Genomic DNA, 117545 nt, shown 5'->3' on the forward strand with positions numbered 1-117545 from the left:
AATATGAACATCGGAAGTTCTGTTCCAGATCTGGTCCATCTTTTGGCACAAAGGGGCAAATACCGGCACGGATCCGTTTTTCTTAATCTGGACCAGAACTGGGCACTTTCAGTATCAATGTTTGGGTTTGAAATCAAAATAGAAGTATAAATGTTGTGTTTGAAGTAAACAGCCACAGATCAGGAGCAGTCTGTGCTGCTTCTGTACCACACATGGACTAAATGACACACTGCAAACAAGTGTGAACCTCACATACAGCTCACAAAACCAGGCTTGCGCTGTGTGTAAGCTGTCGTGCAACAAAAACACTGTGGTCAAAACAAAAATGCAATGCATGATCCAACATTTAAGTGAGATAGATTTTTTTTCAGGGAAATCACTTTATTTAATTATTCATTTAAATCACTATAAATGTAATGTTGCTCGTGACAACAAATCAAAAGTGCAATTCTTGTGTTTCAAGCTGCTTATTTTCAGCAAGCCATAATATACATGTATAATATACATTATATATGAAATGCACTTACTCTAGATGAATGTCAACAGAAAACACAGATTCTAATTTTATTGATTTTAAATAAGCAGTCATCCAGTAAAAACACATTTTTGCATATATCAAACAGGTTTAAAAAAAGAAATTAAACATTTCACTATATATTTCACAAATACACCTATAAGGACTTCATATAAACCCACACTTATAAAGAAGAAAAAAAAAAAAAGATGTCGCTCACGTGCCTAAAGCATGATTTATTAAATTATGCATTATTATAGCATGAACTCTGAATACACTTTACTTAACCACCTTTCTCAGCTCAGCCAAGACCCAGATGGCGAAGGTGAGCAGTGCCACTGATCCGGACTGATGTGTGGCTGCCAGCGAGGTGGGGACATAGAGCAGCAGCGTACTGATGCCCAAAACCACCTGAGAATGACATCAGAAAAACACATTATATTAGCACCACTTTTTCTGTAGGTTAAAGTCACAGCTTATAAAAATGTAATAGCATTAATCCAGATAGTTCTACCTAATACTGTGATGATACCAGTCCAATTTATTTTAATTTTTCAAAGTGACCCTTTTTACCACACCTTAACACACATTAATCCATATGTTGTACCTTTATTACATTAAGAATTTGAGATTTAATTACACTGAGAAAATTACGACATTAATAATTATTACATTATTCATGTAAAAAAAATGTGAATTTATACAATTAATTATGAGAAGCTTTAGACAAAACTTCTGAGAAAAGCCTCTGCAACTGCGGTGTAATTAGTAAAAATATCAACGCCACTTGTGGTCAGTTCTCACCAAGGTTGGTACACAGCCTCGCTTTGACTATAGTGTGTTCAGAGAGTATTTCAGAGAGTACTGAAGACATCACATTAGCATTCAGGCCCATAACTCAGTCAGTTGAAGCACCTTTGGCAGTGATTGTAGCCTTTTTGGGTATGATGCCACAAGCTTTGTACTTCTGGATTTTGGGATTTTCCTCAGCAAATCCTCTCAGTTTGGATGGGGATTGTTGGTGAACAGCCACTCTTAAATCCCTCCAGAGATGTTTGGTTGGGTTCAAGTCTGTACTGGAATCGTTGTTAAGTCACTTGTGTTGTCTAGGCTGTGCTGATTGTCCTGTTGGAAGTTAAACCTTTGGTCCAGTCTGATATCTCTCTATTTTGCTTTGTTCCACTTTCCTTTTAACCTTCCAGTCCCTGACACTATGAAACACTCGCACAGCATGATGCTGCCACCGATGGGATCACATTGTGCATAAGCTGTGCCTGGTTTCCTAGCAGACATGATAATTGGATGCAGTTCATCAGACCAGACAATCTTGTTTCTCACAGATGCTTTTCTTAAATGCTTGCATGGACTGAGGACAGGCTTCAGTCTGGCCAATCTGACATATGTCTCGTTTCCACCGAAATTACCCGGAACATTTGTACCAGGAACTTTTTCCCCCCAGACCTGTTGCTTTCTGCGTTTCCACCACGGTGTAAAGTACCGGGAAGATTAGGCAAATAGACCGGAGACGTAGGTCTGCGAGCGTTTCTCAATACAAAGTACGCTGATTTTGGACTTGCATCCTCGGTAGTTCAGACTTTGTGCATTCGACTCGGGAGTGTGATGTCCGCGACGACTCAAATCCGGTAAATCTGCAGCGTACTTGATAACTTCAGTCAGATGACCATGGCTACTGCAATTTTCCTCTCTGTATATTTACAATAAAATGAAATAGGATATCAAATACCACTGCCTCCTTTCTTTTTCATTTAAACATAATAACAGCTGCAGAAATGTACTTAGTTCAGGGATATGTGTATATATACAGCCATTACAATGAAACGAAATATTATATAGATTTGCCTTTTTTATTTTCATTTTAACATATAGATAAATTGAATACAGACCAAAGAAAACCTGTTAGATTTACCCCGCAGCTGAATTATATTTTATGTTTAACCACTAAAGAGACATCAGAGCCAGCGGCACATATCAGAAGGTCTAGCCGAGGTGAGGCTGTTCTCGGCGGATACATGAGGACTGAGCTCTCGCTGATCGCGTGGAGCTGACCGTCTCTGAGATCGGCGAAACACATTTTTAAATAGATGCTGTCTTTATAAATAAACCACAGATTTGAGTTTTAAACAACTACATTCTCGCCTGAAATACTTTTAAAATTACATTTCATGACACAATAACTGTAATATTTTGAAAATGATCCTAATAAATGGTGGTTGAACTCAACCAATGCTGTGTGAACTCAACCAATCAGGATGTTTAGCGCCCAAGTCCCGCCCCCGAAAGTTCAGGAACTTTGAAAAAGTACCACCTCGCCAGCAGGGACTTTCTGAGGGGCATTTTTTTTTACCCGGAACTTTATTTAGTTCCTGGTTACTGCGGTGGAAACACACCGAGTACCAGTCCAAAGTCCCTAGTTCCTGGGTAAAGTTCCTGCGGTGGAAACGCGGCGATAGACCTCAGATCAGTGAAGTCCTACTGTGAGTCTCCTATCTCCACACTGATCATCAGGTTCTTACCTCGCCTCTCTCTCCATACTTACTGCTCAGTTTGGCTGGGTGACCAGCTCTATGAAGAGTTCTGGTTGTTCCAAACATCTTCCAATAAGATTTTTGGATCCCACTGTTCTCTTGGGAACCTTCAGTGAGGCAGAAGTTTTTGTAGGCTTTCCCCTGTTTGACACAATACAGACTCCGAGATCTGAAGGCAGTACCTGTGACCTCATGGCTTGTATTTATTTATTTATTTATTTTTTGGTTGGTTTATTATATTGACAGGTTTTGTCATCTCAAAAAACTGCCACGGATGGACTCCATTCAGTGTGTAGGACCATCTCAAAGATGATCCAGAAAAATGTGATGCACCTAAGCTAAATTTTTTAAGTGTCATAGCACATTAAGGGTCTGAATACTTATGTCAATGTCAACAACATAACTAGCTGCTGAAATCTCATTGGCTACAGGTGTCCATTTTTGTTCATTTATGATATTTGAAAGATATGTTAGCATTTGCACCAAAGAAGATGCATGTCAGTTGTCAATTTATTCGATCTTATGCAAGCAGAGCTATGATGATTTCTCACTCGTTGTTTCCTCAAAGCATTTCCAATGTGTCAAATTTCATTTAGACACTGCTTTCAGTAGCTATAGGTAAATGAGTAAAAAAATGTATGTCTGACCATTTAATTTGTTTAGGCTATATCTTGGTAACCTTTCTTTTTTTTCAGGCATAATAATAATAAAGACAAAAAATCTGATCAAACACAATAGCACATTAAAGTACTTTTTGGTCAATAATAATTTTAGAAGAGGAAGAAGAAGAAAATGGATGAAAATACAATAGGACTGGACTCCTAATGAGTGTGTAGTGCGATTTATGGTGCAGTTTTAGGCTTTTTACTTGTGTATAGGCCATGGCTGTGAGACAGCCAATTGCGATCTTCGCCCGTCTGGGCAGATGGACCCGTCTGGAGAACAAGTAGAGTCCTGTGATGGCTGTCAGTGAGCCGATGCCCTGTACACACATGAAACACCTCAGATAAACCACATCTGCTAGAGCAGACACATTTCAGCTGACAGGAGCAGTGCTAACCAGAATGCGATGGTCAAACTGAACCGTTGTGGGATTTTCAAACACGTTCTTGATGGCAGGGGAAAAAGCCAGAAGATCATCAGGGATCCAGCGCTCGCCCATCTTTGGGAAAGAGTTATAAACCAAACCCGCATCCAGTCCAGCAACAAAGGCACCTGTAAGAGACCATGAAAAATTACACAGACTGTCAAATTAGACCAAACAGCCTTAACAAATATTTTCCTCTGATCCTGATACAGTGAGTTACAGACTAAAGATCTAAATTCAATTTAAGTTATGTAGCCTTGTCAACATTCCCTCCGTGTAAACAGTTCTTTATAGATACTAGTACAGTATCACTACTAACATATTTTATAATAACATTACATGGGAGTTCCTTATTATTTATATTATTGTGTCCCATGTTATATCCTCCATGTCACAAAATAAAAATGACAGGAATGGCTGATTACTCTACATGCGAGCAAAAAGAGCAATAGCATAGGTGTGATCGACAAAGGACAACAAAGCAGGAAACTATACGGTGCACTTACCCCCCCCCACACACACACACACATGCACACAGTGACATAATTTATATAGTATAATAATAAATTAATACAAAATATTGTACTTGTTTAAATGAATTCATAAATTAAATAATTAAAAAAGGGAAGAACAATTTAAATACACATCTAAATTAAATGATTGAACAAAAAAAATCATAAAAGGAGTAATGTGGGAAATATGCTTCAAAGACTGGGCAAAACAGGAATGAAATCCAAAAAATCTGTCAATAACTTGCTGCTGACGTGCACGAAAACTAGCCATTTATTGGGCATTTCTTGTCCTCCCAGATGTTTTGTTTTTCCTTATTTCTATGGTGTCCTTTACATCTATTAAAAATAACATCTTTATTTGCCTCTATATTTTTGAAAGGTATCTTTTCTTGTGTTTTTGTTCAGCCATTTTGTCAGTGCTTTATTATAGACTTCTATGATTGCTAATTCACAACAGAAGACGATTATTAGGTTGAACGTTCAGAATACGAGTCCATAGGTTATATTTCAGCACGAATTTCGCGAATGGACAGCGACTCTTAAGTTGCACGTAGAACGCGTTCATGTCAAGTAAAGTTTTTGGGAAAAGCACGTGGAATTGCGGCGAGCGTTTATAACCTTGCACGTTGAGAGCGCTCTTCAGAGCTAAGATACATTGTTATCGGGAAACTCGACCCAGATCAGATTTAAGCATTCATTAAAGTGAATCGGTTCAAAGGAGTCATTAGTTCGCAAATCGGACGAGTCATTAGTGGACAGATATGCTCATATGCTCCGCGCACATAACGTTACTCCCAAATATATTTTTAGGTCGCACAGATTAAATTTCAGGACCATATGCGACAAAAATGTTGGCAATTTCGAGCCTTGTAGAAGCTGCTAAACTTTCTAGCTAGAAGTAAGCAATAACCAACATGGCGTTACTTTGCTAAGTTAGCCCAGAATCGTTTAACATTAAAGTTATGGAATCATGACAAAAGTGATCAATAGATTGGTTAAAATTTACTAGACCTGCATATAAAAATGTAAGACAATATATTGGATATGCTTACATGAATCACCCGTGTTCACGGTCTTCGTCAATCAACTGAAGCGGTTCACGTGTAGATGGTCGGGTGTGTGCGCATTCAGAACGGTGCGCGTACACTTTGAACTTCAATCGTGACAAATTATTGGACTACTATTAATTATTGGAATGACATGACGACATGATTCAAAGGCACAAAAAACATTGACAGCGGTGAGCGATCATTATGTTTACCAAAACCCGACCCATCGCAACCGCCTACACCCCGACCACTTTTTTTTTTTTTCTTGATTTACGAGAGCATCATTTTCAGGTCGGAAAAGCCGGATTTCCAGATTTTTCCGGTAGAATAACACCCCTGAACAGCCTATGGATCAGTAGCTGTTTTATGTCATTATTTTTACCACATTATTTAATATTTGTAACAAACTCAAATTATTTGCAATTTACATTTAATAATTAGAAACCCTATCCATTTCAATAATTCAAACGATACATTTGACATAAAACACAGTTTACATAAAATAGCAGGTTTGCATATTTACTTGTATTCTTGTATTCAGTCTGTTATTAGAAGCCATTTTTGATTGGATCGTAGAAAGTGTTTCTGTTTTTGAGTGAGAGGCTGCTGAGGAAGAAAGAGTGAACTTGATTGTCCCCTTGACAACCCCTGTGCATATGGTTTTAAAAGAATCATTTATAATAAACACTACAACACACAAGTCATGTCATGCATTTGCTCATACCAGAGAGAGCCGTGAGGAAGACCAGGCCGCCCGTAACCTTGGCAAACCTCCTTAACTGCAGAAAGTTCCTGCTGTCAGGTATCTACAGTGGAGCAGAGACAGAAGATTGATCTGTAACACATCCAAACCTCCTGAAACAGCAGCAGGCAGAGCAGAAATCACAGCTTACCTTGTTGGCAGGCAGCATGAGAGTGAGTCCCATCCAGAGACTGGAGCAGTACAGCAGCAGAGCGGAGCCCAGATGAGCCGCCAGCCTGTACTGACTGACACGGGGAATGTCGTACGATTCGGGTTTCTCCTCCAGACCACTCTTCACCATGTACCATCCCAGAAGACCCTGAGCATGTGCATCCATTAACAGATCTTAATTACACAGCACAATCTGAACTAACTGAAACTAGTGACAGGATGGGAGGGGTTGTAAAGAAGTAGTTCTATATACATCAAGACATGTTGAGGGAAACTCAGGGTTTGCTCAATCTAAACGCAAGCTTACCTGGGTAGAAACTGAAACCTGCTTTCTGCTACAGGCCACAGGGTTCTCCAACCCTGCTCACGAAGAGCTAACTTCCTGCAGACTTAAGTTCAAACCCTGCTTCAACACACCTTGATTGGCCTGTCCAGGTCCAAAGTCAGGGTTGAAGCTGAACTCTGCAGTATTGTAGCTCTGCAGGAGCAGAGGTGGAGACCCCTGTTAAAGACATCTGTTCATTCAAGACATAGGATTCTGTTCGATTCCGCGTGCTGTTCCGAATCTAACGAAACCAATCTTTTTTGGCCAAATTGGTCAGAGGTTATAAGCAGAAATGGCAATGTTTTATATCTTTTGCTGTGACAAAACTACTTATGTGCCCTCAGGTCATCCTTGTTGTAACACTTACCAAGGTTGGTCAGAATCTGCTAAAGCATTGTGGAGATATAGCTTCATGTCCTTTTTTGCACTAACTTTGAAAAAATTTGTTAGCACATTTTATGAAATTGGTTTGGTATATCAAAAAGCTTTAGGTAAGTTAAAACAGTTAAAGCGTTTGCAAAATACTGTATTTTACTACATACAGTGGGTAAAATAAGTATTGAACACACCACCATTTTTCCCAGTAAATATATTTCTGAAGGTGCTGTTGATTTCAGCTGCTGTCTTGGCTGTCCATGCCTTTTTGCATCTTCCTTTTTATTCATGTGTTCAATACTTTTTCCCTGTGTCACTCCACATTATAATACAGAACTTAATTTCTGAACTTGTTTGTTTTGGATTACTTGGGTTGTTACAGACAAATTCAAGTCAACAGCACCTTTAGAAATATATTTACTGAGAAAAATAGTGAGGCGTTCAATTCTTAATTCAATTTTTTTATATTTTCTTACCAGTAGGTGGTGCTGTGCCGAGGCTACTCATGTGCCCTTAAAGGGTTGGTTCACCCAAAAATGAAAATAATGTAATTAATAACTCACCCTCATGTTGTTCAAAACCAGTAAGACCTCCATTCATCTTCTGAACACAGTTTAAGATATTTTAGATTTAGTCCGAGAGCTCTCAGTCCCTCCATTGAAGCTGTGTGTACGGTCTACTGTCCATGTCCAGAAAGGTAAGAAAAACATCATCAAAGTAGTCCATGTGACATCAGAGGGACAGTTAGAATATTTTGAAGCATCAAAAATACATTTTGGTCCAAAAATAGCAAAAACTACTACTTTATTCATCATTGTCTTTTCTTCCGTGTCTGTTGTGAGAGAGTTCAAAACATAACAGTTCAATGATATCCGGTTCACGAACGAATCACTCGATGTAACCGGATCTTTTTGAACCAGTTCACCAAATCGAACTGAATCGTTTTATACGGTTCGCGTCTCCAATACACATTAATCCACAAATGACTTAAGCTGTTAACTTGTTTAATGTGTCTGACACTCCCTCTGAGTTCTAATAAACCAATATCCCGGAGTAATTCATTTACTCAAACAGTACACTGACTGAACTGATGTGAAGAGAGAACTGAAGATGAACACCGAGCCGAGTCAGATAACGTACAACAGATTGACTCATTCTCGAGTCAAGAACCGTTTCTGTCAGACGCGTCTGATTCGAGAACCGAGGAGCTGATGATACTGCGCATGTGTGATTCAGCGGGAAGCAGACCGACACACAGAGCGTCTGAACCGAACTGATTCTGTTGGTGATTGATTCTGAACTGATTCTGTGCTAATGTTATGAGCCCAGGTAAACCGAAGGCTTGAATCAAGGGCAATCATCGCAAATGATACGTCGAGCGCAAAAGAACCGGTGAAGGTTTGTTGAATTTATTGAGTTTATTGACCGGTTTATTGAATAGAACTGTCCAAAAGAACTACTGGTGATCCGAAAACTGATGTAATCGGTTCTTGACTCGTGAACGTGAATGAGTCTTTTGTTCGTTATCTGTCTCGGCTCGGTGTTCATCTTCAGTTCTCTACTCACAGCAGTTCAGTCAGTGCACTAAATGAGTAAATGAATTACTCCGGGATATTGGTTTGTTTGAACTCAGAGGGAGTGTCAGCCACATTAAAAAAGTTAACAGCTTAAGTCATTTGTGGATTAATGCGTATTGGAAGACGCGAACCGTATAAAACAATTCAGTTCGATTTGGTGAACTGGTTCAAAAAGATCCGGTTACATCGAATGATTCGTTCGTGAACCGGATATCACAAACTGCTTTGTTTTGAACTCTCTCACAACAGACACGGTAGTTTTTGCTATTTTTGGACCAAATGTATTTTCGATGCTTCAAAAAATTCTAACTGACCCTCTGATGTCACATGGACTACTTTGATGATGTTTTTCTTACTTTTCTGGACATGGACAGTAGACCGTACACACAGCTTCAATGGAGGGACTGAGAGCTCTCGGACTAAATCTAAAATATCTTAAACTGTGTTCAGAAGATGAACGGAGGTCTTACTGGTTTGGAACGACATGAGGGTGAGTTATTAATGACATAATTTAGATTTTTGGGTGAACTAACCCTTTAAGTCATGCTTGGTATAAAACGTACCAAGTTTGGTCTAAATTTGCTAAAGCGTTGCAAAGATACAGCCTAGTCCATTTTTGCATAAATTTCGGCAAATTCGTTAGCAAGATTTTTGAAAACGTATTTGGTACGTATGGTATATTTCCCGCTAAATTCAAAAATGATAAAGTCTTGAGCTGTAGAAAAGCCGAAGAAAATATTAAACATTTTTTAAATTGTTAATTATTCGAGACTTTCCAAATCAACTTGAAACAAGCATTTACCCTACAGAGTTAATATTACACTAAAAACAGTGTATTTGTTTTTTATTGTTTGTTTTTTTTGTGTTGGACATGTGTGGAGATGAGATTTCATTGTATTGCATGATGACTGATTACCTGGAAGACAACAAAGCCACACAGACCCAAAACACGAGGCTTCAGGGAGCGGCTGAAGTATCCTCGTTTCCAGAAATACACTGTAGGAAGAATGTAAGCTAATCCAACCAGCCGGCCCCACATGCGGTGACCCCACTCCATGTAGAAGATGAACTTAAACTCTGTCAGAGTCATGTCATGATTCATACTGCCGAAAAAAGACCATCACTTTATAAATGCAATTTCCAAGTAACCAATCACACTAAGCGTGTTGTAGCATCATACCTGCACGATGTCACTGCACATATTCAGATACCTGTACTTCCGCTCACATAAGAAGATGAGAAATATACTCACATTTTGAACTCTGGGAACTGTTTGTACTTGGAGAACTCGTTTTCCCACTCGGCTTGAGTCCGCGGCGGCTTCATCTCTTTCACTAAATGCCAGTCAACCATAGACAGACCGGACTCCGTCAATCTAAGACACACAGGCATCAGTCAGCGAGTGTAAAGTTTGTCTAGACAGCAGTGAGACCAGGATCATATTTCAAGCAGATAACAAGTGTTCCTGCATTGGTCTGGCAGAACAGATACTCGGGGGGGCAATAGAGTTCATAACGTCAGTCGAGTGTTTGAAATAAATCCTTCTGTGAGATTTTATTAATTTGTAATTCTATTAAGAATTTATTAAGAATTCCTTAATTCTATGTGATATTAGTCATTTTCAACACTATTTAGGGCAGATTGGCTGTATAGTGTGCACATTGGGACGCAGGGAAAGTGTCCATCTGAATGGACGGACGGTTGAATCACTGGCTCACTTGATTCGTTCAAAAAAAGTTCTGATATTCAGAAAAATACAGTGCTTGCATTAAAGCATTAAAACTCAGATATGGGTATTTTTTCTTTAATTGCTTGAATTATAAGGTTATTTTAGCTGTATTCTAATAGGCTTTATCCTGCGTTTGGACTCTCGAGACGTGTTTTTGTTTGGTTTCTGCAAAGTCAATGACTCAATGTCAGCTCTCCTATCATCTCTCGATCCCTCTGTCACACATACAGCACAATAACATTACGTCAGGGGATGTGTTTAAATTCTAATGAAGGAAAAATCATACCTTTTCTGTAGTCTTCTTTTTAAAGAAATTCAAAAGTTGCGCTTTAACCATTCTGCACGAAAAATGACTAAAACTTGACTCCACTTGTGCGCAGCTTGTTACCGAACCGAGTTCTGATTGGCCAATCGCCGTTATTCGTGAATTATCTTAAGTAGATATTTTTAACATTTGGTTTGCATGAGAAGTTTTGCATAACACACATTATTAATCCAAAGGGGATGGTGGTTTTACTGAGGGGTTGCTTTTTGCCCTTTTTTTTACCAAGTGGATGCCACCCCCCCCCTCATGTCGAGCCGTGGCAGTAACTGAGGGGTTTTCTGGTCTGCTTGCATCAGGCAACTACCAAAAGTCTGCACCAAACACTGCGTAGTCAACTAAATATAAGAAAAGACTAAACACAATCGCTGTGAGATTTTTGTCTAGTCATGCTGACTTCGTGCAGGTGACTTTCTAAGGCATTGATGAGCGTGTGTGTTCACCTGGTGACCCCCCCCAGGACCACGGCGCCCAGCACCAGCCCACTGCAGCCCAGCAGCCAGCGGCCCAGCACTCGATCGCTCGCAGCGTTTGGGATCGCAGCCGTCCTGACTGACGTCACCGTGGTCTGTCCTCTCCTCAGCAGCCACTGTCTCAAAGGGGTTCGCTGTAACACATCCACAACCAACACAGATTCCAGTGAACAGAAGCATCAGATCGTCAGAGTTCAGTAAAGTGACCTCTATAAGTAAAGGCTCAGCTGACCTCATCACTGAAGTGTTGCAGTGCTGCATTCAGATCTGATCTTTTAACACCGATCCAATTTTTGGTTCCACATATTTACATCCACTGACCACTCAACCGACTATTTACAAAACTGACATTACTGTAACAACCCTTAAATTATGGCTGAACTGTCAACAGGTGAGTTCATTAAATATTAATGATTTTATTAGGAATGACCAGATGCACTTATAATATATATATATATATATATATATATATATATATATATATATATATATATATATTCCTGATCACAGGATAAAAATGTATCATACATCATAACTTTTTAAAAACCATGTGAGCTTTGATTTGTACATTTTGAAGTATTTGTAATTAGCTAATTTCTGCAAGTATCTTCCTAAAACAGCAACAATGTGATTGAATACATAACTGAAGAGTCTCGTATCACACTTTGGCTGGTTTATCTGGGGTTTGTATTAAAGGGGTTGTAGCAGGACTCACAAAGAGATTAATTGGAGTAAATTTGGTTATTATTTTCTCTCATGTGAAAAAGCTTATTCATGGCCATTCTAAATACTGTACAAACAACAGCAATTTACAGGTTTCCTCATTTATTCATTTCTATTAATCATACTGCAGGAGACTCTGCAACTTATGACCTCAGCTGTAGATCTGTCACGTAAAACTGTTTTTATGATAAATCTTAATTCTGCAAATACTGTATATGCATTCATATTTTAAATACTGGTCACAAATCTTCATTTATGCCAAAAAATATAACATGTTTGAACTTCTGAACAAGATATGATCGGTGTAAATTGTAATGTATTTTGTTGTACGGAAAACAAGTAAATATATCATGCCTTTTGTATCCATTATTGTGTAAATGTAAATATTCTAGTTTTATAATAATAATAATAATTATAATAATACAAAGGGAGGCACTGACAAATTGTCACCTGTGGTAAATCTTTGTGGTTACTATGAGCCTAGTGGAACTGGAAAACAACATTTAAGTGAATTGTAGTGCTGTTGTTTTTTAATAATTCATTAAGTATGTTACTGTATTCATATAATGGGAGATAGTGGGAAGTGTTCATCTCGCTGTGACCCTGGCTCGACCTCTGAGTGAATGTGCAGGTGTTGGGGATGTGTCTGTACTGTGTGTGTGTGTGTGTGTGTGTGTGTGTGTGTGTGTGTGTGTGTGTGTGTGTGTGTGTGTGTGTGTGTGTGTGTGTGTGTGTATGAACGCGTTAGACTCTTCTCGGGTGTTAATATGGAGTTAATGACCGCCGGAGAGTCTGAGTAACATGATTTCATTCAGGACGGTCTCTCCGGAACTGAAACTGCAGTACAAACCACGCAGCCATACGCTCTTTACAATGAATGCTGCACACTGATAGAGCACATGTGTGTTAGCGGAAGATGACATTATATCCACACACTGACCGCTTGTTATAATATTCGTGTCTTACCTGTATATTTCTCCCCGCAGTTTGACAGCGACACGACAAGGCAAGTCTGAGTACTGGCAGCACCATGATCTCAATCTCGCGGATAACCCTCTCTTTTTATGAAATTATTATGAAATTACTAGTCACGTAACCAACATACATAACTACCCATGCTCTTCTTCGGCTGCTGCTGCTTCTTCTTCTGGTTTTGTTGGCCGCTTCCTCCTCCTAAGAATCAGCGCCCCCTGCTGTAGCACATGAGATGACCCTGCTGTACTGGACGTGTCATCTAAAGGCTTTCCTTAAAGGGGGGCTACAATGGTGTTTCGTGTATTCAGAGTTGTTCACAGTGTTAAAGAGATGGATTCTCATGCTAAACATGGCCAAAGTAAAAAAAAAAATAAGAATAATTTGGACGAATGAGAAAGAATTTCTGTGCTGAAAATCTTACTTTCGGGTTGGTACAAGTTTTGGCTGTTTTTTTTTCGATCGTGGATCTAATGATGTAGATGATTGTGAACTCCTTATATGAGCATTTCTCTCGGAAAAGCGCGCCCGCGCACACACATTGACCAGAGGAGAGAAAGACCTCGCCCATAAACACTTCGGGAAATCGTCGGCAGCGATGCATAGGATTTGTTTGAGAATGTCCCCAAATAAGTGTGTTTTTGGATGTGAGGGCTAAGTTGACCGTGTTCAGCTTTCCAAAGACCCCAGCGTTACATGAACAGTGGATGCAGTTTGTTTTTCCGGGGCAGCAACGGGGTGTATCACGTGTGTTCTCGTCATTTCAGTGACGGCACGCCTCCAGGAGCTCGGCTTTTTCCGGAGAGAATCGGAAAGCTGTAGTTTTCTTTTATAAATATGATAAAACGAAGGACTTTTTGGAGGTATGAAGGATGCAGTACTACTCTATAGGTACTCAAGATTAACATGAGATTAAGTGAAACGGTCTATGTTATGTACCCTTTAAACTATCTGTCCAAACTCTGGATTCAGAAATCCTTCAACCAGACCAGAAAAGGCATCTATAAAATAAAAATAAATAAAGATGCCATGGAAAGGATATGTATCATAATCATAACTCTATGTATGTTGCTGTATGTCCATCAGTGACTGTATTTTCCACTGTGTTTGTCTAAAGCAAAGTGCACCAGCCGCAGAACACTTCCTGACACAATACAAACAACTACTGACGACAAGAAAGGTTTTTTTCTTCTTCTCAGTGTAGGCCTATCAGTCAGTTTTGTGACTTTGGACATTTGGCTTTGCATTAAAAAAAAAAAAAAAGGTTATTTGAAACCAGTGTAAAGAAATAATTTAAAAAAATAACACTTTTTAAGTAACTTAGGTTATTTCTGCCATTTTCAGATTTTTGGAGTGATGAAAAGAAAAATTAAAAAATGTTAATTTCCACTTTATAATAGCTTTAATTCCAACATGTCAAAAACATGATTTTGACTCTGAAAATGTGTGCAAATTATACAATTTAGTAGATATTGCCTATTAGTCAGATATTGCTTCAAATGTACCAACAGAATGTAGATGAACATTTATGCCTGTTCACACCAACATTAATATTTAGTGCATCAAAAATTCTAAATGGTATCCAAATTTAGCAAAATTTAATAAACTTTATTGCCACAACATATAAATCCATGTCAACACATCAACAGAAAAAGAACAGGATTATAGAGAAATAATAATATAAACGCTTAACACTTCCACTTCCACAGATAAAAAGTCCTCCAGCAAAAATTATACATAGAAAACATCATAAGTCAGAAGATATATTTTTAGGTGTGCTTGTTCCCCCTCCTCTGATTCCAGCATCCTTAGCCATTGAATAGAAATGTCCCTGTTTGTTGTTAAGCAATACACTGGGCGAATCAAACTCCACGATCTTGCCAGAATCCAGGACCATTACCCTACAGCAAAAAAAGGAGAAAAGGTCAGTACAGCTTCCAGCTCTATGCCTCCATTTGTTGTGACTGGTTTGAAAATGTGTCCTCACTTTAAAAACAGGCTTTTCTAGGTCCTTTAGATTGAAGGGATCTAAATACAGCTCGCTAAAAATGTTAATGGTAGGCCAACGCTGAAGAAGTGTCTTTCACTGTGTCTTTCACTGGGAATAGTTCTGAATATATGATAGTGCTAACTAGGCGAGGTGTTAATTTCTTGCCACTCTGCTTTTGGCTGGCGTACTGTGGATTTAATTTATTAAATTTAATACAAGATTACTGCAACATATCTCTGTCAAGCTGCTTTGAAACAAGCTGTGTATATGTGAAATGGACGTCTGCTCACCGTGAGCTGTCTAAAATGGTGTTGAGCCTGTGTGCGATGGTGAGCACGGTGCAGTGGGAAAACTGTCTGCGGATGGTGTTCTGGATGAGATCGTCTGTCTCCAGATCCACGGCTGCTGTGGCTTCATCCAGGATCAGGATACGGGATCTCCTGAGCAAGGCCCGGGCGAGACACAGCAGCTGCCTCTGACCAACACTGTCAGAGAACCAGAAACAAATCAGACACCAAACATACATCTGGAAAAAATACATTAGCACTAAACTCTAGATCCACTAGTAAAGCATTAGCTGTAGATGACTCTCATTATTATAGTACTATGACTGCTCAAATCTGAACAATCTGAAACCGAACTATTAATATTACAGTTAATCAGTGAAATTTTGATGCACTGCAAGATGCACAGCACATTTGTTCAACACGTTCACGTTTCTACATCTCACAAACCTCAAATTCTCTCCCCCCTCGGAGACCTCGTGTTGAAGTCCTGCTGGCAAACCCCTGACGTAATCTTTCAGATGAGCCAGCTCCAGTACGCTCCAGATCTCCTCGTCACTAGACTTCTCGAAAGGGTCCAGGTTCATCCGCAGAGTTCCAGAGAAGAGTACTGGGTCCTGTTAGAAAACATTTGTTTATTCGTTTTCAGCATTGCAGGGCACTCTCAGATATACAGTCCATTAAAGGCGTCCTATTATGCCCTTTTATGAATATTTTTCGTAAATTGTTTTATTATTAACTTGAAATTCTTGAAAGACCATACATAACTCGTTTATGAACACTAACTTAACAACAATAATAATAATAATAAATTATAAATAAATAAAGATTACATGACCACTATCAGTCCCCCCCCTTCCGTCCCCAATCTGTCAGAGTTGAGTTGGTCCACGACAAGTACGCGCAAATGTGTAATTTTTTTAACGGCTACAGAAAATGAATCGAAATGGACAGACGTCAATTGAGTGGTTTTGCAAAAAGAAAGTTAAAGAAAGACAAGGACGCTAGACGTTTAGCTACAATTCAAAATGTTCCAGGGATCGAAAGTTTTTTTTTTAAACGAGTGAAGAATGAGCTCAGGACGACAATGACACAGAAGCGATTGACTAGCGAAAGCCCCTCCTTCTGAAATTGTTGTTGAGTGTGTTGTGATTGGCAAACTGCTTAGAGCTTGTTGTAAAAACCATAACTGAGACATGGTGAAAATATGCTACTATAGCAACTCTTCTTCATTTTCTATAGCTCAGCTCAGCCAGGCCTTGCCCTCTTTTTTGCATATTATGTTGAGGCAAATTATTTAAATTAGTGGCTTTGTGATACCACAATATCCATCTAGTCCGAATAAGCCATTTGTTAGTTCCTGAAAAGTGTTTTCTGTTGAAGACAATATCTCACTCTGGAGTCGACTTTGAGCTTTGTAACACTGCAGATCTTTTTATGCGACATTTACACACTAACTAAACTTTGTTTTTTTTTTATAAAGCACAATAGTACCCCTTTAAATATATATATTTGTATGATGACTAGCATGTTTGTTTTAATCAGGGTGAGTAGATTACAATCAAAAATAGCACTTTCTGACTTCAGTATTGCGGAGCATGTCCTGTTACCAGAAGCTCAAAGCATCACTGGACTGTGGAGAAGCATCCCCTTCCTCACCTCAGCTCACACATGGACAATTATTTCAACTAAATCCCAGCAGTGTCCAATAAACTGACCTCTCTGGGGTAAATTGTTAAATTGTGTGTTTGCCAACTTTATCCTACCACACAGTACAATCACCCAAGCAGATTGCCTCCTCGGAACAAACAACAAACTTTTGGCATACAACAGCCACTCAGACAGTACCTTTAAAGGGACATCTTTGTACCTCATATGTACTAAGGGCAATAGTGGGCAACTCAGGGCTTTAAAGGAACACTCCACTTTTTTGGAAATAGGCTCATTCTCCAACTCCCCCAGAGTTAATCAATTGAGTTTTACCGCTTTCAAATACAACTTTTAATTTTACGCTGCAAAATGATATAACTACAGAAGAGTCAAGTTTTAAATAGGAAAAATATCGAAACTCTTTGGTCATTTTTGAACGCGATGCTAGTGGTCTAATAGGATTCAATGATGTATGCTAAGCTATGCTAAAAGTGCTATCCCCAGACCCGGAGATCAGCTGAATGGATTCAAAAATGGTAAAACTCAATTTATTAACTCTGGGGGAGTTGGAGAATGAGCCTATTTCCAAAAGAAATGTAGTGTTCCTTTAAGACAAGGGTGTCCAAACCTGTTCCTGGAGTGCCACTGTCCTATGTCCTACAGGGTTTAGCTCCAGCCCTTATAAAACACACTTGAACCAGCTAATCAAAGTCTTCAGGATTACTAGAAAGCTACAAGCTGGTAAATTTGATCCAGGTTGAAACTAAACTCTGCAGGATAATGCACTCTAAGTGCCAGAATTACCCAACCCCAGTTCAGCAGTAAGAAACATAGTATTTTACCGGTGGTGACTGTATGGCATAGTTTTTGTAGTCTTTTAACGTTGTCATTTAAAAACAATAAATCATTAGCCGCTTTTCCGCTGTCGGGTCAGTGCGAGCCAGGGCTTAATACGGGCCGGGCGGGGCTCATAGCCTCGGGCCAGTAGCACCGAGGCCAAAATATCGCCGCATTTCCACTATCGAGCTTGAAGCTCTGCTGCGCTTCACTAAAACACGCCCTTCACGCGCTCATCAACCTCATCATTTCACCAACAAAGAGAAGTTATCAGGAAACTAATAAGAAATAGATCACACAAAACGATAAAAGCGGCCTTTTTTTTGAATGCTTTATTAAATATTTACATTCAAAAGCATTGATGTTTTACTATAGAATAAGTGATACATTGAGCATAATGAATTAATTGATCAGGATTGAAAATTCGTCACACAGAAATAAATGTATTTCTATTTTATTTATTTTTAATGCTAAAGCGTTATGAAAATAGCCTGCTTATTCAGTCGAGACTGAATCACATTTAGAATGAATGATAATTTCTCTATTTTTATAAAAGCTCCCGAACAAAAAACATTATTAATTTTTTATGACATAGGCTACATGGAGCTAAACTCTCGAGACGAGACTTATGACACATAGAAATATGTTACTACACGATTGTGATAGAGAATAAGAAGCTGATGTCTGATTTCTTCAAGCGATCACAGTTTACCATGTTTACTATGGTAACTTTAATACCTAGCCTGCAGTCTTTTGCATCTCTTATAAATATTTCTGCCTTGTATGGTGATTATAATCCACATCGGATTGGATCAAATTATTTCAAACACTTGCTGCTGACTGAAAGTGAGTTTTGAGATCAACTTATTTTAAAAAATTTTAATGCTGGTGTTATAGTTGTTAGCTTTCTGAAATGATCTGCAGCACTGAGCTCTCCAGATGCGGAGAAAGTCCGCCTTTGTTCATAACCCCTCCTCTAGCCCCAGCTGGCTCGCTTTGGCCCAAAAAACCCTGGCCGTTGGCCCAGAGGAAGCCCCGATGAGGCACAATCAAGCCCCGGAAGTGACAGTGGAAACGCGACTGGCCCTGGCATGCACTAGCACGCCCACTTTTGGCTCGACAGTGGAAACGCGGCTATTTAGGGCTAATAAAAAGCAATATTGCCAGAGTCTGTATAAAGTAAGGTAAGGTAAATTATATATAAGCGAAGCACCTCTCAGCAAACCCTTGGTACCAACTGTGCTACTTGGCAACTTTTGCAGAATGTGAACATATCTCGTGTTCTTCACACACCTGTGGAATGATGGTAAGTCTGCTCCTGAGATCATGAAGCCCCAGGGTGGAGATGTCAATACCATCGATGAGGATTCGACCTTCCCTAGCTTCGATAATGCGAAACAAACAGTTGGTCAGACTGGATTTGCCTGCACCAGTTCGACCAACAATGCCAATCTGAGTAAAATCAGGAATAGAAAAAAAAAATTGTTCAAATGGCTTTTTAAATATTTCTAAAATATATATTAAGAATCTGGTATGTCTCCTCACCTTCTCAGTGCTTGCAATGTCACATGTGATTCCATGGAGAATGAGCTCCAGTTCAGGCCTGTATCGAACTTTGTAGTTATCAAAACTAATATTCCCAGCAGTGGGCCAGTCATCTGGAGGACGATTACTGGTGATCCATGGAGCCTGGTGACATAAATGTTCTCATTTAAATTACAGAATTAAGAAAGTAAACAAATGTTTTTCCAATTCTATTTATCACTGGGAAATCACTGGATTTCACATGGATCTGTTCAAATATGGAAAAACTGGTGAAGTATATTTACACTTGCCTGGAAATTCCTGTTCCTTTAGGGCCACTGTCCTACAGAGTTTAGCTCCAACTTTAATTAAACACACCCGAACCAGCTAATCAAGGTCTTCAGACTCACTAGAACAGATGTGTCCAATCCTACACCTTTTGGGCCAGCGTTTTGGTGTGTTCCAAACAGGATATATCGCCCTTCGAAGGGCACTTCAGAATGAAAAACATTATGGCTGCCATACTGAAGGGTCGTTCCAAACTAAAGTGCTCAAAACGTGCCACTTTAAAGGGCCCTTCGGAATCAAGCTTTTCAAAGGGTACAACTGATGGACACTTCGGGCTCCCATGAACCTTTGTGCAGATTCTTTGCTTGATGACGGAGCCTCCGTGTGGGCACGGGATAATGACGCTGAAGGTCACTTCAAGAAACAGTTGTTTGGTCCCCTTCACCCTTCAACCCTTCAAAGTTCGCACTCTGGAGGTTAAACCCTTTGAAGTAATTAGGGCATAGGGATGAGCCCTTCCGAATGGATTATACAGAGATAATCTCCAATTTGCCTCATCAAATCTGCCTGGAACTTTCTAGTAATTCAGCTGTCAGTTGTGTTTAATTGAGATTGGAGCTGTTCTCTGCAGTATAGCGGCCCTCCTGGTGCAGGATTGGACATAGATGAAATAAATACTTCCAGGCAAGTCTGTTGGTAGTTGGAGATAAACTCTGGAAGATGTTGTTTCATTTGGAATGGGATTGGACACCTCTACCTTACTAAGTATGATTTACTCATTCTCAGTGACTTAATGCTCCATCAGGTGACTTGTCTACTGTCAGGATAATGATCGAAATATGGTCATGGAATTTTAGCAAAGACTTCAAACAATCTTTCTTGTAAAGTTTCTCATGCTACTCTTGAGATTTAAAAATTTAAGCCATCAATAATTAGTTATAGGAACATTTTCACATAAAAGGTGTTTGCAATATGTAGTCAGCAGGATTGATAAACCTTTAATAATGTGTTTCTATCAAGCCTGCTGCAGTTTAAGGCTAGTTCACAGTAAATATTTTAATAGTCAAATTAAGAAAATGTTTTTTAGTAGATTAATCCAAAAATCACACCTCATTTTTTATCTCTGCATACTCCCTCACTCTTTCCACAGCAACAATGTTGGTCTCCAATTCTGATGTCATTCTCACAAGCCAGTTCAGAGTTTGAGTCACCTAATAAGAACATGAGTCGTGGCACACAGTGTTACTGAACACACTTAAGGTTATTTGACTATCACAAGTACCTCGAAATCAAAAACGTACGTTTAAGGCATATGATATGGACAGTCCAACCAATCCACTATTCAAAGAGTCACGAGAGATCACTGCAAACAAAGCTGCGAAAAACACCACCAGATTCCCTAGGGACTCCAAACGCATGGCCAACCACCTGAAACCCAACAAGCAACATTTAGTGATTATGATGGAAAAACCGATGTATCGCTTAAGTGTAGAGTACCAAAGCTGACCTATTAGAAACAATCCAAGGATAGACACTTTTGAGATTCTGATCGATGGTGTCCTCATTTTGCTTTAGGAAACGTTGCTGGTGTCCATATGCCCTTATAACAGAGAGGCCTGATACAGTTTCTCCAAAGTGTGAGTATATGGGTGATCGAGATACAGAGTCCAGTCGTCTGAGTTGCCTGGATGTAGCAACATAAAACCTCTAAAACACAGGAAGAAGGTTTATACAAAATGACTGGACAGCAGCAGGATAGATTTGAATTATTTTGCTTAAATGGCTGATTCTCATTCTGTAAGATAAATATGATTTAGAAACCTATTGTCTATACAGAGTGCATAATTGGTAGCTGTTTTACCTGGACAAAGTAGTAGACAACAGCCATTGGTACAACAACTGCGGTGAAGATTGGAGTAGCCAGACAGATAACGAACAAGGTTCCCAGAACTCCCAGAAGACAGAGAATCCAGGATCTGAAGGACATCGGGATCATCTCATCCACTGTAAATATATCCTAAATATTAGCCAAATTGGGGAGAAAAAAAATTCAGTTTAAGAACAACCAAATATAAACAATCGTCCAAAACAAATCTAATTGTATATAATTGTGGTCCATAATTCATACTGCACAACATACAAGTGCATCTCAATGAATTAGAATGTCGTGGAAAAGTTCATTTATTTCAGTAATTCAACTCAAATTGTGAAACTTGTGTATTAAATAAATCCAATGCACAGAGACTGAAGTAGTTTAAGTTGTTGGCTCTTTTAATTGTGATGATTTTGGCTCACATTTAACAAAATTCCACCAATTCACTATTGAAAATAAATTAGAATACTTCATAAGACCAAAAAAAAAGTTTTTTGTGAATTGTTGGCCTTCTGGAAAGTAAGTTAATTTACTTTACATGTACTCAATACTTGGTAGAGGCTCATTTTGCTTTAATTACTGCCTCAATTCAGTGTGGCATGGAGGTGATCAGTTTGTGGCACTGCTGAGGTGGTATGGATGCCCAGGTTTCTCTGACAGTGGCCTTCAGCTCATCTGAATCCTGTTGCAAAATGAAATCAGCATCTTCAGAAAGCTGGTCAGCAGAAGGAAGCATGAAGTGCTCCAAGATTTCTTGGTAAACGGGTGCAGTGACTTAGGTTTTCAAAAAACACAATGGACCAACACCAGCAGATGACATTGCACCCCAAATCATCACAGACTGTGGACACTTAACACTGGACTTCAAGAAACTTGAGCTATGAGCTTCTCCACCTTTCCTCCAGACTCTAGGACCTTAGTTTCCAAATGAAATACAAAACTTGCTCTTATCTGAAAAGAGGACTTTGGACCACTGGGCAACAGTCCAGTTCTCCTTCTCCTTAGCCCAGGTGAGACGCCTCTGACGTTGTCTGTGGTTCAGCAAATTCCTTGACACGTCTGTGTGTGGTGGCTCTTGATCCTTTGACCCCAGCCTCAGTCCATTCCTTGTGAAGTTCACTCAAATTCTTGAATAGATTTTTGCTTGACAATCCTCATAAGGCTGGGGTTCTCTCGGTTGGTTGTGCATCTTTTTATTCCACACTTTTTCCTTCCACTCAACTTTCTGTTAACATGCTTGGATACAGCACTCTGTGAACAGTCAGCTTCTTTGGCAATGAATGTTTGTGGGTTACTCTCCTTGTGAAGAGTGTCAATGTTTGTCTTCTGGACAACTGTCAGATCAGAAGTCTTCCCCGTGATTGTGTAGCCTAGTGAACCAAACTGAGAGACCATTTGGAAGGCTCAGGAAACCTTTGCAGTTGTTTTGAGTTGATTAGCTGATTGGCATGTCACCATATTCTAATTTGTTGAGATTTGGAGAATCGTGTTGGGAATTGGTGGGTTTTTGTTAAATGTGAGCTAAATCATCACAATTAAAGGAACCAAAGACTTAAACTACTTCAGTCTGTGTGCATTGAATTTAGTTTCACAATTTGAGTTGAATTACTGAAATAAATTAACTTTTCTATGACATAAAATCAAGTTAAATTAGGCTCACCTTGGCAAATCGATTGACTATTCGTCCTGAAGGTGTGGTATCAAAGAACACCATGGGTACTTTCAGAATATTAGACAGCAGATTTGTATGTAGAGTCCTGGATGCAGAAATGGATCCGTCAGCTAGGAGTATAGTGCCAAAAAACACCAGAAAACCTGACGGGGAAAGATGTACCATTACTTAGTGCAAAGGATCATCCACGTGCTGTGTCTGCTGATATTCCCTGTGAAACAGAAGGCTGCAGACTTTATTTATTTTTTATTCAGCTTGCCGTAAGCAAATTATAACAAAACATTTTATAAAACTTAACAAATTACTTATCTTGTTCAGGGTCATAAGAAATTCATTAAAAACTTATTGACAGCCTCGGTAAATATTGTGTTCTGTAAATAGCGGTTGTCCGTGATTTCATTATTTTTCACCCCTTTCTGCTCATACCTTGTGCCAATCCCAGGGCTCCGAAGACACCTATTCTCGTGTCTCTAATGTGAGTTGGGTAGGTTGTGTTGAAATATTTTACAGAATCCTCAGTCCAGTCACTGAGCCACAGGTTTTGACCAATGACGGCCACATTCTGAATGAAGTAAAACACGAAACTCCAGGTGACGAAACACCAGCCCATAGACCTCAGATACTGAAGATACACTGAGAATTTCACCTGGTTTATGGATCAAAAAATCATTTGCACAAAATGAGTGATCACAAAACAAAGAATATCAAAACTGCATTTAGTTACTATTACATACCCTTCCTGTCTCCATCGCCTCTTTCTCAATCAGTCGCTGTCCCTTCCTATCGCCAGAGTCTTTTTTGGATCGAACAGAGCTGTTTTTCCTCACTCTCACACTAAGGACAAGAAGTAGAAATGAAAAAGTCTTGGTGATTACAAAAATGCAGTCCTGGCTGCAATCAGGTCACTTAAAGTCATTTTCATTCACAACGTGCATTTCGGTATGAGAGGAACATGATAATACTTGCTCTGTTGGGGAACTATTCAGTTTTATCAGAGAAATGTTCTTCTGATATGTTGAATATTAGTCTCTGTTGTGTCGTTTTTACCTTCCATTTCGTTTGCTGTGGCGCAGGCTGTTTTCTCTCTTTAGTGTACTTGAGACAATGTCCTCAGGAGAGTCATCAGCCTGTGGCTCCAAACCCTCCGGCAGTGTGTCAATCTGCTCGTAGTCTGACTCCTGAGCTGATGCTTGTTGGACAGTGAGAACAACATATAAAGTTAGTTCATGAGCATAGAGTTCACATTTTAATATTAACAGATATGCAAACATACAATACTTCAAAACTGTACATTTCAAATATTGGCCTATTTATTAGCAGTGTTGGGGGTAACGCATTACAAGTAACGTGAGTTACGTAATCAGATTACATTTTTAAGTAACTAGTAAAGTAACACATTACTTTTTAATTTACAAGATAATATCTGAGTTACTTTTCCAAAAAAGTAATGCCAGTTACTTTGTTTATCCATTTATTGACTGACAAGTCTCCTGTCCCCATATCAGAAGTACAGAGGCGCTGTGTGCACATTGTGAACATGATGTAGTTCTAGACTAAACGTGAATGTGCATTTATTCATCCCACTCGCAAAAAAACAGATTTAGTGTTCATCAAAATGAATTAAAACAGTGAAATGCAAACTCAGAATATGACGCAAACCTGCAATAATTATGTTAAATAACACAAATGAATCTAATTCCATTTTATTAACTAATGTCTTTGCTGCTGACCTTTGATGATCCAGTTCAACCATACTAATAAGCAAAAATGACTTTAGATAAACAAACAATTGTGCTTCATTTTTTTTTATTACTGAAAAGTGTTGAATCTTCTTCTCCTGTGTTTTACTGTACAGACGTGTATTTTTGGTGTGAAAGGGCTTTTACATTTGCTATAAATAGAACTTCTTATATTAAAAACAATTAAGCCCTGCTCATATTTAAAAAGTAATGTGAAAGTAACGTTAAAGTAACATAATGCATTACTATCCATAAAAAGTAACTATGTAATGTAACTAGTTACTTTTTTAGGGCGTAACACGATATTGTAATGCATAAACTTTCCCCAACACTGTTATTACTATGTAATGTTTTAGAGATCATGGGTCATGGTATATTGGAAAGAGTATGCCAAAGGTGCCTGAATTGTCTACTGTTTCCAGTGAATTTTCATGGAGCTGATCCATGAATGCTTTTTTGATCAATACTGCCCACAACAGATCACCTATGATAGAAGATTTTCACCCTCATATTCACAAATGCTTACTGTGAATGCATTTGTGTGAATTTAAGAGCTGTTTCTGTAAAAAGAAACTATTATTTAATTTTTTTTTATAATATTATTGAAGAATTATTTTCTCTATTTAGTAGGGATGTAACAATTCACTCAACTCACGATTCGATTCACTTTTTTAGATTTAAGACAAATTATAAATTAAAGGTGTAATTTTTATTATTGTTTGGACAAAATGCTGCATGTTTCTTTGTTAAATATAACACTATTATAATATAGTAATATAGCACATATTATTGCTATTTTGTGGGTTTTGATTGCTTCTATTGTCCTCATTTTGTAAGTCGCTTTGGATAAATGTGTTTGCTAAACAACAAAATTGAAATATAATGTAAATGTAAATAAAAAAGCTAAATTGAAATGTTAGCTCTAAATAAAAAAGAAACACAAATAAAAGAAATCTCTTCATATAAAGAAAATAAGTCTTTGTCTGTGCTCTTTCCATTTAAAATTAGAGACAACCACTGCATTTTAATCATGATCCAAACAAAGATGCTGCATACATGCATCATGAGCAGTTTTTAATCTAAATTAGATTGTATAATTTCTAAATTTTGAAGTAAAAACAGAATGGTTTATGAAACAGAAACAGCAGACGAGCTGAACGAGACGCAGATCCACTCTCTGCCAGCAGGTGGAGCTTATAAGCTTTATAAAGTGTTTCCTTGGTTACCGCTGTAAACAAAGCAGCGCTGCACTTATGAACTTTAATTAGACAGAGGCAAGATTAAATGAAAAAATACCATCTAAACTTTTCTAAAGACAGTTAGTTCCCTTCAAACATTTAGTTATAAATGTTTATACTAAAGTTCCCCTCAAACAAAAACAACAAAAAACATACATGCATGTAAACTCCTCCCCCTAAATTGAACCGTGATTTGTTTAGTATCTAAACCGATTTGAATCGTCACATATTTTAATCGATTTTCAAACGGCTCCACGATTAATCGCTACATGCCTACTATTTAGTAGCGGACTGAATTGCAGCCTTTAAATTCAATTGGCTGGACAAGATTTGGAAAGACACACACCGCATATCAGAACAAAAGTCAAGCCATGAAGGAACTTTTGAGAAATCAAGATGAATAAAAACACAACATGAAACACAACACCCATAGACTCCACCTAAGTGTGCATTTTCTTCTGTAAGGTAAAAATCTGTTGTGTTCTGGTTGTCTGTTGACGGTTTTGGGCATTCACAACCAGAACAGCGTGAGAAAAGCCACTTGCACCAAGAAATAAAGCAGCCAAGAGAAAAAGGAAGAAGCCAACACTTTAACAGCTGAAGCCTGTACATATGGCAAGCACCTCAATAAAGCTTTCAGAATGTGTTTACAATAATGTTTTGAAACTCAGAAGAAAGTGCAAGCGTTGGATGGGAGAAAAACCTTTTCTGGCATCAGCGTTGTTGCTTTCTTCTTTGCCATACGTTTCCAGGAATTCAGAGAAAGCTCCTTTACTGGCTCGAAGACCGTCGTATGATCCTACCTCAGACACCACCCCATTTACCAGTACAACGATCTCATCTACATACGGCAGGAAGCTGATCCCATGAGTCACCAGGACACGAGTCTACAGAGAAAGAGAAGGGGGCAAAACAGAGCTATGCATTTGATTCAGTATTAAACGATTAAAGAATAGAAAGCAGAAGCAGAAAATACTCTTTGCTTAGAAACAGAGCATTGTATTTTCTTTAGAGATTATTCTCCATTTGAGATCAACTGAGAAGCTAGCCTGAAGAAATTCTGATACCATCGAAAATAAAATGTGAAAAAGTGAATTGAGCCTAAAATTGGGAACACTTTTAAGCGTTTTAGTGTAGAAAGAGTGATGCCTTTATTCTCCTACCTTGTCTTTGAGCAGTCCTTTGGGTCCGATCACCCTCTCAAACAGATGTTTCCCCACATGTGAGTCTACAGCAGACAGTGGGTCATCCAGAAGGTACACGTCTGCGGAGCTGTAGACCGCCCTGGCCAGACTCACCCGCTGTTTCTGTCCCCCGCTCAGATTGATGCCCTGTGGTACAGCATATAAAAAATGAAAGAATCAATGAGCAGTGTTTCCCAACCCTGTTCTTGCAGGCACTACATACTCCTGAACAATTTCTAATCTAATAATTGAACCCATCACTCAAAGATCTGAAACAGATGAGTTAGATAAGAGACATGCTCGTTGATGACTGTGTGCATACTGATTTGTTTCTTTTAATGGTATGAATATTTTTTATGAATATAATCAAAATCATAAAACTTTAGAAAGTTTTAAAAGAGGATTTCAAAAGTGGTTAATGTTTAGAACGATATGAGATTCTGAACCTAATTGTGCAGTGGTTCTTAACCTATAATGTGATTTAGTCCTGTGAGTTCTCTACTGTTTATTTTATTTTATTTTTTCAGTTTTTTATTCCTATGCTCCTTTTAAGATGCCCATATCTCCCATATCGGTTTTCTTACATGTATTCAAGGATTCAAGGACAAACTGTTACAAACTCTGTAAACCTATACTCTATAGAGACAAATCATCTTAATCACCTTTTTATGTATTTTTTTGACTGTGTCAATATCACAAAACATATTACTAGCCTAAATAATAAGAAAAATAAAGAGTCATGCTCACTGAAGACAAGTAAAAAGTCAGCGATTATGTAAGGAAAGTAAAGTAATTACAAGCAAAAGGGGGAAAAAAAACGACAGTAGAACAAATAAATAAATGCTACATACAATTAAATGTATAAAAATTGCATATTCTTCCCTGTGTAAATTAAATATTTCTTATTAAAGCTACAAAAGTGGTTTGGTCGAGGGCAGTGACAGAATTTCTCACTTTTGTTGTTTTATTAACATAAATGACAGTAGGTATATACTGTCACTTTAAGAAGGAGACTGCTGTCACTTTAAGAGCTGCCCAGATCCAATATACTGTTACACATGTTTTCTTGCACATATAGCCAAATGAGGTCCCTTTTGCTTCTGATTGCATTTCAGCGGGTTAAAATCACTTGCTTTTAAACTGCAATGCTTAAAAACACATGCAAAAGATGCGATTTAGTGATCACATACCACAGCAATGGTATATCGCTCCTAGCACACACTTTACCTTCTCTCCGATCTCAGTTTGATCTCTTCCTGGCAGAAGATCCAGGTCTGGCCCGAGCGCACACGCATCCACCACAGACAGGTAACGCTTCTCATCCAGATCAGAGCCGAACAAGATGTTGTCCTTCAGAGTAGCGTTCTGAATCCAGGCCTGCTGCGGCACATACGCTACAGACCCCTGAGAGAGAATAACAGACACGTGACTAACCGTCAAAAGTGACATTATTTGCTCAAAGAAGACTGAATCTGAAACTAGGCAAAAACTCTTTTAATAAAGAGATCTGTTTGATTACTTTGATATTAATGCAACCCTTGAGGCTGTGCAGTTCTCCCAGGAGAGCGGATATCAGCGACGTCTTCCCGGACCCTACAGCCCCAACCACTGCCACCAGACGACCCGGTTTAATGTCCAGAGAAACGCTGAACAATATAATCACTGGTTAGATAGAGCACACACACTCATGCAAACACACAGATAATGACAGCAGTAATCTGTAATGATAGTTTTAGTTGCATCTCTTATATACTGTAACAGTGTAAAAATATGAAAGTGTAATGCTGTAGTGAAACAAATCTCACTTTTTCAGAACTGGTTCTGCGTCTTTTTCCCAGGCGTATGTGCCATCAGTCATGCTCACAGCGACACCTAATTCAGCAGATTATGAGAACACACTGACCACTCTCTCAGATTTCACACTAAACTACTGTGGTTGCTCTGAGGTGGACTGGAAGCACGTTCTTTGCTTTATATTAAATGACTAGGAACTTTTCAAAAACGACAAACATTAATAAGTTCATCAAGCAGTAATAGACCAGAAGAAATTTAGCTTTTCTGAAACTATTTGAAATCGGCTTGTCCACAAATCTCATAGAATTTTGTCAAAAACTAGTTTGTCTAAAACTCTCTTAAGAAATTACATAATGAGTTCTTACTGTGGCTGTCATCACGTGTTACCGCCATCGTGTCCAGATCATCGCCACTCAGAAATTTCTCAAGTCTTTTCTTAGACACAGTGGTCTAAACAAAATACAGAGATCACTAATTTCTAACAACTTTTTAATATGACTGATTGAAAGGTAGCAATGGAAAGCTTCCATATAAACAACAATATAAATATGAAACAAAGTATTTCTTCTAATACCTGAACCATGATAGAAATCAGCTGTGGAAGCATGGCGAGGGGGAAGCGCAGTATGTTAAAGAGTGAGATGGAGGTAAAAGCTTTCCCTGCGTCCAGGATGTTATCAGGACTCACAGACACAAACACAGCGAAGGTCGCCAGAGACACCTGAAGACAATAAGACATGAGATGAGATCTGTGGCCAGACCTCACAGACAAGCAACTACAGTTTAGTACTCAATAAAATGACTCCAGAATAAAAATGTTATTGAAATGTGCATTGGAGATATAGCATTCAACACACTTTAGTTTTAGTCAAGAACACGAAATGAGATGCATGAGATGGGTTTTAGACTTAAATCGGTTTCTGGATATTCTTTAGCAACCCTTTTAAACATTTTCAAGAAACAGCATTCATATCGTTTCATACATAAAAACATTGTTATACTCACAATAGCTGGAGCACATGAAAATATGAAAGTGGAGACCGATGAGAGGTAGGCAAACTTCCTCATCACCTTCAGCTCCTTCTCTCGAATTTCCTGAACCTGAGTCTCAAAAGATGACTCCCAGGCGTAATACTTCAGAACCTGCAACACGAGTGACAGAAGAGAGAAAAATGTGCAGAGACGCCAACAAACCAAGATTTTCTACTGTCATTTGACTGGACTGAAAATGAAAATATGATTCATTGTCCAAAAAACAAAAGCTGTACTGGGACTGTACCTTTGTGACTTTTTGAAAGGTAGAGTACAATGTGGCTAAAGACCCACCTTAGGAAAAAATGTGCCATTCAATGCTCATAAAATCTATAGTTGAACATTAATGGAGCAACAGATCTTATAAATGTATGAGGTGGCAAGAGGGGTCTTTTTTACCCCACTCACAACACATGGTATTGGTACAAATACTTCAGCTAAAATAATGTTTTTTTTTAAATAATGTCTAAGTTAGTTGTTCAAAACAATCACTTTAGCAAAGTTTGTACTATTTTCTGCTTATTTTGTCAAATATTTTTTTCCCCCAATAATTATACTGTTATAAAAATATGTTAATATATAAAAAAAAATCTAAATACAGAAACAAAATTGTTTTAATAAGTAAAGATTCTGAAAGTATTGAAAGAGATCCAATAATTATAATTGAATATATATTTACAGTAATTATAACAAATTATATATTTTCATATGATTATGTTTTAAAATATAATGATTTCATTCTAAATATGGTGATTATCTCTAATATGGACACCTAACGTAATAAATTATATTTACTATCTGAATCTAACCATGTCATGTCAACAAATGTCAAAAAAGTCAACCATCTATTAATAATCATGCTAATTACTGTGCCTTTAGCCCCAACAGCAGGGACGCTCTTTACCCCAAATACCATACTTTTACAAAATCTTTTGTTATTTAAAAACCGTTGCTTTAATTTTCTTAAACAAAACTGAAAATCATAAAGATGTTTGTCTCAAAATATATGCATTAATGTTAGTGATTCACATACAAGCTGTAACATAAAAAAAAAAAAAAAAAAAAATTAGATAAGCACAGAATCAACTCCAAAAATAATTTCCAAGGCGCCTTTAGCCTCATTGTACCCCACTTATATGCAGAGCTGGGTAGATTACTTACAAATTGTAATCTGTTACTGATTCCAAAATACATGACGAAAATTGTAATCAGTAACGCAATCCATTACATTACACATTTTTAGGTAATATAACCGGACTATATTTCGATTACTTTTAGATTACTTTTGACCTAACTCATTTATCACAATGATTTAATTAGGATAATCTTGTACCATATTGATATAAAAATGCAAATATTTAGAATTTTTTGTGATAATGCAGTCCAGATCACATGTAATCAGTTACTACCCAGCTCTGCTAACAAATGCCCATGAAGGTATTTAAATGCACCCTTGAGGGTAAAATAAGGTACAAATGTGTGCAAAAATGTGCAAGAAACCACTTACTTTTATTCCATTCAGTATGTCATTCACAATTTTCATGCGCGTGTCTTTAAATTTCATGTTTTCCACCTGAAAAGAAACATGTTGCCCTTAGTGGATACTGATGCAGTGTTACATATTTCTTTTGTAACCAGATAACACTTTTATAAGAGAAATGCTTTACGAAGCAAACCCAATCACCTGGAAGTCCCTGGATTTGGTGGCCAGCCAGCCGTTGATGGGCACCAGCAGCACCATGACCAGCAGACCGGCCAGCACCGACGGACCCAGATCGATCCACAGGAAGCCGATGGCCAGAGCGATCTGCAGCGGACACGACCACAGCAGATGGATGAAGTTGGTGACGTCGTTAAATCTTTGGGCGTCTGCTGACATCAGGTTGACGATCTCTCCAGCGGTCGACTCTTTCCTAGAGTCGTTAGACACGACTAATGCCTGAGAGGAACCGGTGATGGTCATCCACTGGCTATGGTTTATATACTAATAAATGTTAACATTACAGCAGATATACCTTCTTATAAACGGCAGCCATGAGAGCTGTGCGTACTTTCATTCCCAAGATAAAACATCGCTGGAAATACTGTTGTAGAAAAACGGACTGTAAAAAAGCCACCACCAAAAGCAGCACGGCATACAAGTAACCGGTCCATGCATGACTCGATGTGTCCTGAGTGAAGGAGATCATTAACCTGGGACAAACCACATCTCACATTGGTAAGCAGTCCAGCAGTTTCTACAACTAACAGAGTAATCACTGAGCTCTTCTGTCAGACCATAAAGCTGAGAACCAGCAGCTGCAAAACTTGGAAAAATTTGGAAATGAAATGAGCGCAGAAGGGCCCTTACTTGAGAAGCTGTGGGCTTGCGAATGACAGAAGATCTTGTATGAGTTTGTAGAGGGCCGACTCTAAAAGCACACGCTTGAAGGTTTTAGCGATGGTGGGAACCAGCCAGGAATTAGGATAGTTGGATTCAGAATCCTTTTTCTTCTGCTTCTTTTCTTTCTTCTTTCCCATCTCTTCCTAATGAGATATTAAAATATCATGAGCGCATCAGTCAGTGTTTGGTCCTTAGATTACAAAAAAAGAATAATAATAATTTGTATATTACACAAAAAGTGAAAATTAATGAGCAATTTTATGTTGAAAATTATCTGATTTTAAATCTGTTATGTTTAGTTTGTCTAAATAACACTACTTATAACACTAAGGTTTAAAAATAACACTACTTAAACATTAAGTTTTTAAGATAGCAAATAACACAAACATTGAAATTTACAGTGCAACAAATATTATGCATTTAAAGTTAAACCAAATTAAACATTGACTAAGAAAATGCTTTAGTTTTATAGCTAATTTTTTTTTTTTTTTAAGGTGAAAACAAGTTGTAAAAGGCCAAATTATTAAACTGACTTGCATTTAGTAATATTTTGGCTTATCTCTACAGAAAATTGTATGAATTAAACCCTGTCAATCATCATATTAATCATTTGGAGATTAGCCTAATCAGTTTCAAATTCTATATGGTGTTGAATTCATGTGAAAAAGTATATTTGTGTTATTTAAATGTTTAATGTACAGGATTAATTACATTAAACTAAATAAATTACATTGATTACAAGCCATGCAAATTTAACACACTTTTTCAGTATGTGTTTATAATAAATAATCTTACCCATGTTTTGTCTTTGTGAAAAGGAATAATTTTGAATAGTATGAAATCAAATGTTAGATTTGAACCAAATCATAACCATAACAGTCATTACCAGGGATGCTGAGAGGTGCTTCTACACTATACTCTTCCTATCTCCTATAGAAACTACGGACGATGATTGTTTTACCATAACTAGAACATCCTGACTGACTCCCTTGGCCAAGCCGCTCTGGTCATCAGTTTTAGTCTTCGGTTTATTTCGTTTCTTCTGCAGGCGGCTGTGGGCTTTCTTCAGCTCTTTCGCCATAACGTCCTCAAACTCCTGACAGATGGTCTGAGTGCAGTCCTTCTCGTTCAGATCCCACATGTCCTCCTGAACCAGAGGCCTCTTAAAGCCTTTGATTACCATGCTGAGGAACACCATTCACAGGAGTATAATGATTATATTATACTTTATAGTACTGGACATACACAACACAGAGGTGACACACAGAAGGTCTTCAGCAGATGGTCTAATCAGTAAACAGAAAAGAAAAAAAGACAGACGACAGAAATGCAAAATGAGGAACTAAAGTGAACTCAGATCCACCTGTTGAACCAGTTGAAGGTGATTCTGCTGAGAAACGTTGCTTTGGCTTCAGGATTCTGCAATGAATTAGAGACAGTAAATTTGACAAATATACATTCACTGAATGCTTAAGTGACATTACATGTAAGATTTCCCATGCGCTCTCCGTACCGTCTTTGAAATTCTCTTAACTTCAGGTGAAACATCAGCGATGGCTGATAAAAGCAAAGCGATCAGCTGCAGTCCGTAGCTGATGTAGAACAGACAGAACCGCGGGAGATCAGAGATCTCTTCCTAAGCAAGATCATGTCAAATATATGATTGTTTCAGCAATAACACTCAATACAGTGACATCACTTCATGCATTATAAGCACATAAACAATGATTTGTCAATATTAATTTATAAATATACAATTGTTCATTGTCTGTTTATACTACATTAGAAATTCATAATGTTAGTGTTTACACTACTTTAAAGCTTATAGTCCACACTGAAAAAAAATATTGTAATTTACATTTAACAAAGATATGAACAGTGAACCAGATTGTTAATTTACTTTATGTATGCAGAAAAAGGTGGTTGTTGTCAGCTGTCTTGTGGTGATTTCTTTTTCTTTTCTTAAAAGCTTTCATAAGTGTTTTCTGTTGAGTACCGTATATATGATGCATCAGGCTTTTATGGATCATATAATCTGATCTAGTGAGAATATGGATAAAAATACAGTCCAATTTTATTCAATGACTCAAACTGAGCAAATATATCAATGAAGTGCTGATATTTAAATGATGAAATTCTGCTGCTTGTATGTAAATCAATGAGATTTTTATACGGTGGAGCAGATACTGACATAAAACCATCTAAATATGAGTCTGTGCTCTGTATCTCCAGTAATGTGTCTCTCAGTGAGATGAGATGTAAAAGATCCGCACATATAACACAGTGACTGAGAGCTGAAGAAATCAAGGCTCCTCAGAAGATGTGAGATGTTCTGGAGGCTTGTGAAGATCATTCCTCCGCTGAGGACCAGTGAAAGTAAAGCTTCTGGAAACAAACGCTCCTCAAAAGATCCTGAGGATCAGATTTGAGAGTCTAAAACATGATTGATGGAGAATCAAGTAAAGCTGAGCTGCTCCAGTCCAGGAAGAGTTCATCTGGAGATATTACTGACCTTATTCTAACGCTTACTTCTGACCACAAAAAGACACGAGACGCTTGAGCTCAAGGAAGACACTTGAACAATTATACTAAAAGACCTCGGATTTGATAAAAAAATAAAAACAACTCTAAACTATATCAATCAGATGAAGAAGGCTTGGAGTAGATTGTGTGCAGCAAGTTCACTGACTAAGTATAATCAGATGGATCATTTTGTCCAATACAGCATGTGCAAGCACTAATGTGCAGCTGTGAGTACCTGGTTCAGAGCGTCTCTCAGTAAGGTCTGGAGCTGGAAGACAGCACACAACACCTGAAGCAGCCAGAACACGAACAGACTCCCGGAGTCCACAGATCTGGGTCTGCGGCGCACACACTCCTGACACAGCAGCACAACCATCTACACAAACACATCAGCACCTGATCTTAACCCCATGCACCTTACACGCTTTATTCAATGAGTGTTTATGAGTGTTACCCATGAGACGGCGAACAGAGCCGGATTGGTGTAGAGCACCGCTGGATGTTTCTGAGCGGAGGAATCAGTCGACGGCCCATAATCCTCTCCGAGAGTGAGAGCCAGCTCGGCGATCGCTGTCAGGAGCAGCAGGCCGGACACAACCTTTACAGGACACCAGAGATACAATCAAAAACACTGGGTCACGCTACCGAAGCCTTCAATATAACACACTGTAAAAGCAGTTCAAATACATTAATTATGCCTTCTAATGCATTTCTACAATCTCATTGTTACACATATAACTGCATTTAAAATGCATGGTGTAACCATTAATTGGTAATTATTATAACAAGATAATGTATAACAATACACATTATGAATAATTATAATGCATTCCACATTAATTGTTACCAACTCTATTATTTGGTTTTGGATTCAATTACAAAAATCTTTAAAATCTGAAATCTTTAAAAACGCTAAAAGAGAGAAGTCGTCACTGTATAATCACAAATTATTATTTACCGTAACTCACCGTAACTAGACATTTTGTAATAAAACAGATCTCTAAGACTAGTCAAACCTAAAGAAATATTACCTCTTTGTCATTCTAAATATTTATGCATTTCTCTTTTCTATGGAATAAAAAAAGCTAATATTTTGAAGAATGTTTCAGCTGTTTTTGTCCATGCAGTGATGCTGAATCTAACCATCACGGGGAGAATGTGACTCGAACAGGGTAAGAGTAAATGAGGACTGATTTTTGGGTGAACTCTCCTTTAAAGGCATGCAACAGAGGCTGTGATCAAATTGTGGCATATATCTGAGTGAAACAGCTTACTGCAACACACAGAACTGAGACCAGTCTCCTGAAGTCCACAGAAACCATGAGTGAGTGAGCCGATGTTACGAGTGATGAGATTTGACTAAAGCAGGCAAAATGTTTCTGATTCAAACATTTTATGAAATGCTGTGTTACATGATTTATACATGGCTTCAGAACTGGTTATTCAGTTGACTATCTCCAATGAAATATTTTAAAATGGCTGTTGTTGAATCGTTAGCTTCACCTGTTTGCAGATGTAGAGTTTAGAGAGCGGTGCTTCGGCTGGTTTCTTACAGAGAGTGGTGAAGTGCCACGGAGAACAGAGCCATAGGAAAGCTAGAGGAAGCCAAACCAGCACAGTTCGCTCCACACAGATCGGCAGATCCGGGTCCGGACGCTGCAGGTACGAGGCATTCTGACACACACACACACACACACACACACGAGTGAGTTCATCTGCAGTCTCACTGTGACTCAGCGTGTCAGTGATTTTGCTGACTCTGTCAATGATTACACAGATTACAGTCGTTACACCTGCAAAACAAAGCATGATCCATTTCATTACTACTGCATCAAAATACAATGCTGTCAACTTAGACTTGATTTTTTCTTCAGAGGTTACCCATTCAGGTGATTTATTTTACGTGTAGGTGCAGGACGTTTCATTCCAGAGTACATCTTGTTTTAATGATGTTTTGTGTTTTTGTCATTTGTGATATCATCCCATGTTTGGGTGTCACTCACATCTGACCTTTATCTTTTCATCATAAAGTATAATATTAAAAAGAAACTTGCTAAACTGCATGTGTAATACTGTTATAAAACATAACTCCATAGCTGGAGTTCATTTTCCATATTCCATATTCTTTCATTCTTTCTTTCTTTCTTTCTTTCTTTCTTTCAAGAAAACAAATTCTAGACATTTGTCGGACTCACACAGAATATCTTTTAGGAGATGTATTATTTAATTCTTTGTTTACGTCACAGGTTTTTCTTTACAGCTATATTTCTAAGCTTAATCCACTTCCAGTAATCAAATTCACTTCTTAAATATAAATGTATTGTTTATTAAAACCGCATTCATTAAAACACCATTCATCTACAATTATTTCACATAAGCTTTAATGTATTTACGTACAATTTCTTAAAATATTTTACATCAAATCCCTATTTTGAGAACCAATTGTAACGGGCATTAGCAATTTCTTTTACAAAATGATTATGAACTGAAAAAATGTAAACTCTAAACCCTTTTGAATATGAAGCATGGCCATATCTTTACTTGTCCCAGGAACATCATTTATTTATTTTTTGTGAATATGAATCCCTTTAGTATGTTGTACTGTGGTAAATAGTGAAATCACATTGTATCATCATTCAGAACGTAGGAACATGAAAATTAGAACCTCCATAAAACACAAAGAATGTTGTATTAATGACAGAACTTACCCAGAAGACGGAGCCGCAGTATTCCTCTAATGCAGCAGACATGTTTCTTCCATCACAACTGACCAGCAGCAGAGACAGAAGATGATCTTTCACAGGACACGGACACCAGCTATAAACTTATACTGATCCTCTAAGCTGTAAAGTTATAAGTCACATAAACCTTGATCCATATGTTTCTAATTACCCTTAACTTTGGTCTTCTGTTACATAATCCTCTATGTGACGATGTTCTCTCAGAGCGTCCTGTCTGAATACATGCAGAAAAATGACTTGAACCTTTCCCCACTTCTTCAGAAAAGAAAGAGCCCAGAGATTGCGGTTCAGTTTTCCTTACTCACCCGTCTGAAGTCCAGATTCACCATGGGCATGTGAGGAGGGACACAGCGGGAGAGAGCTTCTGTGGGGTTAGGGGCGAGGGTTTCCTGCATTTCCTGTCTTTCACATTACAGCTTTAAAGAAAGAGAAACAAAGGAGAGCTGCCTGCGGTTAGCGTTATGTTTGGGGAAAATGTGTATTGTGCTCGTCATTCTTTAAGAATTTGTCTTTTGTGCTTCCTCAAGGTATTTCATATCTACAGTATATCCATATATAACTGTTCAGGATTCAACAACCATCGCAAAAAGTTAACAACATGAGTCCTGGTAATTGGTAAAGCAAACACACACACACACACACACAGAGAGAGAGAGAGAAATAACTGTCTGTAAATTCTTGCTTTATAGATTAGATTAGATTAATGTCAATTATATTATACAAAGATAACATCTATTTGAAACAGTCTATGCTCATATGAGAAGAGATTAATACCAAAAAAGGGTAAGAATATAAAAAAATATAAAAACTTCTTCCAAAAAACAACTTCCAAATGCCTCAAGATGAGAGAGGTATTTTTTCACATTATGATTTTCTGGCCAATGATCATGTGTACAGTGAGTCATTACATTAGATATGATAAGATACAGTGCACTGACTCACTGAGGATTCAAGGACACATCAGCATGACAGACAAATGACAAATACACAGAATATTTGCTTATGAAGTTCTCTCTAATGAAAATGATCTCACAGAATTAGCAAGATAATGTTTTTTTCCACCTAATTTTAAACAATCTGTCAAATTAGCTACGTGTGTCTGTGTGTGTGTGTGTGTGTGTGTGTGTGTGTGTAAGGATGAATGGACACAGTTCAACTTCATAAGTGAGCTATTTCATTATAAAGGACCCAAGTGGCAATAAATAATCCATAAAAAATGATATGTCATAGCTGAAGCACATCTGAGTATGCATGCAGAGTACCAGCCAATATCAATCTGATATCAGTACTGTTTTTATTAGTTCAGAATATCTATACCTCACTAACTACACATATATGTATAAATAAAAAGAAATTAAAAGTTACCTTGATTAGTGGATGACAATTAACTGCAGAAAAAAAAAAAAAAATTCCTGTGTATCCAGAATACAAAAATAATGTTACACTTGTTATACATGTGCAACATACTGCTACAACTACGACTGGTCTGTAGACCTCAGCTGTGGATACACTAGGCTAATATGGGAAGTACTGTCACAACGACCAGGCTTGTGCCAGGAGGCTGTTCATGCCAGTATCAGTGATCCCAGTCACAACAGCCAGGTAAAAGAATTCCATGCTACAGACACTTGAGAACAGCCACTTAGAGAATAAAAAGACTAACGTTTTCTGTCTCTCCTTTCCCTCAGATGCAGATTGAGTCACCATCTTGAGACTCACGATGACTGCTTAAACTCTCAAGCTACCTTTTGACATGGAGCACAGAAGAAGAGGACTTTTAAACTCACTACATTTGCACAGTGGATATTTGTCACAGTCTACTTTACAATAAAAGCCCCTCGGGGGGATTGAAGTACTTGTTGGTGTTTGAGCCTCATTCATGATCCCATTACTGAGCATGGGGCAGGTGCAGAGATCAGGGAGAAACAGCTCACCTGACTCTGGAAGGTCCTGTCGGGACAAGGCTGGTGTCCATGATTCCCTCCTCTGACCAGCAGAGGGCACCATCCCCTCAGTATTGACTGTCTGGTACACCATATTCTGACTGCATTTCCCATCAGGCCCCGCATCTGGCTCTGATTGCCCGGAGCACCTGAGACTCATTACCTGGGCTTTATAACCTGCTCTGGCACACAGTCTCTTTGCGAAGTCTTCCTATTCCTTTGGTTATCAATTCTGAGCGTTATTTCTGACTGTCTACCCGTTGTGACACATGTCTGTATTATCGTCTCAATTCTCCTCTGTTTGCCCCTTGGATTAACTGCCTGGGCTTTGATCTTTCAACATTTGCTGCCTGCCTCGACCCTTGCTTGTATTACGAACTGTGAATGCTTGCTGCCTGCCCCAACCCTTTATCTGACTAATGACAATGAGACTGTTCATTCTGTGATATTGTGTTTGCTGGTCCCGATCTCTGCCTGTTGTACTTGAGCAATATTAAAAGCCTGCAAATGGATCCCAAGCCATGTGATGTCCCATTACAGCTGGACTCACAGAAACCCAGGAGCTCCCATCTGGGGAAGCACGGTACTCTGAATATTGGCTTGGTCGAGGCCTCATCAAACCTCAGTAAGACAAGATCAGGGCAACTAGATATAGCCTCACATCCTTTGAGCATGCTCTTCGTCGAATTCGTTCACACATTATTTGAGAACAGTTTGACTTTTTGCCAGCATGGTCTGAAGATGATTTGAGCCAAATTGGCGCTCCCAAGGGAGGAACCTGGTGAGTGCGGAGGAATCGCGACAGGACTAATGACCTTAGAAATTTGATAAGGCCCCATACAGCAGGGGGCCAGTTTGCGGGAAGTAGTCAGGAGAGGTAAATTTTGGGTGGAAAGCCACACTCTCTGACCACAATGATACTTAGGACCTCTGACATGATGCTTATTGGTGTACTTTCGAGTACGGGTCTTGGTACGACAAAGCGCGGATCTAACCCTTCTCCAGGTGTGCTTACAGCGACTGATGAACGCCATCACTGAAGGAACATTGGAATCAGCATCCTGTGAGGAGAATAAAGGAGGCTGATAGCCAAGGCAAGAGTTAAACGGGGAGAAACCGGTTGCGGACATAGGTAATGAATTATGGGCATATTCTGCCCAAGGTAATTGCTCTGACCAAGAAGATGGGTTACGAAAGGCTAAGCTGCGTAGAAGGCGGCCAACGATCTGATTGGTGCGCTCAGCCTGGCCATTAGTCTGGGGATGAAACACAGAGGAAAGGCTGACAGACGCACCAATGAGGCGACAAAATTCTTTCCAGAATTGGGACGTGAATTGAGGTCCCCTGTCCGAGACGACGTCAGAAGGAAGGCTGTGTATCTTAAAGACGTGATTGACCAAAACCTGAGCCATCTCCTTGGCCGAAGGAAGTTTAGGGAGAGGTATAAAATGCTAGGCTTTAGAAAATCGATCCACTATAGTCAGAATGACAGTATTACCTGCTGACGGGGGTAAGCCAGTAATAAAATCAAGGGCTATGTGAGACCAAGGACGAGACAGAGTAGGTAACGGTCTTAAGAGACCCGTCGGCGGAGAACTGCTAGATTTAGTCTGCGCGCAGACCATACATGAAGCAATGAAACGTCGCGAGTCACAGTCAAGAGTGGGCCACCAGAAGCGCTGGCGAATTGTGGAAAGCGTGCCCCGAACGCCGGGATGGGCAGTCAATTTGGAGGAATGAGCCCACTGAAGAACTGCTAAGCGTGCCGTAACGGGAACAAAAAGGAGGTTCCTGGGAACGTTGTGCGGAGCAACGGGGTGAGACAGGGCGCGTTTAACCACCCTCTCTATTCCCCAAACAACCGCACCAACAACTCGAGAGGAAGAGATTATTCCCTCGGTGGTGGAGGGTGAGTCTGAGGAATCAAAGAGGTGAGAGAGTGCATCGGCTTTCACGTTTTTAGATCCAGGGCGATAAGAGATCGAGAAATCGAAACGGCAAAAAATAGAGCCCAGCGAGTCTGACGTGCGTTAAGCCGCTTAGCGGAGCTAATGTACTCTAGGTTACAGTGATCCGTCCACGCGATAAATGGTAAGGTAGCACCCTCTAACCATTGACGCCACTCTCCCAAGGCCAAACGTATGGGCAGCAGCTCACGATTACCTACGTCATAGTTGTGCTCCGCAGGCGAGAGACGGTGGGAAAAAAAGCACAGGGGTGCAACTTATTGTCGGATGAGCATTGGGAGAGGATGGCTCCAACTCCCTCCTCTGACGCGTCGACCTCAGCAATGAACTGTTTAGAGCTATCAGGGGTTACAAGAATAGGAGCCGAAGTAAAAAAAGACTTTAAGTGATCAAAAGCCTTCTGAGCGGACTCTGACCACTTAAAACATGACTTGACCGATGTTAAAGCTGTAAGGGGAGCCGCTACTTGACTGATGTTACGTATAAAACGTCAATAAAAATTAGAAAAACCCAAAAACCGCTGGAGCGCGACACGAGAATCAGGGATTGGCCAATCGGTAACCGCCCGTGCCTTCATAGGGTCCATACTAACGCCATCAGCGGAGAACACGGAACCGAGGAAGGTAACGGAGGGCGCGTGAAAAGTGCATTTCTCAGCTTTTACAAACAGGTGATTCTCAAGAAGGCGTTGAAGGACTCGACGCACCTGCTGTATGTGTACCTCGAGAGATGGAGAGAAAATCAATATATCGTCAAGATACACAAAGACAAAGATATTGAGCATGTCTCTTAGAACGTCATTGATTAACGTCTGGAATACAGCCGGGGCGTTCACGAGTCCGAACGGAAGCACCCGATATTCGAAGTGCCCTAACGGTGTATTAACCGCAGTCTTCCTTTCATCCCCTTCCCTAATACGAATGAGGTGGAACGCATTACGAAGATTCAATTTGGTGAAGAATCTTGCCCCCTGTAGCAAATCAAAAGCGGATGACATGAGCGGTAAAGGGTAGCGATTCTTAACGGTCACGTCATTAAGCCCACGATAGTCGATACAGGGACGTAAAGACCCATCTTTCTTCTTAACAAAGAAAAATCCCGCACCAGCTGGAGAGGAGGAAGGGACAATGGTACCGGCGTTAAGAGACTCGGACAGATATTCCTCTAATGCTTTACGTTCGGGCGCGGACAAGGAGTACAATCTACCGCGAGGGGTCGTGGTCCCGTGAAAAAGTTCTATACTACAATCTTACGGCCGGTGAGGTGGGAGAGAAGTGGCCCGTGACCGACTGAAAACCGCCCTTAAATCATGATATTCCTCCGGCTCCCCGGTCAAATCGCCCGGCTCCTCCTGAAACACAGAACCAGAGGAAACAGGGGGATTAGCAGACAATAAACATTCGACATGACAAGACAGGTTCCAAGAGAGGATGTTATTACTAGACCAGTTAATGTGAGGGTTATGTTTAACTAACCAGGGGTGTCCCAAAACTAAAGGAGCAAAGGGAGAACGGAAAACTAAAAAGGAAAGGGTTTCGTGATGATTACCAGAGACAGTGAGAGATAAGGGAGCAGACTGAAGATGAACCCTGGGTAGGAAACTACTAGGGGTGGAGCCGAACCCCAATACGGTATTCGGAAAGGCACAAATAACATGGTTTTTACAAATACTTATTTCAAACAAATACTTTAAAAAATATTTGTATTCGGGAACAAGTAAACCGTTATATCAAAAAGTTGTGTTTTCTCATGAGACCGTAGTACATGCCCGGATGAGTGAGTGAGAGAGAGAGAGAGACGTTCAGTCGGGGGAGGGGAAAAGAATAAAAGCGGTAACTGACACAGGCTGCTCCACAGTCCACATCTCCATTCTCCACACAGCAACAGAGCTCGCTCGGCTGAGCGAAAAAACTTAACTGCGTCACAATTTTGTTTAATGTTTTTTGTAGCTTAACTGGGTTCCAAAGGCAATTTATAACTTTCAGGAAGCGGAGTTTGATCGGGATATTATTTCATTACGCTGCAATCGGGTGCTCTGTGTACGTAACGTTAGCTCTGTGTTAGCTTGGCTATTTATAGACTGTTGAGAGAGTAACCTTCACGTTTGGTTAAAAAAGTTAAAAAATGCTTGTGTAGTGTCGAATTGTATGCACTTGTGGGAGTTATATGCTACATTTAACTTATGACAGTTCAGCTGTTTTTTTTTTTTTTTTTGCAGACAGCAATATGTAGGCTATAGGTTAGTTAACCTTAGCATTATAGCATAGCTTCCAGTCACTCATTAAATTAGATTAAGCTCCCCACATGGATTTGGGCAACCAAATAGAAAAGAGTGTGGCTGCTGCTGAGCCATCTCTTGGTCCTCCACTAGCCAAAAAAACTTGCTCAAGTTCTGTGTGGAAACATTTTACAGTCAGTGCTGCAGATATTACTAAAGTGATATGTAATGTGTGCAAAAGTCAAATCAGCAGAGGCAGAGATATCAAACATCTGTCAACATCTGCTATGCATAAATCACATGCACTTAAAGCATCCTCTCCTGGTACTGTCTGCCAACCCCACCACAAGCACAAATCCCCCCACCAGCACCAAATGGCTGTTATGTTATTTTCTTTCAATGACGTTCCTTGTTACATGTTCATTACTGGATTTATGGAAAAATATCAACCAATTTTTCCATATCCATAATTATTATAATAGATTTAATTAAAGAATACTTAGACTATAACGTAAATTAGAAGTGTAACGCAAAAACCCCCGCAATTTTTACGCCTATTTTTAATTTGACTCAAATACAAATACAAATACAAATACAAATACTTTTTCCCCCTTAACAAATACAAATACAGATACAAATACTGGCTGCTCTGCACACCCCTAGAAACTACCATCTAGGGCAACAAGAGGAGTGGCCTCCTCACGCTTCCTCAAAGGAATACCTTGCTTGCGGGCCCAGGACTCATCTAGGAAATTCCCCTCAGCCCCAGAGTCTATTAAGGCATTACAAGAAACTGACGAACCAGGTCACTGCAGGATAACAGGGATGATAGTGCACAACTTTGAAGGAGAGATAGAAGTAGCGCTCGCCAGTAATCCCTCAACTACTGACGAGTGCTTGCTTTTACTGGACATGTTGACACGAAGTGGTTGGCTGCGCCACAATACATGCAAAGATGGAGAGTGATGCGACGTTCCCTTTCCTTGGCGGAAATGCGCAGTCCACCTAACTGCATGGGCTCTGGTTCAGGCTGAGTAGGTTGGGGGGGGGGGGGGGCGGGTGCAGCAGCTGAACAAGCGGGGAAATCCATGACCCTGGGACGGCGGCAGAGATCAAACCTTTTCTCTATTCGAATGGCCAGTTCAATGAGAAGGTCGAGACGAGTCGGCAGATCATGGGCGAGGACCTCGTCCTTGATGCTGGAACGGAGTCCCTTAAGGAAACGTGCCATGAGCGCCGGCTCATTCCACCCACAAGTGGTCGAGAGGGTGCGAAACTCAATGGAATAATCAACGACTGAGCGTCTACCCTGGTGGAGAGTGGACAAGATGCGAGACGCCTCTTCTCCACGGGCCGAACGGTCAAATACCCGAATCATCTCCTCCTTGAAGTAGTCAAAGCGAGTGATGTACTCGACCTCAGCCTCCCATGCTGCGGTTCCCCACTCGCGGGCTCGTCCAGTCAGAAGCAAGATGATGTAAGCAACCCGTGCTCGCTCTCTAGCGTAGGTCACTGGTTGGAGAGAGAAGACAAGTTCACATTGGGTGAGAAACGACCGACACTGTGAAGGCTCATCGGCGTAACAAGGAGGGTTGTTGACTCTGGGCTCTGGGGATTCCAACCCCCTGGAAGCAGGAGAACCAGTCTTGAGTTGGTGAATCTGCGTGGACAAATCCGAGAACAGGGGCCAGGGAATCAACCGCGTGCCGAGCAGAGGCTAGCTCCGTGTCATGTCTTCCGAGCATGGCTCCTTGCAGCTCAACAGCAGTCTGAATCGAGCTGGCACTCGCTGGGTCCATTGTTGGCTAGATTATTCTGTAATATGGAAAGATGAGGACCCAAAAGCGGTTATGCAAGTGAAGCTCCTTTAATAGAGTAGTTAAAGAGTAGTCCTCTCTCCCTTACGAGATATCGTCAGATGGCAGGAATGGTGACTGCCCAGAATACTCGTCAGCACCAGCAGGACTGGACAGAGAGCAGAGCAACAGGTTAATCCAGAGCACCATTTGATCTGACCTGAGACTTGAGAACAAGAGGCAGGATAGGACCCGACACGACACGACAGGATAGGACAGGACTGGAACAAGATGATTGTGTAGCTTCTGCATCAACAGCAAACGAAATAATCTAGCAGAGAGCACAGAAATGGGGAACTAGAAATAGCAAGGATGATTAGGGAAAAGAGACAACAGGTGTGAATCTATTAGCGTGACAGAGGAGAGATAATGAGAAACAGCTGAAGAGGTGTGTGAGTGTAACAAAATATCCAGCGGTGGGGGGGTGGGGTGGGGGGGGGTGGAACCGAATCCATGACAAACATTAATGAAACTTTGGACAAGTGGTGGAGTTTGAGTTATAGACACCAAATTTTGAGTTCATGACCAGGTAAACAAACCTATCTTTAAAATCTAGCATCCAATAGCATTGTAAGGCTGAACAGTAAGACCTATTAGCTGTGTAAATGTGGTTTAAGAGTGGAAAACAAACTGTGCAAATTAGACAAAGTATATTATGATAATATGTTGGTAACACTTTCTATGAAGCCCGTATTTATAATACATGATAAGGGTATTCTTAAGGCATTATAATGAATGCATTATAAAAACTTTATGTTATATCAACTCATGAATAATCATAACAACAATTATAATAGTATAGTCAGTTTATCTGTTGGTTGACCATCAAAATAAAGTGTTAACATATATTTACAGTAGCAGACTTTAATGACCGCTAGTCTGATATCTGATCTTAAGGCTGTTTGAGATAATAATAATATTAATTATTATTATTATTATTGTTTATTTTTACTACTTATAAGTGGTATTTGACCGCTTTAAGTAAAGTAGCATCAGAAAAGTGGGAAGATAAGAGACTTGTAATACATTATAACTATGAGAATTATAATCCATTGTAAAAGTTGATGCAACGTGTTCATTGTGTTAATCATCATATTCTTAAAAGCTAGAACCACAAATAAGTAAATATTATAATTTATTAAAACTGTTCTTATGAATATTCATGAGATGATACAGCATATTATAAGGTTTTCATATAATGCGTTATGCACTCATTATAATGTCTTAAGAATATCCTTCATAATATATTATAATAGAAATTGTTACCAATATGTTAAATTGTTACAGATATTAAACATCTCGTCAGTTGAAAATAAATAAAATGCCATGCAATTCAACAATTATTGTAGTGTAGTTTGTCAAAATAATTTCCATCTGGCTTACAGATTAACATTTATACATTTTTATAACAATGCTTTACATATGAATATTCCACACATTATAATTGTGTCATTGTTTTTAAAGTATATACAAAAATGTAGTTTTGATGTCAATAAAAAGATGAAAAAAAATATCTGTTTACGAGTCTTTACTTGTTAAATGTAGATGTAGAAAAAATGTGTCCATATGTCTGCCAAAGCACCTTTTTTATTTGTTACACATACATGTGCACATATATATCAATACCTATCAAGATATGTCTGCCTATGCATCTTCTTTATCTATTTGTTACACAAATATTCTAAGAATACAACAGAAACATGTTACCAATCTGCCCACAATGAATACAGTACATTTACATGTTTTACTGTGTAAGAACATGTTTCAGTTTCTTTACAAAAATCATGATTATCTAATTAACATTTTAATCACATTTTCATAATGCTTAAGCCATAACATATTTCCCTTAACATATGATACAGAAAAACTATTTGTTGACAAAAAGTTTGTAGATTATTGTAAATTTTAGGACCAGCTGCCCTAAACTCAAATCACCCTCATCATGTCGGTCCAAACCCGTAAGACTTTGTTCATCTTTGGAACACAAATTGAGATATTATTGATGAAATCAGAAAGCTTTCTGACCCTCCATGGACAACAAGGGAAGGCACAGAAAGGTAGTAAGGATATTGATAAAATAGTCCTTTGATCAGCTGTATTTTTTTGAAGCTACAAAAATCAGTATCGTGCACCGTACAGTTCCCAATGGAAGTGATCATCCCTATCTTGGAGTGGAGACTGGTTTGGAGTGAACAGGGCAACTGTGTGCCATGTAGTCGTTTGCAATCCACTTGGCAGAGGGAGCGACAATTTCCCCATTATCTTCAGCTGGCATTTCACTCTTCTTTATCTTTATCAGTAACAGCACTCATGGATACAGTATGTACAAGAAACCTTTGACAATCTTAGTCAATTTGAAACTTTTTGACATTAATTTAAATGAAATATTGGTAAACATTTTTTACGGTTAATTTAATGCACTGGCACTTCTTTGACACAGGACTGTGACTCTCTATCTTTGAAAGAGACCTTAGTTCCTGAACCAGTTGCTTGCTGTCAGATCATGCTGCCATTGCAAGACACTCATGACAGACGCCTCTCTCACAGACTGCCCAGCTCGAGACCTTTGAAGGACCCTTGTCTTTGAAGGCTACCAAATGTGTGTATTTCTAGCATTGAAACACTTCCTTCCACAACTGAAGAGCTACTCTGTGTTGGTCCACTCAGACAACACTATGATAGACTTTTAAATCAATCACAAGGACGGGCTGCATTTAAGCACCCTTTTTAAGCATACTCTGGGCAGAAACCAAACTGCTCTACCTAACTAAGGTCAATTTACATTCCAGGGCACATCGGTTTTGGGGAAACACATCCTGTTGAGGCAAGGACTAAGGCACTAAGTACACGGACTCCATCCACAAGTGCTGGAGTCCATATGGCAGAGGTATGACAAAGCAGAAGTGGCCAAATTACACAACCAACCTTCAGATTTCTGAACTCCTAGGAGGTCTAGCTAGGGGTTTGCCAAGACAGAGTCCACCTGCTTCAGCCCAAGTCTGGTTCTCAATTCTGATATCTCTCCTGAAAAGCACTCCCTTGGAGATTCCCATCCAGTGGGACCTTCTGTCCCAAGTCCATGAAATATTTTCTGCTATTAATACTACTTATTGCACTTATTGGCAATTAGCTGCACCTTAGTATTGTAGTACATTGTAAAACAGTAGGCAATAATAACGTATTGAGTGTAAATTATCATATTAATTCAATTTATTAAATGGATGCCACCTTATTGGTACAATAAATCCATCCCTACTCCAACCCTAACCCTATTCCATACTTCATTTTCAACCTTTGGATTATTCCCTCCGTTTTATTGAAAATAAATGCCTTTCCGATGTGATATGAGATTTGAAACAAAAGGCGGGCTTGAACTCGGGTTGATCGCATCAAAAACCTTTCACGCCAATGAAAGTGATATTAACCCTAAAAGTTGTAGCTACATGGGCTGTCTATGGAGGGACAGAAAGCTCTCCGATTTCTTAAAAAAGATCTTTATTTGTGTTCTGAAGATGAATGAGAGTTGAATGAAGAATTACGAATGAGAAGTTAACCCTTTGAATTTAGCTTTCATCATCATACAAGTTGATCATATCGCTTCAAATGACTAATCAACATTTCATCCACTGTATTATTTCACCTGTAAAGCATTGTATTATATGCAATTTCAGTTAAGATTTTTTAACCACTCATTTTAATGCCAAAATTATATCCTAATAAATTTAATTTGAACAGATAAGTCATATTTTGCCCTGCAATAGCTGCTTGATATTATACATCCTCTTCCACTACACAATGGTTATGTGTGACTAAAATAAGACTAAACTTAAATCTGGTGTTTCTCTGTACAGACAGTGTTCATTATTTAGCTTGATTGGTTTAGATTGGGCTTCAACAGGAGAAGAAGATCATTAAACCACACGGACACATCAGCAAAGCAAAGGGAAAGTTTTATAATAACGTGTGTTAAGAAAAGGCTTCATAATGTCAAAAAGTACATTTTGTAATTTAAGTTTTTATTTATATTTGAAAAGGTGCATTTTACAGCTTAAATTCAGCATTAACCTGCTACCTTGCTTGTGTTTGTCCTCTTAACTGTTCAGCCACATGGTTCTGGTAAGGAGCGAATTTTGTGCCAATATTCATCAAACAAATCAAGCATTTTGAAAATAAACACAATCTGCTTTGCAAAGAAAAACTTGACTTTCAAACAAGCGCAAAGTGATTTACGAATACAAAACTCCATTTGAGAGAAAATGCAGAGGTATGGACAAATATATGTAGTGTGTGTTACAACTGTGAGACTCATTTGTGAGGAACTGATTTCTCACATGGGTCAAAGCAGATGTTCTCACAAATGCAATTGAGCAACTATCTTTTCCAAAAACAGCAAATGGCGCTATTGGCACCATCTCCCGAGACCTGAAACACCTGTTAACCTTTTTCAGGGAATACAGCAGACCAACATGAGTGCAGGACAGGTGAGTATCTGTCTTACTATATAATTAACCATTTAGATCTTTTCACAAAGCGACCCTACTACAGTGTCAATAAAATTCACAGTAAGTGCTGTAACATGATTGATTAGTTCTAAAATCAGTATGACATGGCTAACTAAACTGGCATTTAACTAATTATTATTAATAATTATATGGTTTCATTGAATAACACTGTTAAAATACATAATGTAATACAAAATATACAATTTGTGTGCATTACATGTTATTACAAATGCCTGCAAAGTGAGTCAAAATAATTGCTGCTGTTACACTTACAGGACGATCAAATCCTTGTTTAATAGGCCATTGACCAAACATTCAAATATTCACTTAATCTTTCGTTTTTGGCCACCTTTTTGCTATAGTTGGCACAGCCGCTATAATTTCTTCAACAAAAAACATGTGGACATCACAACCCTTACCAAAATGAACCATGGTTTTATCGTAGTAAAAGTGTTTAGTTTTCTTTTGTGTGATATCTGAATTCTTGAGACTATTAAATCAATCAGACAACTGTATTAATAAAATCATAGCCATAGGTAACTGACTAGAGCTAAAATTATAATTTATAAATAATACAACTGAATTACAATGTATTTATTTATGTATTTTACTCCTCCCTTTTTCAAATTGAAACATACCATTTGTAACATAAAATGATCCCTCACATTCCTCCTGTAGTGCACTTATCATTAAGTAAAAGAACAAGAGATAATATCTGAGTTAACACACACACACAAATTAGTAATAAGAAATAAATACAATAAAAGGTATGGTTAAAAAACACTTTTTTGCATACTGATGTTTCTAGAACGAGCCAAGCTTTTCCCTAAAGGTGTGTGATTCCCTAAAGGACTTCTATGATTGAAAAAAAAAGCAAACCCCACATAAATATTATAAAAACGCATAATATATAAGTACAGTGTGAACACAGTAAGAGTCGTGATAGAGCGATGACTTGATGGAGAGAGAAGAATGTGCCGAAATCAACAGCTGGGCAGAAGCTCCTAGAAGACACTGTCAAACAGCCGCATTGACCGCATAATGTTTGCATCCTCAGAAAAACAGAAGAGAAAGACAAGTAAACGGCAAGATATTCCTGCAGGATATTCCAGAAAGCAAACATTAGTAAGTTAAGTAACTATAACTTTTAGTAAGTTATTCCAGAGAAAGCTATTGATCCCCAGAACTGGTGGAAGTTTAATAGCAACAGTGTTGTGCCAGTTCATACTTAAAAAGAACTAGCTCAAAGTTCAGTTCACACAGATGATAATGAACTAGTTCACGTTCATTTGTTAAATTCTTTTTAAGATAGGCCACTATCTTACTCAATAGAACCTCTTTACCATCCATTACCAGCTGCAAATCACTGCCACTCAAAAACTAATCAAAATTATTGTACCAATAAACAAGAGACAATCATTTATACATTTCAAGCTTTGTGTATTTGATGTATTTGTCATGTCTGTGTGAGGCATACACTGAGTTTCGTTAAGTTAGGATGTGCTCTAGTTGACGTGCAATGCAAGTGAGCGCGCGGGCGCCTCCGTTATATTCGTTTCGTCGGCCTATTCATTAAATACAGGCAATTGGTTGATGAAAAGTTGATTAAAATTAAGATACAATTTATACAAAACGAAATTCACTTTAAAGAAAGGCTTTCTATAACAACTTCAACGGTCAAAATCATGTCTGACCCGCTCCATGTCTCATATTGCGCATCCTATCTTACTCGGTCGTGCTGTTCACTTTTCATAAATCAACATAAATGGAAAAAAAATAACATTATAATATTTTAACAAATATGAAACGCGCTTTTTTAATGGCTACAACAGTATAGTATGCCTACATAGCCTACTCTCTGTTTGTACAAATTTCTGCACATTAATTTAATTCTGAATTTTGCACACACAAGTTTAAAGGCATTTGTTCAAATCAAGTTCACGGATAATTGTGCGTGCATTTATTAGCCTAATCATTATGATACTAAAATCCTAAGAAATAGTATGCTATGTACAAAAAATCAGATGAGCCCATAAAATGAACGGTTAAGCATTTTCCTCCCATAGAAAACCATTATAAGAACGCTTAATGTGGCTTAATGCAGATTAGAATGTCCCCTTATTATGTCGAAATAACGAGATATCGATACTAGGCTACTGTGTCCACCGTGGTCTCCTTTTTGATCAGCGGAAACAATTTTTGCTTGTTTGGGATCTGACTGTCCAGCGTATTTGTAAAATTTAAGCAAACTTTCCTGTCTTTTTGACATTTTTCCCCTGCGTGAAACGATCGAAGCTAACAGCATCTCAACTAGTACAACAAGCGCGCAAGTCATGTGTCACAAACATTGAACACTACACAAACAGTCATTTTTTTTTTCATTTAGGCAATTAATTTTAGTGACAGAGGAGGTGCCGGATCCAATGTCGGAGGTGACGGAACATGTTCCGGCTCAAATTAAGCCCTGGTAAAACCTGACTTTTCAAATGAGCGTGAACGTGAACTGCACGTGCTGTTCATTCCTGCCAGAGTGAGCGCCGCTCTCGTTCACGTTCATTGTATGAAAAGTGATTCGTTCAGTTCAGTGTTCGGCGAAAATATGAACGCGTTTGGTGAACGTCGATCAGTGAACGCGTTCATGCACAACACTGAATAGCAATGTACTCCATGAACCTGTGGTCCAGAGTTAGTTTACTTCAGGTTCATGTCTCTCAGCTTCACATGTGTTCCCTTCTGCTGATGGCAGCACAGACTACACCTGGTTTATTTTACCATTCAAATCTTAAATCCAACATTTTCTCCTCTAACACATTGCTGCATTTTTCTCCAATGGGATGTTTTCTATATTCCTTTTATTTTAAACATGCATTTATGATGCATGTGGTGCATGTGCTTGTCACAATATAGAGTTACACCAGGGGCCAGATTCACAAACAAACAAAAACCTTAAGAAATAATACATTTCTTAAGAATAATTCCAAGAAATTCATAATAATATTCTTCAGTGCATTTTAAAGTTCTTAAATATGTTCTTAAAAACAACCTTTTTTTTCTTAAGAAAAACATGAGTCTTTACCTGACTGAATACATGACTGAAGACACACTGATAAACACTTATAGGATTGTCTTTTTGTGCTTCCTCCAGATTACTCTAATAATCATAAAGAGCGCACATTATTTCTGTCATGACTGGCTTGACAGGTGCTTGGCTTCATGTTTTTAATGTGTAGTTTTTTTGACCATTTACTTTTAAAGAGCCTTGGAAAACTGTTGATACAATGCATAAAATCAAGTTGCAGCTACCTGTTTTAATCATTTTTGTGCTGTGTTTTTGCATTTTCTTCTGAGTGACTTTTTGGGGAATACAACATTGTTAACTTATTAACTTAAAAAAGGCAGTTATAAATACTTTTATTTTCTCAAATATGTTTTGTGAATCCAGCCCTAGTGTAAGGGATGGTACTGGGGCTATGAACAAGCAATGCATACCCGTTTTATCATCTTTGGGTTATGTTATTAAAGTCACAATGTCATGATGTCAAGTTAAACCTGCTCTCTGGAATACTCCCTGAAGATATTTCATCTTTGATTATGATGTTTTGCATTTTGATAAAGTTGTAGAGATCAACCTTTTGACACGACTCCATGAACTCCTCAACAGTGATCAGTCCATCATGGTTTCTGTCCATTTTCTGAAGAAAAAAAAACACGTTTATAAATTTCAAGATGCATTATTGGATCTTTCAAAAGAGGTGAAAATCCTAGAGTTCAAGCAATATACATGGTATGGAAATGTTTTTGCCCCCATCCTGATTTATTTTTTTTCTTTCTCATACAAAATAGGTTTAGATCACATGAAATGCAACATAAAACAGGCATCCTGAGTTTTTATTTTTTTCATTTTTTTTTTATTTAGACATGCATTTTAAGGCAAAAAAAAACAACAAAAACACTCTCACCCGTGTGAAAAACTATTTGGCCTATTAAACTTAAAATCCAATTGTGCCATCTTTAGCAGCCAAACACTTCCAATAACTGGAGATCAGTCTTTTAAGTGACGTGACATTCAGCCAAGTATGTTGACCCTCAGAATTCATGCTCTGCATTTAACCCATCCGAAGTACACACACACACACACCCGGAAGAGTGGGCAGCCATTTATGGATTCGATGCCTTGCTCAAGGGCTCCTCAGTCGTGGTATTGCCGGCCTGAGATTCGAACCCACAACCCTAGGGTTAACCTCTGAAGTCGATTAACGCGGATACGCGTTATGAGTCATTTTCTCCTGATAACCCCGAAAAGAACTTAAATTACACTTTCAGTTTTAATCGTACAGATAAGAGCAATACATCAATCAAATCTGTAAAGGGTCTACTTTTTTTGGATACAGACATAATAACAACAAAACTTTGTGCACTTATAAAATAAAGATAACAAACAAGGTGCGCTGTCTGCAGCCTTTGCCTGCGCTGATCTTCATTTACAAACACGTCATTAAAATGAACTGTAACTCCGTGAATACTCAACGAAAATACAATTCTTATGAGATATCTATAGAAAGCTTGACATGTCTACTTTTAAACTAAACAAGTGCCGCCGAAAAAAGATTTTATGTGATAAAGTAATCCATATGAAAACAACGCAATGTCTGTTTTTCACGTCTCTCTTCATTATATCTAATGTGACCACGCCCTCTCGCTGAACGCGCTATTCAGATTCAAACTGAAGCGCGCGGCTTGAATACGCCCATAACAGAAGAAAAAGCAGCGAGACTGTTCTTCAAGTTCTTTTATTTTACTGTTTGCTTCGTGATGAGAGGAATAACACATAATTCACCCCAAAAAGATGTGATGTGGTTGAGGATTTGAGAAATGGATTTCCTCAGAAAAAAGAACGAAGCACTTTATTCAGCAGAGATCATAAACATGAGTATATTTTTATTTATTTATATACTTGTACTAGTTTTCACATATAGTGTAAACATTTTACTAGTTAGACTTTTTCCAAACAATAATTCCTGACTAAATGTATAATCAAGTGAAATATTATGAAGTTTCAATAACAATATACAACACTATACCCTTCGAAAGCTTGATGTAAATAATATAAATTAAAAAACAATAAAGATAACTGTAACAAATGTAAAAACAATGCTGTTCTTTCAATTTATTCCCCCTAAAAAACCTGAAAAATATTCTCAGCTCTTTTCAACATTAATAAAAAAAAATAATAATAATAAAAATAAATGTTTTTTTTTTTTCTTAGAAAATAAGATTGTTAAAAGTATTTTTGAAGGAATGTGTGACTGGAGTAATGATGCAAAAAAATTTGTTTGAAAGTCAGCTTTGATTGTTTCTAATAAACTGTTTAACTGCTCCCCCAAGTGGATATTAAATTATGTTGTGGGATAATTAAATATATTCTTAATAAACTACAAACATAAAATTATATAGATTTATTTTGTTCTCACATTATCTCTTGTAACTCCTTCCTCTCAGTGGCAAGAGCTGACTGAGAGGCTCATTATGCAGCTCATTATGCAGCTCATTATGATTACACTGTTCTTTGCAGAACTGCTTTAGTTCAGCCCCATTAGAGAGAATTTGAGTGTAAACTACCCATTTAATGTCCTGCTACAGCATATCAATTAGGTTTAAATCCGGACTTTGACTAGACCACTCCAGAACAGCCATTCCATGGTGGCCGTCCTCCTGTGCTTTGGGTCATTGTCTGGCTGTATAATCCAGTTGCACTTACAGACTGAGGACCGGACATTCTCCATTTTGGGAGAATGGGGAACAGTTTAGATGAGAGGGGTCCTGTTACAACTGGTCTAAACTAAACACTAAATTCTATTAACCTGTTAACCTGCACCTGGACGGTGGCACACTGAACTCTCTTTGAACTCTCTTTGTTTGCACGTGTCAATGTTTACAAAGAAAATCTTATATACATATTTTCTGGAAGAGCGCAGAATACATGTTTCCCTCACCTGCTGTTGGGAAGGCTCACTTATCACAGAAGGATAAAGAAGTTGTTGCAGTGAGTGGTATTTATTAGACTTTAAATGGAGGTAATGAACAATGAAACATGAAGAAGATAAATACTAAACACAATGCGTGATGGTCATATTTAGAAGAAGAATTGAAGGTATATATATATATATATGGTCCATGAGCCCCTTCCATGAGGTGCAAGACAGTTTGGATTGACTGTGTGGAAGGCAGCAAGTAAGGCCAGATCCAGGATGTTGTCTCAAGCCTCAACCCTTCTTTCCTCCGGTCCAAATCCCTCCCAGTCCACCAGATACTCAAGAAAACCTCCATGGCACCAGAAATCCAAGATATTCAATCAAATGGCAAGATTGACAGATGACAGATTGACTGTCAAAAGAGATTCAAAAGGCAGGCAGTAAACAATCCGAAACACTAGAAACATTCCAGGGTCGTACACAGAAATCCAATTAAGAAGGTAGTAAATGCTCAGAGATGTCAGCCGGGGCAAAACAAGACTTGATGACAGTGTGTGAAACAGCAGCATAAATAGTCCCATGAATGTGCATCAGTTGTGCTCCTAATCAGAGTCAGGTATGGAATGATGGAAAATGGAGTTCAGGGAGGAAAGTCAATATTTGGGTGATGGCAGCCTCTGGTGACGATCAGGGGAAACCACAGAGTCCAGATTCGTTACACTACCATCCTCTGTCAGATACAATCTCCTCAGGGACGCTCAAGTTCTGGAAAATGTACTGAAACAATAGTTCAGCATTCCGGAATGTACTGGGTAGCCCCACGTGAGGGAGCAGTTTACAGGCCTTTGAGAATACATCTACTAGGACTAAGACTATTATACATCTTTATGCTGATGGCAAGTGTGTGGCAAAGTCCACTTATAGGTGTCGTAGAAAACTAAATCCCAGATATATTAATTCAATAGTTCACCCGAAAATTCTGTCTTTGATTACTCACCCTCATGTCGCTCCAAACCCGTAAGACCTCTGTTCATCTTCAGAACACGGTTTAAGATATTTTAGATGCATTTCGAGAGCCGATGTCACATGGATTATTTTAACCATCTTCTTGCTGCATTTGAGCATTGATTGTGCAAGGATCGTTGCTGTTTATGGGAGGGTCAGAGAGCTCTCGGAATGCATCAAAAATATTTTAGTTTGTGTTCTGAAGATGAACGAAGGTCTTACAGGTTTGGCACGACATGAGGGTGAGTAGTTAGTAATTTAAGTCATTTAAGAATTAAATTCTTAAAAATCTAGGGTAAAAAATGAGCAAACTCCAAGGACCCTTTGCAGTTCCTTAATGGTTTGTGCCTAATGTGTCTATGGTGCTCCAGTAGATGTGGGGAATTAATGAGAATGTCAGTAATGCACATAAGCACAAAATTTGAGCATTGTTTTTTCAAAATCATGAAAATTTTCATTCATGAATCTCTGAAACACTGAAGGCACATTGGTCAGGCCATACGGCATCAGCCGTTTAGCACTCAATGAGAATAAAGGCATTATGAACATCAAGTTTTGTGAACCAGGTTGCACTGTAAAACATCTCTAGGGCAGTGTATCCGTGGCGGAGACCCTCCTGCACATACTATTCTACGGTCTTCTACTCTGGCTGAGAAAGGGTGTAAACACAAATGTGGATGTTTGATATCTGACAGGATGTCAACAGTACAATCCCATGGGCAATGTGTTGGAAGTGCAAAGGCCTCATATGCAGAGAAGAGGGATTATTACATATGAATAGGTCTGTAGGAGGTCAATCTTGTGAGGACACTGCCTAGACTGGTGGTGTTTCCCAGCTGCAACTTACCAAATGGTCACGGATGACACGGATGGTGTGCTGAACCCCAAGGAATCATCACATCTCACTGGCTTCACCCAAGAGTGAGTATAAAGTCCACAGCGATAACCAGAAAGTAGTATTGTCTCGCAGCTGCCAGGGTACAGAAGATAATTGAGTAATCAACAAACCTCACTTTTCCCTGGCGAAGATGGAGTAGTTGCTCCCTATTCAACAAGTTTCCCACACTCCTCGAAAGCACATCCTTTAAATGGGAAAGAAATCGTGAAAAAGAATTTATGATTGCTCCATCCTGGTGCCGTACAAGTTCAAACCACTTCAGCATATTGCTGGAGAGAGATGAGAGATAATGAATCCTACTTTGACTTTCTCAGTGGGAAATAGCTAAGGATTCATTTCAAGCATGATGAGTATGGCACTGACAGTGACACGAATCCCTCATGTCAGCACAGATGGCAGCAATGAAAAGAGGCTGGGTGAAGAAGTGTATGGGGGAGTGTTGGTTTATAGGGGGTTGGATAAGGTCAAAAAAAAAAAAAACCTAAGGATTCCAAAAGCGATTCCCGCTTCAGGTTTTTGATGATTGCAGTAAACGGGTCCAGGCTCAATCATATTCGATCCATGCTGGTGTAAATGTTCAAGGTGACACAGGTTGTTACAGTGAGTGGTATTTATTAGACGATCAGCGGTAGTAATAAACAATTAAACACTACGAGGATGGTGAGGAGGACCAGGGGCGCTTTGTGGGCCCCCTGAACAGCATATTTGCTCTGCCCCCCTCTGTAAAAAACTTTCTCCGTGCGGGGGGGTAGAAATCTCTGGATTTTCCCAGTTAGGCCTGGTTGCATCTAGTTTCGTAGATTTGGGAATTTTTCAGAATTTTCACATTGACCCAGTAGATACATTTCTGCTTCAATTTGTACAATTATTGTTTAAAGCTATATTATTGAGTAACATTTATTTTGTCAGATTTTGTTTCCATTTTTGAAACAATTAAGTCTGAGACATACACAAAAATGGGAGGAATCAGAATGGAGGCGAACACATTTTCACAGCAATGAATGTATTACTTTCCATTAATTGTAGCTGATGTGGAGAGAGAACATAGAGTTCCTTTTTTGAAAGTGTTCCTTACTTTCTTGTAAACAAAAATGTTTGGGTCACAACACGGACATTAATGAACATCCTGTGTGTGTGTGTTCACCTGAAAGAAGTTTTCCACATGTTCGCTGGGAGTATCATCATGTATGGAGGGATACACATACTTCCCCATCAAACTATAAATCGACTTCATGATCTTCATCAACTCCTGACCAAAACCACACACACACACACACATATACACTTTTACATGAGTCTTTCTAGACACTAAAATGATCAAAGCATCATTTCAAGTACCTCTCTTGTGATGAATCCATCTTTATCAAGATCATAGAAATTAAACGCCCAGTTTAGCCGGTCATATATTGAGCCTCTAAGGATGAGTGACAGACCAGCAACAAACTCCTGTAAAATGACAATAATAAGAATTATAAATCTGTCAGGAAACAAACAAATAAAATCTTAACTAGAAGTAGAAGGTTACAAGCTTTGCTGTAGACACACTGCTCCGCACATTTGTGTTGCTCTTATCTGACACACTTAGTTCAGCTCATAGATCTTCTTCTAACCAGTTGCTGATATGAATCAAGTGTGTCCAGAATTTAAAAAACCTCTGCTGTTTCTTACCTTAAAACTCAAACAGCCATTCCTGTTAGTGTCAAATGCCTCAAATAGGTAATGTGCATAAATGCTTGAATCTGACAGAGAGAAAGAAAAAGGAATTGGACAATGCTTTATATATGGTGTGTATCTGTGTATGCATACAGAGGGAAACAAGATTTATTCAGTGTTTTTTTTAGTGTTATTTATTCTTCAGACATTCCCCTTGCAGGTTTTCGACCACTGAAAATGGGTAATATTCAACATCTTTAATACTTCTAGAGTTACAGACACTCAAACTTTATTATATTTTATTTATGGCATTCAGACAAGTATGTTATATGCAGTTGTTTTGATGGAAGGAAACAAAATACATTTCTAGTTTCAATATTATTTGTTCTGCAGATATTCCGCTTCAAAAGAAATAAAGAATAATCTATATGCAAAGTTACCCACATTTGGTTTTTGACCACTGAAATGTGTACAATGTAACAAATTACTCCTGGAGTCATACTGAGATTCCAAAATTGCTGGAATTTAACCATATAAATGAAAATGCCGAAAGGAAAGTTTGCTAAGAACCAAAATCTGAAAGGGCATTAAGATATCTTTAATACCTCTAGATACAGGCTTGCAAACTTGCTCTGTCCCATTTTCAAACAGTCACCACTTGCACATAATGCAACAAAGACATAATATTTTTTCAAGCACATTTAAAGATTTATATATATATGTATATAAACACACACACACACAAACTAATTATAAAATTCTGACTAAAACTACTGGGTTCCAGCATCTTCAGTGCTTAGACCCCCAAAAAATCATAGCCATGGTGGGTCTACACCTTCAGTATGAGGTAAAGATACATACATTGATAATTATCTGAAAATGAATTAACATTATATTATTAACGATTTTTAAACTGTAATTAACATTATATTATCAACACAAATATATACATATACAATATATATACTGTCTCACCTCCCTGAGGGAAGAACTGAGAGTAAATGAGTTTAAACACGTCCTCCGTCACCACTCCACTGGGACATTCCTGAAACGCACAACAGATCTTAAAACAGACACTATAAACACACCACTGTGGCCAAAACCTTCAGCATAATGCAATGCAATTGTAATGGAATTCAATTAAGAAATCTAAATTACAATCATGAATTAGTAACAATGATTTGTGCCAAACAAAGGGTGATATCCCCAGCTAATGTACATACATAAGTAGAGCAACATTTACATTTTTGAAGGCCCTGTAGAGGAACTGCAGCTCTTTCCTGCTGAATTCAGTCTCTTCCTGTAGTATGTCCAGATCATCAGGCCGATGGCAGACGAAGGATATTTCAAACTCATCCTCAGTACTTTCTGCAAGAGAAACATCTCATTATACATTAATAACTGAATGTTACATTTCTCCTCTGTTTTAGAGAAAGAGCTATGAAGAAATTCATTACATCACACTAATAGCTAAATAACTGGTTAATTTCATTAATGTGAGAGGACAGTAGAGAGAGAGAGGGGAGTGGGATCAGCTACATTTTCACTGAGATTGCAAGATGGCCAGCCGATCTAAGGAGACTGAAACCCAGTGACAGCAGGTTGTCCAGATGAAGGCTCATCAGCAGAAGGAATCTAAAGGCTAGACCTTTGCTGAGGAGCATGTTGTTGTGTGGAGAGAGGAGAACTGGTTCACTCTAATGAAGAGAGCAGGTTTCATTAATTTGGGTCTGGTGCCATACTTTATATTAGGTGTCAAACTGGGGAAAGACTGAAGACTGAAGCCTGTTATGGCTAAGAAGAGTGGACGGAGATCACACCGGTGCAGACGTGTGAGACACTAGTGATGCACTGAGGCTGAGGATGAGCTCGAGTCCTTCAAAGCAAGGGCCTTTACATTTCCTACTGATTTCTGACAGCTATAATCTATAAGTTATAATTCATCTTTCGGGCTACAGTGATTACTGACCTTCCATTTTGATCAGCGTTTCCCACAAAATAATACAAATAAAATAATAGGTTTTATTATCTAATTTTGATCCCCATTGTATGTGTTTGGTGACTAGTCAAAATATGGCACATATTTCTTACGTATTGCCAAGGACTGACAGCCAACAATGATTTGTGTGCTGAATTTCATTAAACTGTGAATGCTAAAAGCCTTAACAAAAACACGGAAATAGTGTTACAGTTTGATTTGTTACTCTGGCAAAACCATTTAAAATATCAAACAAGTTGCAGTTTTACAGCAGTTTTAGCTGAGTTCTGACATAGTTCTGACCAAGTCTGAAACGATTGAGGCACACAGAAGAGATTTCAAAATGTGTTAACTTCCTGTTTTCCATCTTTCTGTCTTTTTTCACCATAAATGTATTTCCTCGCTGCAGTCAAGCACCCAGCATATGCTGGTTCGGGATGTTTTGTCGCTGGGATGCTGGTTTATGCTGGTCATGTGCTGGTAAAGGACCAGCAAAACAAGCATCCCAGCGTTTTTTTCAGGAGGGAGCTTTCAGCATTTGGGCTCTCATAGATATATTTTCATCCTTCAACTTGATTGTTTTGCTGTTATTATATCACACGTTCTGTGCAGAAAGTTACAGTGCAAAATAAAGACTGGAATATTATTTTCCCAGTTTGTTTTGTGAACTCTTTCCTTCATTTCCTGATGCACTGGCTGCTGCCAAAGAGTGGAAACTCTCTCGCTCCTATAAAGATAAAGGGTAGCTCTGTCTCTGAAGAGAAGTGGAAATAAACCAGCCTAACCAAAGACTGCATACAGTGTGTGTCCCGTCCAGCCACTCACCGTCTGTGAAGCACCAGTAGTACAGTGGGAAGAGGGACACCAGCATCAAGATGTAGAGTCCACCTGGTTCATCACCGGGCATGAGCTGCTTGAAGCCTCTGTAATCCTGGGACTGTGACATGCTGCTGAACATGATGCTGTCTGTGAGTGTGTGTGTGTGTGTGTTCCCTTCCAAAAACACTCCCACCCACACGCTCTGACGTCTTTCCATTTCTCTTTCATGTCACTTCATGACGGTTTCCAGCCCAACAAAAGCCTGCATTAGTAATTCATCGGCTTGTTTTGGAATCGCTTGTTTTCACAGTCACATGGGTGGGAAAGAACACTTTCCATGTTGGCAGCTGAATTATTGGCTCGTTTCCCATATGTAAGCACTCTAAATGGATTATCTGTTTTATTTTATTCTTTACAGGAAAAGTATCAAATAACAGTTATTTTATTTCACTTCTGTCTGTAAAAAGCAATCAAATAGAACGATGAAGACAAAAGTGACACCAAGATCACAACTATTACCAACCACTGAACCAATGTGAAGTCAGTGTTGATGCATTTCAACACAATATCAATGGTTGTCATTATACTGTGGTGTTGTTGGATAAATCCTGCAAGAATCGATTGTAACGTGTTGTGTTCATCAGTAATGGGTGTTGATCTTGCTGATTGAGGTGTTGGAGTCAGCAGGTGTTCAGTGGATTGGTTAGTTGGCTGTATATGATCATGTTGTTGTATGTAATGGTGGACTGCAGCATGTAAATGTGGGAAGCGTTAATGCTTTAATTGTATATTCACAGCCTAAAGTAATATATTCCTCTCTCCTCTCTTAAAAAAAGCATACAATTTATGGCTATAACCCAACTATAAAATCACATTATAACGACTGCCTAGGCCCTTCTTGTTAAGCTTCCCCTTCCCTCTTCCCCCAACTGCAGTCTCCAAAGAAATAAAAGGCATTATAAAAAAATAGTTTGCAAAAAGCATCTGTCCCAAACAGACTAAACAACAAATAAATGTCTGTCCAAAATATTTACTGCATTAAGCTCCACAGTAACCTTGTGCATTTTTTTACTGTTTGAGTTGGCTCAAACTCTCTTGCTACTTCTCCAAGCTTTGTTTTAGAGCTGTTAACTCCTCACTTTTGTCTGCGACACTTTTTCGATAGGCATTTGATTTTGTCAGTAAGGTGAAGTCATGCTTTCTCTCTGCCCTGACGGCCATTTCATCTGCCTCTTTCTGCATGGTTTCAATGCTTGGTTTCGAAACTTGTCCTGCCTGGAAGTGTAAGCAAAATTTGGGAATTCTGCTTTATGGTGTGTGTAGACGTGTATTTAAAACATTTTGTACTGTGCAAAAACCTCATCACACTGAGGTGCAGTGTACCAACCAGCATTGAGCAAAACTGGCAAGAGTTTTTGAAAGATTTCTCTTGAATTATCTCTGTTTGCAACCATGATCACAGGGTCAAGGGAGCTCAAGTGCCACACAGCTGGGTACATTAGGGGACTTCTCTCCATTATTTTCTCTTTTTGAAGAGCTGAATTTTTACAGGATGTTCCTTGTGTTAATGTTCCTTACTTAATAAAAAAAAAACACTAGTAATAATCTAGTGTTTTAATAAAATATCAACGAACAGTATCTCACAATTGTATGAATAACGCTACAAATTTAATGTTTTAAAATAAATACAATTTAGAATAGAAAGAGCGAAGGTAAGATACTTTAAAAATTAAACTATTACCACCAGCAGATGGCAGCAGATAACAGTCTTAATGAGTGAATCATTGGAGTCACTCTATCAAACGATTCATTCAAAACGATTCATTTAGGAATGAAGAAAATGACGGTCTTCATGAATGGGTCATGAATCGTTTCTCAAAGATTCAGTCGGCAAAGAAACGTCACTGTACTGTTTGTTGCTAAGAGAAACGTCTGTTTGGAACTACTAAGTTGGTGAAACAGGGCAAACAGACAATAGTACAATAGCAAACGTGCCTTTATTAAGTTTATATAAGTACTATTATATACTACCGGCCTCCGCCTCATGTTCACAAGTCTCCTCTGCACTATGAACATACAATTATCGCTGTGCATCGCGTCAGCATTTCATTTTCACTTCCTATATCATTCATAAAACAGGTTTGGGAAGTTTGGGTCTGATTTGTCATGGGGATGCAAAACGTTCCAACGATTCTAAATAAAATAGACTTAACAAATCGATATCCTTTTCTCAGGCAAATGCCGTCACTCATGCTGTAATTCGCCGTGCAGATCCCTTGCACATGCGTATCAAAATAATTACTTTACAATAATATTAACATGTAATTAAATATTACCTCCATACCTGGGAGCATTTGCTGCAAACATTCGAGCACTTAATTTCTAGCACCTGAAAACCGGCAACACGAGACAGCGTCATACGTCACAAGGAGCTTAAACAGGTCACGTGTCAAAACTCAGCATCCCTGAACAGAGCGCTTTCTGCTACGTTAATTGTTTCGACCAGTTGTCGGCCAATTCTTTAATGATCAAGAAAATTTAAAAATAATAATTTTCCAGGACAACAAGATTTGTTCCAGGACAATCTATGTTTTCTCTCATTTTCCATGTGTTTTCCAGGACGCGTGGGAACCCTTATCATTCATTTGGATTACTAAATAAATGACTGATATTCAAAATCAAATCAATACGGATAATAAAAATGTGTAAAAGCTCTGTGAAGACCCACAACAGTGCACACAGCTCGCAGCACAAATCATTCACTCTTGAGCAGATAGACTGACTTTCACCCACTGATATCAGAACAGCATTATGAATCATGTGCAGAAGATCAGCATAATAAATGTCTTACTATATATTCACAAAACCCACTTCAAGACGACAGTATTCAGAACTGTTCACAGTGTTTTTATTATTTTTGATCAGGTTACATTTCAGCTGCAGCTGATTTGTCCATAAGGAAGAGGACGTGGAAAATGCAGCTTGTATTTGTAGTGTATAATAAAAGCGGTATCTTTCAATATGAACATCACCATTTTATGCGGCTGAGGTTGAGATGAAGCGAGAGAATGCTGCTGGAAATCACGATTCGAGTATTCATTACTGAGCCAGAAGCTGATGTACTTACCCCAGTTTACTAGCTCTGCACAAGCAGTTCATTTTACTTGTGCGCAAGAGAAAACATATTAAACCAGTTCAGAAGCGCTGTTTCCAACACTATTCATTTCCTTTCACTAACCTTTCAATAAAGCACTGAAAGAACACCGTATGCAAAATACCTGCGATACCAAACACAGGCCACAATAAAAAATAAAACAATTGCAGTGAAAAAAAATAAAGTACAATCTAAACGCCTTATTTCTATGTAATTGTTTTGTGGAATACAAAAAGACAGAGTGACACTGTAACATATCAACAGTAACATCCAAAAAACAACTACAACACAGAAGGGACCGACAGGAAGAGGGTCCAGATCCGTGGTGAGGAGGAGAACCGGCGTTTGGGTTTGTTCTCCTCTCTGAAGGACTTAAGCCAGACTCTTCTGACGGGGTTTAATTCTTGGGTACAACTGAGGAAGAACAGAGAAACTATTATAATACACATACAGTAAACACAGTCTTTGGCACATTAGCGCTTCAGAAAAACCTTTCGTTTCAGACACATCCTGTCTTCTGCTTTAGCACATCAGTTGGAAAAACCCTTGGCAAACATCACATGCATATTTGGAAAGACAGGCTCAAGCGATATTAAAGTCAGTGAATGAACCACGGATTCTTACTTGTGCTATCAAACTGAAAAATTGAACTGAAGGTGAATTGATCAAACACTAACTTCTGAATTAAATACAGATGAATCCTGAAAGCTCCTGAACTGAAGCTTTACACATTTTTAAGGCTGTTCAAACTCTCATCAGAGCTTTAATTACAAGCTTCTAGAGTAAGATCCAGAATAGGATCATCTTCCAGGTGTGACTGTAGACATGTATGGCGTGTGAAGCAGTAACTGGTGTGAGTCACTCACCCCCAGCAGGTTTCGGGGGACGTAGCCCTCTCCGCTGGCCGAACGCACCCACCACCACTCGGTCTCGTCCTCGTCCTCCCGCCGCTCCACCGTCATGCAGTCGCCCTCTCTGAAGGACAGCTCGTCGCCCTGCTCGCTCTCGTAGTCCCACAGGCAGTACACCACCCCGCGGTTCATGATGCCCATCTTCTCCTGGACGCCTGCACAGCACAGGAACACAGCGCAGGCTAAGACCATGCTCTTAATAACAATATCCTGCAGATGTAAACTGGAACAACTGATGTACTTAATGCACTTTAATCCAACTAAAGATATACTGCAGTATATTTGATTGAGCTAAAGAGGAACTATTGCAGGTTTACTTCAGGTGCACTTTAAATATCTTGCATTAAAAGACCGATGTTATTAAAAGATCATAAAATGACATTAAAACACATTTTAGTTTAATATCAAGAAACATGCATTGTTCACAAGTAGTACTCCAAATTAAGTTGCTTTATAAGTTTTATATCAGTAAGTCTCAAGTGATATGTGTGATAGATTTGAACTATATTTAGTATGAAATAAATGTATTTTAAACACATTTCTTTTCCACTAGAGAGGAGTGTTGTGTTTTTCATGTTATTTCATGTATTTTGAACTACAGACTGAGCAGGAGGCTCAACCTGAGCATATTCCAGGATCCCATCTATTTCGGGAGTGTTTCTTCTTGTTGTTTAAATGGGCTTCGATTTTTCATATTTCTCACATCAATTCTTGACCAGGGTGTCTACAGATATGAACAAGTTAAATTAAAGACTTGTTAATACGTCGTGATATCAAATGTAAGACCAAACCTCACAGAATCGCAGGAAGCTGGAGAAACAACATCTGACGTGTTTATGTTTTGAAGCAGATGTGCGGACGGAAATGCAATCTTAACAGCAGCTTGAAACAGATTTGTAGAAATCTAATTTTATATGATCATTTGCCGTCAGATTTCAATCGAATATGCAGAGAACTCAGATTTGGGCAAGGCTTGAGCGAGCCGAGCCGGTCATCACTGGCTCACCGTAGAGGAACTGAGAGCACTGAGAGTAGCCCTCCTCCATCTCCTCACACTTGTCCGCTGCCGTCTGCATGTCGCTGTAGGTCATGGCAAACACGGCCGCCCCAGACTCCACCAGGAACTTACACACCTGCACGTTATTACAGGACGCGGCGCAGTGCAGGGGCGTCCTACACACACACACACACAACAGCATCATCATCTATCCTCACTTGATGTGTTGTTATTGACATACTGATGTAATCTTTATTTTATAATGATGAACAGCTGTCTGTAGATCATCCCACATACTGCTCCTTACAATAAATGTGACATTAAATATTGATTTGACTTAAAACGGCATTATAATTGTGCCTGCAAATTATTTTTAAATTGTAGGTTATCGTGTGCTTATACTGAAGTCTCAAAGGGAACAGTCGATGTTGATGTATTATAACAAATATCAGAGATGTGTGTTTGTGGCACAGTTGAACTGAATGAAAGCACGTAATGTGCACGCACAGCACTGGAAGTGGTGGGTTAAGCGTTGTATTTGAGATCTGAGGAGTGTCTGTGAGTGTGTGAAACGCTCCTCACCATCCGTCACTGTCAGCGGCGTTCACATTGACCCCAAACTGCACCAGGAACTTGACGATGTCTGTGTGGCCGGCACACACTGCGTTATGCAGCGCTGTGATTCCCTCATCGTTGGGCTGACTGGGATCCTCCACCTGTAAAACACCCATCCACCACATTCCTGAATTCATACGTCAAACACTACTAGTCAGTGACACACAGATCTTCTTCAGGGTTTAACAGTGAATGAGCCTTTCCTGGTAAATGACCCCCTGCACCAGCTCCAGCTCTCCCTCCAGAGACGAGTCCAGTAACAGAGCCAGAGGATTGAAGCGCACTCTCATGCTGTGATCGATGCGCTCCGAGCCGGCCTTGCGCAGGTTCGTCCTCTTACCCTGCACACAAACACACTCATGCTCACGCATCCGACAGACGTAGTGCTGCATAAATAATGATAATAACCTTTCCATTGGAGGTCAATATTTGATACAACTATTAGAGGGTAAAACATATTTAAAGTTGTTCAAATGAAGTTTACGGTAGGAAAATGACAAAATATCTTCATGGAACATGATCTAATTTTTGGCATAAAAGAAAAATGGTTAATGATTATTTTGACCCATACAATATATTTTTGTCTATTGCTACAAATACACCTGTGATACTGACACCATATTTGTTGACGGCCCTTTTTCTCAACAAAGTTGAGTATTATGGAAGTATTATGGGTAAGAAGTGAATCCCAAGTCTACCTGAGCAATTATTAGATGTGATAGATTAATACTAATTAAAAGAGTAGCAGCTCTGCATTTGGATTCATTGGTATTTATTATACACTGTTATAATTTATTATACTTGTTAGAGCACTGAGTGTATTTTTTATTGATTAGTGGCAGAATTAATACGCAAAACACCAGAACTAACTGACCAGTCAAAAGATGCTTTTAATCAAAAAGCACACAGCGTTGGGAGAGGATAACTAGATCCAGTTAGCTGAGGCTTATAATGGATAAAGCATTCACTGTACAGCAGAAGATTTTAATGTTTTGCCACTATTTAATTTCTTAGAAATCGAGGAATCGCAATTTTTGAATAGAAATATTACCAAACGTTTGAATTAGACACTTTGACAATATGCCGGGGATAACAGTAAAGAGAAAAGAATGACGTGATTAGCGGCTCACAACGCTAGACACCATTCACACGGAATGAGCTTTTGTGCTGACAACAAGGACAGTGGAAGAGGACAAACATACAAGAAGATGAGTGAACTCCTTTTAACTTGAGCGCTGTGTTTTCAGACTGCCGTTTCCTGCATGAGACGTGAGTGCAGGAGTCAAACACGTCCATGTTCACACAGAAGACACAATGGAGCAGAGCGCAATCAAATAAAACACCTGTGAAGAACTACTGCTGTATGTCTGATATTTCATGTTTGCTTCATTCTGACTGACTGAAAGCTGCTGTTCATTGTTTTTACAGAACATTTACAGGTGCTGGTCATATAATTAGAATATCATCAAAAAGTTCATTTCACTAATTCAGTCCAAAAAGTGAAACTTGTATATTATATTCATTCATTACACACAGACTGATATGTTTCAAATGTTTATTTCTTTTAATTTTGATGATTATAACTGACAACTAAGGAAAATCCCAAATTCAGTATCTCAGAAAATTAGAATATAACTTAAGACCAATACAAAGAAAGGATTTTCTTTCATCTCCATAAAGTTGGTCAGCAGCAGGAAGCATGAAGTGCTCTAACACTTCCTGGTATACGGCTGTGTTGACCTTGGACCTCAGAAAACACAGTGGACCAACACCAGCAGATGACATGGCACCCCAAACCATCACTGACTGTGGAAACTTCAGAACTAGACTGAGAGACCATTTAAAGGCCTTTGCAGTGTAGCGTATCAGACCCGTACCAGACAAATTAAAGATTCGATAAGGACCATGGTTGAAACATGAGGAGCCGAATTCCTCAGAAAGGCAACAGGATGTTGTAAATCAATTCCTAGTGCCACCAGTCAGAAGCAAGTCCACTAACAAACCAACTCTTCCACAGAACAGCTTTCAACATTTACACCACTAGAACAATTATTGACAATTTCAATTCGGAGAAGAGTTGTCAAATTTGGGGCAAGTAATCAAGATTGAGATGCACAGCCTGACCATCACATGCAAACCCAAATTCGGACCACTTTTATTGATTTGTATATTTTCGTTCCTTACCTACCTATTGGTATTTTTTTTTTTTTTTTTAATTCCATTTTGTGTTTTTTGTTCTGTCACTGTCATTATGTTGCACTGTGGAGCTTCTGTCACGAAAACAAATTCCTCATATGTGTGAACATACCTGGTAATAAAGCTCATTCTGATTCTGATTGATAAGATAACATATGTTTTATGATACCCCGAGGAAAGACAATCTCTAATTGTCAAGACAACATTTAAGGTGTGGCCAAAAAGGCCAGTTTAAATACTTAGGACACCATCGACCGCATCACAGCACAGAGACAGCACTCATTAATAAAATAAATGATATTTGCTTTAATTCTGACTCTGGCAAAATATCGGTGCTGGTATTACTAGATCTCAGTGCTGCGTTTGACACTGTCAATCATAACATACTACTAGAGAGACTGGAAAACTGGGTCGGGCTTTCTGGGATGGTACTCAAATAGTTCAGGTCATACTTAGAAGGGAGAGGTTATTATGTGAGTCTAGGAGAGCATAAGTCTAAGTGGACGTCCATGACATGCGGAGTCCCACAAGGGTCAATTCTTGCACCGCTCTTGTTTAGCCTGTATATGCTCCCACTAAGTCAAATAATTAGAAAGAACCAAATTTCCCATCACAGGTATGCTGATGATACCCAGATTTACCTAGCCTTATTGCCAAATGACTACAGCCCCATTGACTCCCTCTGCCAATGTATTGATGAAATTAATAGTTGGATGTGCCAGAACTATCTTCAGTTAAATAAGGAAAAAACTGAAGTCATTGCATTTGGAAACAAAGATGAAGTTTTCAAGGTGATTGCATACCTTAACTCTAGGGGGGTCTAAAAACTAAAAATCAAGTCAGGAATCTTGGTGTGATTCTGGAGATAGACCTTAGTTTCAGTAGTGATGTCAAAGCAGTAACCAAATCAGCATACTGTCATCTAAAAAACTTTATCACCAGCAAGATGGACTACTGTATTGGGCTCCTCACTGGCCTTCCCAAAAAAACCATCTCATACAGAACGCTGCTGCCAGGATTCTGAGTGCGGTTTCAGCATGCTTCGGCCTGCACGCCTGCTGCTACTTAGCCACAATCGGAAGAAACACCACCTAGTCTCGTCAAACTTTACTTCTGTTCTTTTACTTTAGTTTATTTTATTTTCTGTTTGAAAATAAGTTTTGTAACGCTGTGTTTTCGAGTATGACCTCGAGTGCCCGTTTAATATTGTCTTCAATATTGAACATTTTCACAGCATTCTAATTGTCTGAGATACTGATTTAGGGGATTTTCCTTAGTTGTCAGTTATAATCATCAAAATAAAAAGAAATAAACATTTGACATATATCAGTCTGTGTGTAAGATTGTAGTTCATGCATTTTTCTGCATGAACAAGAGATTTGTTTAACATTTACATCATGTTTCCAACTACATGTGTGCAGCATTTGGAATATCATTTTCTTTAACTAGAGGCTTAATAAAGAACTAGGTACTTGAATAATGTCGTAGTTACATTTTCAAGTTGACTAGATATTAAAAAAAAAAACAATTTTTAAAATTGTTAAACATTCTAAAAAATCTAGATTAAAATGTTTTGCCATATCGCCAGTGTTGGGGAGTAACTAGTTACATGTAACTAAATTACGTTAAAAAAATTTTTTTTAGATAGTTACATTTTATATAGAGTAACTTGTAATCTGTAACTTATTCCATTTCCAGAGTATCCTCCCCAACACTGGACATCTCCCAGCTCTAGAGGAGAGTCAAGCCTGATTTAGGGCACGTACCAGTGGAGAGGGAACCTGTCCGGTGACCTCCGGCGGTTTCATGCTGAAGGTGTCTTCTGGAGCCTCGAGCTCGGCGCCGCTGGGATACGGAGGAGGAGGATACGGAGGGAAGTCCTCCAGGAAGCTGTCAGGAGGATGTGGAGGAGGAGGGCTGTCAGGCTGGGCTGGTGGAGGGAGGAGCGGGGCCGGGTGTGGAGGAGGTGGAGGAGGCAGGTCCTCTCCTTCAGTGTCTGGAGCCGCTGTGGACTCCTCCGGCTCAGGGACGGCCTGCTCTGCTCCCTCCAGTGAAGCTTCATCCTCTCTCTGAGGATCTGCGGGCGTCTCCTTCTCCTCTTCTGCTGGAGGAGTCACCGCGGTCTCCATCGCCGCCAGAGTCGTCTTCTGGTACAGCAGCTTCTGGATGTTGGGGCCGCCCGGGCCCTCGGGCTCCGTGATGGAGCTGCGCTTCTTCAGGGGTCTGGGCGCATTGTAGAGCTTCTTCCTGAGGGCCTCGAGGTCGACATCGCTCTGGTGCCAGGGGTTGGAGATGAAGGGCAGCAGTTTGGTGGGACTCAGAGGTCTGGGGATCCTCTCGCTCTCAGATGCTCCAGCGGTGGGGTCCTTCTCTGCTTCGGGGCCACTGGACGAGTCCAGGTACGGGTTCTCTGGGTGCTGGCCTGCGGGGGTCACTGGCTTCCCATAAACTGCATGTGCATCAAGACAAAAACAACTATCAACTCAACAAAAGAGTAACAAATAACTTTGTGTTTAGAGTGTTCTTACACTTATTCAAAGCCACTTGTTACCAACAATTAGGAGTGTAATGGTTCACAAAATTCATGGTTCGGTTCAATACGACACGATACGGTTCAGTATGTTTTCACACAACCAACGTGCAAATTCTGAGTTATGCCGGTGAACATCTTGATCTCAGTCAATTCATTGTAGCCCACAGAAAGTGAAAGTAAAAACCTAAAAGACGCTGCATATTCTCTCAAAGACGACGAGAGACGAATCTACTTCAACATCTGCTGATAATGGTATATATAGCTAACTGGGTTATTCCCTTAATATTTCTCTTGTGGCCCATACATAGTGAAAAAAAAAGAGAGAGAAGAAACATATTTCGTGTTAAACAGGTCGCCTTTGAAAGTTGGTGCTTGAAACAGTCCAAAGCTTTTTATTTTACTGATTTTTATTGATGACTGCAGTATTAATATTTTAATCATAGGCCTTTAATTAATTGTATAATAGATCTGTTTTAGCAAGCTTTTAAAAACCTTAATACCTTAAATACTTTTTAATTGAGGAGTACATGGCCTAATCTTCCGTTATCGTTTTGACTCATGTCTGTTCTAGAGACATGTTACAACTTTTTGATAAAGCTCTCATTGGTTTTCTTTTGGACATATGTTACAAATTTATACGGAATGCATTTATGACTGTAAAGCATGTCTGCGTGTGTCAAAACAGTGATTAAAATCGAAATCACAAAATTTATAAAAAAAAATCATGATTATTTCTGTCCATGTCGCACAGCTCTAATCAATACGAATATTTGTATCGTCACATCCCTACCAACTATTCAACTCAAGTTTATTTGCACAGCGCTTTTCATGATACAAATCATTGCAAAGCAGCTGTGCAGAAAATTTAAGTTTCTATTTTAAAGTTTCTTCATTATGTTTAGTAGTAACAGCTGAAAACCCCTCTCTTTCGAAGGCGGTGCCGCGGCATTAATTGAATTCAGTCGTTCTGATTCAAAAAATTCTTATTACCTGCTGTTGTTCTTGATTTTTCAAACTGTCTCCAATTATGCCTTAACCGTGTGAGCAAAAATTGAGTATGGTATATTTCAGCTGTTTTATGCGCTGGTGCCTCACACGCACATATTCATTGTAAACAGCGCAGTTCAGCATGAGCAGCTGGTCTACTGTGGCATATTTTTGCTCATTTTAATATTTTTCCGTCATACTGAAATCATATGCATATGAACATTTAAGAATAAAAAAATCCTCCTACCCCCTAAAAATTCTCTTCACGTCAGTGCGCTCTTGCGCAATACATTCCTCTCGCGTTGCTCAGTTGTGGACAACGTAAAAGTGTTTGATATAAATGTTGCTGTGACATTTTATACATGAATAGTATTAAAAATTCAGATTTAAACTAGTATAATAACACATTAAATTGCTTAAATTATTTCTATAAGTTAAAGTTGCCAACCTTAAAAACGAGTTGTCATGACTTTTTCATTGTATTTTTTTTTACAGTCTGATAACAAGCTGTATTCGTTTTCCTTTTTTTATTATTATTTTTGTTTTAGTTTATTGAAAATAAATTGGCTAAAATAGAAGCAGACACGTTTAAATTAAAACAACCACAAAAAACATGACTAGGTCATGAGGGAAATATAGGTTTTATTTTATAGAAATCGCCAGATAAAATACAACTACTAACAGATTTTTAAATGTATTTAAAAGAAATGTATAAAGTGCAGACATCAGTGGGCAACAGAGTTCCTTGGGGAGCGTAATTCGTTGACCCGGTCCTTTACCCGCTTGCTGTCAGCGCTGGACATGTGGGGAAACCTCTGGGAGACAGTGCTTGTAACATAAATGATCCAAAAATGCTTGTAGCTTGTAGTTTGAAAAATCAAGAATAATAACAGAGTTAATACTAATTATTGCTAAATGCTGGACCGTTCCCATTTCGCTCTGCATATGGAGCCTGAAGATTTTTTTAAACCAAGAATGAACCGAAATGAAAATGAAATAAAAAAATGTAGCTTTTAATTTTTGTTTAGTAGACTGTAGCCTAAGACTATCCTACATTTTAAAAAAATAACAAATTGTAAAAAAAATTATGTTTATTCCTAAATATGCAGTTATATTATGCGCCGTTGGCATGAATTGTACTCGTGATGGAGCAGTGGTCGAGCGCTCTTGGAGCGAGTGAAAAAATCCCTACTCGCTCCAGTCCAAACTCCAGTCCAAACTGCTCACATAACTCTTCTCGGCAGCAGAAGACGGTTTTGCAATCCGTCCCCGCAGTTTATAAACCGTACTCACGAATTCATAAACTGTTCCCTCGGTTTAACAAACCGTGCCCACAATTTTTTTCACTTGCAGATCACCAGATCTTAATCCCATCGAGCTGGTGTGGCACGCACTGAAGGAATTTATCAGACTTCAGGTCAAGCCAAGAAATAAAGACGAGCTTCTTGAGGCCATTGTAACTTTTTGGTGCAATTGCTTGACAAAAACTGTCTGCAACAGATAAATTGACCACCTTCAGAAGGTTTTGCCAGCTGTAGTGCAGTACAACGGATGCGCAACTGGAATGTAACTAATTTATTGCAATTTTGTACATTTATTGTAAACTTGCTATTATTTAATAAACTTTAGACTTACAATAATCTGCTGTCTCTTATTTCTAAGCATTTCAAGATATCATGTATATGAGACACCGCAATTTAAAGTAAATTAATTATCAGGAAAAAATTCAAGTGATCAAGAGGGTGCCTCCCTGTCATTAATGTGCATTAATAATTTTCGCACAAACACTTGAGTTTGATTATTCATACACATTTTGCAAATGCTTTACAACGTAAATAATTGTATTAAGTAGAATGTGTAATTTACATCGGTTTATTTGAAGGAAAATCGGTTTTCTTTTTAACATCCACTGATGCTCCACTCAAGGCTCCCATAGTTCTGAGTGGCTCAACTCTCCCCGCGCGTCTGACAGAGACGTGAAATGAAATTTCAAACATACAGAATTAACTTTATCCGCGTAGAGAAGGTGGAGCGTGTTTCAGTAAGACCATGGCAGCACAAGCACTGCATATACATTTATTCGTTTTTTGTTTTAGTCTAATTAGGCCTAAATAATGGGAACTAAATTATACATGCTTCACGTTTTACTAAAATAAAGGAAATAATTAATAAAACATGCAAGAATGTCTAAATTAGTGTACATACAAAAAATAGAAATTCCCAAGACGTTTTCTGTCAAAATAAAGGACAGGTAACGAATAACTCAATTTTCAAATCAATGTTGTTTTATTAAATGAATTTTAAAATATAATATAAATTATATATATTACAAATAATACTGCACACCTTTCAAATGTGTCAAATCTAAAAATAGGATTTAATACTATGTTGCTTAAAGAAAAAATAAGCACAGGCTCAGGCACAGTCTTGATATTTATCCTGCTTGAATTCGTTCTAAGAAATGCACATAACTTCAAAAATACAAAACTTTCGTCTGTGGATATTAAATATTAATAATATTAAATATTTCAACTACAGTGTTTTTCTTTCATTTTCCCTGACTGAAGCCATCAAATCTAACACATCAGTGAGGCAAAACTGACGTCTATTAGGGAAAATTTAGGTGTGTGAATGTGTGTATCAGTCAAGAAAACTCCAGTTTTGTGAGCTAAAAAAAAATGTGTGCATATGTTTAGTTTTATTCTGTATACTATCTATTAGCCTATAAAACAGAATTTATACTTAGCTGTTGCATTGTGTACCCTTTTCACCTTTTTGCAGAATGAAAAAATTAAAAACTCTGAAAACATGCTTGCACGTTTTTATTTTAGTGTAATTTCATAGATAAAAAAAAAAAAATATTTACATGCATCTTAAGGATCCCTAATTGTGAATGTGAGGGGGGCGGCACGATCGTGCTCTGCCTAGAGCGGCATTTGAGCTTGCTCTGGCCCTGGGCTCATGATCAATAAGTTGTGTTCACCTCAATCTGATTCGGTAAAGTCAAACCGCAGACAGTGAAGCTGCATCACTGAGCGCGCGGGACTCGCTGTGAGGCGGGAACAGAGGATTCCGCTTGGTCTTAAAGCCTCCCGGAAACATCCACGATCACAAATAACAATGATTTTCGTAAAATAATGATTAATTATTAATTGATGATTTGTTATTATCATTATGGTCTTGTGAAAATAATAATATGGGCTGCGAGAAAATTATGAATACAAAGAGTACTACTTCTGAGTGAAAGCATGTTTCAGCCCAGTAACACACCGTTCCTCAGAGCCAAAACACAGACCGAATTCTGTTCAGCTGGAGGGGGTTGGGTTTTGGGTAGTTATTCATGGGTTGTGGGGGTCGAGATAAAAGTGTGAATTGCTCTTTCATATGGACAGTGTCTTATGAGGCTTTCACTTGCTGAACCGGTTTATATACGACTGTAGTTTTGATTATATTCACAGTGCTGGCTCTCTCCGACGAGAGAAATGCAACATTCACACATTACACTATTCCTTTTCGTCTAAATTTTAAAATTATACATTCATTATCATGAAAAATTAAAGTGATGAGACGGCGCCTCCCTGTCATTAATGCACATTAATAATTTTTGCACAAACACTTGAATTTGAGCTTCTTATCACGAGTAAAATTCATGCCAACAGCCAACATATTTAGCTTGATCAGAAGGTTGACTGCAAGAGTACAGCGGGATGTTAAGAGTTTGTCTGTTTCTTTTACTGATTATTTTCGGGTTAAAGCATGATTTAAACAGATTCACACTCAATCGCTTTCGCAATAATGCGTTCAAACAAATGTAATCTTACAGTGCTACATTATCAGCATGCTATCTGATTTAGAAATCTTGAAGTTAATCGATCTGTTTAGATAAAAAAACTGACAAAAATATACTGTTATTTTCATCACAAACAAAATATTCACAGCAGAAAGCAGCAATTAAAGATGTAATGCTTACAATGTTATTAGTTTGGCATGACGGCCGCGGCAACACAAGCACAGCACATCCGCCGAAAATCAACCTGCAGCAATGCTCGTTCATCGACTCGCCGAGCTTTACTTTTGTAGGTCGCATGCCAGTAAATAATTCGATAATATGACCATGCAGTCAATACAGATATTTAATAAAAACATTAAAACAAGCAGGGCTGTAAAATAAAACAATAAAAAACGCACGCCAGGTCTACACTGGACACGAGTGGCGTGATCCAACAAAAGACAACAGAACCCAGTGATGGATGCACTGGACTCGATCCCCATCAGTGAACTGATGCTTGTTCTGTTTATGATGAAATGTTCTGATGATTTGACACTATAGTGTGATGTCATCAAGTTTAGACACACTTTTAGCACAGTGGAGCACAGATGACAACTCTCGCGTCCGGTGTAGACACAGACAGTGACTGCTCTATTTACAAATAAGTTATATAAGAAAAATAAAAAATCTAAACCAGTGGCATAACGAGATGGAAATATAGACTAGAAAAAATATGAACAGGTCCTCCGTCCATGACACTGACTCACTGCGGAGCTGCAGTTTTAATCTGAACAGCTCTTAAAGCTGAGTGGTTAGCTGGGCTAGTATTAAAAAAAATAGCATCTTTCCAGCATTAAGGTAATAACAGTACTGTTTTTTTATCATCTTGTTGCAGTTATAAATTTGAATGATAAAGAACTATATTAAAACTTGTTTTGTAAAATTTCTTCGTCATTTGAATATTGATTTAAAAATCGGTTTAAATCATAAATCAGATTTTTTTTTCTAAAATAAACAGGGATTTTTTTTTTTGGCCATATGATATTACCCTACTTTAAAAACAAGTAGGAAGAAGGTTCCCTTTAAAATTACTTTAGTTGTCAATTACTAAAGCTTTTTTTTTTACATCGTGTGAATGTTGTTGATTATAATGAGAAAACTTGAGTTTAATTGTGAGGACGTTTTATTAATTCTTTAGAGTTTACTCGTGCCGGTTTAATTTTATTCGTTTCTTGTTTTAGGCAAATTAGGCCTAAATAATGGGAACGAAATTATACAGTGCTTCACATTTAAACATGCAACAATTTCTTAATCAGTTTACAGACAAATGTTTTTCCCCAATAAGTTAAAGGACAGGTAACGAATAACAAAAATGCATGTTATTTTAGCTATTAACCCTCTAGAGTCGATTAACGCGGATACGCGTTATGAGTCATTTTCTCCTGATAACCCCGAAAAGAACTTAAATTACACTTTCAGTTTTAATCATACAGATAAGAGCAATACATCAATCGTATCTGTAAAGGGTCTACTTTTTTTTGGAAAAAGCCAGAATTACAAAAAAACTTTGTGCACTTATAAAATAAAGATAACAAACAAGGTGTGCTGTCTGCAGCCTTTGCCTGCGCTGATCTTCATTTACAAACACGTCATTAAAATGAACTGTAACTCCGTGAATACTCAACGAAGAGACATGAGAGAGATATCTATAGAAAGCTTGACATGTCTACTTTTAAACTAAACAAGTGCCGCCGAAAACAGATATTCTGTGATAAAGTAATCCTTATGAAAACAACAAAATATATTTATATTGAAAATATAAATTAAAAAAGGCTATAGGCATAATATATGAAAATATTGACATTTTGCATATTAATCCATGTAGCCAACCCCCCTTAAATAGGCTACCACTTTTAATGCTCCGATGCAAAGTAAACCACAATTTCTTTTGAATAATATAACGCATAATATAATATAAATAATACTGCACACCTTTTAAATGTGTCAAATCTAAAATATGGTTTAATACCATGTAGATTAGAGAAAATATTATCACAGGTTCAGGCACAGGCTTGACATCCTGCTTGAATTCGTTCTAAGAAATGCACATAACTTCATAAGTACCAAACTTTCGTCTGTGGATATTAAATATTAAATATTTTAACATACAGTGTTTTTCTTTCATTTTCCCTGACTGAATCCATCAAATCTAACACATCAGTGAGGCAAAACTGACGTCTATTAGCGAAAATGTGCTTTGATGCGCTTGTTTGATAACTTGTGGTTAAAGCGCCACTCAGTGGTCAAAGGCTGCAAATGCACTTTATACCGCCGCCACGGCGGTACGTGTGGCGGTAAAAAGGGCCTTTTGGATGTCTACTTAGTGTATCCCCCAATTGTAAGTTGCTTTGGATAAAAGTGTCTGCAAAATGACTAAATGTAAATATAAATGTAGTAGCTTATCAGTGGTGTCAATGTCAAGTTGATGTCCATATGGCAGAAATGTACAGAAAAATTCATGCAGTTAGTTAATGACGTAATCAAACAGACGGTAAACATTATTAACTGCAATGATGATATGTTGCGATTAAACCAACAACACTAGCGCCCAATGTAAAGTTGATTAGAAAACTAGATTAAGGAGCTGGGATAGACAAGCCCCTCTTGACCCTGCAGAGGATAAAGCAGTTTGGAAAATGGATGGATGGATGGAGGAAGGCCCCAATATAAGAGCAAAATCACAGCACAAACTAGCTTGAATCAGGATTTTGTTTCAGGAGCTTGAAAGTAGAGGTTGACCGATATATCGGGCCGATGTTTGTAATTTTGTAATATATCGGCATCGGACGATATTTGATAAAATGAAGAGAGCGCGCCATACGTTTGAGATCATTTTACTTTGTTGACTGTTTCCCGTCAAGGAGACCGCTGAATGCACCTCTTTAAATAGTAGGCTTATTAGTTTGAAAAATCCACCATACAGTGTATTAGATCGTGACAGTGACAAGCGAGCGCGGGTTTGACTAGATGTATTTGGAGGTTATTGCTCACGTCTCGTTCGGCACAAATCCAAATGTTTCCATATTCGCAATGTATCTGAATGTTAAACTACTATTTTATTTTTTTTTTTACGTAAACTAGGTTTGTACTTTACACGCATGCGCACATGGACTGAAAAGATCATCCTCTTTACATGAGCAAAAACGTCCTTGCCATAACAGCAGAGTGGACCCGATATAAGGTCTATTTAAACTGACCAGGGTAACCTTTTATGTTTGGTTGACTGTTTAATAATGAACAGACTGTGATGTAAGTTTGAAATTAGAATGCACTTTAGATGTTCTGTGTCATTTATACCAAACACAAATGTTGCTGGTTGCTAGTGAGTTTCCAGCACTACTATTATTTATTCTTTATATATTAAATTTTTTATATTTTTCAGTTTAACTGATTTTTATTTATAATGTATATTTAAGTTTACATTTATGTTCCAAAGTTGAAAATTCTGCTTGATAAATGCTCTAAAACTGTTATGTAAATGATTGACAGTTTTGTTTTGTTTTTTAGTTTTTTACCCGTTTTATATATTTAATACTTGGTCAGTTTATTGATTTTTTTAGGTTAACTTTAGATAAATATTATATTCAGTCAGTGCTCAATAAATGATAAGTTTAGAAATGTTGTGTCTCCACTTATTATTTGTGTGACATTTTAGCATGCAAATATATCGGCCCTAAATATCGGCAGCACATCGGCAATAGAAAAATCCATATCGGTCAATCTCTACTTGAAAGACCTCAACAAAGCAAACTTTTCTTTTTGTTAAGTACGTGAGTGGATGGTCTCCATTGCTAACCGTGGTTGAAATCTTCCAGAACAACATGTGATTACACAGTAAATCATAGTTTAATGATAGTACACACTAGTTATATACAAATTCAGTCTTATTAAAAACATCAGGCTTCTTTTAGCATTACACTTGAGTTGGTTCACTTTCTGGCAGTGAAACAAACAAGTTTGCACAATTATACTGTGTATCGTGATGTCACAGGCTGACGATAGGACAGTATGACAGTTGAGCACATCACCCAACACTAGATAAGGACACCTAACATAAGTGTGAGCAGCTGGCCTTCTCTTCTGTAGTTCTGACTAGGGTTGGGAAAGAAAATCAATTCCAAAATCAGATACTTAAGGTCAGGAATCAGAATGAAGGTTTCAGTTCCACCTATCAGTTCCTGTGTGCGCATCTTTTATTTTTAGGTGGTGGAAAGGAGCCGTTACAAATGTATTTGTCTTTGAATCATTCATTCAAGAGATTCACTCAAAAAGTGATTCATCCAATAAAGAAACAAGTACATCTTGAGTGAGTCATTGAATCATTCCATTTAGAAATTCCATTAAAATAAAAGTTTATCCAGACTCTTGCAACACTATTTAGCAGTTTGAGTCCAGTTTTTATGTAGCCAGCTGATTTTTGTTCATTGTATTCAGCAACAATTAACAATTGCAAAAAGACACACAAAGTAAATATGTTTGATATCTAAATGCTTGCCTTTTTGTCTTACCTTTTTTTTTTGAACCACATTGGAATCAAAACTGTGAATGGATCAGAATCAGAAATGGAATGGATCAAACGATATCCAACCCTAGTTATGATAGTGTTGCAGCATCTATCATTCTGGTGTGAGTTTGATGTAAAAGGGACGCAGGATGAATCCAGTCATATATGTGTCCCTGGAGCACAAAACCAGTCTGAAGTCTCTGGGGTATATTTGGAGCAATAGCCAACAATATATTGTATGAGTCAAAATGATGATTTTCTCTTATGCCAAAAATCATTAGGATATTATGTAAAGATCATGTTCCATGAAGATATTTTCCTACTGTAAATATATCAAAAATAAATTATTGATTAGTAGTATGCATTGCTAAGAACTTCATCTGAACAACTTTAAAGATGATTTTCTCAATATTTAGATTTTTTCACATCCTCAGATTCCAGATTTTCAAATAGTTGTATCTCAGACAAATATTGTCCTCCGAACAAACCACACATCACTGGAGAGATTATTTATTCAGCTTTCAGATGATGTATAAATAAAAAAATTGTAAAGTTGACACTAAAGACTGGTTTGTGCTCCAGGGTCACATATGTTGAATGAACTCATCTGTCCCGGTGAACACAAGTGTCTCTCACCGCTGATGAAGTTGCTGCCGCGGTTCTGGGCTCGGCTCAGCGCCCCCTGAGTGCCCTGCGGCTGCGTGTACATGGAGTAGATGGAGCTGGTGGTCAGCATCTGTGGCTTGCGCAGGAGCTGCCCGCCGGAGTCTTTGGCTCCAGGATGCTCGGGGCTGAAGGGGTGTACAGTGGCGGCTGGGGGAGCCTCCAGTTTGGAGGGCAGGGGTAAAGTACCACCAGACTGGACGCCAGCGGGCGGCTGCTGAGCCGAAGACTTACTCTTCCCAGGGAAGGTGCCGGCCGTCTTGCTGTATCCCATCTGGCCACCAGAGGGAAGGATGGCCTGTTTCGGTTTAGTGGGAACTGGAGGAGGAACCTTGACGGTGTTCTTGACAGCGCTCTGAATCAAAGGACATATCAAAATGTCACTGAGGACTTTTAAAGGGGTTATGAACTGAAAAACCAAACTTCCCTTGATCATCTGACATATAAGACTTATTTGTACTATAAAAACATCCTGTAAGTTTCAAAACTTTCTTGTTAGTCTAAAAACAAAATGACAGTTTGTGGAGTGTTCTACTCTATGATGATTTTAGTGTGGATAAACACCGCCTCTGCAGAAGATGATCAACGCCTGCTTCTACATCGCTGCCTGTTTAGCCCTGCCCACTGATCCTACTGCGCTTCCTGTTTAGCCCCGCCCACCGATGCTACTGCGCTTCCTGTTTAGCCCCGCCCAACGATCCTACAGCGCTTCCTGTTTAGCCCCACCCACCGATCCTACCTCATTGCCTATTTAGCCCCACCCACCGATCCTACCTCATTGCCTATTTAGCCCCGCCCAGTGAACAGTCAGGTCTACGCAGAAATCCTTACAATAAAGATGCTCTGAAGACAAGACCCTGTGCAGAGCCAAGTTGAGGAAAAAGTCTTTGTATCTCCTTCCTTCTAATACCAGTCTTAGGAAAGAGAGAATTAACTATCTTTAATGAAGTCCCACACAGCGTCAGTAAGAACTCCTTTGTCCTTTGTTCATTGATTCGTGTGTTTCATTTACAAACAAGGCATAATTCATTGCGGGATTTTCAGAAAGATTGAAACAAAAGCACGATGCTGTGCGACCACAGTGTGATGAAATATTGATGACATTATAAGTGGACCTCAGAGAACAGAACAAAACAAAACCTATTCAAATGTCCACCTGGTATTGTTCAGGTATTAAGAAAGTAGTGAACACAAGAGAACGTGTAATGCGTTAAGACGTCTGGGCATTACCAGGGCGTCTCTCGCAAGGTCCTCGCTGCTCTGGTTCTTCCGTAAAGAAGCTGCTGGTGGATCGACGGACTCAAACATGGAGACCGGACGCACCCTGGGGTCCTGCTTCAGCACCTCTGTGTTACCTGTTATGGGGAGCAGACAAATTCACAATACATTTAAACACAGACCAACTGGGTGTTACACATCCAATGGGGATAGGAGGTGTGGAGGGTCACCTAGGTTTTTAGATGCCTGGGTCACCATGCGGGGCAGACTGGACGACTCAAAATTACTGCCTGTCTTCATAATGGATGAACTCCAGTTAGACATCTTTGAGGACACCTTGCCTGAACACAGACAGATTACACTTCAGAGAACAAACCTTGTGCTGTTCAGGGATTATAAGTGAATCAATGTCTAAATGTATCGTTGTAAAGTGATTATGTCTCTTCAGAAGACTGCATTTGCAATCTCTTGACAAACGTTTTGAAGCCTCAAAGTTTTGGAGACATTGACATTCAAAGGAAGGAGGCATACCTCTCAGGTTTTATGAAAAATTATTGCATAAGATGTTTTAAGATGAATGAAAGTCTACTGGATCTTGAAAGACATGTGAAGTAAATGAAATTTTATATATTTTGGGTCAACTGTCCCTTTAAACAGAAGACTCTCACTTTGAGCGTGGGAGTGATGGTTAAGAGTTAAATTAATCACTCAACATTTTTTAAATTAGTCATACAGACACTACAAATCCATTTATACATGACTGCATGAGTGAGAATACAGCAGATCATTATTTTATATGCTTTGCAAACGTGCACTTCATGGCTTTCTCATGCACATGCCAGATTCATTTATCCTCATTCATATCCTCAACATACCTACAGATTCAGTAAAGGATAAATCTCTGAAAGAAAAAAAAAAGTGGATAAAGATGTTAAAAGACATTTTTAAAATGTTGCATAAAAGATGGAAGGGTAGAATGAGACGTTTAAATTACTGTTATCTTGTAGTATATTTGATATTTTTGTCTGTTTTGTTAAAGCTGCTAGCTGTCCATCTGCGTAGTTTTTTTGGCTAAACGCACAAGATTTGTACAAAATGTTTTGCACAAAAGTTATGAGTGCATCACAGACAATTAAAACCTAACAAAAATCAGATCAGCATGTTTTTGTATGCATGTGTGACATCTCTACTGCTAACCTGCAGTAAACATGAAACTTTTGAATTATACATAGAACATTATATTACCATTTAGACACACTAAACAGCCCAGTTCTCTCGGATGGGTAAACGGGGATCTACAAACCTGAGTCCGGGTGAGTGCTCTTGTCCTGATGTGGTACAGTCGCTGTGCCGTCTGGGTAAGTGTGTTTAATGAGCAGGTCCTGTTTCACGGGGCCCCTGGGCATCGTAGAGGACTGGATGTAAGGGCCGACCGCAGCCACACGGGCCGGTCCTGTCTGCTGCACTGTCTGGGCATCTGAAGGCAACTGGAATAAGAGGACATCAGCAGTGAAACCACACACCCTGATCAGGGCAGAACGAGGACAATGGGAAACCACAACAGATACCAATCTTACTGTGCACATTATTCCAAATAATGAGCTTTTCGAAAACTCTAAAGCAACAGCAAATCAATTTAGCAAAATAACCAAATGTTAAACCTGTCAAGCACCTGTATCCCTACTTATAAAACCAGTCAAATCTGCCCATGATCCTGCTTTCATTTTCAGATTATTATTATTTTAACATCCATAGTCCTCCATACTGCCTTAAAGAATTTGGGAATTTTCAAAATGCTGTTTTACAAACGGCTGTATTGAGTTTAGCCAAGTTTACCCTTGGGATCATTTTTGACATTTCAAAAGTAGTATTTTTTTTATATTTCAAACACTAACTGAAGCTGTAGCTTTGTGTATTTACATTCAACTTTGTATGAAACTTGTTCATCAATGATGAACTGCCTTTAACTATCATTTTGCATTATTGACACTGTTCTCCTAATGAATGTTGTTCAGTTGCTTTGACGCAATGTATTTTGTTTAAAGCGCTATATAAATAAAGGTGACTCTGAAGGCCTTGGTTTTTCAGGATATCGTGAACTACAGGCCATAAGAGGGACCAAAACTATACAGAAAACCCATGCTCTGGCTGAAAATCACTTTAAAACCAAGTAGAAAAAACGTACTGAAATAAGTTCATAAAATCAAGTTAAAGTGAAAATGTATAAAAAAAAAATTTTAAGCACTCAACGTTGAACTACATATTTACATTCACAATATCAACGGCCAAAAGCCCACACAACCATTTTATCCACCTTTTTCCTAAACGCAGAAGTAGGCCTATGGTGAGACTTGCGTTTCATTAGCCGCTATAACGAGGAGAATAACAACGTGCAGAAAACAGTAAAACACCAGTGTGTTCTTAATTAACATAACGGATTCAAATAGCATGATAGGACACATGGATTGTCAATATCAAACAGCAAAATGAACAGTTTTGTACATCTGATTCAAGATTTTTCCAGTCAACTAGTAGTCGTTTATTTTAAGACTGACTAATTGCATGTTTATTAATAAGCCATTTAAATCATTATAATGCACCTTTAATTGCCTACAAGTACACTAAAAGCTTGTCACAGTGCACTGGGAGAAGTAATGATTATGAATGTGTCAGGAAAAAAACAGTAAGGAGACTGCATTAAACATTTTAATATTTTGATAAACTAGTGCTTTTCTCAGTTTAAAGGGGTCGTATGATGCAATTATAATTTTCCTTTTCTTTTTCCTAGTGTTACAAGCTCTTGGTGCATAAAGAAGATCCGTAAATCTGTAGATCGTTGTGAAAGCGAAGCTACTTTGTTTGGTCTTCCAAAAGAGACAACTAGAAATCAGTGGTTAAGTTGTATTTACAACACTGTTGTATTCAACCTTAATATTGAGATGTGAGCAGTGCATTTTACAGAGGATGAGGACTTCCTGTGAGAGTACCATACAATCCCTTGTCTGCTTCTATAAAGTGGGGCAGTTACAACTTTCCAGTCTGGCACTTCTTCAATTTAAAGAATTTGACACTGATGATTCAAACGTGAATTTTGAGCAGTATAGAGTAGCACTTGTTGTTTGTCATTTCTCCATCCACAAACCCAGACATGGATTTATGTTAACGTGGTAAGTTTAATCAGTAATAATGTCCCCACTGAATGTCACACTCGTCTGTGTGTGAGGACGTTGTGCAGCGCAAATCTGTGAATGAATGTTCGGACAGATTTTCCATCTCGGGGAGTAGAGAGCAATGAACACTGTGTAGGGATTCAATCAATCCTCATATCAATCTGAACACAGTTCATGCATGAACCTCTCTTCTAATGAGCTGGTTATATGAATTAGGTCTGTTAATTATATTATATTAGACATGCAAAATATGCTGGCCAATCAGAGCACACCTCGCTTTTCAGAACGATGAGCTTTGTAAAAATCGACGCGTTTCAGAAAGGCGGGGCATAGAGAAGAAAAAATTATGTACATTATGCGGAAAATAATGTGTTTTTTGAACCCTAAAGGTGCTGTATGTAGTGGTTGAACTAGGTTTGCAGTCCTAATTCAAAACATTGGAGAGGGGTTTTTTCACCCAGCCTCAAGAGAACCTGATGATGAATTGAATTAAATTAAATACTCTGTGTTTTCTGCCAACTGACAGCCCGGGGTGCCAAAATACAATGGGCAGGTTTCACAAACCAAAACAGAGACTGTATTCCCGGCCCGGAATACACATTTTCAGAGAAAAACTGACTGTAGCATTGTTTTTTAGTTAAACAAGTATGTTAACTTAGGACGTTTCTTAAATATCTGCAACTAGATAACATATTATGGTATTTTTATGCTTTAGTGGAGTTAAAATCTTACATACAGCACTTTTAACTTTGTTAAAAAACTTAAATGTTTAAGTTGCTTTGGATAAAAGTGTATGCTAAATGCATGAGTGTAAATGCAGGCTTGTAATTGGCATGAATGCGTTGGCTGGTGTGAACAGGAGAAGTGTCTTACGCTCACGGGGAGGTTCTCCTTCTGCTGAAGGGCAGCTTTCTTCTTCCACAGGCGATCTCGCAGCTCACTGACTCGTCTGTCCATGCTGGCCACCTCCTGGTTCCTCTTGTTCAGGTTCTCTCTCTGCTGCTGCAGTTTAGCGCTCTGCTCCAGGTTCAGGTTCTTCCTCATCTGGTGAACACACACACACACACACACACACACACACACACACACAGGTGAGATGTTTCGACAGAGGCCTGAGGCTGTGATCTTCACCTCCTCGGCTCGGCTCTGACCTGTAGTTCCCTGCAGAGTCTGTCCAGCTCGGCCACAGAGCTGTGGTTACTGTGAAGCACATCCAGCTGGCCGTTTTTCAGGGTCTCCAGCTGTTTGCTCAGGTCTTCCACTTTAGACACGGCGACTGCGAGCTCCTTCTGCTTCTGAAGGAGTAGACTGTTCATCTGCTCCACCTGCTCCACTAATACAAACACACACACAGCATAACGTCCACTGCCTGAGCTCAAGATCCTTCAGCCTGGACAGAAAACACTCAATGTGACATGACTGCTTTCATGGACACAGGAATAGGGGTGCACGATATACATCGGATGATGATGCGCATCTTGTCAGTAAAGCCACTTATCTAATCAGAGGTAAATACCATCAGGTACGTGATTTCCCATAGAGCAGCTGTTACTACACGTTAACGGACAAGCTGTGCAAATCCACATTCAGTATCAGCTTGGATTTGGCATAATAGGGGCCCTTTAAAATGAATGATTGAAATAACTGGAGCAGAAGAACTCACCCAGTTTCCCGTTGCTGAGGCGTTTCTGCTCCACCTGTCCCTTCAGAGCTCGCACCTTCTTCACATTCGCCTCCTGTCTGTCCACCGTGTCCCTCAGATGCTGCAGCTTCTTCTGCTCCGAGGACGTCTGCTGATGTCTGTGCTCCTGCTGCTTCAGGAAACACAAGCGCTGCTCCTGCAGGACAGAGAGAGGACAGGCCGATATCTGCATCATTGCTCCTATTAAATAGCAAAGACACTTTTGTTCTGATGTGTTATGGTGTACCTGGGAGGCCAGGAGCTGCTGCTGGGTGTCGATCTGATGCTGCTGTCTGGCAGACATCTCCTGCAGCTCTGCTAGAGTCATGTCCATCCTCGGGCTGCTCACCTGCACAACACAACACACCTACATCAGTCTCTGAAATCAGTTCCTGTTCGACCAGACTGCATTCCTCTCATGCCTTCATGTGTGTGAGTCAAACACTGGGATTACACTACACGAGGAACTGAAAGACACATGAGTGATCTAGGACTGAAACGATTCCTCGAGTAACTCGATTACAAAAAATGATCGAGGCAAATTCCTCTGCCTCGAAGCCTCTTTTAATTTATTTTAAATCTGACGTCAGGTTCTTTCGCAATGATTTTTTTAATGTGACAACGCGTTTACGTCACCCACAAAACAGAAGGAGACACAAGCGCTGTGTCCTAAATCGCATACTGCAAGGAGTCAGCAGAGTTTTGATTTGAAAACGTAAAGAGAACGTCGTGGTGTGTGTCCATTGTAAGATAGAGCTGGTATACCACAACTAGGGCCCTGTGATTTCCGCTGGAATCCAGTCATAAAAACGGAATTTACTGTTTAACGCGGAATGGCACGGAATTTGCCAAATTTTGAATGAATTAATCAAAAATAGGTCATTGCACTCACATCAAATCATGATATGGACTAATATCTGTAAATAATAGGGCCGGAACAGTCTATTAAAAATAAATCCTGCATGTTCTGCGTGTCTGTGTTAATGAATGGAGCAGAAGCGCGTCTCCGTTTATTCACACACACACACTGAAGCGCGCGTGACGCATGCGGTGATTTCAGCGTCTGCTGTCTCACTAAATAAGACGTGAACACATGAGGAACATCTCCAGAACTGCTCTGACAGTCACTTCATGAGCATCTGACCGTTTGATTTGAGTAAAACTAGCATCACATCACATAACTGTAAAGGTACGTCAACCCGTCAAAATAAAAGTCCGGTTTAGTTATTGCGGTTTAGTACCAAAAAGTTTGCTTAATTTTCAATAATTAAAAGATAAATTAAATTAATGTTTTGAGTGTTTAATGTGCATCTCAGAAAATGCTTTATTTAAAACCCCAACTGAATGGCACTTAAACGCACTTAATTCATCTGTCAACTTTATTGTCATTGTTCACAGTACAAGTACAGACAGAGAAACAATGGGTAATAATTAAATGTTTATTTTTGATGTATGCATTGCATTCTATGCATTTAAAAAATAAAAATTTTCTAAAAAAGGAAACTTAGTTGTTCATTTTAAGAGACCCAGGAGTCTTATTTTCTCTTGCATAATTAATATTGCACTTTAATTAAGCAAAAACACATTTTATCCGATTACTCGATTAATCGATGAAATTTTTGGTAGAATACTCGATTACTAAAATATTCGATAGCTACAGCCCTAGAGTGATCAAATTGAAAAACGTACTGTACCATGGTATAACAATAATACTCACTCTCTCAAGAAAGTAACTCGTAGTCTTTAAAGCAAATGGAGAAAAACTAACTTGGAAGTTTTTAGAATTGCATGGAAAAACAGTATGTCCAGCTATAGACAGGCTCTAAAAACTGCTAGGGCAGAGCATATCCACAAACTCATTGAAAATAACCAAAACAATCCAAGGTTTTTATTTAGCACAGTGGCTAAATTAACAAATTACCAGACGCCACCTGATTCAAATATTCCACCAACGTTAAATAGTAATGACTTTATGAATTTCTTCACTGATAAAATAGATAACATTAGAAATACAATAGCGAATGTAGATTCTACAGCGTCTAACACTTCAGTTTCATCCATCGCACCCAAAGATAAACTGCAGTGCTTTACAACTATAGGACAGGAAGAGCTAAATAAACTTATCACTGTATCTAAACCAACAACATGTTTATTAGATCCTGTACCCACTAAATTACTAAAAGAGCTGTTACCTGTAGCCGAAGAACCGCTTCTCAATATCATTAACTCGTCGTTATCTTTAGGTCACGTCCCAAAACCATTCAAGCTGGCGGTTATCAAGCCTCTTATTAAGAAACCAAAACTAGATCCTAGTGTACTGGCAAATTATAGGCCTATTTCAAATCAATTAAAAATGATCTGTATGAAGAATTTCAGTCAGGTTTCAGGCCCCACCATAGCACAGAAACTGCACTTGTTAAAATTACAAATGACCTGCTTCTTGCGTCAGATCAAGGCTGCATCTCATTTCTAGTCTTACTTGATCTTAGTGCTGCGTTCGACACCATAGATCATGACATACTCATAGATCGATTACAAAACTATACAGGTATTCAAGGGCAGGCTCTAAGATGGTTTAGATCCTACCTGTCCGATCGCTACCATTTTGTTTACTTAAATGGGGTTTCATCTCATTTATCACCAGTAAAATATGGAGTGCCACAAGGATCCGTCCTAAGTCCCCTTCTATTTTCAATATACATGTTGCCCCTTGGTAATATTATTAGAAAATACGGAATTAGCTTCCACTGTTATGCTGATGATACTCAGCTATATATCTCAACGAGACCAGATGAAACTTCCCAATTATCTAAGCTAACAGAGTGTGTTAAAAATGTAAAAGATTGGATGACAAATAATCCAATTAAACTCGGATAAGACAGGGATATTAATTATTGGACCAAAAAACACTACACAGAATCTTGTAGATTACAATCTGCAACTAGACGGATGCACTGTTACTTCCTCTACAGTCAGAAATCTGGGTGTTATATTAGACAGCAACTTGTCTTTTGAAAATCATATTTCCCATGTTACAAAAACTGCATTCTTCCATCTTAGAAACATTGCCAAGCTACGAAACTGTTATCTGTTTCTGATGCAGAAAAGCTAGTTCATGCATTCATGACCTCTAGACTGGACTATTGTAATGCACTTCTAGGTGGTTGTCCTGCTTCTTCAATAATCAAGCTACAGGTAGTCCAAAATGCAGCAGCTAGAGTCCTTACCAGGTCAAGAAAATATGATCATATTACCCCAATTTTACAGTCTCTGCACTGGCTAACTATTAAGTTCTGTATCAGTTACAATATATTATTACTTACCTATAAGGCCCTAAATGGTTTAGCTCCTGCTTACCTAACTAGTCTTCTACCACGTTACAATCCATCACGCTCCCTAAGGTCACAAAACGCTGGACTTTTGGTAGTTCCTAGGATAGCAAAGTCCACTAAAGGAGGTAGAGCTTTTTCACATTTGGCTCCCAAACTCTGGAATAGCCTTCCTGATAATGTTCGGGGTTCAGACACACTCTCTCTGTTTAAATCTAGATTAAAAACGCATCTCTTTCGCCAAGCATTCGAATAATGTATCTCTTAAATTGTGAGTGTAGTTGCATCTGATCAAATGTGCATTTTTATTCTTTAGCTTGGGTTAAACTAATTAATTTTACTTTGTTGGATCAGCAGCTATGCTAATGATGTCTCTTATTTTGTTTCTATGTTTTGCCACGGGATGTAACTAGGATTTACACAAGCTCCAGTCTGGATCCAGAACACCTGAGAAGAGATGATGCTGACCCTGAATCAACAAACAGAACTAACAAATAGTGTGACTGCATCATATAATAATTATTAATTATTAATAATGTTCATCGTCTGGCTGACTATGCCTTGTATTAATTTTTCTAAAAATCCTGTCATACGTGCACAAACTGACAGTCACCACTTATAAGCTACTACTAAATATTGTAGAAACATAATTTTCAGTAAAGTTGCTTTGTAACGATTTGTATTGTAAAAAGCGCTATACAAATAAACTTGAATTGAATTGAATGAGTGCAGGCAGACTCACTCCGTTCTCCGGCCGTCTGTCTGTGGGCTTCTTGACACCGTTCCTCTTCTGATTCCAGCTCCTTGAGTCTGAAACACAGACACAAGCTCAAGCCCAGAGATACTGTGGAAAACACCTGAGCTTCATCTTTCAGTGCTTACAGACACTCATGAGTCTAACGCATTACTGTAATCAGAGCACTTGTTAACGTAACGTTTGACTGATAATGAATTCTGCCAATGCAAATAACTGATTTGGGAAAACAGATTCACGATTATCCTATTCTTTAAAGGGGTCATGAACTGAAAAACCAAACTTCCCTTGATCAGCTGACATATAAGAGTTATTTATACTATAAAAACATCCTGTAAGTTTCAGAACTCAAAACGTTCTCAAAACTGCCAAAATGACAGTTTGTGGAGTGTTCCACTCTATGATGATGTTATACTGTGGATAAACACCGCCTCTGCAGAAGATGATCAACGCCTGCTTCTACATCGCTGCCTGTTTAGCCCCGCCCACCGATTCCACACCACTGCCCGTTTAGCCCTGCCCACCAATTACTCACCATTGTCTGTTTAGCCCCGCCCACCAATTCCACATCATTGCCTGTTTAGCCCCACCCACTGATTAGTTAAGTAACTCAAACTGCAAAAGCTGCTGAACATGTTCAGCAAAAACTGACTGTATTTCCAGTGCATCATTTCCAGCAGTTTCAGCAGTGACTCACAGAGGAGTCGCTCCTGTAATCATCTTACAATACGGAAGAATCCTTTCGAAGGTTTGCAGAGACAATGCACCTCTACAACTAAGTAATGCACAGAAATTGAAAAACTCAGCATAAATCTATTTTTAAATAAAATAAAAACACTAAAGAAGAAAATGAGTCGTTTCGGGACAATGCTTTCAGTAATAATCTTGTTTTGACTAACAGATAAGTTGTGAGTTGTTTCTGTAGCACAATGAGCTCCTACATCAAAAGATCCTTTAATAAAGCCCCTTTAAGGAAAGCCTGAGATACATGTTCTACTATAGACTTGTGCGATGTTTTAAAAAATATTATCCAATATTGTTGTCCAAAGTTGTTACGGTAGTAAAACCACCCGAAGGAAGAGCAAGTTTGATGAGAAATATTTTTTTATGTAAGATTATATAAAACATAGCCTCATCTAGACAACCTGTAATTAAACTTCATAATAACCAGACAATATATTGTCAAGCACGGATACATTCCCATGTTCTGAGAGGAAAAGTCCTTTTGACTTAACTCACACAGTGAATTGTGTGTGTGTGTGTGTGTGTGTGTGTGCTTTAGGATCACAGAGGTTCAGGAACTTTCTGTGCCAGACGCGGTGTGATCTTACCTGTGGGTGTGTTGGGTGCTCTGCCTCGCCGCAGGAAGAAGCGAACCTCAGGCCTCCTCTGCCCCCACTGCAGCAGCAGATCCATCATCTTCTCGCTCTCGCCCACCGCCCGCTCTGCACACACACACACACACACACACATCCAACACCCATCTACTCAGCACTATCTACTGGATTCATTAACACAAGTGTGGTGGAGCTTCACTCAGAGTCTAATGTTGCTCGAGTCATCGTGCGCTCCTCATGAGTCACACTCATCGTCTTTTTTTCTACACTACAATCAATCTAATATATTTCCGTTCAATAACATTTTTGTATTTTGAGAGAATTTGATGGTACTAATTAATATTTATGCAATAATTATGATCATTGAATATTAATAGAAATATAATTAATTATACATTTAATAATACATGAGAAATATATTGCATTATACATTTATTTTAATAAAAAAAATGTTTTTATAAATGTATTAATATAAATATGAACATTCTGTTACCATATAAAGCTATGAACTATAACAAAGGAAGAACTACTCAATCTCATGCTGTAGTTGAGTCTAGAGCCCAGCATCCAGCTATCACTGTAACTGAATTAAAAGCAGATCTCAAAGGGTTTAGAGCCTCACCTGAGCCCCTCCAGACTTCAGCCAGGTGACCGCTGGCCTCGGCCGGCTCCTGACACAGCTCCAGTACGTCTGCACACACCGTCTCCGGCGTGATGGGCACCTCGGTGAAGTGCTGGTCATTGTTACTGAGGTACACAGTCAGGAACATCTGGAGAACACCAGCAGATGAGGAGGCTGAGAGTTTAATCACACGCACGGATCGGTTCGATCACAAGACATCGCTCTGTGCCTCTCTCTGATTTAACACACCTGACCATCAGCTGATGAGGAGAGAGAGAGACACACAGAACGTGCAGAGCATCTGGATCAGGACTGATATCAGGAGCACAGGGACATATTTGTAGAAACAGACAACAATACATCGTATGGGTCACAATTAAACATTTCTCTTTTACGCCAAAAATCATTAGGATATTAGGTAAAGATCGTTTTCAGATCAAATTCCTGACCATAAATATATCAAAACTTGATTCTTAGTAGTATGCATTGCTAAGAACTTCATTTGAACAACTTTAAAGATGATTTTCTCAATATTTCGATTTTTTCACATCCTCAGATTCCAGATTTTCAAATAGTTGTATCTCAGACAAATATTGGACCACAAAACCAGTCATAAGTGTCTTTTTTTTATCCATTGATGTGTGGTTTGTTCGGAGGACAATATTTGTCTGAGATACAACTATTTGAAAATCTGGAATCTGAGGATGTGAAAAAATCTAAATATTGAGAAAATCATCTTTAAAGTAGTTCAGATAAAACTCTTAGCAATGCATATTACTAATCAAGAATTAAGGTTTGATATATTTACAGTAGGAAATTTACTAAATATCTTCATGAACATGACCTTTACTTAATATCCTAATGTTTTTTGGCATAAAAGAAATAATAATTATAATTTTGACCCATATAATGTATTGCTGTCTGTTTCTACAGATATCCCTCTGCTTCTGTGCTGCAGACACAGATGAGATGCTGCTGGTCACGTGACGATGACATCACGACCGATGAAGTACAGTCGTGGCCAAAAGTTTTGAGAATTACATAAATATTAGTTTTCAAAAAGTTTGCAGCTAAACTGCTTTTAGATCTTTGTTTCAGTTGTTTCTGTGATGTACTGAAATATAATTACAAGCACTTCATACGTTTCAAAGGCTTTTATCGACAATTAAATGACATTTATGCAAAGAGTCAGTATTTGCAGTGTTGGCCCTTCTTTTTCAGGACCTCTGCAATTCGACTGGGCATGCTCTCAATCAACTTCTGGGCCAAATCCTGACTGATAGCAACCCATTCTTTCATAATCACTTCTTGGAGTTTGTCAGAATTAGTGGGTTTTTGTTTGTCCACCCGACTCTTGAGGATTGACCACAAGTTCTCAATGGGATTAAGATCTGGGGAGTTTCCAGGCCATGGACCCAAAATTTCAACATTCTGGTCCCCGAGCCACTTAGTTATCACTTTTGCCTTATGGCACAGTGCTCCATCGTGCTGGAAAATGCATTGTTCTTCACCAAACTGTTGTTGGATTGCTGGAAGAAGTTGCTGTTGGAGGGTGTTTTGGTACCATTCTTTATTCATGGCTGTGTTTTTGGGCAGAATTGTGAGTGAGCCCACTCACTTGGATGAGAAGCAACCCCACACATGAATGGTGTCAGGATGCTTTACTGTTGGCATGACACAGGACTGATGGTAGCACTCACCTTTTCTTCTCCGGACAAGCCTTTTTCCAGATGCCCCAAACAATCAGAAAGGGGCTTCATCGGAGAATATGACTTTGCCCCAGTCCTCAGCAGTCCATTCACTATACTTTCTGCAGAAGATCAATCTGTCCCTGATGTTTTTTTTGGAGAGAAGTGGATTCTTTGCTGCCCTTCTTGACACCAGGCCATCTTCCAGAAGTATTGTCCTCACTGTGCGTGCAGATGCGCTCACACCTGCCTGCTGCCATTCCTGAGCAAGCTCTGCACTGGTGGCACTCCGATCCCGCAGCTGAATCCTCTTTAGGAGACCATCCTGCCGCTTGCTGGACTTTCTTGGACGCCCTAAAGCCTTCTTTACAAGAATTGAACCTCTTTCCTTGAAGTTCTTGATGATCCTATAAATTGTTGATTTAGGTGCAATCTTAGTAGCCACAATATCCTTGCCTGTGAAGCCATTTTTATGCAACGCAATGATGGCTGCATGCGTTTCTTTGCAGGTCACCATGGTTAACAATGGAAGAACAATGATTTCAAGCATCACCCTCCTTTTAACATGTCAAGTCTGCCATTCTAACCCAATCAGCCTGACATAATGATCTCCAGCCTTGTGCTCGTCAACATTCTCACCTGAGTTAACAAGACGATTACTGAAATGATCTCAGCAGGTCCTTTAATGACAGCAATGAAATGCAGTGGAAAGGTTTTTTTGGGATTAAGTTAATTTTCATGGCAAAGAATGACTATACAATTCATCTGATCACTCTTCATAACATTCTGGAGTATATGCAAATTGCTATTATTAAAACTTAAGCTGCAACTTTTCCAATTTCCAATATTTATGAAATTCTCAAAACTTTTGGCCACGACTGTACATAATTCATACTCCATTATGGAATAATCTTGTGTAATTGTCATGAAGCGTGTCTTTATTCAACAGAAGTACTGCTGAGAGAGTGTCTGATTTCTGACAGCCAGTGAAGACTGAGCTCATAATCAATCAACACAGCTGGTTTTATAATAATAAAAACATCACAATCTCGTAAAGACCACCAATATTGTGTGTACAGTAAGGAACATAAAATAACCTGGTTTTAATTGTTATTATTATTCCTTGTAAGGAGTTAGAGTCGGGGAAATGTCTGGATTGATTGCAGTAGCATTATTATGAATTAAAAAACTAAATAAATAATTAAATGAGCGGATGTGAAACTTTAGTGTGAGTGACAGACAACACAACACACAATCCTACTGTTTTATATTGTCTGAGGCACAATAATGGGTAACTTTCATGTGAAAGTATTGCTCTATTATGACAACAACACATTAATCTCATGTTACTTTGTAGAATCCCCAACATTAATCTAAGACAACAGTCAATAATCATTACAGCTAACATATATTCAGATGAGATGAGAAAGAAGCAAAACCTGGGGTTTTCATGAACTTCTTACATAACATTAAACGAGAATATAACGCCTGTTCGCTCACCGGCATCATCTTCGCGTCGAGCTCGGGATGTTTTTCCACCGAGATCGAGCTGAATGACGGTTTACAGCTTTAATCAAGTTAAAAGTGCAGCTTTGTGCGGAGAGAAACCGTCCTGTCCTGTTTGAGACGAGGCGTGACGTCAGAGGCCTTCCCAAACTTTCCTTCCGCGAGTTTTTCTTCTGACGACAGATCACGATTACCGAGAACTGTTTTATTTTCCAAACACGCACTCAGGTGTCCAGATGACAGAACAAGTTCACGCAGATGTGATTCTTATTAGAGTTCATTGTGTTTTTTCCTCTGTGTGATATCTGGATCTCAGCATGTTGCTGATCCTCGCGAGCATGACGTCATCCCTCTGGAAACCCTCGCTCTTGGGGGCGGAGCAAGATGGCGACAGATAAACACGTAGTTTTTTGCGCTTAGAAAAATATTTTTTTCTGTAGTCCACATATACATTCAGTAATATTTATCACAGGGATGCGTATAGCTGGTTGGAGAGGTTTTTCGAAACGTTTGGGAAGCGCTCGATACTCCGCTCGCTGAGTACTTCTGCTGGTAAAGACGCGCAAACACAACGAGTTAAACAAGTGTTTCCACAAAAGAAATACATGCGCAATATCACATGGGATCTTTTATTAATGTGTACCCTTTTTGTGCAAACGCATTTGTGGCAGAATACAAACTAAAATTCTTTTAAAGGTTTTTCAAAATATATGCAGTACAGCAAGCCAATGACCATAATCATAACAGGTGTCAGGTAACAGGTAATCATAACAGGTGTAATCATAACAGGTGTTATTAAGACATCCTCAGAATATAATGCCTAGAAACATAAACTTAAACTGCTGCATCCTTTTGAGGACACTGTCATCATTGAGATATCTAACTTGAGATAAAAGGTCTATTCACTGTATCTGTGCCTTGACATTTTCAACATAAATTTTAAAATTGTCTTAGACATAAAAAAAGAAAAAAATCACCTTTAGAACTTCAAGCATATTTAAGTTTTTATTTATATATATTTCTAAATATTTTACTGCTTTTTAAATCATCAAATATCACGATTTGTCCTATGTCCCAAGGCATGTGTGCCATTTTTATGATGAATACACTTAATATAAGTAATATATTTATTTATTTATTTATTTATTTATTATCTTTTAACCTTGTTTGGTATATAAGTTATAGTTTTCTTGAATGTACAGTATATATATATATATATATATATATATATATATATATATATATATATATATATATATATATATATATTCCAATTATTAAATAAAATAATAATAATAATAACCTCACAATATTGTCCACCCTGTTATATTCGGCTACTGGCCCTTTAAATGAAAGTTGGAAAAGGTAATTACATCTTATCACACCGCTGACATCATTTCCTTGGAGGGAAAACAACTGGGGGATGTGAGTGAGAGCCTCTGTTTTGTTAATTGTCTGTTTTGATTTATTTTATCATTCCAATCTGATGTGGTCAACTTCAACATGTCCACCCTGTTAAGACGAATATGATAAAGTATATAGACATTCTTATTTGTAAAAATACCATTTAAAAAGTACATTCAGTTCTTTATTTGAAAGACTTTCTGTGTTAGCATTTTTTGCTCAGACTTTGTTGTAATTGTTGATTTTAGGATAAAATGTCCTAAAAGTCAGTGTCCACCCAGTAAGTCCACCCTGTTAGTGTCCACCCAGTCAGTGTCCACCCTGTTAGTGTCCACCCAGTCAGTGTCCACACTGTTAGTGTCCACCCAGTGAGTGTCCACCCAGTCAGTGTCCACCCAGTGAGTGTCCACCCAGTCAGTGTCCACCCTGTTAGTGTCCACCCAGTCAATGTCCACCCAGTCAGTGTCCACCCTGTTAGTGTCCACCCAGTCAATGTCCACCCAGTCAGTGTCCACCCTGTTAGTGTCCACCCAGTCAATGTCCACCCAGTCAGTGTCCACCCTGTTAGTGTCCACCCAGTCAGTGTCCACCCTGTTAGTGTCCACCCAGTCAGTGTCCACACTGTTAGTGTCCACCCAGTCAGTGTCCACCCTGTTAGTGTCCACCCAGTCAGTGTCCACTCAGTCAGTGTCCACCCAGTCAGTGGCCACCCTGTTAGTGTCCACCCAGTCAGTGTCCACCCTGTTAGTGTCCACCCAGTCAGTGTCCACCCTGTTAGTGTCCACCCAGTCAGTGTCCACTCAGTCAGTGTCCACCCAGTCAGTGTCCACCCTGTTAGTGTCCACCCAGTCAGTGTCCACTCAGTCAGTGTCCACCCAGTCAGTGTCCACCCTGTTAGTGTCCACCCAGTCAGTGTCCAGACTTTTAGTGTCCACCCTGTCAGTGTCCACCCAGTCAGTGTCCAGACTGTTAGTGTCCACCCAGTCAGTGTCCACCTAGTCAGTGTCCACCCTGTTAGTGTCCACCCAGTCAGTGTCCAGACTGTTAGTGTCCACCCAGTCAGTGTCCACCTAGTCAGTGTCCACCCTGTTAGTGTCCACCCAGTTAGTATCCACCCAGTTAGTGTCCACACTGTTAAGTCAGAAAACCTTACAGGCTGGACACATGTAGTGTACATAGTGATGGTGACAGCAACTGATGTTCCAGTTGAAGAAGAAAAGTATTTAAACTTTACTACATTTTGTATATGCATAAATCTTTCAAATTGTTGTTCATCTGTCCCTAACAGGGTGGACATTTTTGGTCCTCCTTCTAATTTAATTCGGCTCATAATTGCTTACCTTGATATACCTAAGGTTGTATTTACCATATATGTTTTTGCCCCAGTCTTCCTTCTCTCTGAATCTCCTACTGAAGTGACCATCTCTTGGTGGTCTTTTGGGCATCATGGATTTGCATAAGCAAATTTTAGATTCAAATTTGTCAGATACGTCAGCAAATTATCAGTCTCTATCAGACTCTAAAGAAATTTGCATGAAACTGTCAGAAATGTAGCGAAACATATGTGACCCTGGACCACAAAGCCAGTCTTAAATGTCATTTTTTGAGATTTATGCATCATCTGAAAGCTGAATAAATAATCTTTCCATTGATATATCTATGGTAGGAAATGTATAAAATATCTTTTTGGTATATCACTTTACTTAATATCCTAATGATTTTTGGCATACAAGAAAAAAATGATAATTTTGACCCATACAAGTTTTATATTTTAGAATAAACTTGTCATGCATTTCATGCATATAATTTCGTCCAAACAGAATTCCTCCTTTTCTTAAATGGGTAATATTCATCCATTTATATTATATAGCTGAGGCGCAGTTCCCTGTTTAAACGAATGGTTCACTCATTCGAGTCGGATCTTTTTAATGAATCGGTCAAACTAGTGATTTGGACAGTTCCCATTATTCATTTGACTTTCTGTAAAACTATAACACGATACGAACACGAGGTACAAAAGTACCAGAGAAAGTGGAATATTTACCTACAATACACTGAAGATGAGCCTGAAAGCGACCTGTCAGTCCATTTCCTATGAAGAAGCTATTTCTGAAATCAACACTTGCAGGTTGTGAACGACTGAGGTAAAAGCATTTTACAAACAAAATAATCAAAGCAATGATAAATGAATAATACTGCACACTATCAGTATTTAAAAGCGTATCCAGAAATAGATTGATTCACAACAAGTTGGTCCCGTGACCTTCATCAGGCATATAAATATAAGCAGAACACGAAAAAGCACACAGGACATTTTGTTGGAAATGTACCACAATGTAAAGCTTGGAGTGTACAGTGTAAATGCCATATTGTGCTTTTTCACGCTTAAAACTGTTAAACCCAGGCCATTGTAAACTTACTGGGTTATGATTTTCATTCTATTCAATCTTTACCCCGGGTTAGGATTATGGGGCCAGTTGTTCAAATGTAATCTGATTGGATTTTGGCGATTGGATAAAATCTTTAAAATGTATTTTTCAAAATAATAAAATTATTCTGAAATCAGATTAGATCACAACATCGATCTAATCTGATCTGGATCAAATTGTCAGTTTGTGTTGTTCAAAAAGATTCAGGTAGATTGGGATACATTTGATCCAAAAAAAATCTGGATTATACTGATCCCAGCAGGAGGGCGGATTTTAGGAACAGATGATAGGAACATGTCCTGTTTACAGACATTAAACAGGTTGACATTAAGCTTCTTAAGCCTTTTAGTAGCCTACAGTTGTCACGGTTGGGTTGAATGAGCACACATGAAGGAGGTGATTCAGACAAATAGGCAATCTCTAATAATCTAATCAGTAAATCCAACAGAGAAGAAGCACCACAGCACATAGAGATGACAACAAGAACTGAAACAGTAGAACTTCAATACAAATGACTAAGATTCCTGATAGAGTACAGATTAAACTAATAAGTGTCCATAACAAACTAACTCAGGAATGAAGGTGTGACAACAGTAAAGTAAAAAAATAAAAATGGTGCCATAAAATAATCCCCAAACAGCTGTCAATAACAAACAAAATCACTATTTGTAAACTACATTAGCACAAGAGATTAACCAGTCAAAAGTAGTTTTTTTTAAATGAGTGAATGCAACGAGTCTTGTGGGAATGCAATGCAGAACTTCTCTGAGAGAATGCAAAAGCATTGACATATATTATATATATATAGAGAGAGAGAGAGAGAGAGAGAGAGAGAGAGCACTAATATTCCAAATTTGGTAATCTGAAGAAGTGTGATTGAATCCAATTCCTCGTTGTATCCTTTGTGTTTGTATTTTCTTGTTTTATTAATGTTGTTTGTAAATGACACACTGCAGCTCTCACTAATTAATGATTGAGTCTCATTGGCTGCCTCTGCTATTTGCACCCACTGCTTCATTGAAATGTTGCACAATCATCGCCTTTATAATATCAAACACATAACAGCCCCACACACAGAGAGGAGGACGTTTGAGTGGCCAAACAAACTCCAACAGTAGCAGATGTTAGTTAGGTATTGAGGTCAAAACGTCTCCACAACTATAATTAGACAGCACCTACATAACCACAGCTTGTTTGCCATATAAAGTCTTTGGTGTCTTCAAAGAACATACTCATACATCCACAGTTTGCCCTACATTACTGAAACTTTCAACTGGAATGGATCCTAAGTCAAATGAGACCATAACAGAGCTTTTTGAAAAAAAAAACAATACAGAGCTAGATTTGGTGTGAACAGAAATGGAGAAATGGTCTCAGTGTCACAAGTTAAACTTAGAAACCAAGAAGAGCTGGATCCAAGTCCAGATCAAAAATTAATAATACTTCCAAGCAAAATAGAAAATCAAAAAACAAGGAAACAAAATATGAGGAAACAGAGCACACACACAAGATGTCCACGAAAGGAAAGGACCCGACCAGGGAGACAGGAAACACTAAAGCTTTTACTGTATACACAAGGGCAAGGAAGGTAGCAAGGAACACCTGGAGAAACAATCAAGGGGAACAAATCATCAATGATAGTTCAAAGGGACTAAAAACTGGAACAGAAAATAGCAATCCAAGGGGAAAAAAAGACCTTTAATATTAAAGTCCAGACAAAAATTAAATAACATAAAGTAACAGACTCTAAGTAGAGAATTCCAGACACTACACTCTCAGAAAAGAAAGTACATAATTGTAACTTTAGGGGTACAATGGCTTGTAGTTAGCATCTGACCAGAAGTGCAATAAGCAGTAAGTACAGAATATACAAGGTCTACAATATATACAATAACTATAATGATAAGCATTATGAACATAATTTACAGATTTTAAATACTATTAGCATACTATTACTATTGATATACAGATAGGTGTGTTATGAACATACTATACAGGTGGATTATGTAAAAGTGTATGTACACTATAGGCAGAACAATGAACATATGAACATAATTACACTATTGCAATGGACAGTAAAGTGCATAGAAAATATTTCAGTGTGCAAATGGATTATTCAGTGTTTCTGGATGAACAGACAGTAGTGCAGGTAATAACAAGTTTCTGTTTTTTGCTTGTTGTAAATAAATAAATCAGTCAGATGTAGTGTTGAAGAGGGGGACGAGTCTGCGGTGTGGTGTGGGGGGTGTTGAGGGGTGTCAGAGGGCAGAGTTCAGCAAGGAGACAGCTTTAGGGAAAAGCTGTTCCTGAATCTGCTGTTCCTTGTCCGGAGGCTCCTGAAGCGCCTCCCGGAGGGCAGGAGGTTAAACACTCCATGGTCAGGGTGAGAGGAGTCCTTGAGAACGCTGCGAGCTCGTCGTAGACAGCGTTTCCTCTGGATGTCCTCAAGAGCAGGAAGTGGTGTCCCTGTGATGCGCTGGGCAGTTTTCACCAGAGTATACATCTACTGAGTAAGTGTATTTAACACCCCTGGGGTTGTTTTAAGTGTAACTAATTAAGTCCTCTTTTCAGTGCAAAAAAAAAAAAAAGTTAATTATTATGTTAAAAATAAAGTTAATGTACAAGATTAGACATAAAATCAAGAGTCTTCAGACATATGTATAAATTTCAACATTTATTGAACAAATGGGCAAACTGGCAGATGTGTAGAGGTTAATTAGTTACATTCATTAAGTGTTGCACAGAAACATAACATCATCAAATGTACCTAGACATGAACAAATATGACGTGTAGATTTGAGTTGTGTAGCATCCATGAATGATGTTCCTCGTTGTCCCATCAGCGAGCAGGTACTGTGTGGTCTCTTCTCTAAAATCAAGCTGTTCGTGTTAGTGCCTGCAGATAAAAGAGAAAACTAACACTCAAGGTCGGCTCTCCAACTGATTTCATTTATATTAAATCTGTTTTTCATATACCACCCATCTGGCAATATTTTGAGGCAGACAATAGATAGTGACAGAAATGTCCAAATGTACCTTTTTGAAGATGTTTTTCAGTTTGACAGGATGGCATTTTTCCAGGTCCCTTGCAGCCTTGCGATGATGTGGGAATCAAATGAAGTAGGAGACCAACGGATGCAGTATCGCTGTCCATTCTAGATAACAGATATGACAAAATCAGCAAAAAAAATAAAATAAATGCATGAACACAGACTACACAGTTACAGCAAAATACAGCAAAAATATAGATATTCTTATTCTAAAATATAGTCTAACCTTAGACAATCGGTTTCTTCCTCCTTTACAGCTGACTCAGAGGTCCATTGGGTCCTTGAAGGTCTTGGGAGAAGCAGGAACTTGGCTTCTTGAAAATAAAGAAAAAAAACAATGACAACAACAAAACAACAATTAATGACAACATCTCTCTCAGGAACCATTCTGCTAAGTTGATTGTTCACAACCTGGCATTAGCACACATCTTGGGTGACACATACGGCCATATACTTTTATTACAGGGTTCGTTAAAAATGAACATTTCATCAGTTTACTCAGCCTTTTGTTATCTTTGTAACACAACTGAAGATATTTTAATAGAATATAAGATTTATGTCCCTTAACTACCACTTTAATACTTCATAAAGAGATCTAATCCATAAAGAGAAGTAATTTATATGTATCATGTGGTTTAGTCAAAATGTTCTGTTTATGTTCCCTGATCAATGTAAAAAAAAGTTATTCTGTTCATTGTAAAGTGATCGAGTCTCTTCAGAAAATTTGGTCTAAACCGCTCGATTCATTTGGGCTAGTTTTATGATCTCTTTATGAACTGTGCAGACTGTCGATGGAAAGAAATTATCTCATTCAAAATATCTTCATTTGTGTTTGGAAAATGAATGCAAGTCTTGCAGGTTTGGAATCACAGAGAGTGAGAAATTATGACAATTCTTCAATTTTTGGGTCAACTTACCATTTATCTTTTTGCAGTTTGATATCTTAAATTAGTAATTCCAGGTGTGAACATAAACTAAAATTGTGTGCCTGCCCAGTTAAACTTTAATTTTTCATATTCATTTGTGTTTTAAATTTCTACTGCACAGAGAATAACATATAAATGAGACAGACTCACACTTCTGGCGTCGTCTTCATCATTCTGCTCCTTTCCTGAAGGTCTTCCATCACTCACACTCAGAGTCACCAGACTCACAGGAGCTTCCTTCACTTGACACTGCAGAAGTCTGGGCCCGTTCTATTGTAAAAAGGATAAAAACTGTTATTTCAGTTATTTAAAGAAGTAAATGTGGTGAAACAATTGTGATTACCCCTAATTATGAGTATGATGAGAACTGTCTATAAAACGGGTGTCAAATCATAAACTTTATTTTTTTATATAGCCTTCATTCTCGGGTCAATTAAATGAAACATTGTGCAATATTCACATGGAGGCCGGAAACAATTTAAGTATTTATTTAATCTGATTATTAAATACATTTGTATTTTTACAACCTTTATTCAAGTATTACATTTGTACATAATTTTAATGAGTAACGTGAGTAATAAGACATCTTAAAATGAACAGTGTACTACATTACTTGTTAAGAATTTATCTATTTATTATGTATAATGTGAAAAGAAACTATAGATAGATTCAGACATATTTCTCCATTAACACGTAACCTTGTATATCTGGAAGCATTTGGGACATTATTTAACCCAAAATAGGATGCCATATGAATTGATAAAGTACATGCTAGCTCTGCCAGTGAACACCGAAGTACACTGAAAGACTGACAGATTTACAGTTTCACCTACGCTACCTTTAACTCACTTTCATACGCAGCCCGGCACGTCACATGTAGGAGAAAAACATACAATCCGTGGCAACGGTTTTGCAATCCGTCCCATCGGTAAATAAACCGTACTCACGAATTCTTAAACTGTTCCCTCGGTTTAACAAACCGGTTTATGAACTGACAGGATGGATTGCAAACCGTCGCCACGGACTGTATTTTCTTCTACAGGTGACGTGCCGGGCTGCGCATACTTTCACGATACTTGCATAAACGTAACGTTAATTGTCTTAAGAAAAACATGATGATAGCATGTTTGTGCCTTGACGCAGATATGAAATGACAGACATGATATTCAGCGCTGAGAACAAGCAACGCAACGGAAAGCGAATGATGAGAAACTTTAACGTTTCTGTAACTTGCATCTCTGCACCTCACGATCATCATTAAACCTGACAAAAACACTCGCAGTTAGTAATTTCTAAATGTGTTCCCCAACAATCATATTTTGAGTAAAATTATCAACAAAAATGTTTTTCCAGAGTACTTTTATCAAGGGAAAAGCAATCCAATTTACCGTCTCGGTCGCTCGAGGAAAGAATGTCGTCATCACCTCGCGAGGCAGCCGTTACTGAGGGGCGGAGTCCAGACAAATCAGCTGTTTTTTTTAATTCCGCACTTTTAGTGTAAAAGTTAAATTACACCATATAACAACACTGAACATGATTACTATTTAACAGTGTAGATTTTTAATTAAACTCTTTGGCAATTAATGACTTTAAACACTGCAAATATTACACTGCTGATTTTACTGAAAGCCCTGTAAGAACCATGCTATCTATGACTTCGTCTCCGCCAAAAGAAAGACCGCGAACTGGACGTTCTTTTCAAATTAAAATCAAGCAGCCAATCAAGGCTGGCTCTTGATATTTTACCTTAACCTTTAAAAGAAATGGTACATATATGTACCTTTTAATGCTTGACGGCTCCTTATGCTTTTGGATCACTCTCGCAGTACTTTGGTGTCATAAAAGTGAACATTTTGCGTCTCTCCTTTGTCTGACACACCCATTTTAGATCTTGGAGTCTCTACTGATGAGATGATCTGTGTTTGATTAAGGAGACATGGAAAACTTGCAGTGTTGGGGGGACTCCAGGAACGTGGCTGTGAACCACTGAATTGTACGCATATCATTCTCTGTAGATCTCAGCTTCTCACACACCATGATTGGTCGAGTCCAACTCCTCCAGGATGGCACATCAATATGTGCCATTCCCAGAAGGTTTTCTGTGTCTCTCAGCACAGTCTCAAGAGCATAGAGGAGATTCCAGGAGACAGGCAGTTACTCTAGGAGAGCTGGACAGAGCCGTAGAAGGTCCTTAAAACATCAGCAGGAAAGTTATCTGCTCCTTTGTGCACGCAGGAAAAGGAAGAGCACTGCCAGAGCCCTACAAAATGATCTCCAGCAGAGCACTGGTGTGAATGTCTCTAACCAAAAAATGAGAAACAGTCCACCACTGGTGCCCTGTGCAGCTTCATCCTAAGTACATGTGACAAACACGAAAGGGTCTGGAGAAGCTGTGGAGAACATTATGCTGCTATGAGCGGTTTGGTGGTGGGTCAGTGGTGGTCTGGGGAAACATATCCTGACCTAAATCCATTAGAACACTTCTGGGACACCATGTTTCGGTCCATCCGACTCTTCCAGGTTGCACCTCAGTGAGCTCAGTGATGCCTGGTCCAGATCTGGGAGGAAATACCCCAGGACACCATCCATCATCTCATTAGGAGCATGCCCCGATGTTGTCAGGCATGCACACAAGCACATGGGGGCCATACAAATACTGAGTAACATTTTGAGTTGCTGCAATGAATCTTCAGCAAATTGGACTAGCCTGCTGCATCCTTTTTCACTTTGATTGTCTTTGAATTGTTCTCTGTAGATTCATCATTTTAATTTCCATCAAATGATGTGGCATCCTTTCTTCCTAACACATTACCAAGTCCATATCAATATAGAGATCCAGCATGATATTTTCCCCTATTGAGATCTGATGTGTTCCTTCAAAGTGTTCCTTTGATTTATTTGAGCAGTGTATCATAAGGAGAAGAATATTCCTTCCTGCCTGCTGATATACATTACATGCCATCTCCATCTATTCAAGTCAAGTCAAGTCACCTTTATTTATATAGCGCTTTAAACAAAATACATTGCGTCAAAGCAACTGAACAACATTCATTAGGAAAACAGTGTCAATAATGCAAAATGATAGTTAAAGGCAGTTCATCATTGAATTCAGTTATGTCATCTCTGTTCAGTTAAATAGTGTCTGTGCATTTATTTGCAATCAAGTCAACGATATCGCTGTAGATGAAGTGTCCCCAACTAAGCAAGCCAGAGGCGACAGCGGCAAGGAACCGAAACTCCATCGGTGACAGAATGGAGAAAAAAACCTTGGGAGAAACCAGGCTCAGTTGGGGGGGCCAGTTCTCCTCTGACCAGACGAAACCAGTAGTTCAATTCCAGACTGCAGCAAAGTCAGATTGTGCAGAAGAATAATCTGTTTCCTATGGTCTTGTCCTGGTGGTTTATTCATACTTTGTGTTTTCGCTCTACTGACGGTTTTTAGTTTTGTCTTTTGTAACGCCACGCCAGCAGAGGGAGCCCTCACCGGAGTATTGACTGTTCGCCACTCCCTCTGCTTCTACAGTCATTTCCTGTTTGGGACTATTTAACATGTGTCAGCATGTCACTTCACTGCGAAGTATTGCCAGTTAACTTGCCTTACCAAGCGTTTTCCTTGTGAGTATTCTGACTGTCTGTTTGTTCACGATTCTGCCTGTTACCTCGTTCACGTCTCTTGGATTGCCCCTTTGGAATTACTGTTTGATCGGACTGATTTTTGTGTTTGACTTTTTCGCCTGCCTACTCATCCCTGCCTACTGGATAACCCCTGTGTATGTTGAAAGATCGGACTGGCCTTACGGTATTGACACTTTGCCTGGTTACACGACTCTGATTGTAAGATCTTCCTTTAATAAACTCCTGCAAATGGATTCACATTGTGCCTCAGCCTCTTCGTTACATCTTTCTGCAAATTACATAGCTGTATGGTGTATAGAGATCTGACCCAGCACCCAAAAAAACTATCAAAACATGCAGTGTTCTGCGAAATATGGTAGGTAATTTGCGAGGGAATTTTTACTTTACAAATTACAGACATGGCCAATTTGCACAGGATTAAGATCACAGACAAGCTCCACTAATTATTACAAATGACTAGAGGACACCAGGTAATACCAATCCTGTACGATTAGTGCTTAATGCTTTGATGAAAATCATGGTGAAGCCAGTGAAGCCGGGAACCAAAGCAGAGCCAACAGAGCAAATGACCAAGGGAGAGGTGGAAATCGAGTTAGAACCAGTGCAGCAGAGAACCGGTGGTGCCTTAGAAGAAGGGGACCATTGGCCATTGGCACCAAGACCTTTCCCCCTCTCCTTCACCTCCTTGGAGCCTTGTTGAGAAGCATGCATGAGGGAGCCTCCTCTGACAGTGGAGTGCTGGGAGCCGTGACGCGGTGTAGGAATAGAAACTGACTGACAGGCAGAGAGCATAATTAATCAACTGTTCCTGACAGTGAACAAACCTGTCTTTCAGTAAACAGGACTTTAGCAGATTATTAAGCCCAACCCTAAACAAGCCCTTTAGCACCAGTTCTTCCCAGTCCACACTACAAATTAGGTCACAGAACACCTCAGTGTAGTCCTCTATAGATCTGGTCACTTGCCATGATCCCACAAATCAAACTGTTGAATCCATTTTTGTGGTCTTCTGTCACTAGGCCTATCGCGATAGTCGATAAATAAATTAATTGCAGGATAAAAAAAATTAGCTAGATAATTTTTTCGGCCACGATTATTTCTTTTTAAAATTCTTATTTAAATAATGTAATGTGTCATGATGTGGGGTTAGTCTGGAGCGCAGCCTGTGGACAGCACGCGGTAGAAAACACCGGTCCGATGGCACAGATGTCCCGGGAATAAAGAGATAACGTCTCGCTAGAGTGGCCAGCTTTGGGAAGCTCCTTTCATTTGCTGGTGGATGTTTGCGTCTCAAGTGATATTGCATTGTACTTGCACTACTGCTTTGTTTTAATACCGTGTAGCATATTTTGCAAGTAACTTCATTGCCCTTTCTCTCGAAATTGGCTTACTTTTTGTTTTCTTCATTTGGCTTGCTCAGCTAAATATGTCTGTAGGCGTGTGGTTGCGTGTGTTAACGCGCCCAGTGAGTTAACATACACATACAAGCGTGCGCCCGTGTGTCGATTTCTCCTTCTTTCCAAAGCCCTTCATCGGTCAAAATATTTACTTTCGGTTAACGGTTAAACGGTCAATATGAGTATCCCTTACTGGCATGTAAACATAATATAACATACAAAATTAACTAATTTTAAGCCACACGAAGTCAACATGTTGGTATTTCTTGCTCCGAATCAAAATATTTTATTGATCTTTGAAAAGGTGTACCTGCCTTATTATGCCATTATCATTATATCAGGTGAAACTGGTCTTAGAATGACAATATTTTCGTTTATCGCAAAAATTTCTTGGACAATTTATCATCCAGCATAATTTGTTATCGTGACAGCCCTATCTGTCACAAGGATGAATGCCAAGCAAAGGGATGAAACCAAGGAGAGACGGATCTAAATGCATAATAAGATAATTATCCTAATAAACAAAATGCAAACACATGAGACCACCAAGAAAGGACAAGACCTGCCTGGGAACACAGGAAAAACTAAAGGTTATAATGTACAGCTACACAGGGTCAAACAAGGTAACAAGGAACACCTGGGGAGACAATCAAGATGAACTCAACAATGAAACTACAAGAAACAAAAAATTCATCAAGGGTTCATTCAGAATGCAAGCCTAAGGCTACGTTCACACTGCGAGCTGAATTCCAATTTTTTTCTCAGATTAGATTTTTTTGTATAGCTCTTCATATTGTTGTTTTACCCTTTCAACACGCACCTGGATGCCAGCGCACTGAAGGCTCTATGTTTGCACGTGTCAGTGTTTACGAATAAATTAAATGAAACAGGATTTTTTTGTTTTTTTTTTACAAATTATATATCATTATAAAGGTCTAAGCCTCAAGTATTGATGAAAGACTGTTGTTTTTCAATGGAAAGCTTATAAGGAATGTATTTGCTAAATGTGTGTAAGCAGTACACATCAAAACGTACAATTAAAATGCAGTACATACCAGATAATTATCGTAATAACGAGTCCACTGAACAACATCCCAAAGTCAAGTCAAGTCACCTTTATTTATACAGCGCTTTTAGCAGTACAGATTTAGACAAAGCAACTGGAAAGCATTAAGTAGGAAAATAGTGTGTCAGTAAAGCAAAAAGGCAGTTCATCATTGATTCAGTGAATTCGGTTATCATCCAGCTTGATCTGTGCAATCAAGTCAGTGATATCGCTGGTAATGAAGTTTCCACAACTAAGCAAGCCAGAGTGGCAAGGAACCAAAATTACATTGGTGACAGAATGGAGAAAAAACCTTGGGAGAAACCAGGCTTAGTCAGGGGGGACAAAAATGCAGAAAGAGCACTTTAAGTCCAACAAAGCAATAACATTGTAATATGGATGGTTATTGCTTTGTATACGTCTCATTTCTTCAGGGACAATATTGTTTGTATCGGTTATGGAATAACTTACGCTCAGAAAACTGCATCTTGGTAGTTAAAAACAACATGGTTTTGTAGCATACGGTGTTACAAACAGAATGAGTTCATCAACTAAAAAAAAAATCAAAGATACAAAATATTGTTTATTTGAATTCTGGCGCTCTCTCGTGATGCACCTGTGATCTGATGGGGGTGTAACTTAGTGTTCGGCTTTTTGCACAAATAATTATCTCTTATTTTTTTTCTTCTTCAACATTTTTTATATGTGTGTATGTGTGTGTATTTTGTGAGGAAGGTGGCTGTATCTGCATGATTACCATCCGTATGAGAGCACACCATCATGTGGTAACTGTGTATGACAGCTATCAGTGTGAATATGAATAGAGTGTGATTATTGACTATATGTTGAACAGTAAAGCCCAACGGCTCTTCTTTCCAAAGACACCAAAATGGTGTGTAGCACACTGAAGTCAGGAACTGTTGATGGTGGGTGAAGGTTAACAGGTTAAATGTGCCCAATATCAGATTTAAAATGTGAACAGATCGTGGTTCTCATCTGTGCCGCATGCGCAAAACAATGATACAAACAGGGTTTCCAGAATCACAGTGTGAACGTAGCCAAAGTGGCACAGATCAGAATTGAGAAGATCAGATTCCATGTGGTTTATTCTGTTCACACTGTCAGAAAAACAGATCTGAGTCTCAAATCAGATTTGGACCACATTTGCCTGCAGTGTGAACGTAGCCTCAGATCCCTTGTCATATGTTCTGAAAGATTATTGTGTAGTGTAGAAGACACATAGTATTAAATGAAGGGGTACTAATTATTGTTGTATACGCTGTACATTTGAGAAAAAAAAATTTAAGATTTTTTTGTGCTATCAAATAATTAAATAAACATTTTGTTTGCATAATATATGTGTCACACACCTGGACTCATTTTGTGTGTTTTTGCCCCTGTGACCCAGTTTCTGTCTTCCGTGTCTGGTTTGATTAGTTTCCAGGTGTGTCTCTTCATTTCCCCATGTGTTCCATGTCCCTGTTAATTTAGTCATGCCATCCACCTGTGTTTCCCCAATTATCCCTTTTACTTAAGCCTTGTCCTTTCAGTTCTGTTTTGTCGGGTCTACTCGTCTAAATGTCAACTTGTCTACTTGTCACCTGTTACTTGCCACTTGCCTCTTGCCACCTGTTATTTACGACTTACCTTGTTTATGTTTTATTTAATAAATCCTTGTTTCGTTTATCCCTCGGCTCCGTGTTCCTTCCAGCAGCATAAGCCGTGACAGAAGACCCGACCTGAAAAAGTTAAAAACTGCGTGTTTTCCCTCCGTTTTGTTTTCCGTTTTTTCACAGTCTTTTTCTTTCCGTAGTGTTTCATGGATCCCCTCTATCGCCCCGAATACCTCCTCCTCCTGCTGGAGCAGGAGGGACTGTCTCTCGAGGACCATACCAGACGGTTTCTCTGGCTAGCTAATGCCACCAGCTACCCGGACCACGCGCTCTGCACCTTTTATCACGCCAGCCTGAACCCTAGGTGCAGAGCGTTGTCGCCCGAAGATGGTCCTCGGGAGGATTTCGCCGCATTTATAGAGTGGAATCTGTGAGAAATGGGTCCCCTCTCACGGTCGGCCCAATGGAGGATCTCGCCAGGTCCACTCTGGACCCAGAGCCCAGCCTACAATCTCCCCACGGTACGAGGCATAAGCCCGAGCCCACCGATGACGGAGAGCCAGAGAGCCTCCCGTCAGACCAGGTGCGAGAGCCGGCGACACTGCCCACCACGAGGGAGCAAAATATGGAGCGCCAAATGGGTCAAAATGAGGGGGTTTCCAACGCACCTATGCCAGATCTTCCGTTAAGCCCAGGAAGGGCTCCTGATCTTCCGTTAAGCCCAGGACGGGCTCCTGATCCTCCTGTAAGCCCAGGACGGGCTCCTGATCCTCTGTTAAGCCCAGGAAGGGCTCCTGATTCCCCGTTAAGCCCAGGACGGGCTCCTGATTCCCCGTTAAGCCCAGGACGGGCTCCTGATCCTCCTGTAAGCCCAGGGCGGGCTCCTGTTCCCCCGTTAAGCCCAGGACGGGCTCCTGATCCTCTGTTAAGCCCAGGAAGGGCTCCTGATTCCCCGTTAAGCCCAGGACGGGCTCCTGTTCCCCCGTTAAGCCCAGGACGGGCTCCTGATCCTCCTTTAAGCCCAGGACGGGCTCCTGATCCTCCGTTAAGCCCAGGACGGGCTCCTGATCCTCCGTTAAGCCCAGGACGGGCTCCTGATCCCCCGTTAAGCCCAGGACGGGCTCCTGATCCCCCGTTAAGCCCAGGACGGGCTCCTGATCCCCCGTTAAGCCCAGGACGGGCTCCTGATCCCCCGTTAAGCCCAGGACGGGCTCCTGAACCCCCGTTAAGCCCAGGACGGGCTCCTGAACCCCCGTTAAGCCCAGGACGGGCTCCTGAACCCCCGTTAAGCCCAGGACGGGCTCCTGATCTTCCGTTAAGCCCAGGACGGGCTCCTGATCCCCCGTTAAGCCGAGGACGGGCTCCTGAACCCCCGTTAAGCCCAGGACGGGCTCCTGATTCTCCGTTAAGCCCAGGACGGGCTCCTGATCCTCCGTTAAGCCCAGGAAGGGCTCCAGCCCCAGAGCTTACTCCAATGCCTGCTCCTCCAAAATTCCCACCCTCCCACCCACTCCTGCCTCCTCCTCCGCTGTCGTCTGGCTGCCCCTCTGCTCGCCCTCAGCCTACCATCATTGTGGTGCGAGCTCAGCGGGACCGCCATCCTCCAGCGACGCCTTGGTCGGCGTCTCCCTCACCTCCGCCTCCAGCCTCTGAGGCCTGGACTCCGCCTCGGCCCGTTGACCCGTCAGCTCCACCATGGCTCCTAGCTCCTTCCTCTCTGCCGTGGCCCGGCAGTCCACATGCTCTGCCTGGCTCCCTCGTCCCTCCGGCTCCGCCTTGGTCTGGCGTCGTCCATCCTATGCCTCGGGACTCCACTCCTCCGGCTTCGCCTCATCCCTCCGTCCCTCCGGCTCCGTCAGGCTCCTTCATCCCCTCGGCTACACCTCAGTCCTCGGTCACTCTGGCCTCACCGCGGCCTTCCGGATCCACATCGCCGCGTCAGTCACCAGAGCCATCAGTTCCGCCTAGGACCTCCGGCTCCTCCCCGTCACCCTGGCTCTTCGGCTCTCCGTCTCCGCCTCGGGCTCCTCCTCCACTTGCTCCGTTGCCGTGGGTCGAGTCCCTGGAGTCAGTGACCATTCCTCCTCCATGGCTCCTTCCACCGTCGGCCCCACCTTGGGCCGTTATGGCTGTGGCCTGGGTCCTGCTGGGTACCTCCTGCTTCACATCCTTCCTGTCTCCTCCCTGGCTCCTCCCTCCGTCATCTCCTCCCTGGCTCCTTCCTCTGTAGTCCCTGTCTGCTGGCCCCCTCCTGGGAGGCTGTCCTCCACCGGAACCTCCTCCCAAGTTCCCACCCACGCCTCCCTTTGTTGTTTCTACGGTGCGAGGACACACCTACCGGGAGGGGGGAGTACTGTCACACACCTGGACTCATTTTGTGTGTTTTTGCCCCTGTGACCCAGTTTCTGTCTTCCGTGTCTGGTTTGATTAGTTTCCAGGTGTGTCTCTTCATTTCCCCATGTGTTCCATGTCCCTGTTAATTTAGTCATGCCATCCACCTGTGTTTCCCCAATTATCCCTTTTACTTAAGCCTTGTCCTTTCAGTTCTGTTTTGTCGGATCTACTCGTCTAAATGTCAACTTGTCTACTTGTCACCTGTTACTTGCCTCTTGCCACCTGTTATTTACGACTTACCTTGTTTGTTTTATTTAATAAATCCTTGTTTCGTTTATCCCTCGGCTCCGTGTTCCTTCCAGCAGCATAAGCCGTGACAATATGTGTGTCTTCTGTGTATATTTATTAAATATATATGGATCCATACACATGGTATATATTTTTTAAATATTTACATGCACTACATGTCTGTAATTATAGTATGATAATTTATGTTATAATTGTTTTCTGAAATATATACATGTGTGTGTGCATTTATATATACATAATAAATATACAAAGTACACATACATATATTATGTAAACAAAAACTTTTATTTTGGACGTGATTAATCATTTGACTGCACTAGATTTTTTTATTTTTAATTTACTTATTTTACTTCAATTAAAGGTTAGGTTTTTGAATGTACATTTAAAATAAAAGAATAAGAGGAAGAGCAAAGACATGGGTCTGCAGATATTTTATATATTATTTTGGGGCGATGGACATTTTCCTGTTCCTTTTCTGTTTGGCATTGTGCAACATCAGTAAAATCTGGTGTCATTGGTCAGTTTTCTTTTCAATGTGAAGGACCTTATCAATCCTTTTTTGCAAAGGACATTTGCAACAAATATTCAGTCTTATTGTGAATGGGATATTCAGTGGTAGAAAAAGTGTTTTGGTGGTTTGAGTGCATTTTTGGAAATTAAATTGGGTAAATGTCTAGCTGGTTTGAGTTTTTGTGAAGTACTGAAGTCAGTATAAAGAAATGCATTCAACCAACAAGTGTAAGAAACTTTTGCTAAATTATTGTTCAATTTTAGCCACAAGGGGGAGGAGTGGAGGAATTTGTGTGAAGTAATCAGATGTGTGAAGTCTTTTGAGCATGTTCTTTTGTCCAGAAAAACCTTTCATTAAGATGGACACATGGTTATTGTTAGTGTTGCTGACACTTTACACTGGACGGATATAAAACATGACAGGGAGGCCCAGTCTGTCATAATGCTTCTTCATCACGTTATGTTCTTGCATTAATATAACAATTTATTTGAATCTGACACACAAGAACACCAGTAAA

At 39.1% G+C, this 117545-nt stretch overlaps 4 protein-coding genes across 8 annotated transcripts; all 4 read right to left on the minus strand.

Moving 5' to 3' along the window:
- Positions 1 to 360: 360 nt before the first annotated feature.
- LOC132157495 (cytochrome c oxidase assembly protein COX15 homolog) lies at positions 361 to 13320 on the minus strand. The gene is made up of 9 exons (XM_059566856.1): positions 13112 to 13320; positions 11393 to 11556; positions 10151 to 10273; positions 9815 to 10001; positions 6602 to 6769; positions 6433 to 6514; positions 4121 to 4275; positions 3929 to 4042; positions 361 to 925 (listed from the first exon to the last, which is right to left on the minus strand). Exons 1-9 carry the CDS (start codon positions 13175 to 13177, stop codon positions 794 to 796), a joined length of 1191 nt encoding a protein of 396 aa, XP_059422839.1. The 5' UTR covers positions 13178 to 13320; the 3' UTR covers positions 361 to 793.
- Positions 13321 to 14704: 1384 nt separating this feature from the next.
- On the minus strand, positions 14705 to 38622 carry LOC132157496 (ATP-binding cassette sub-family C member 2-like). 5 transcript variants are annotated; one of them, XM_059566860.1, is made up of 34 exons: positions 38175 to 38191; positions 38021 to 38083; positions 37837 to 37922; positions 36632 to 36802; positions 35583 to 35726; positions 35364 to 35504; positions 34119 to 34241; positions 33969 to 34024; positions 33567 to 33789; positions 32573 to 32748; positions 32238 to 32415; positions 31907 to 32161; positions 31730 to 31795; positions 30196 to 30333; positions 29765 to 29911; positions 29556 to 29640; positions 29202 to 29268; positions 28916 to 29042; positions 28624 to 28800; positions 27376 to 27543; positions 26916 to 27099; positions 24283 to 24424; positions 23970 to 24069; positions 23662 to 23881; positions 23224 to 23378; positions 21552 to 21707; positions 21198 to 21397; positions 20992 to 21118; positions 20800 to 20901; positions 19424 to 19567; positions 19172 to 19330; positions 15842 to 16008; positions 15398 to 15592; positions 14705 to 15018 (listed from the first exon to the last, which is right to left on the minus strand). In XM_059566860.1, the coding sequence occupies exons 3-34, from the start codon at positions 37876 to 37878 to the stop codon at positions 14865 to 14867; spliced, it is 4689 nt and encodes a 1562-aa protein (XP_059422843.1). In that variant the 5' UTR covers positions 37879 to 37922; positions 38021 to 38083; positions 38175 to 38191; the 3' UTR covers positions 14705 to 14864. The 5 variants fall into 5 exon arrangements, with proteins under 5 accessions (XP_059422843.1, XP_059422841.1, XP_059422842.1 ...); XM_059566858.1 differs by having other exon boundaries at positions 38021 to 38622; XM_059566859.1 differs by having other exon boundaries at positions 37837 to 38083; positions 38175 to 38189.
- A 12348-nt stretch (positions 38623 to 50970) lies between these two features.
- On the minus strand, positions 50971 to 63029 carry LOC132156645 (Kv channel-interacting protein 4). The gene is made up of 8 exons (XM_059565581.1): positions 62687 to 63029; positions 61127 to 61251; positions 60859 to 60928; positions 59899 to 59969; positions 59569 to 59676; positions 59375 to 59479; positions 53985 to 54047; positions 50971 to 51407 (listed from the first exon to the last, which is right to left on the minus strand). The coding sequence occupies exons 1-8, from the start codon at positions 62895 to 62897 to the stop codon at positions 51360 to 51362; spliced, it is 801 nt and encodes a 266-aa protein (XP_059421564.1). The 5' UTR covers positions 62898 to 63029; the 3' UTR covers positions 50971 to 51359.
- A 2542-nt stretch (positions 63030 to 65571) lies between these two features.
- LOC132157505 (apoptosis-stimulating of p53 protein 2-like) lies at positions 65572 to 98741 on the minus strand. Its single transcript, XM_059566875.1, has 18 exons — positions 98369 to 98741; positions 95181 to 95328; positions 94553 to 94666; positions 93210 to 93277; positions 89386 to 89487; positions 89121 to 89295; positions 88609 to 88790; positions 88331 to 88501; positions 85591 to 85774; positions 84518 to 84628; positions 84300 to 84424; positions 83043 to 83424; positions 72320 to 73002; positions 68564 to 68698; positions 68325 to 68461; positions 67752 to 67918; positions 66701 to 66900; positions 65572 to 66248 (listed from the first exon to the last, which is right to left on the minus strand). Exons 1-18 carry the CDS (start codon positions 98375 to 98377, stop codon positions 66207 to 66209), a joined length of 3135 nt encoding a protein of 1044 aa, XP_059422858.1. The 5' UTR covers positions 98378 to 98741; the 3' UTR covers positions 65572 to 66206.
- Between the last annotated feature and the right edge of the window lie 18804 nt (positions 98742 to 117545).

Source organism: Carassius carassius, chromosome 14 (assembly GCF_963082965.1).
Source record: "Carassius carassius chromosome 14, fCarCar2.1, whole genome shotgun sequence".
In the NCBI taxonomy this organism is placed as follows: domain Eukaryota; kingdom Metazoa; phylum Chordata; class Actinopteri; order Cypriniformes; family Cyprinidae; genus Carassius; species Carassius carassius.

What these genes read in the sequence shown, in the direction of transcription:
- LOC132157496 (XM_059566858.1), bottom strand. Translation starts at nt 37,878, where the DNA reads ATGTCTGCTGCATTAGAGGAATACTGCGGCTCCGTCTTCTGG. An exon ending in AACTCTACATCTGCAAACAG is followed by an intron (nt 35,727 to 36,631) that starts GTGAAGCTAACG and finishes TGTCCTGTAAAG; the next exon opens with GTTGTGTCCGGCCTGCTGCT. An exon ending in AAACTGAGATCGGAGAGAAG is followed by an intron (nt 27,544 to 28,623) that starts GTAAAGTGTGTG and finishes GCTGTACCACAG; the next exon opens with GGCATCAATCTGAGCGGGGG.
- LOC132156645 (XM_059565581.1), bottom strand. Translation starts at nt 62,897, where the DNA reads ATGGAAAGACGTCAGAGCGTGTGGGTGGGAGTGTTTTTGGAAGGGAAC. An exon ending in TCTACAGGGCCTTCAAAAAT is followed by an intron (nt 60,929 to 61,126) that starts GTAAATGTTGCT and finishes TGTGCGTTTCAG; the next exon opens with GAATGTCCCAGTGGAGTGGT. An exon ending in TCATGGAGTCGTGTCAAAAG is followed by an intron (nt 51,408 to 53,984) that starts GTTGATCTCTAC and finishes TGTTTTTCTGAG; the next exon opens with GATGCAAACATTATGCGGTC.
- LOC132157505 (XM_059566875.1), bottom strand. An exon ending in AGCACCCAACACACCCACAG is followed by an intron (nt 93,278 to 94,552) that starts GTAAGATCACAC and finishes TCTGTGTTTCAG; the next exon opens with ACTCAAGGAGCTGGAATCAG. An exon ending in AGCAGCTCCTGGCCTCCCAG is followed by an intron (nt 89,296 to 89,385) that starts GTACACCATAAC and finishes TCTGTCCTGCAG; the next exon opens with GAGCAGCGCTTGTGTTTCCT.
- LOC132157495 (XM_059566856.1), bottom strand. Translation starts at nt 13,177, where the DNA reads ATGGTGCTGCCAGTACTCAGACTTGCCTTGTCGTGTCGCTGTCAAACT. An exon ending in CTGCGGGGAGAAATATACAG is followed by an intron (nt 11,557 to 13,111) that starts GTAAGACACGAA and finishes GATGTGTTACAG; the next exon opens with CGAACCCCTTTGAGACAGTG. An exon ending in CAGCCATGGCCTATACACAA is followed by an intron (nt 926 to 3,928) that starts GTAAAAAGCCTA and finishes TGTCATTCTCAG; the next exon opens with GTGGTTTTGGGCATCAGTAC.